Below are 144,179 nucleotides of genomic sequence, written 5' to 3' on the forward strand. Positions count from 1 at the left end.
CAGTCGTTTTCGACAACGAAATGTAAGGAAATCAACGGCCCAGGGGAAGGAATGGTTTCATTGATGTCCTTTATGGCACCCCCTGAGGCCTTTTCGTGTCGATTCTGAGCGCCGATGTGTCTGAAATGCTTACGTCGGCCACCCATAAGAAAACCGCATGATTTCAACGCTGTGTTTTGCGATTCTGACCTCCATCAAGAGGTGGCAAAGAAGGGGTGAAATTTGAGTACGTGGTGTCACACGCCCACAGTAGAGTTGATCGGAATTCTTGTGCAATTTGGTGCCAATGTAACGTTATTATTCCACCCTAAAGCTCACATGAACTTCTGAACTGTGGCAAAAGCACTCCGTCTTCAGGCCACAAATGGCCCATCGGGACCATTCGACCGCCGTGTCATCCTCAGAGGAGGATGTGGATAGGAGGGGCGTGTGGTCAGCACACCGCTCTCCCGGCCGTGACGATGGTTTTCTCTGACCGGAGCCGCTACTATTCGGTCAAGTAGCTCCTCAATTGGTATCACGAGGCTGACAAGGGGAAAGGCCTCAGACACGGCCAACCGATTCGGCTCAGATTTGGCAGGTCGCTTGTGTACAACCTAAAACGACAGACTCTAAGATATTTTGGGTCAACGTCCCCGCAAATTTTGAGAAAATCACCCCTAAAGGTTATGACGAGCTATCGACTCAAAATTGGCGCGATCGATAGATAATTGTAATTAGAGCATTTTTCATCATGAGGTATGGGGTCCGCAAACGCAAACTTTTCCAGAAATCGAGGTAAGAAACTTTTACAACTGCCGCTTCTGTACCCACATGCTAAACGATTTTGGCCGACAGCGCCGATAGCGTGAAGATCAGATACGTATCTCTTACCCTCCCCAAGGTGGTCTCGGTCTAGTTCACGTCCATGATAGGGCCATTGCCCTCTATGTTAGCTCACATCTATGTCTGCTGCGCCGTTGTCCCACGAGCCTCGCGAGTCTGCTTCTGACGGCGCTACGACCTGCTTCACTAAGAGCTCCGGTGCCACTACAGGACATGCAAGGTAGTTCTACATGCACTGACACTGACACTTCTCTAGCAGCTAAGGTAAGAAAATATACTGGACGTCCAGTTTCAGTTCTAAATGAGAATTTACTTCAGTGACGCGTGCAGCAGGCTCCTGCACAGTGCCCTTGCGGTACTGACTGTGGCTCGTGAAGCGCTACCGACTCGGGGGCGCTACCGCTTTGTACGATATTAGCTAGGTATATACAGTGTCATGTCGGGCATGTGAACTTGCTGTAGTGGTGGGTACCTACCTGGAAGTCGAGCAACGACCATCTTGTAATAACGGAAATCCACGAAGGCAACCGCCGACAAGTCAAGCTTGTGGTTATGCGCAGGAGGTACGTATCAACAAAAGGTGAATTTCAAGCAAAAATGGTTTGACAATGAAGTCCACACTCTTCTATCAGAAAACAGGCAAAGAAAAACGGTCGCCCAGGAACATAACAGACAGTAATAACAAGTTTTATCGTAATGCGCTCATTTTTGTTTGACTTGAAGTGTAGTTTGTAAACGGATTTAGTAACTGATCTCCAATTTCATTTTTCCTACCAATAAGAGTTGTGATGCCACAGTTCGAATGTGTTCGTCAGACATTTCCAAAGGACGTTCGGTGGGTCACTACGGAGCTGATAATCACAAGGATAAGACAAAATCTGTAAACATATTTAATTGCTCGGTATCTGAACCATTTTATGTCTATATGCACATCAGGCCATTGTGTCACTGTAGTCCTCGTTGATGCACTAAGATCCAGACAATTTTTTCCTTTTCTTGCTGTCTGTCAGAAGCTTCATTAAGACGAAAACCTCTGATCATCTGGACTAGTACTAACAGCATTTCTGCGCTGGCGGGACAGACTAGAGGGATCCTGCTCACACCATCTGTTACAAAGCGCTTGAGGCCACAGAGCCCAACTGTTTTTGGACCTATCACGTCCACCGGCTCTGTCAGGCGCTACGAAGGCTACAGCTGTTCTAATGGCGGTTTGATGGTGGTTTTCTCGAAGGTGAAAGCTTGATTCTGCTTGTCATCTCCATTAGTTTCAACGCTTATGGTCGACTTAACAACTAAAATGTCAATTGAAACGTAACACAAATACGTACTAGCTGTGATGTCATTGCTGACAATTTGCTTTATACATACATACAATATACAAAATCATGTAATTATTTACTTTCTTAAGCGTATTGCATGCATACTGGAAAGCATATTCACCAACTGTAGTCCAACAGAGAGCATTGGTTGCACCATTATAACCCCATACGTAATCTCCGACAAGTAAGGAATTGGTCAGCCGTATGGCAGTTGTACCAACACCAAAGAACCACATATACTACACAGGCTCTCCATCTTCGTTGTTGGATAACTTATTCTTATGTTACCCGATCTAATTATCTGTTCGAACCAAACTTCTTTGTTAATGAAATGTTACAGAGAGGATTAACACTGACAGCAGCGTTAATTACAGTTTAACAAAACCCATGGACAACATGCGACTTATTCAATGTAATTGACGAAATAAAAAGTATAAAACTGATCAAAGAAAAAGAGAATGCAGACATCCAGAAATGGGACCGATATAAAGTGCCCTATGGCTACGCGGTAGGTTGCCGAGCAGAATAAAAGACTGTAGAAGTCCTCGTGACCACGGGAAAGATAGACGCTGCGTACAATAAATTTAAAGAGACCTTTGTAGAGAAGAGAAGTGGATGTATGATAGATGTATGAATATCAGAAACTCATATCGCAAGCCAGTAGTAAACAAAGAAAGGAAATCTGAAAGGAGGATAGAATACGTATATAAAGGCTACACACTGGAAATGAATTTGGGAATAGAATAGATACTTCGGTGGTATGCAACAAAGATGAATTTATTAGTTCTCTATTTGCCACCCTTTACGCCTGTATTGAAAAGCATATTCAGACAATCTATGAAAATTACAAAACCCCGTACAAAAATAATGGCCATAAACAAAAACTCTTAATTTAATTTTATCCATATTTTGCAGCTTAAACGCCTTCACTCACAACTTTCTCGTATTTTATTAACTACACGATACATTTCGGAGCCTGTGGGTCCATCGTCAGGTGTAATTTGTTTTAATACATGTTTTATTTCTTCTCTTGAATGAGGTGAAATGCATATTCCTGTCACGAAAAGGTTTAATGTTATGTTATGAATTTCGTAATTCAAACGCGGAAAATATGTGCAAAATAGTGGAAAAGGAACAGTGTAAACTTACCACATAATCCAAGGAAAGCATATTTAACGTTTTAGCACCGGCAAACATTCTTTTCTCCATCGTTTTAATACATTTCACTTCATCCAAGAGGCACATTTGTACACACATGTTTATAAACACTTCACAATTTTTTTTGTTTTTTTTAATGTACATGGTGTTGTCAAAGATGAATTTATTCGTAGTGCTAAAGATATAACTATTAAACAATTGACTTATGGAAGAAATAACTGTAAAATAGGTCTTTAAAAGTACTGAAATAACTATGGCTTGCGAAATCTGTTTGTTCATTTAACATAGATTCTGGTTTTTTGATTTTGTGAAGGTATATCTCCAGTTGTTGTCACAGACTTAGTGTCTTACCATTGGCTTCGTTCTTCGTTATGTAGTATTACCAAATTGTTTTCTAGACTGTTGATGACATGTTTCGTTTCCAACATACGTTGTGCAATGACTGATTTTTCGAAACGGAGTGCACAAAGTGTCATGCCCCAGTTGTCCTGCCTACTATGTAGGGAAAACAGGCAGAAATTTTTCAAGACGCAGAGCTGTGCAGAGATCGCGGGAGCAGTTTTCCCGCAATTAAGCGGGCAGGTAACTTCATATTAAAATTATTTCTTTCAGCTTCCCTGAGACCTCAGAGGTGAATGGTGAATTTTATTATGTCATTTTCAGGTGGACATGGGTAACTGTTATTACAATATCAATGACGTAAATAATTTAAGTAAATCAGTGCAATAAAATTTTACTTGTGTGATATCAAAGACTGCTGTGATAAAACCTGTTCTGTATAATAATACAGAAACCAAATTTCATTTTTAGTCTCATGCTCTCGTGTTAGTCGTGGCAGTCAGTAGTGTTCATATATCAAAAGATCCACAGCAGCGTTTACGTTTAGCGATCATAGCATACTGTAATTTTTGTACGTATAACAAGAGTAATTTTCAGTGCATTTCAGAGATAAAACTAGTGATGGATATGTTTAATTTCATAATTAGTTACAGTAATGATACCGTGTTCCATTTCTAACAAGCCAGATCAGGGTTATACAAAAATAGTTTTCAAATTAAAGATCGTACGTGCACGGCAGGAAATCTTTAAGTGTTGTGCGAATCCCCACGTAATAGATCAAGGTGCACAAAGTTAAAATATTTTCAACTGCAGAAACTAATAGTGAGAACCGCATTTTATCTGTTTTGCTCGCAACAATAAGCAATATACGGTTAATTAAAATATTACGCCATATAAACTACGTATAAAGTCATAAGCGCGGTGGGGATTCCTCGACAACGCCTTTCAATACAGGCGAAACGCTTCACAAATGAAGAACTAATAAATACATCTTTATTGTAACTATGACTAAATTCTCTCTATAACATTACCATGGTTACTATACCAGTGCCACGGAGTTTGGAAATGGAGTGGAATGATCTTATAGGACGAGAAGACGAAGTGAGATGAGAGAGACAATACTATGATAGGAATTTGACAGGAACATAAACACCTAAGATAGAACGAGGACAAAATTCCCTCAAAATTATTGAGATCCTTAGGAGAAAATACCAAGTCATAACTAGTCCACCTGGTATGCAAGATATATGATACACTCGAAATACTCTCATACTTCACATAAAAACGTGATACTTTAAATTCCTAGGGACGTAGTTACCGGCATATGCAAATATTACGGAAGTATCAATTCAATAAGCCATGGTTACACGGTACTTACATGAATTATTCACAGAGAAATGAAAAAATTTGTAGAAGCTGAGCATTGTGATGACCAGTTTCTGTTGTGGAAAAATATAAAACACGCGACTTAGAAGATAGGTTCAGGGAAGGCTAACTTACGTTTCTCTATTTGTAGACTTTGAAAAAGATTTTGACGATAATGGATGGAACAAATTTTGAAATTCTGTTAGTAGCAGAGGTAACATAAAGGGATCGAAAAGTTATTAGTTATCAACTAGTATAGAAACCAGACTGCAGTCAAAGGAAATTAAATGGAGGAGGGAGCAGTAGGAAGTTGGAGTGATTATTCAATCTACGCACTGAGTAAGTTAACAAATGGCATTAATGTTAATGGAGAAGAAATAAAAATTTTGCGGTGCGCCGATGACATCCTAAATCTGTCAGCAACGGCTAAAAGTTTGGAAGAGAAGTCGAATGGCATAGGAGGAAGACCAAGGCTTGAAAAGAATAAGAATGTCATAGTGGAAGTAGGTTGTAGTAATTTAGAGGGTTGGGTTGGGTTGTTTCGAGAAAGAGACCGAACAGCGAGATCATCGGTCTCATCGGAGCAGGGAAAGAAGTCGGCCGTGCCCTTTCAAAGGATCCATCCTGGCATTTGCCTGGAGCGATTTCGGGAAATCACGGAAAAACTAAATCAGTATGATTGAACCGTCGTCCTCCCGAATGCGAGCCCAGTGTGCTAATCACTGCGCCACCTCGCTCGGTAGTAATTATTTAGAAATGGAGAGGATACGCGGGGTGGATTAACTTGGAGAGCTGTATCAAACGATTCTTGGGATTGAAGTCTTCAAGAACAATAATATATCCACACTTCTATAACGAAGATTTTTGGTATCAGTCTTGTCGATGATTTGATGCTGCCACCACGATTTCCTGTCCTGCGACATCCCTTCCTTCTCAGATTATCACCTGCACCCTAAGCTCTCGATTTTCTGATGCATGTTATCCAATCTCTGACTTCCTTTCCTGCGTACGCCCTCTGCCATTGTCTCTAGTACCAAGGAAATTTATTCTCTGACCTCTTAACATGTATCCAGTCATCCTGTCACTTCCTCTAATTAATCTTCTCCATGTGTTCCTTTCGTCGCCGATTACGTACAGAAACTACTCATTTCTTATCTGATCAGTCACTTAGTTTTTATCGTCCTTCTGTAAAACTACAAATAAAACTCCCCCGAGACCTTCTTTTCCGATTTCAGTGAAGATGTAATTGTTCGAAGGGCGTTCAATAAGTAACCAACACATTCCTTTTTTTCTGAAAGCAGATTCGTTTTATTGGGGATTCCTACACATCATACTATTCCCCACTCTTTTGGCTGCAAAATCCTATTTTTAAAGATAATCCCTGTTCAATGCGTCGGCCTTACGCCACCTTACAAGGAGGGCCTTTATGCCCTCATGGTACGACTCCATTGGTCGAAGTCGGAGCGAACTTCTTGCTGCATTAATAACCTCACCATCATCCACATACTACTTTTCGGCATGGGTGTGTGTGTTTGTCCTTAGGATAATTTAGGTTAAGTTCAAAAATGGCTCTGAGCACTTTGGGACTTAACATCTATGGTCATCAGTCCCCTAGAACTTAGAACTACTTAAACCTAACTAACCTAAGGACAGCACACAACACCCAGCCATCACGAAGCAGAGAAAATCCCTGACCCCGCCGGGAATCGAACCCGGGAACCCGGGCGTGGGAAGCGAGAACGCTACCGCACGACCACGAGATGCGGGCTTAGGTTAAGTAGTGTGTAAGCTTAGGGACTGATGACCTTAGCAGTTAAGTCCCATAAGATTTCACACACATTTTTAGTACTACTCGCGGGGTACAGACGGAGGTCGGAAGGTTCGAGATCCGGGCAGTAAGGTGGATGACGAAGAACAATGCAGTGAAGCTTGAAACCTTCCCGTCTCGTCTATATCTCATTTGTTACGCAACTTTCCCTTCTACAATAACCTATGAAACCTTCCCTTAGGATTTCTATCTCTTGCTTAATAATAACAAATGAAATCTTCCCTTTGAAATTAATTCTCTTTCTCAATCTTCGCATACAAATTTAAATGCTGCTTATTAAAAGTGATTTTCTGATTATTTCGACGATACATAGAATGTGTCGTCGTCGTGGCCCTCAGTCGTTACCTGCAATAACCCGAAACTGTTCCTTACCTCTTTAACTGTTACTGGATCGGCATCTGGCTGCTACATCGAACTGCGACATGAATATATTTACTCTGTATTACTATACTCTATTAGCTGCTGGTGGGCTGTCATAATAAGTGGCTGTATTTATTACCAAAGCTGATGTTATTCTTTAATAGCAAAGCTGACGTTATTCTTTAATTAATTTGACTGACGTTACGTAATTCATAGTTAAACTTTTTCTTGACAACAATAAAATTTTGCAAAGTTTTACGATGATGGTTTTTGGGGTCGATTATAATCAGTAATGTAATATTGCTGGCAAAAATTAATTATATTCTGAATGAAATGATTTTACAAACGTTCAAATGGGACTTACTTTTTACAATAATCTTACAACTAGCATTGCGCAAACATACCTTCAGTAGTCTTGAGTTCCTCAAAAAATTAATTCAATAATATTAGTTCTTCTTATGATAATAGCTGATGTCTCTGCACATCCGTTGATAATCTCTTGTAAATCATAGCTTGTGGCTGGCACGCACACCGCTCCTCTCAACCTCTCGCTTCAGACCTGCTACCCACTCGCTTCACTTCTCGCTTACTAGTGACTTCCTACGAACGCTAAAGTGCGCTCTGTCCCGCCAACAATGCTTTCTGGTGCAGACAATCCCTGCTACCATTGCAAAATGTATCAATGCGCTGTCTTTCCCGCTCTTTTCTTAAAATGTATCCATACGCCGTCTCTCCCGCCCTTTTTAAAATTATATCAATGTGCGGTCTCTTCTGCCAACAATACTTTAGTGCAGACATTCCCTGCTACCACAATTATTTCCAACATGACAAATATTAATTATTCCTACTTAATCCTATTAATAAAATATAAACATCTTTCATAAATTGTGGTTTGACACTAGATAATAGAAATATACACATCTTACAAGCTTTGTGAGCTCCTCTCGGGCGCGCAGACTTGTGTGAGATCTTTCGTTGTCATGAAGAAGGAGAAGTTCTTTCGCATTTTTTTTTGACGACGAACACGCTGAGGTCGTTTCTTCCATTTTATGAGGTCGCAACCGTTTGCATCAGGCTGGCGAGCGGGTGACCGGACAGGTTCTCGTTACCTTATTACGATGACGACGGATGCCTCTCCCAACGACTCACTGCGCTTTTGTTCACTGCCGGACAATTTGCAAGTGTCTACGAATACCTGTGATGCTGTGGTTTTCTGCAGGAGGAAACTCAATGACAGGTCTCTGCTTGCAAGGCACCTCTGTGACAGATGCCATATTGAAGGCCATGTATAGCGCCACGACCTGCCGGAACTTCCTGAGGTTATGGGAGCTAAAGCGGGAATATTCCACGATGTAACACAACAAATTCTACATTTTCTCCAACCGAATTTGGCCGAAAAAGTGTGTTGCGTTACTTACTGTACGCCCCTTATCACAAAAAATTTGTCAAAGGTGAAAGCTCGTGTCTAAAAGTTTTAGAATGAACCATTCAGTTAGTAAGTATAATTTGTGTTTACTATTACTAAACACTGAAGAGCAGCCAGCATCTCGGCTTCCAGCAGCTGTTTTAAGGTTTTTTGCAAAAAGGTGCTATCTTGTCGAGGTAACGCTTCCAAAGTGATTTGTCAATGGGAAGTATTTATATTCTTGGGAACGTTCATGCAGGACATCGAAAGATGCATGGCCGCGAACTGATTATTTATCTGTTTGTAACGTACAGAACATGTGAAGTGACCATCAGTTTAGTTGCGTACCAGAGGATAAGATTTGTCATTCAGGTTAGCTGTCGAATTAAAACAATAACTTTAGTAAGGAACGAATTACTGTATTGAGCGACAAGTTGCTAAGAAGTGACAATCCCGTACCACAGTGAAGGGGAGTGCGCGTGTCTGCACTCAGTTCTGACCGAAGTCTGTCTTGGTCATACCAGGAAACACACAACATTCTCTGTCATCAGATGGAATTAAACTAAAATTACCATCACCAACTAACAATAAGTCACACTCAAGCTCAAGCAGAGTGCTGTTTAACCTAGAAGCTTCTTCTAACAATTGCATTTTGATAATTCGCATGTGGATTGTCTGATAGGCTAGAGTAGTGGTTGTCAAATTGCAGCCTGCGCACCGCATGCGGCCAGAATTAACTATTCTTGCAGCTCACGATTCTCAGCCTATTTTATCGTAATATGGACCTTGAACTAGCACACGAATCGAAAATCGTCAACTAACATTAAAAGCTACTTAAGAATATAATTTTCCTGCTAGTAATAAACAGAAATACTTACAGAGATAGTAATATTATTTTAACAATTACTTCCGGAAAAGGATTTATAATCTACACATCACTAAAAATCCACAATCAAAACGGCGCGCATCAGTACTCGACTTCCGTGACTACATCCCTCCACATGCAAAATCTGCCAAACCGACACAAGCAGTTTAAAGTTCTTATTCCCTTTATTGGACGATGGTAATACCAAAAACGTAGTTGATCATTGGCGGCAACCACACAGTAATTCATTCGCCGAAAGAGTCAGGTACAGCCAACAGTTTCGAATGCTATGGGTTGGATTATTTTGGGGGAGACCAGACAGCGAGGTCATCGGTCTCATCGGATTACGGAAGGACGGAGAAAGAAGTTGGCCGTGCCCTTTCAAAGGAATCATCCCGGCATTTACCTGAGGAGATTTAGGGAAATGACGGAAAACCTAAATCAGGGTGCCGGACGCGGGATTGAACCGTCGTCCTCCCGAATGCGAGTCCAGTGTGCTAGCCACTGCGCCACCTCGCTCGGTCGAATGCTATGTATTTGCTCTTTATCGATCTCGAATGTACATTATTTTTCATTTGTAACAGGTGCTATTGTTTAATAGCGTCTGAAAGAGATAACTTATAAACCAGTAAAGAATAAATACCATTTTCAGCTGTTGGCTGTACCTGACGCATTCGTCGAATCAAAAATAATGTAAAAAAAAAACACCGTCCAAACAAACATTGAAGGCCCAACGGCACCGACTGGCCGCCGGATCATCCTCAGTCTGGAGGCGTCACCGGATGCGGATACGAAGGGGCATGGGGTCAGCACGCCGCTGTCCAGGTCGCAGTCTATTTTCGTGACCGATGCCGCTACTTCTTAATCAAGGAGCTCCTCCAATGGCCTCACAAGGTTTGAGCACGCCCCGCTTGCCAACAGCTCTCGGCATCCCCGGACGGTGACCCATGCAAGCGCTAGCCAAACCCAACAGCGCTTAACTTCAGTGATCCGACCGGAACCGGTGTTACCATTGCGTCAAGGCCGGTGGCAGAATTAAAAATGTACTGGAAGAATTATGATAGGCATGCGGAAAGTTGGACGGCCACCTCAGAGGTGAAGCTGGGTGATGAGGCAGATAGATATGTCGTTGAAGGGTTGGGGAATGAGATACGAGGGATGTTTTCTTGTTTTTCGTCCAGTGTTGACAACTCATGGGCTTGTGTGGATCGTACCTATCAGTTACTATGGTACAATTTTCAACTGGAAATAACATGGATTCATGAATGCACATTATATTGACGGTCGTCTTCAAACGCGGTACATATCTGTAGCAAGGAATATGAAATTAAATGAAGGCTGTTGTAATTGAACGCAATGAGAAGAAGAGAAACGACATTCAAAACACTCGTATTGCATAACTTACTTAAATAAGTACAATTACAATTATTAATCAATTAATCATCCGCTCACACAGACAACACAACATTTCATCAGGCAGTTACAGTGCCACAGCTTTGGATTCGCTGTGGGTGGTGTAAACACGAATCAGAGAACAGACGAGACGAAGTGTTCGGAATGGTATCGTCTATGAGACGTTTATCCGTATATTTCACTTTGTAGCCAGAAGTATTCACTGCACGCCAATGGCATTTACCCTAAAGTCTCGCATTGTGTACTATGGTGTTTTGATCGCGGTGGATGGAAGTCGGTGGTTGAGGATGGCAAAAATTGTAATGCCAACGTAATTAAGACTGGCGCTGCCAGCAGAAATTGCGTGATGTAACCTCTGCCTATAGTTTCCAGTCTGTGAAATAACGAGGCCTTCGGCGCGTGGTAAACTATCAACGCAACACAGAATGATTATATGGAACGAATGTACTACAACCCATAAAAAGTCTTGAAGCACTCGATACAACATTAAAAGATCTTTGGAAAAACAACAGATTAATGGAAGGAGTTTTGTTGCTACTATGAGGCGATTTTCGGCAAACATTACCGGCAATTCCAAACCCAACTCCAACAGATGAAATAAACGCAAGTTTAAAGAGATTAATATTTTGGGATAAGATTGAAAGTTATCTTTGAAGGAAAATATGCGTGCAGAAATTGACAGCAGATCCAAAATCTCGTATATTTGCAGAAAATGTTTTGAAACTTAGATTTATACTTACCCTCGCGGTGTGTACTTTGATAAGCTTCTTTTTTTTTTTTTACTCAAGGGTTACCCAATGTGGTAGAAGACGAGGAACAACTTATTGGTAAAGTGTATCCATCGATAGAAAGGAACAACCTTAATAAAGACTGGTAGTGTGAGCGAACAATTTTAACACCAACGTATAACGTACTGCAACAAATAAATCAGCAAATACAGAAGATGATTTCAGGAGCAGAAACAATATATAAATCTATACATACAAAAACGGATCAAGAAGAAAGTGCCAACTTTCCAAACAAGAATCTCACTGATCTCAACTCATATGACATTGTCTTTAAAAGGATTACAATTTTCTGTGAAATTAGTTCATAGTATGACAATCAATAACGTTCAGTGCAAACATTTCACTACGTTGGAGTTAATTTGAAGGAATGCTGTTTCTCAAAGGGTCAGCTGTATGCTGCATTTTCACTTGTGGTAAGCAGAAAATATTTATATGTATGCGCTCATAACCAAATATCAAATATAGTACATAAGAATGTAATTTAATGTAAGTACTTTATATCAAGATATTTGTCCGTATAAAAAAAACGAAACGAAAAGTTCTATCACTGAAGTTTTTTTGTCGACTATTGCATTTATGAAACTTTTGACAATCAACTTAAACCCCAGCGAAGCGGTTATTATCGTATAGTTAATAAAACAGGTCTGCGACATAAAAATTGTTTCAAATTTATTAACCTATTTTATAGTGTTTTCGTCGTTGATTTCAGGGAAAATAGTGAAAAAATTCCATCACGTACATTTATTTCACAAACTGCTTGTATAGTTTTAGCTTTTTCCGATATTTCATCACTCTAGTGAGTTTGAATTTTGGTTTTTAGGATCTCCATAAACTGTTATTTAGCCGTTTTTATTCTAGATATACGTAAAATAAAGAGTAATTAGGAGAAACGAGCAGTATTTTCATGTCAGTTCCTGTCCGTCGCGATGCCCCTCCCCCCCCCCCCCCCCCCCCTCGCCGATCGCCAGGCAGTGAGCTTCTTCTATTGTCCTTCAGTTCACAGTACCTCTTCACTCTGTGCTATTCACGTGTTGTTATTACTAGTGTTTTAAAGTAGTAACTGTTTTCTGTTTTCCTGTGCTGTGACGTTGTTTTATGGACAATGGAGAATGTATAAACTCGCCAGGTATCTTCTGCTACATTTGTGGTAACTATACACTATGTGGTGATTTAAAAGTGATTTCAATGCTGCTTGGTCAATAAAGTGTCCATACAAAGTTCCCTTGCTTTCTCTGTGAATGGGACAGTAGAGACAGAAAGCAACACTACATAAAAAAAGCTTGGCCCTTGACAATAACCTTACAGGTAGGGTTAAATGTTGAGAGGAAAAGCCTTGTGGATCCCAAAATGATGTTGCTTCCACCACTTCACCTTAAGTTGGGGCTGATGAAACAATTTGTTAAGGCATTGCCAAAAGACGGGGAGTGTTTCAGATATTGTTCAAATGGCTCTAAGCACTATGGGACTTAACGTCTGAGGTCATCAGTCCCCTAGACTTAGAAGTACTTAAACCTAAGGACATAACACACATCCATGCCCGAGGCAGGATTCGAGCCTGTGACCGTAGCAGCTGCGTGGTTCCGGACTGAAGTGCCTAGAACCGCTCGACCACCAAGGCCGGCGTTTCAGATATCTCTGTGGGCAGTTTCCTGGTTTATCCGAGGCAAAGCTGAAGAAAGGAATCTTTGTCGGACCAGACGTTAAAAAACTAATGACAGATCCCAACCTTGTGGACAAAATGAAAACAAAAGAAAAGGCAGCATGGACATCTTTTAAATTAGTTGTTACCGGTTTCCTTGGAAACAAAAGAGATCCAGACTACAAGACAATCGTCCCAGACATGCTCGACAACTTTAAGAAGCTGAGCTGTAACATGAGCATTAAAGTTCATTTTCTCCACTCACATCGTGACTACTCCCCTGCAAACCTTGGTGATGTAAGAAAAGAGCAGGGCTAAAGATTCCATCACGATATCAAAGAAATGGAAAGAATATGTCAAGGAAGATGGAACATTAGCACGATAGCGGACAACTGCTGGATGATAAAAATTGACGATCCTGAAAGAGTCCACAGCCGAAAAAGCAATAAAAGAAGATTTGACAGAAGGCGAAAGCGTTATTATAAGGACTTATGAGCTTAAAGAAAAATGGATGTGTACTGGAAACGTAGTTTCGAACATGATTTATAAATAAAATAAAATTTTATAACGTTGGAAAAATGTGATAAATTGCTTAAATTTTGTTATTATACCCAAAAATACTCCCTCTTTTGTTAGAAAACCTGACGTGACATAAAGAAATGATTGCATTTTTTAAATCAGCGCTGAAAAGTGCATAAATGTCAGTTACCGAATTTCAAACAACTTTCAAAAAATATTTTTTTTGCAGACCTGTGTAATAGGATCGATATACTTGCGGCTCGATGTGGCGCCTCACAGTGTTAGTATTGGCTCTTCAGCAAAAATGTTTGACGACCCCTGGCCTAGAGACTACGCTAGTATGAAACCACCAGGCATTAAATTAAGAACAAACATCGGCAGCTGCGAGCCACTTCATATAAACTTCACCCCAAGCTGAGTTTGATTACTTTCGTTTTTCTCTGTCTTAAACGTACTGCATGTTGACGAACCCGTTCACCAGTTGCATTTAGCTTTTACTGGAAAAATACCAGCAATTATGTTCTAATCATTAGGAGTAAATAACATTTTGCGTTCATTTGATTGTTGTAGACTGAATAGCTGTTCGCTTAGTTTTTACTGACAAAGCGATAGCAGCGGTTATGTTCTAATTGTTACAAGTTAACAGAGGCTGGAATACTGTTCACGCTACAGTCATTCACAGGCTTAATTTCTTCGCAAGTTCAAAGCAGAAATTACAAATAATCTCGTCTCTTATGTTGCCAATTATACGCCTTAGCTATCACTGGGGTAATGAGGGAACACTGGCTATTTTTCACTAGTGTGGTGGCATTCGTACTTCAGAGTGCAGGTTGCATTACATGGCGGTTCTTCTATCACTACATACGAAATTTTTACCTCTTTTGTGACAGAATTGTGGATCTAAAGCTTAGTGCCTTGCAGAGTTGCACTGCTGTTAGTGCTTGCTTTTTTCTCCTTCCGCCAAGGTAATTCTTAGTTTTCTTTGAATACATAAATTTTGCTGACTACATTTCGGCAGCAGATTATATGTTATGTGGGTTTCGTTATGTGCTTATTGCCACTACTACATTTCTGAATTTTCTCGGTAGTCCTGTAATGTTACATGTACTTCAGTACGATTATAGATAGAATGTAGACACCGATCGTTTGGAGGCCAAAAGTGCATAACTGATTGCTAATTCGACGTCATTTGCCCAGCCGCGTATTAGGGATACTTTTATTATAGAAATAGACTGTCATTGTAAGTTTGTCATTATGTTTTGCTTCATTTGTAGTAGTATTTTATAGCGTTTTTGCACTCGTCAATTGAGTAAAACAAGAAAACACGAGAGAAATTAATGTTGAACTTTATATTCGACCACATTATCTAAATCATTGTGACAATCCTCTGATAATTTTTCGAATTCATGGCTGTAGAATCTTGTTAGTTTGGAGTTATAAGACGTCGCCAAACCAAGTTTGTTTCTGGTGATTGTCCGATAAAGAGCTTAAAAGGTAAACATTCGAGAACACACGATCAGAAGCTCTTTTGGTGGGACCAGAGGAGTGCTGTGGCAATATCTGATGCGGTCTTCATGGTCGTTTTTCTTATATTGCGACCGCAAAGCGTCTCAATTGTTGACAGCAAAGGCCAACTGTGGTGGACATACCTCTAGATGCAGTTCGTAGAAGACAAAACTTTCTTTATGCCACGAGATGCGTAACATTATTGTTTTCGACTCTCACCTGCCATTGGTTCGGGTGTTTTTTGTTAGCCCTCAACCCATAATTGTTTGAAATGCAGTTAACGTAAAGGCGTCAGACATCGCCACCAGTCAAGATATTCGAAAGGTATGCTCGATGAGACAACCAATAACATTCGAAGAAAGATGCATTCATGGTCACCGACTGATTTTCGTTGCCTTAAATTAGAGTGATGCAAATCACTGTCTGACCATACTGATTTAGATATGCCCCGATTTCACCAAGCTGCTTTAGGAATGACCTTCTTGTCCACACAACGTTAAACCCTAAATATCATACCCTCCTCTGCCCCAACTTTTGAATTTTGCCTGCTGAATATGGCGAATAATTCACGTTAAATCGAAACTGCTTGAAATGACACAAATGTTACGAGGAGTATCCTCATTCTATCACCTTTTTCATATGCATCTTATCATTATAAAAAGAGAACAAATTGTTGCAAATATTAGACTTTCCGTGTTTGACACTCAGCTTTCTAACGCTTAAACAACAGTCTTCATAACCTTAAAAAATGCAGCATTTCATATGTTGTGAAGATACTGATTCGTCACATGTCGCCGTGCGACCTTTAATACACTCCTGGAAATGGAAAAAAGAACACACTGACACCGGTGTGTCAGACCCACCATACTTGCTCCGGACACTGCGAGAGGGCTGTACAAGCAATGATCACACGCACGGCACAGCGGACACACCAGAAACCGCGGTGTTGGCCGTCGAATGGCGCTAGCTGCGCAGCATTTGTGCACCGCCGCCGTCAGTGTCAGCCAGTTTGCCGTGGCATACGGAGCTCCATCGCAGTCTTTAACACTGGTAGCATGCCGCGACAGCGTGGACGTGAACCGTATGTGCAGTTGACGGACTTTGAGCGAGGGCGTATAGTGGGCATGCGGGAGACCGGGTGGACGTACCGCCGAATTGCTCAACACGTGGGGCGTGAGGTCTCCACAGTACATCGATGTTGTCGCCAGTGGTCGGCGGAAGGTGCACGTGCCCGTCGACCTGGGACCGGACCGCAGCGACGCACGGATGCACGCCAAGACCGTAGGATCCTACGCAGTGCCGTAGGGGACCGCACCGCCACTTCCCAGCAAATTAGGGACACTGTTGCTCCTGGGGTATCGGCGAGGACCATTGGCAACCGTCTCCATGAAGCTGGGCTACGGTCCCGCACACCGTTAGGCCGTCTTCCGCTCACGCCCCAACATCGTGCAGCCCGCCTCCAGTGGTGTCGCGACAGGCGTGAATGGAGGGACGAATGGAGACGTGTCGTCTTCAGCGATGAGAGTCGCTTCTGCCTTGGGGCCAATGATGGTCGTATGCGTGTTTGGCGCCGTGCAGGTGAGCGCCACAATCAGGACTGCATACGACCGAGGCACACAGGGCCAACACCCGGCATCATGGTGTGGGGAGCGATCTCCTACACTGGCCGTACACCACTGGTGATCGTCGAGGGGACACTGAATAGTGCACGGTACATCCAAACCGTCATCGAACCCATCGTTCTACCATTCCTAGACCGGCAAGGGAACTTGCTGTTCCAACAGGACAATGCACGTCCGCATGTATCCCGTGCCACCCAACGTGCTCTAGAAGGTGTAAGTCAACTACCCTGGCCAGCAAGATCTCCGGATCTGTCCCCCATTGAGCATGTTTGGGACTGGATGAAGCGTCGTCTCACGCGGTCTGCACGTCCAGCACGAACGCTGGTCCAACTGAGGCGCCAGGTGGAAATGACATGGCAAGCCGTTCCACAGGACTACATACAGCATCTCTACGATCGTCTCCATGGGAGAATAGCATCCGGCATTGCTGCGAAAGGTGGATATACACTGTACTAGTGCCGACATTGTGCATGCTCTGTTGCCTGTGTCTATGTGCCTGTGGTTCTGTCAGTGTGATCATGTGATGTATCTGACCCCAGGAATGTGTCAATAAAGTTTCCCCTTCCTGGGACAATGAATTCACGGTGTTCTTATTTCAATTTCCAGGAGTGTAGTTGCATTGTGTGTTGTGTTGCCCGGAACTTCCTGAGCGTTAGGCAGGGCAGATGTAGGATAAATTCTGTGTTCGCTAAAATTTCCTGCTGGTGGGACGAAAGTCAAATGGCCAGCCACATGTTTGAGGCATCGTGTGCTTGAATAGCGGCGTCTGGAGATGTTCTCAGAATTTTTCACACGGGCGGGCTAAACCGCTTGAGACAGCCGGCCGAGAGGGCTGTTCTCTGGCCACTTGTACCGCTAGTTACCTTTCTGCTGAGTGCTGGGCTGTTCTTCTGGTGGCTCCTTAAGACCTTGAAAAACACAGTTGGGCGTTTCCTGGAAGCATAGCAGAGGGAAAGCCACACCATATTTTCGCACACAGAGCGGGAAACGAGCGACTTTTCGCACAGTAAACGTGCAGCCAGTGAGGAAGCAGAGCGCCTCCTATTTCGAACTTTTGGTTGGTCCGCTGGAGTGCAGTGGGCGCGGGCTGGAAGCCTAAGGAGGGCCTTCCCTGCGGGATGGTGTGGAGAAGGATACTCACGCTTGTCATGATAACAAACCCGGGTACTGGCTCTCTACATGTATGAGAGCAGAGGAAATTGAGTTGGAAAGGCGTCGGGTAGCAGACAGGTTGCTGGGCGGTCCTGCCTGGCACCGCGAAGCGAAGTCGCTTTCGCTAAGGTTACGGGTGTTGTCCGGTCGAACCGGGCGCTTCTTGTTGCTATTACGAGTAAATGTCAGGGATAGGGTTTGAGCTACTTGTAGTATGCGCAGCTCTTAACTTGCGAGTGCTTTCCGCAACTTGTGTTGTTGCTATTTGGTTCAGAGTTTGTATTACGAAGATCGTGTTCTAAGCTTCGCCAGTTTTGTGCATTTTTGACCTGCCGAAACTCTGATAAGAAGCTTGGTCAAGAAGTTAACAGTGTTCCAAACAGCTTTCACATGCCTTCTGCTTTAGAATGTTAATTGCGAAGTTAGTTTTTAATTAATTCGGATTCATCGTTGTACTTCATCCTCAGTGATTTTAATTGGTTGAAAAAAGAAATTGTATTTGCCAACACTTGATGTGTGAATCAAAATAATCTGAGTCAATAAATTGATATTTGTTTTAATCATTATTTTCACTCGAGCTGTCCTATATCTACTTTGATGAGGTCACCGTCACTCAATTTAAAACAAATGTAATCAAGTGGTTTTATATCTATGAATTGTGCGTTCACTGTTTCGGCGTTCCAGACCTATACAGGTACCACTACTTGGAATATTACTGATTAACCAGTGGAAGATAATTGCTGTTTCCGGTTTATATAAATATTTTTATTAATTTTTCTTATTGATAAATTAAAATTGTCCTGCTTATGCACGTAGCAGAGATATTGTTCTGCTTTTTCTGTATCATTCCGTGGTGTGATAATTTCACAAGGTACTAATTTGCTGGTGGAATTAATCGTGCTCTGAGTTCGCGAGTGTGGCACGCAGATTGCACTAATTACTGCTGGACCCCGAACGTCTCACACGTTCCACAGTTTAGCTTATTAGGTATGAATTTGCTGGTAAATTTAACTGTCGTTTGGACTCGCGAGTGTGGCAGGCAGTCTGCACTGATCTCTGCTGAACCCCAAGCGACGGCAAATGCACAAAGAAAAAGACAAAAAACCAAGTGGGACTTCAAATGTCACCACACGAACGATGTTCGAACCTCAAACAAAGAATGACAGTTGATGAACACACTTATAGCAACATGCATTTCAACACGCCAAGCAAACTGCGGTTAAGGATGAGCAGTTATATTTGTAGGACAGTCTGATCCTCAGATACAAATCCAACTTACACCAACCTAATTACTCTATTTTTGGTAAGTTAGTTGAAAATATAATGTCTTTTTTTTTTTTTTTGGATGACCTGGAATCATAGGGAAAGATGAGAGGTTGTTCAGATGATCAGTTACTGCAAATAACAAAATTACGGTTGCTTCGTGATGCAAAAACGTTTACTAGGTGTTCTGAGGGGTCAAAACACGCGCAGGCCTTTAAACAGTTAAAGGAAGGCCTCCTAAAGCGACATAAAAAACAAAATAGCGCGAGATTTTCCCGTGTGCAGTCAAGTAGTGTGACAAAGAGATACACTAAATCGGTGGAATCTTTATGTCACAGAATACATAAGAGTAATGCTCAAACGGGGAGAACGACGACGAAAATAAGATTATATTCCAAGAAGCCGAACACAGGTCACTTCAGGCGTTCCTGAGGAGCTTGTCACCAATATCTCTAGACAGGTGTGGACGGGTACACCGAAAGACCAGTACGCTGCTGTCAGATTAACTACAGTTTGAAAAAATTGATATACTGAAACACGTATGTTGTGTGGCGGCGATGGCGAGGCATTGCAGAGTCTCTGACCAGAGAGCCATTTATCGTGGCTAGTCTGCGCTTGACCGCGCGAGAGTTGCGAGCGGTAGTCTGTCAGTAGTAGTCGTGCAGTACAGTTGCGAGCAGTAGTCAGTGGGCAGTCTGTCAGTAACAGTAGGGCAGAGCAGTATGTCGGTAGTAGCAGCCCAGTGCAGTTGTGTGTGAGGAGTCGGCGGGCGTCGACATGGCACTCTGGTCAAGATTCAGGATGAGGTATATTAATTTTAAATGCGCTCAGCTAATAATGTAAATTAACTGTAACTAATTTGTGCAATAATCGCCCCAATAATAATTTTGGTTTTCAAAGCAATTTTTTAACAAAGAATTCTTTAATGAAAGAAATATTCCCTTGATATTCCTTAAAGAAAAGCTTCCCTTAAATTCAAGATTTTTGCAATCAATTTCCTCCAAGCTATGGCAAAAATAAATAAGAGCAGATGCAGCTTTACTAAGGTAAGAATTTCAGTTTAATTAATGAACAGGGCCTAAGATCGACATTTCGATCTGTTCGTGTTTTCTTTGTCACTGAGATTTTATCATCACTGAATTGACTTTCATTTTTTTGTGAGGAACTTATACTTCGGTCAGATTGCTAATTTTTGTTTAATTGTCATTGTCATTGAATTTATTTGCTGGGAGGTTACGTTAGGTTGGATTCTTGTTAACATTCAACTATTGTGTTTCAAAATTTCTCTGGGGAGCTTACACTTAGCTCAATGTGCATTAGCATTCAAACTAAAATTTCATAAAATTTTCGGTGGGGAGGTTACACTTGGCGACACCCAGTCCAGGATCGTATTTCGTTGAGAATCTTTTGAAAAACAGTCAGATATCTGCTCTTATTTGCTTAGATATAATTAGAATTTGGCGCAACGCTTTTACTAATCTTGTGACTTTCTTTCTACAGGTCAACGGCAATTCGTTGCTCTGTTGTATTTGTGTGTTGCTTTTGCATTGTGCGTATTTATTTTGTGAATAATTTTGACTATTGTAAAAATGCCGCGAAAGACTGTGAATAGTGTGTCGCGAGGTATTATGAATGAAATCACCGACTCAAACAACTTTACCGATAGGACTTGTGACACGCAGTGTAATGATGACAATCCTGCGTTCACTAACAATCAGTGCATTCCAACCGCTAATGATGATATTTATCTTAATGATGAAGAAACGAACTCGGTTATGTCCTCTGTTGATTTGACGACAATTGATGACGCGGGGAGCTCTATTGTAATGAGCGCTGCCCAGCTTAACACAACCGGTTTACTAAATTCACGTGACGAACAGACAAATTTGTCTAATGAAAATGGACAGTGTTCTGAAAGTACGACGGATCTATTTAATCCCGAAATAGTGACTGACAGTGTACATCCGACTGGCAAACCCTCTGGTAGATTACAGAATGTCCAAATGGATACACAAAATGTGACAATTGCAGACACTCCATCACACAGTAAAGAGAATAGAGATATTCATTTTAGATTTGATCAAATTATGGCAATATTGCTACAAATTGATGAACAGTACAAACAGCGGAAGGAAATGATGGATGATTGTTTCAAACAACTTAATGAAATTAGTAAAAAACAAGACGACTTTCACAAACAACTTGATGAAAGTTTCGACAACCATTTCAAACAACTTGATGAAAGTTTCGACAACCATTTCAAACAACTTAGCGAAACAATGGATAAAAGTTTCGAACTCACAAACGAAAAACAAGACGACCTTAAAGAACAGAACAAACAAGTTAGTGAGCAGATTACAGCTGTTACCGTGCAATGTCAGGACAGTAAAGAACAATTACGTGAGGATACTAAGACTTGTGCTAATAACAGCAATGAAGAAGTTGGCACTGTTGCACAAGAATTAAGTAGCACACGTGTAGGCGCAACAGAATCACATAAAGATGACATTAATGCAGTCACTGAACAATGTTCAGCAAACGCAACACTGATAGACGAAATTAATGCAGTCACTGAACAATGCCCTAAAAACGCAGTACAGATACACGACGAGTTTAATTTCGAGTCACTGGAAGTTTCACACAGTCTGAATACGGAAGTCAATAATAAAAGTGAACGTCAGAACAACCAAATTGACGAAGGTATTACAGTAACAGAATTAACAATTATTTCAGTCACCAGTACGTCACACAACCCGCCACGTTGCGAGCATTTGTCAGAGTCACGCAGCGTGTATAATGTGAACAATTTACAGAGACTACGCGAATTAAATCCGAAAAGCCACGCGACTTAAAATCTGAAAAGCTACGCAACTTGAAATCCGAAATGACACAGACGAACAGATTCACACACAAACGTGAACGTGTTATCAAATTCAGTGACGAGAACATTGATTATAAGCAATTTGCATTTGTAAGAAAATGTAAGGAATTTAATAATGGCAGAACACAGATACACGATTTGCACTGTATAAGACAATTTATTTTTGTACTTTCACCGCTATTGCCTGTAATGCGGAAGCTAGCTTTGAACCTGATGCGACAATTTGCTATTGCATTTTCATCAGCATTGCCTGTAATGAGGAAACTTGAATTAACATGGTTACAACAATTTGGTTTTGGAATTTTACCGCCATTGCCTGCAACGCAAAAGCTAAAATTGATTTGCAGTGCGTAATTGACCTCAGGCGATTCATTACGCTTTAATGAATATGTGCCGTAGCGTGCATAGGGCCCCGAGCTGTAGTAGTGCTGTTTCATCTTTAGTTTTCTGCACTGCTGCCTTCTCTTCTACTATCCATTATATCTATCAAAACAGCTCTTTAACTATTGCTCTATGTAGAATTAAGAAAAATGACTAAAGAAAACCCGATATGACAAATTTTTTACCGAAAGTGACAATTTTCATTAGGCACTTCAGAACTACCACGAGAATATTAATAACAGGTAAAACTCGTAATCATCAGTATGTGTAAAATTAACAGCAAACGCATTTTTTGGTAACAATAGACGTTTTTCACTACAACAGCATGAAAGTCAGCCGCTTAGCATACCTAACCAACAATGCAGTCTACAAGGTCAACCAAACTTTAATGTTTCGCCGCGTGCACGTATAATCCCAGATCCAACAAATAGTAACGCACGACAACAAGGAAACAACTACGTATAGAAAACACAGTATTTCAATTCCTATCGCAATGCACCGTATAGGAATGACTATTACGACAGACGTAAAAAATAATGAGCACAATTATCAGCGTACATTTAATAACAGTCTATCCTATCAGCAGCAAGAACATTAGCAACAACAAATAATCATGAATGAACCAGGCAATAGGTGTCATCTATAGCGTAACACGTCAGTAAGAAATAACAGAGCAGTTCAAATAGTCGAAATGCCACAGCATCCTCCCGTAAATAATAGCACGTACGACAGAATTTGACCAGACGGTACAGGTTGCATATTCCAGTAGCGTAAGCAATAATTTAGACACGCAGAATCTTGTTCACGAAAATGTTATTAATTTTGACGCCATCCGACACACGTTTGCATTAAAGACAGAATCACGACGTACGTAGACGACATTCTTATTGCAGAAGCTAACTGGTCTGAACACAATGTGATTTTAGAACGTCTGTTACAAACTTTCCATGCACAAGGACTCACAGTTAATCTTAGTAAATCGCACTTTGGCAAAACTTCTACAAAATTTCTTGGACACGTAATTTCAGCAGAAGGCATTGCGGCTGATCCGGAAAAACTTCAAGCTCTACGTGACATTACTATTCCTACGACAAAAAAACAATTACGCAGTTTTTTGGGCTTAATTAACTTTTTTCGTAAACTTATTCATCACTCCGCATTAGACACGCCTAGATTATGCCAATTAACAGGTAAAAACACTATTTGGTCTTGGGGTAAGCAAGCACATTCTGTATTTGTGAACCTGAAACATGCTTTGTTGAATGCTCCACTTTTGTCGCACCCAGATCTTACTAGAAATTTTTCCATTGCCACCGACAGTTCCAATACCGCTTTAGGCGTACACATTTTCCAGGAAATAGAAGAAGATGGCTCTACAGTAATTAAAAACATCGCATTTGCAGGTAGCATTTTGTCACCTGCTGAACGAAATTACTCCGTTACAGAATTGGAAACATTATGTGTTGTATGGGCTTTCACGAGATTTAGACACTTTCTTTATGGCAGACATACCACCGTCTACACAGACCACAGAGCGATACAATTTTTACTTTCGGCTAAATTCACTCACGACAGGTTGAGCAGATGGAAACTTTATTTACAGGAGTTTAATTTTACAATAGTTCACATTCCCGGCACACAAAATGTTATAGCAGACGCACTATCGCGTTCTCTGAGCAACAATCAGCAAGACGCAGCAACCAACTTCTGCAAAGCAAATTTCAGTGTCATGTACATTCAACAAGTTGCATTTGAAAATTTTATTTCGTCGTCATTACAGGACGTAGCAAAAGAACAAAATAAGGACAACGTGTGGAAAGAAATTAAACACCTTTGGCAAGATAGGAATAATGTTACGATTAGAAACCATTACACTGTACGCAATGACATTCTGTTTCGCCGCTCTCATCCTGACAGCAACAATTGGTTATTATGCATTCCTGACGAACTGGTTAACAAATTAATCTGGTACACTCATTTAAGTTAGGCACATTACGGAGCACGAAAATGTTTTCTTATACTGAGACAGAACTGTTATTTTACCAACATGGAGGAACGCATACGACGAGTTCTAGCGTCTTGTAAAATTTGCCAGAAAGCTAAGTCAGACACCACTTCACATATTCCTCCTTTATATCCCATTGTACCTGTTAAATTAAGATATATGGCCGCAGTAGACATTTTTGGTCCGATTCCGAGAACTAACAGAGGTTTTTGCTACGTATTTGTCCCTGTTGAGCTCACTTCAAAATTTGTTACCTTCACTCCGTTACGCAAAGCTACTGCTAAAACCGTTTCGAAAGGATTTGTAAAACATTTTCTATTTCATGTAGGGCATGTGATGAAAGTAATTTCTGACAATGGATCACAATTTCGTTCTGCTATATGGACACGCATGTTACGAGCTAGAAACATTTCTCCGATTTACACTCCTGGAAATGGAAAAAAGAACACATTGACACCGGTGTGTCAGACCCACCATACTTGCTCCGGACACTGCGAGAGGGCTGTACAAGCAATGATCACACGCACGGCACAGCGGACACACCAGAAACCGCGGTGTTGGCCGTCGAATGGCGCTAGCTGCGCAGCATTTGTGCACCGCCGCCGTCAGTGTCAGCCAGTTTGCCGTGGCATACGGAGCTCCATCGCAGTCTTTAACACTGGTAGCATGCCGCGACAGCGTGGACGTGAACCGTATGTGCAGTTGACGGACTTTGAGCGAGGGCGTATAGTGGGCATGCGGGAGACCGGGTGGACGTACCGCCGAATTGCTCAACACGTGGGGCGTGAGGTCTCCACAGTACATCGATGTTGTCGCCAGTGGTCGGCGGAAGGTGCACGTGCCCGTCGACCTGGGACCGGACCGCAGCGACGCACGGATGCACGCCAAGACCGTAGGATCCTACGCAGTGCCGTAGGGGACCGCACCGCCACTTCCCAGCAAATTAGGGACACTGTTGCTCCTGGGGTATCGGCGAGGACCATTCGCAACCGTCTCCATGAAGCTGGGCTACGGTCCCGCACACCGTTAGGCCGTCTTCCGCTCACGCCCCAACATCGTGCAGCCCGCCTCCAGTGGTGTCGCGACAGGCGTGAATGGAGGGACGAATGGAGACGTGTCGTCTTCAGCGATGAGAGTCGCTTCTGCCTTGGTGCCAATGATGGTCGTATGCGTGTTGGGCGCCGTGCAGGTGAGCGCCACAATCAGGACTGCATACGACCGAGGCACACAGGGCCAACACCCGGCATCATGGTGTGGGGAGCGATCTCCTACACTGGCCGTACACCACTGGTGATCGTCGAGGGGACACTGAATAGTGCACGGTACATCCAAACCGTCATCGAACCCATCGTTCTACCATTCCTAGACCGGCAAGGGAACTTGCTGTTCCAACAGGACAATGCACGTCCGCATGTATCCCGTGCCACCCAACGTGCTCTAGAAGGTGTAAGTCAACTACCCTGGCCAGCAAGATCTCCGGATCTGTCCCCCATTGAGCATGTTTGGGACTGGATGAAGCGTCGTCTCACGCGGTCTGCACGTCCAGCACGAACGCTGGTCCAACTGAGGCGCCAGGTGGAAATGACATGGCAAGCCGTTCCACAGGACTACATCCAGAATCTCTACGATCGTCTCCATGGGAGAATAGCATCCTGCATTGCTGCGAAAGGTGGATATACACTGTACTAGTGCCGACATTGTGCATGCTCTGTTGCCTGTGTCTATGTGCCTGTGGTTCTGTCAGTGTGATCATGTGATGTATCTGACCCCAGGAATGTGTCAATAAAGTTTCCCCTTCCTGGGACAATGAATTCACGGTGTTCTTATTTCAATACTTTTCAGCATAAAATGCATTTCTCTTTTCAGCTTAATAATCCATCTTTATATATTTTTTGCAGGAGAAATTATTTATGAGATTAATGTGCTATAAGCAGTTGTTCATTAAATCTATGAATGTGATTACATATACTCTACTTGTTTCATAATCTTGCCACAGCTGACTTATGACGGATGACGTTACACATTTTCATTTATACCAACAAACCAGAAACAAATTTTTTTCTTCTTGCTTTCCCCTATAATTACCCTAAGCAATGCATTGCTAGCACAAAAACAAAATGTATTACCAGTCCCAAATAATGTTACTAGTTTAAGAGGATTCTGAATAATACTGATCAGCTCTGAATAGTATGTCATTTCAGTAATGACTTCTTAATGATACAAAAAAAATATATAAAATAATGCTTTGTAACGGGCAAATAACTGCCATTGTTTATTGTAATGAGACTACTTATAATGCCGATGATTATTAATGCTATGACTGTAATTAACTGATTTTTAATCATGACTTCTTAATGGTGTGTATCACCAGTTTCAAATAATGCTACTCATTTAAGAAAGTTCTGAATAATACTGAATGATGAACAATGTTTTATACTATTCAATACTTACTGGCCACTGAGTGCCAATAATTAATGTTACTAAATGAATTATGTTATTAATTATGCCATTAATTAGCTCTTGTTTTCAATGTTGACTTTTCATGTTTTGGTAAATGGCCAATGAGTGCCAATAATTTGTATCACTTAATGTATTATGTTAATGCTAGGCCAATAATTGACTCTCCTTTTCAATTAAGACTTCTGATGAACATTATTCTGTCATACTAAATATGCTTTGTAACTGGCCAAGGACTGCCACTGTTTATTGTAATACGATTACCCATGATGCCAATAATTTAATTTTATGAACATTATTCTGTAATACTACATACTTGGTACAGAAATGTTCAATAACTGGGCTATGAATGCCGCTAACTGCTACTGTAATTCTCAATGAAGCCTATTATGTGACTTAATGTCCTTCACCTTATGAGCTAACTACCCTGAATTACTGCAATATCCATTTGTCCTGTCCATCCTCATGATCATGGAGCACTATATTTGGTTTTTGCACTAATTCTACGTTGGTGTGCCTTGTAAGAGCGTGGTGTTGACACGACATGCTGTCCACCACTGTGAGCGATGAAGACGTTATTATGGTCCCACTGTTTGGTGTACCTAATGTACTGCCAAAATGAAAACATGGAACATTACTACGACAGTTCACTGTCTTGGCTACGCTGATAAATTCTGATGGGAAAAGAACTTCAAATTGTGTCACTTGGTGTTATACTTCTGTGGAAAGATATGGACTTTCAGAACAGCTGTGTGCAATCTAAAGTGCTACAACCATGATGCAATCCTTCCCATTCCTATCCTAATAGTGAAAATCATTTTTTGCTAACATCATTTATGTTCATTGGATATACATTTTTTTTTTTCGATTTGCTGAACTCCAGTGCGAGTACACTTATGTCACTTGTCGACATGATTTTTTTTTTTTTGGCATTATGTTTATTTGTTGTGAAAATGTTAAAGACATTTTTTTCGATTTGTTCTGAAGTACAGTATATGTGCACTATTGTCTTTTATATTGTATATACATTTTTATTTTTGATGATATGTTCTGAACTACAGTGCATGTGCACTTATCTTATGTGTTAATATGTTTTCTACTGAACTTCAGTGCCTGTGCGCTTTTCTCATTTTTCAATATGATTTGTACTCATTCTGTATGTTCAGTACTTCAGTGTGTATGCACTTATGTCATTTGTTACTCATTGTATATACATTTCGTCATTTGCTGATATGTTCTCAACTGCAGTGCATGTGCACTCATGTCACTTGTCAACATGATGTTCTGCCATTCTGTTTATTTGTTCTGAAAATGCTACAGAATTTTTTCAGTGCGTGTGCACTTTGTTATCTGTCAAATAATTTGTATATGCATTTTTCTGATTTGCGAATATGTTCTGTACTCATATCTTGTCTTTGTCTGAAATGTTTTGTACTCGGTGCATGTGCCCAACATTTAATTCATGTATCTAAATATTCTGTAAATTGTACAAGTTTATTAATTAAAGAAAAATTTTGCCGCGCTTGGCAAGTCCAAATGACTCATCATCGCTGCCAAATTTTTTCCCCCCCAGTGGAGGGTTATGAAACACGTATGTTGTGTGGCGGCGATGGCGAGGCATTGCAGAGTCTCTGACCAGAGAGCCATTTATCGTGGCTAGTCTGCGCTTGACCGCGCGAGAGTTGCGAGCGGTAGTCTGTCAGTAGCAGTCGCGCAGTGCAGTTGCGAGCAGTAGTCAGTGGGCAGTCTGTCAGTAACAGTAGGGCAGAGCAGTATGTCGGTAGTAGCAGCCCAGTGCAGTTGTGTGTGAGGAGTCGGCGGGCGTCGATATGGCACTCTGGTCAAGATTCAGGATGAGATATATTAATTTTAAATGCGCTCAGCTAATAATGTAAATTAACTGTAACTAATTTGTGCAACAATCGCCCCAATAATAATTTTGGTTTTCAAAGCAATTTTTTAACAAAGAATTCTTTAATGAAAGAAATATTCCCTTGATATTCCTTAAAGAAAAGCTTCCCTTAAATTCAAGATTTTTGCAATCAATTTCCTCCAAGCTATGGCAAAAATAAATAAGAGCAGATGCAGCTTTACTAAGGTAAGAATTTCAGTTTAATTAATGAACAGGGCCTAAGATCGACATTTCGATCTGTTCGTGTTTTCTTTGTCACTGAGATTTTATCATCACTGAATTGACTTTCATTTTTTTGTGAGGAACTTATACTTCGGTCAGATTGCTAATTTTTGTTTAATTGTCATTGTCATTGAATTTATTTGCTGGGAGGTTACGTTAGGTTGGATTCTTGTTAACATTCAACTATTGTGTTTCAAAATTTCTCTGGGGAGCTTACACTTAGCTCAATGTGCATTAGCATTCAAACTAAAATTTCATAAAATTTTCGGTGGGGAGGTTACAATACCAACAGGTGTACAGGACATTCGAGCAGTGTTTTCCACTGCTGTGAAGTGTTATAGGTGTGTACTATCATGGAATGTGCGGAGGGAAGTAGGCAGCCTCAACTAGGTAAGAATGATGCGGGTGGAATTCATCAATGGGAATGTAGAGTAATGGTGGGAACATGGAACGGGAAAGTGGACTAAGATTAAACACAAAAGGGAACCCCAAGTTCGTGGAACGGCGTTCCCGTTACAGAAGTGAAATGAGGTAAAATAGGAATGGAGAATGGCAGAAAACATAAGTCTTTGTTTAGTACAAAGACACATATGTCAATGGCAAGTCCGAACCTCGTAGATTGGAAGCAATTAAACTCACCATTCTGTACGTTGTGTGGGATGGGAGACAATGATGTCACGTCAGTGTTATTAAATTTTCAAGTTGAGGCTCTTCAGTTTGAGAATTGTGTGGAGGTCGTGCCTCAGGTGAGCCTGGTTACTATTTGATCCTGGGGTAGACTTTCTGTTAAAACATCATGCCAAAACCGACCTTTGACAATCTACGGTGGAACAAAAAGGAACAACGTTGCAGCTAGGGGAAACTGTCGCCAGTGGACTACTGTCACAAGTTTCGTCTATCGTAAGGGGTAACTCAGTTAAACTGCATATAAAAATACTAAGGCTTGATTGGAATGATATGGTGCCAAAGGGCACTGGGAAGACCCTTTGGGTAAGTATAGAATTTCAGTTACCTGTTGATATGTTGAGCACAACAGAGCCACTAGAAGATAATAATGCACTGGATACATCAGATTGTTTTATAAGACGAAATATTCTACGGGCATAAGGGAGAGACAGCAGGAAAACGGTACCCGTGAATATAGACAATTTTGGCGCCGATTTGGTAAAACTAACGAAGGGATTGTTAGTAGCGAATCTGGTCAACCTGGAGGAGGATGACTGGACCACGTCGTATATGGACCATGGTCAAATGCAGGCTACCAGTAAAACTGCATTATGTTCCAAGGTAGGGCAACTGTAAAGACTGGAAACGGAGAAATTACTAGTACATCTTGATGATTTATTTCATCCACGGAATCCACTGCCAGCAGCACAACACTGAATTCCAACAGAAAATGAGGCAACGGTATACCACAAACTGTATCATGTACCTCAGCATCTTACAAACACTTATGAAAGATTTCATTGACCAACAGCTACGTGATGTAATAGTAGAGGAGAGCACTAGTTGATGTGGAGCAGCTGTCACGGTCGTCTGTAACTACTGTCATCTTAATAGTAAGACAATAACCGATGCATACCCCAAACCCTATATCACAGAGCCCAACGATAAATTTGGACAATGTTGGTACTTCCCTACCACATACATAATGAGTGGATGCCATCAGCTACAAGCGCTCTACTTGACAATGCCTAGTGTATCCTGTCCTTTTTGTGATATAATTGTGTTCTTGAGTGATATGAGGGAGCTTCTACAAGGGTTGAGAGAGACTTTTAAAAGATTATGTGCGATGCATCTTACATTAAGAAGAGAAGAGTATGTTTTTTCTTGGAGGAAGTTGGGTACTTAGGGCATGTAATAAGTAAATAAGGACTAAGGACAAATCGAAGATTAATACGTACAATTAAGGATTTTCTACCTCCTGAGTTGAGAAAGGAGCTACAATCGTTTTAGATCTCTCCAATTATTACAGGAAATTTATGAATGGGTTCACAGATACTGGACAGCCACTCAAACAACTACTGAAAGAAACAATGAAATTCGAGTGGATGAGGCAGGACCGAGCCACCGCTGGGAGGTTGAAAAAAGCTGTCATATTGAGCCCAGTGTTGATTTTCCCAGTATATCAGAAGGAATTTTTGGTGTCACGTGACGCTTCAAGTCAGGCGTTGGAGTATGTTTTGAGTTGGGTGGTAAAAGATGGAGAACATCCTGTGTCCTACACTTTGTGATAACTGAATAAGGCAGAAACAACTATTCCAGGAAAGAGAAGGAAATTCTCAGCTTCATACGTAGAGTTATGTATTTTCAGTGCTATTTCTATGGGAAAAAATTCAGACTACTGGCTGATTAGGATCTGTAATGTGGTTATTGAGGTTGGAGGTTTGTTCTAGCAGGCTCACGAGGTGAGTGTTGAGGCCGAGCTGCAGTTGGTTTCCGCAGAAAGTAGTGGTACAGGAACAGGGTGATGGCCTTGTTGAGTAGCAAACAGCTGGAGCAGCTGATACCACTTGCAAGCTACACGTAATGCAGCTGTGGTTCAGCATGTGTGATGGCCTGCTCTATAAGACAACTATTTAAGGGCCATGTATAGTGGTACAAGCTAAGCTCAGGGAGAAAATGTTAATGAGAACAGACCGCAATATACTCTGGCATGGAGGTTGGAGGGCATCAAACTGGAGAGTATCAGAACGGTGTTGGTGGAAAGGCAGGAATGGAAACATGGACCATTAAGTAAAAAATTGTGTACAGTATGCACAGAGAGTAGACATGCGTTAGAGCCCGTACCATTACAAATGGTGCAAAAAGCAACAAAACCATTTGATTCAAATGGTTCAAATGGCTCTGAGCACTATGGGACTTAACATCTGTGGTCATCAGTCCCCTAGAACTTAGAACCACTTAAACCTAACCAACCTAAGGACATCACACACATCTATGCCCGAGGCAGGATTCGAACCTGCGACCCTAGCGGTCACGCGGTTCCGGACTGAAGCGCCTAGAACCGCACGGCCACACCGGCCGGCTAAAATCATTTGAAATGATGGGGATTGACGTCCTAGGTCCATTAACTGGACACCAGTAGGAAATTTCTTTGTTTTAACAATTGCTGACCCGTTTTCAACATTTGTGGAAATGATCACTCTCCAAAATCAACAAGCAGTTACAGTGGTGCAGACATGGCCAACAACTGGTTCCCCAAGTTTTATATACCTGGGATGGTAATCACAGCCACATTCACAAATTTCTGTTGGATTTGAAACAGTTGTGTCATTTACTGTGTGTTGTGTACATAGTTCCGCGTAGTCAGCGCGTACACAACTTTCCCACTAGAGCACTAAGCACAACAGCGCAGGCGAGATGGCGGTGTCATAGAGACGGACAAAATTCTGCTTCCGCCGATCCGCGTATTAATATGTAACGCAGCCAATGAGATTGCTGCTAACGTAGAACCTTTTCTCTTCGCGGATCACACTCGCGCAGTGATACATGAACGCGCGAGGTATTATAACGAGTGTACAGACCTCCGATTAGTCAGTCTGCATTAGTCTGCATTGGTCTGCATTAGTCTATAGTCAAGTTTCAGTCTGCGCCTAATAAGATTATCGTATTCCTATACATAGCCATGAAGATAAATGTATAGACACTTTGTCAAGTATCACAGATATGTGAGAATAAGATTAACGTACCAAGACCAAAGGAACTTCAGATTGTCAATTGTAAATAGCATCCAGAATCAAGTTAAGTAATGTTTATGTTTGTTATCATATTAATAAATGTGTGTAAAAATTAATCAAGTTCTGTTTAAAGTTGGTCACCGTCAATCTGCTACTCTAAGCGTGCAAGTGGAATTTCTATCGTCTGACCTAACGGCAGAAGATAAACACGCCACGATAAGACCACGAGACATATTGCTGACACTCGCCTACTTCGTTAGAGCGACAAGTCAAATAATCTGATGGTGTGTGTACCGAAGGTCTTACAGTACGCACACTACACTGTGGATTCGAAATACAAGAGCAACAAACTGGAAACTAATGGTAAAATAGACATGTGCATCATACAATTGGTAACATACTGAGTTTCTATGCAAAGTCTCACCACAATGACTGGTATACATACCTGACATGGAAGCTTACAACTCGAGGGTTCGCAGTGGTACTGGGCTATCCCATACTGATCTGGTGTACAATACAAAGATTGCATCAACATTTGATGTGATTAGACCAAAGATTTGTACGGATGGGGACCAGTTCGCAATTTCGCCAAGACAGTAACAGTAGTGTTGAGGTGTATGCAGAAAGCAAATGCCAAATCCCTAGAGCAGCAAGAGTAATGGGGAAGCACACAGGGAAGACACTGCGTATTGGGTGGGATAATGATTATTGTTGTCAAGTCCTTATACCTGTAAGGGTAAAGCAAAGGTCATGACAAGGTACCAGGGGCCATACTAAGTGATAGAGACAATATCACCATTCAGTGTCAAGATCTACTTGCCAGCTAGAACAATGATAGTTCATGTCAGACACTTATAACATTTCAAGGTGCTCCAGATTCAGTGCCATTTGGAAAAAACATCCAACAGCGAAGAGAAAGGACAAAAGATGTGACAAAAAGGGTGACATTGAAGATGTTGTGCGATCTGTGTGAAAAATGTCGTATAAAGAGGAGTAATGGTGTGGATATATTGTGTTATGTTGTAGTGTAATTACAAAGTTAGATAGAATGAAGATGTGGATGGTGTGATTATTGGAAGCAGCATGATACAATGAACAAGACGTGGAGAATTTATTTATGAGTGGCATGATTATGACAGTTTTTGTCTAGAGAATATGAGAAATGAAGGTATAAGAAGACTGTCGGGTGACAACTGACATTTCCAAAGGGGCAAGAGAAACTAATGGTGGCTCTCTATTCTCAAGTTGCTATAACCAGGCAAAAGGATATAGTTCTCACTAGTCATCAATGGGTGCTGATACTTGTTTTCAGTGTGTGGGAGTTCATTGGAGGGTAAGTTTGTAGGACTGCAGTGTCACGCGAAAAAATGTGGATTCAAATAATTTTGGATGGATTGCCATAGGTTTAACAAATCATAGAAACGCTTATGGGAGCAAATGCAGCAAGCAATGGACGTGATGCCGCGTACCTTGCAGAAATACAAAGAGATTGGTTGGATCCTGATCCTGGGAGAAAGAAATTGAAAATAGAGATCAGGACTGCAGATGAAATCGAAATTAGAGAGTTAAACAGTACTACGGAAAGAGTGAAGGAAATGGCAAAAGTTAAGAAGCAGTGGTGGTATGACATACCGTGCAGCTGACAAGATTGGGAAAGGAGGTGCTGTACAACATGCGAGCATTACGGAAATTGACGACTGAGGTAATGGCATACCTGAAGTCATCAGCTGACAGCGTGAATAGGGATCTAGGAATTATACAGATTCTAGTGGATGTATTGGACACAAGGGCCCAGTCGAAAGACTGCTACAATCGTTGGCCGATAGTATTTGGGATGCACAAGTGGTGATTGTGACTTAGAAAGAAACTGTTCACCATCCCATACAAAGACATCTTAGACCAACACTCTTAGCACCAGAACAGTACCTGGTTGGGTTTTGGAAAGCGCAAGAGTTGCCACTTGAGTTGAAGCTCTTTGCAGAACCGAGAGTAGAAATTAGAATGGAGAAAGTACGACGATGTGTGCTGGTTCGATTCATGGTTGCGAGTGAGGACTCACCATTCACACCTTCACACTTGCCCATTAAGGTGAGGGGCTCTGTGGAAGTGTGTACAGTTCAGGACAAGAGATATCATGGTAATATTGTACTAGGAGGTAGACATATGATAATGGCAGCGATGGAACTCGAGCACTGTCAGAGGGCAGGATTAAAACTCGCCCGACTCAAGAAATTCATATTGACTCAGGAATATGTGAAGTTCAGTTCACCTAAGCAAAATAGATGTCAGAGTCGTGTGTGTGACATCTTGGAGTTTCAATCTTACTTCCAGCTAGTGGGGCTACACTGTATATATGCCATTTTGATATCTTAGAAGTGATAGCAAATTGCTATAAACTGCATAGACTCACAGGGATGAATAGACTGGTATTGCATGGCAGTGTGTTATTAATTCACTGGACACCTTGTAATGCAATGGGAACAACAGCCCACATGTCATTCATTGATGGAGGGAACCAGAGCGAACATAACGCAGTCATATCTGTACTGGCCAGAAAAGCTGATGGGAGTGTTTGCGGTTCAAAATTTGACCTACCTCAATAACACCTTGACACCAGACTTAATCCTCTTCCTGAACCAGCTTATAACGACCCAAGGAGGGCGTATTTGGAGGACGTATTTCGGTGGAGCAGGTGATACAGCATGTGCAGCGTTATCCACAAAAACATCATCATTTGGCCGTGACCTTGAGTGTGTAGCACTCTAATAGCCTCCACCTACCTGAGGTGGGCAGTTGACCCCCTGGTAGTACAGTCCCCAATGGACTGGATCGCCACTCGTGTATGAGTGACGGGTAATGGAAATGGAAGACGTGAACATGGTTTTGTGTGTGGATACTGCAACATGAATAATGTAAATAAATTTATTCCCTTGCATTTTATGACGTCGTGAAGTACTATTATGTAGTGCATGTGGCCTGTGGTTAAGATTAAGCAACATATGGAGAGATTCCAAGGTAATGGTAGCTGTAGCGAGCTGTGTTGAAAAATTTCATGGGGAACATCCTATCTGTTCTAAGTTTGAGTGGAAAATATAGTCGACTTGTTGTAAAGGACGAAACAGGACAATCAAATTTGTAATCGAGGGGCTAAACCTAAAGAAAGAACTCATAGCCTCTGAACCTTGCGATTCAAGTTGCCTAGTACCCAAGGAGGGAAATTTGTAAATTTTTTACATTGTTGCCCAAGTGGACGCCGCCGCCGCCGCTTGCCGGCCTCGCCACGTGTTGCAAGGGAGTGTGGCTGCCACCTCCCCAAGATGCTGCGAGTGTACTAGCATGAGTGTGAATAAAATGTTTCGACTTTTGATGTTGTTTGTCTAAGTTAACAACGGCCTTCTCTCTCGCCAACACCCACCACTGCGACCCAATCCCAAACAGAAGAGGCCCTACACCCCGTGACCACTTCACACACATTTTAATCCGACCACTACCTTCTTGGTTTTCCATTCTTATTTTACCCTCTTAGTTCTTGTACATTTTATACAGGGTGTAAATTTTAAGTTGACAAACCAGAATAACTCGAAAAATAAGCTTCACACGAAAAATTATGTAGAATCCAGAAATGATTATTTTCGGGGGGGACGTCTGCTGGCGCTAAAATTAGCCCGCCACCCCAGCCCCCTGGGGGTGGGGCGGGAGGCAACTTTAAAATTTCAAATGGGAACCCCCATTAATTATTGCAGAATCAGATTCTACATAAAAAAACTACGTACATTTTGTCTCAAACATTTGTTGCGGTTCTTGGTAGTTGGCGCTGTAATTCAAGAAAATCCATGTTCTCATTTTTTAGTGGAAAATGGTTACGGATAAATTAAAAATACTTATTTACTTCGTAAATTTTGATTCGCTAAAACTAAAACTCTCCCTCTCTCCCCATAGGGTGGGGTTTGGAAGAGAAGAATTAGAGTTTTACAAATGTTGACGCAAATATTAATTTTTCCCGCAGATTCGAATAAGATTTGTTTGTTTCGTGGTCATGAGGCCACACAACTTTTTACTATCAAACAAATCATCTGACTAGCTAACTAACTAACCAAACATGCTACTTACTAACGAGTGAACTCATTAGCTGAATTTGCGAAGTAAATACGTATTTTTTATTTATCTGTAACCATTTTCCACGATAAATGAGAACATGGATTTTGTTGAATTACAGCGCCAAGTACCAAGAATCAAAATAAATGTTTAAGACAAAATGTACGTAGTTTTTATGTAGAATCTAATTCTGCAATAAAAAATGGGGGTTCCCATTTGAAATTTTAAAGTTCCCTCCCGCCCCACGCCTAGGGGACTGGGGTGGCTGGCTAATTTTAGCATCATCAGATGTCCCCCTCGATAATAATCATCTTTGGATTCTACACATGTTTTCGTGTGAAGCTTATTTTTCGACTTATTCTGGCTTGCCAGCTTAAAATTTACACCCTGTATATTATGCATTCCTTATTGTTTACTTCGACTAAGTGAGATGGTGCAGCAGTTAGCACAACAGACTCGCATTCGAGAGGGCAATAGTTCAAAACTCTGTCTGGCCATCCAGAGTCAGGTTTTCCGTGATTTTCCTAAATCGTTCCAGGCAAATACCGGGATATTTGCTTTGTAAGGGCACGGCCGATTTCCATTCCTTTCCTATCCTTGCACAATTCGAGCTTGTGCTCCATCTCTAATTACACCTATGTCTACGGTACTTTAAACCCAGCCTTACTTATTTACTCCAGTTTTTCTCAGAATTTCGTTCATCTTTCACCATTTTACATTGTCAAAGGTTTTTTCCTAAGTGGATAAACCTATTGCGATATTTTGGATTTTCCTATTTCTTGCTTCCATTATCAACAGAAATGGTAGAATGATCTAAGTGATGCCTTTACGTTTCTTATAACCAAGCTGATCATTATGTAACAGATTCATGATTTTCTTTTCCATTCTCATGTGTACTATTCGTCACCGGTTTGGATGCATGAGATGTTAAGTTGATTGTTCTCCCATTTATTCTCCCTTGCAATCTTCAGGATTGTGTGGATGTATTTTTCCGAAAGTCTGATGGTATGACTCTAGTCTCATATATTCTACACACCAATCGAATAGTGTAACTGTTTTGTTTATTTTTTGTGTATGAGAACTGGTTTCTTATTCTTTACTTTTGTGTCTGCCTGTGTTGTAATTTGAATCTGAACAATGCAGATAGTATACTTACATAAACGCCATCTTGATAAAAAGAGTCGCCGAGTTCACCATAAATTGTGCAGCCTTTATTGCAATTAACTTTAACACAATCATCAAAAATCCTAAAACCGTACAAAAAAAATGCTATTCTGTGAAATTTCCTTCTATTCAGTGCAGTTAACAGTGCTATATGCATGATTTCACAGAACGCGTCTTGCGATTCCAGCACATGAAACTAATAGAGTAAGAACTCTGCATGAAATTACAAGCTGAACTTTGAAAGGACAACTGTCCAAAATACTTCTATTAAAATGCACTGTAAATTTACGTATGCAGACATTAGATAATACTCACCCGAATGCGACACGGCACTGTAAGAAAATGAATATCTGCGTAAGAAATGAAATCTGAACTGAAGTTTACCTAACCTGAGCCCGAAGATAATTTTGAAAAACAGTGCGTCATTGTGAACGTTGTTACCGTCTCTTAACTGTGGTGTTAAGCTGTCCCTAACAGATTTTGATGACTGGCCTTGGGGCAACGGAAACACGTTACTGCTCGAAAGCGCTGAAAAATAAAATGCAGCGCAGCAGCGAACCAGCTTAAGATAACAGAAAGATTCGCCCAAGTGCAGTACATCAGGAAGCACCCATGCTAACCAAATCGTGCTTTGTGTTCTGAGAAATTGTGCTCTGCAACTTTCGAAACAAGATAGTGGCAGAAACTGAATTTATTTAATGATATAGAAGAGACTAGTATTAAAAATATTTTTTTGTGAATTATAACAATTACAATAATTTTTACATTATTCATTTCTTGTTAAAATTAGTCAGCCATTACTTTACTGAAGTATTAAAGGAGTAGTGAAATTCTAACTCTGAGTGCAAGCCTTGTGAGTAGATAACTTTGCATTATCTCTTCTCGATAATCAAACTAACTGACCTGAACCAATAAAGAAAAATCATATTGAAAATTTGCCTCTTTCTAACACATCATAAATTATGCAGCGATAACATTACCTGAATATCTTCACACTTCTCAAATTAGTCTTCAAAAATTGTACTTCCAAAAAGCAACGTCCTCCACATTTACACATCTCTGTTGTGCTAGTCATCTCCAGACGCTTAGAAGCGTGACCAACACCCAACTCTCGAACTTGCTTCTCACTGAATGCTACACAAGTAACGACAATGCTATTGACACCCAACGATCACATTGCTTGTACTCAGAACCTCTGTGGCGTAACAAAAAAAAAGTGTACAAATATCACTTTCATTGTATAACAAAAATTAACTGGAAACCTTAAAATAGTCGTTTGGTTGCCGATTTTGATAATTCCTAAGGAATGTTATCTACATATCTATCCATCTGCGATATTTGATAGCAATCTCTGACTCTAATCTTGGCTCCTCTGCATCTTCCATATAGGCTCTCTTTTCTTCTTCTATCACGTCATCAAACATGTCCTCCCTCTCGTAGATACCTCCAATGTACTCGTACCATCAATCCGTCCTTACGCTACTCAACTCGAGTTTTACACTCTGGTTTCCACATGGAATGGAACCAAACTGAGAAGAAATTGTCGAAAATTTTAGGAAGTGTGATATAAGAGCCAGCCTAGTTTAACAGATACTGTTCTTTCAGCCATAGCTGACTCCTTGTCAACAGATGGCAACGTCCTCGAGGACCAAGTAGGCGTGTTCACTACTCAGCATCAGAGACGACCTCGTCTTACATAGATCCGACCTTGAAAACCAGATAACTGGTTAGACGATATTATTGTGTTCCAAACATCGCTGATCTTTGCAGGTTTTTGTTCCGTGGTAACGCTGCCTTGAAAGTGGTTGTACGTTCCGTTAACGTATATTTCGTTCGTAGTGCATGTTTTAGAATGTATTCAGGCGACACATTTTCACCATAGCGAAAAGCACTTTTAACCTCTGTTATTCTTACGCCAAAAACATGTGCCTAAGTAACAGATAATTTTAGGGTGAAATCTTCAAGGTAATAAGTTACGTTAACATTTTGTGTAATATTAGCTTACGGTCACCATGCCTTTCTGGTGAGGTTTATCATTTTAATTATAACACAAGAGATGGAAAAAAAATCCGCTCTTTACACACTGACTGTGCAACTTGTAATTTTATGTGTTAAATGCTGCAGAAGTAATTAGAAATATGAGTATTTGAGACAATTTCCAAAACCCACCCTGTTAAGTTACCACACTATCAGAGTGATACAGCAGTAAAAAACACATAATAATATAAAGTATTTTTAGTATGGTGACTCAATATCCGAACTTAATAGTACTGTTTTGGTATGTAAGACCAGAAAGCAAGATTAATTTGCCCCCTATAAGACACCCAAGCGCTGTAGCACTAACGTGACAAGACAAGATACAAACAGGATACAAACTTTTTGTTGCTGTAGAAACAGTAATCATCAGAGATAGTTTATTTCAGTTAAATATTTCAGAATAATTTACACGCTTAAGTGATTGAGCGAGATGTTTCAGTTGGTCCAGTTTCAATTTTGTGCCTTTTGTCGTTCACGGCTTCACTAATTCTGAGGATAGATGAAGAAATAAAAATGTGTGCTAAATCTGACATCTGGAACTTAATTGTACATTAGAGAAATTCACGCAGGTATCCCATTCAAAGACTATTTTAGTGTAAAAAGATTTAATAAACGAAAAATGTAGCACAAGCACATAAATAACAGTAAGTTTGATCTCAACAGTCATAGGAACAACATAACATGTAGAAAAGCTTGTCGTGGTTTTGCTAGTAACGTAGTTAATAATTATAAATAAGCAAATCGTTACTGGATTGGTTTCCTTAGCACATATATAGAGAGCAAGTAACAATATTTATATTTTTTGTTTTTCGTAACTTATTTTAATCTAAGTACATAGTAACTCTTGTAAAATAAAGGCAGTTTCACTAGAAAATAACGACTAAGACATGTGATTAAATAAAACTTGAATGATTGTGAACCTTAATTAAATGCATATGAGGTCAACATTAAAAAAAATATCGCTAACGTTTTTGTAAGTCAGCAAATAACAACGGAGTCTAGCGCGAATTAGCTATTGCTTAATAATTTTAATATTACGAGCCTGCCGAGTTTCTGAAATTCTGAAGTGAATAACCTACAATTCCGGGTAGCCGTCTGACTTTCCACACGCACATTCGAATTCATTGATCTATCGACTTCCTAAACCGTAGTAGTGTCAAGTCTCACACGCAATCTGTCCGAAAAAAGAAAATGGGAACAGTACTACGTATTTTATTTAGCAGACCTTCTCTGCATTTTGCTCTAATTATTTATCTTAACACATAATACCAGTTATTTGCCTTCAGTCAATTATTTAGTTATGAATGAAACGAACACATTTTGGTTTAAGTCCAGATTTATATAGCGAAACTCTTGAAGTTAGTGTAACTTGTTTACTGCTTCCTCTGAGGAATCAAATTTAAGAAAGAGTCAGTCTCCCATGAAACGCGATCTGTGCAGGTAACAAGAATCTACATCCGTTGTATTAGCCGTTGATAAACACTAACTTACGGACATTGGCTCACACTTTGCATTAAGATTCGGTGGCTTGTAATTATTTCTCAGTTCCATCCATTATCTTCCGTAGCGCTTTGCGCATGAGAACTTGGGAAGAAATATTTCATTTCGATCAGCCACGATTTTCCACCAGGAATGATTCCATTACGATTCTACTTTTAACAGTAAGGAATGCTATTTCTGTATTTCTTGTACTATATGGTTCATTTAGTATCCACTATTTATCTTCCCTACAAGGAATGTAAAGAAACCGTGAACACAAATTTGTAGAGTTGTTAGAGGAGATATTTGTTACGTGACACAAATGTGACAGGTACACTGTTTCCTTGCTAGGGGCCCTTGAAGAGTTTTACGCTGGACTTGCTTTGCTTATTCCGTAAGCAAGACGCTGACATTGAAATCCAATCTGCAGCACAGTTGCATCTTACTGATAGGAGGTTGAGTTTTTATTATTACTGGCAGTGACTATGTCCCTGGATAAAAAAATCACGTTATTGTTGTTCATATTATGTTGCGTTTACATGGGAGTTTCTAACGGTGTCTACGGGTTCTTGGTGGATTATTATATTCTAACTGCGTTAGATTACATGCACCTCATTTATGGAAAGGCACGATAGAAGAGTCAAGCAGCCAGGCACCTGCATGCACAACGATTTCCATGGAGAAGGTTATATTTTAAATATTTGATGGCCATCTTCACGAACCAGGACGCCTTACACCCGACAGACGGGAAACAGAAACACCTCGCATTGTACGAGGAAGCTTCCGTTTGAGGAAGTTGCGTTACCGCGAACTGAGGCCACCCTCTGCGCTAGCACACGAGACATAGCCAAGCAACTGAGTGTCTCCAAAGAAAACGTGTCAAATGTCCTGCACGAGATCCTATCAGCTGATGACTTTCTCCAGTGTGTGGAATTCTGCCAATGGTATCTGCATCGATCTGTAAACATCAGTGATTTACAAACGTTGTTTTGTCTACTGTCGAGACTGACTTCATAAAGGAAGGACTGTTCAACTGCCACTATATTATCATTTGGAGTTGGAAAATCCTAAGGCAACTCGTGTATTCCACCATCAACAGAGATTTTCCATAAGTTTTTTTAGGCTAGTGTTGTTCACGACCACCTGATTAGGCCGTATCTTCAGCCTAGCACGCACGGTGGAGAATGTTACTGTATCTCTCTCCGTGAAGTACAACCAGTTTGTTGGAGAGTGCCCCGCTAGGTATCAGACAACTATTATGGTTCCAGCATGATGAGATACCACCACATTTAGCCTTTGATGTCAGGAGAACATTTAGGCAATGTTTCCCCAATTGTCGGATTGGGAGGGGTGGGCCAGTACCGTAGCCTCCACCCCCTCCCGACCTCATTCCTGTGGCTTTCTCTGTAAGCAGAGAGAGGAATTGTTGGGTGTACGAGACACCAGTACACATTCCAGAAGAGCTGGTTCTCCGTTTCGGTTAAGCTACAGGTATTATTCGTGAAACACTTGGTTGTTCTGATCGTGTCAGACAATCATTAGCAACCAGATGCCAGTTGTGTATTAGTGTAAGAGGACGACGTTTACAGCAAAATATCTAAAACAATATTCATCATACGGGAATTTGAACACCGTTTCTGCACTTCACTAGCTTCAAAACCTTTATGGACTCCTAGCTCCGAAACGGTGCACCTCTACAATTTTTGTCAGATTAAAAGTGTTCCCTTTCATCTTCTCCAAACAGTCTAAAATTTTGCATAGCTTATGTATTTCTTTTACACCATGTAATCACTAGAAGTACCGACTTAAACATTAAGAATTTTGTTGAACTTCGAGGTTAATCTAAGCGTCTTTATATAACTGAACTGCCGCTGAGAGCCTCCTGCTGTTTACCAGTTGGATACATTTTCCAGTTTCATTTCTGAGATCAAACTTCTTTGCGGCGTTAAGAATCTCATTATCATTACAGTTTTATTTCTGAAAATTCTTCTAGTATATCCACGAGTTAAGAAGTACATACACTTTTCGTAACTTCATTATGTAGATTACTTTTGCTTATTGGCAATTAACGTTGCATGTCATATCAGTTACATCGTAGGTTTTAATGAAAGAGAAATTTTCACGAGAGGACTTACGACATCAGGGCATTCTCTATTGCTATCCTTGTTGTATGACGACCAGTGCTACCGAGACGAGAATAGCAACTCTTGAAATATGGTGCTACAGATGGGTAATTTGGATGACTAATGAAGAGGTACGAAATCGAATTAGGGGAAATAATTTATGGCACATCTTCATTAGTAGAAGAGGTCAGCTGATACTACACATTGGTGGTGTAGAGAAGTGTATGTTGGACGGGAGGGCAGAAGGAGGGGGTGGGGGGTGGGGGGGGTGAACTTCAAAGAGCTATGACTAAAGCTTCACTGCAGTAAACATGTTCAGGTGAATGGAGATTGCAATAGTGATGCAGAAATGAAGAAGTTTGTAATTGATAGACTAACACGAAGAGCTGAATCGAATCAGTCCCCAAGACAGCAACAACAGCGACAACGACAACAAAGAAGAAATGAAATAAGAATCAATGCGTGGGATTACAAGGCCGTTTACTCCGAATACGAATCCAGTCTCTTAAACTCACTGAGTTCTCTGAACTGTTAGTCGTATTTCTGTTCGCTGGAAACAAGTGATAATGCCGATTGTACCACTTGACCTGCTCCGTCATCTTTTTCTCTCTCTTTTATAGCAAGTAACAGTTAGTGATATTTTTTTGATAATTCGTATCCAGAAAAAAAAAATTTAAGTCCGACATCGTTAACTTTTATTGAACTGTCCTCCTCAGCTGTGTATAACGTTATGCTGATAATGATCACGTTAGGTCCGTCTATGTGCAACTGAATAAACTAATTTTATCATCGTTTCGCGTTTATTTCTTAAAATGCACCATCAGTGGCCTAAAATATACGATAAGAAATAATTAAAAAAATAAGTCAACACTATTTTGTTTTCCGTTTTAAACACTCTACTTCAAGGTTAAAAACCGTTCTGGCATTTTTTGACGTATTACTCTGTGATAACAATCCAAAGTCTTTCACGTTATCACTAACATGGCAATGAGAATATGAACATATCTTTTATTTATGTGTTGTTTCGAATTTTGTTATCAAGTATTGAACTTGTTTCCAATCATTAAATGCTGTTGCCAGCTGTCGAATGTGTGTTTGTGGTATCTGCGGTCTGTGTGTCGTGTAACTGTTTGTGTTTGTTGCGTGTGTGTGTGTGTGTGTGTGTGAACTGGTATATGCTTCCGTATTGGTTAGGTATGTATGCATGTGACCCGTATTTTTAATTTTTCGTTTTTTATTAGTTTTTCCTTAACACTTATTTGTATACTGGGTGAACCACAGCTCCACCAACGAACTTTTAGAGTTAGTAGAAGGATCAAAACAAGGAAAAAAATGCCTAGTAAACATAGGTTCTCAAATGTAAGCCTTAAGAGCTATGAGCCCTTGGTCGTCTTTAATACTGTGAAATACATTTGTTCTACAGCACGCTCTTTGCTTTCCAATTTTTTTTTTTTTTTTTTTTTTTTTGGTGGAGATATTATTGACCAAAACAAGAAAAAATGTCTCTTAAAAACGGCCATTAAAATTCATACCCTCAGAGCTACGAGCACTTGTTCAGCAGAAGAGACGTATTTCGGAGTAGCGAAGATGAATAAGTGCTGATAGCTCTCAAGGTACGTGCTTTAGAGCCCATGTTTACTGGACACTTTTTTTCTTGTTTTGGTCCATACTACCATCTCTAAAAGTTGTTCAGTGGAACTGCTGTTCACACTGTGTATTTGACGCCACTGAAGTGCTTTTCAAGAAATAAAGGCGAAAGAGTAAGGAATGATAACACTGGCTTCACTCGCACAGACTGACCTAAAGTGCTAATTACTAAGTTAATACATTTAATTTTATTTTTTTCTGGGGATACGAAATTATTAAACTCACAGCCAGTGATAATAAGTTGGAAAATTTCACGTTCACTCCCACGAGAAACAACTGGCGCAATGTGAAATAAATACAGACCCTCATAGCACCACAGCCGGGAAACGTCACTTTGTAAGATCATGAGTAAGAAACAGCAGTTTTAACCTTCCAAATGACTGTTAAATGTGTCCTATGTACAGAACTGATGGCAGTGTTCTGTCTTAGAGATAGTGGACTGTGGTCCGACGCCTCGTCACCGTCGGCGTTTGGACGAATCATTCCCTGTGGAGCCGAAGAAGATTGAAGGACAATTCCATTGACCAAGCCGACCGTAGGCCGAGTTGGGACTGGGAAACAGATCCTCGTTCATCTCGTGGTAAAAGCATACGCCGTACGCATCATGGACAAGCGAAAGCATGTCTTCAGCAAGGTCCTCCATGTACAGGTTCTGCCACAGGTCTGCAGGTACCGGCAGAAGCAGCTCCCCAGGTAGTATCGAGATGCCTCTGCAGTCCTCCACGCTGACATCAGTCTGCAACACCAAAACTCTCATCTCAGTGACCACACCACTAACGGTGCTGGCGGAACAATACGATGGGCACTTTAAGAAATAATGACAAAAATATATATAACGTGTTCCATTTATCTCATACACCCTAAACAACTTCTCTTCCAGAAACAAAACTAAAATGTATCAAGCAAATGTTGTTTAGCTACCAGTGGGACATTAACCAACATGATTGTCTTTTGACTTCGTTCGTTACGAAGATCTGAATAACAGTGCGTCATTTTTTAAATAGCATCCTATATTTTCGTTCAAGGAAACATGACGTCATTAAATACGTAACACAAAAATGACTTTGACTCTCCTCTATTAGCACATAGTGCAGCTATCCAGGATAATGCAGCTCGTTCACTTACTGTATTGACAGCAAACTAATGGAAACATAAGGAAAATGCATACTGATCGTCGCCAGTTGAAGGTTTGTTTGCGTACAATTTACACCAACGAAGAGAAGGTAGAAACACTACTCATCTATGGAGAATCTAAGTTAGCAGAACAGCAATGATCGGTGTGCATTTTGCTCCTGCTTCCTTTTGTTTACTTGAATGGCACACTGTTATGTTTTTGAACAGATTTTCAGATGAGCCGATGGATTACCCAACAAAAATAGGAGCTGCATAAAAAAAATGTGTCAGACATGCCTACAGAAAGTAGTACTGGTCAAATCTAGAAGAAAAGTTACTATATAGATATTTCTGAAAACAATTACCTGTTGATATATGCCCTAATTTGTCCCCTCATTTCCATCTGTCTATTATGTAGAAGTAGACCCCAAACTCAGTGTCGCAAGTGATTACCAGACATCGTGACACATCCTTCAGCCCTTCTTAAACAACACGATGTCAGTAATGAACTGGTTAAGAAATGCGTAAGTGTCAAGAGGGATGCTTACCTGTATGTTGCTCAGGATCTGTCCTCCATGGAAAAGAAAACATAATTTCAATGGCTCAGGTAGAAATACGAGACTAAAATAAGAACACTCAAGGACAACTGATGACAACAAAAGGCTAAAGAATTTCAAAGTCTATGAGATCCCAGGGACTTGCGGAGTTTTGACGCTGGAAGAAAAAGGGATGCATGGCTGCCGACAGTATGGCCATCCTCGCAGACGGTCAGGACATCGTTAGACTCTGGAAACAGCACTTCAGCTCACTGTTAAACCGTAACTCTTCTGACGATGACGACTTCTTCGCCGCGATGAGCGGCCGCGCGGTTCGAGGCGTCTTGTCACGGACTGCGCGGCCCCTCCCGCCGGAAGTTCGAGTCCTCCATCGGGCATGGGCGTGTGTGTTGTTCTTAGCATAGGTTAGTTTTAGTTAGTTTAAGTAGTGTGTAAGTCTAGGGACCGATAACCTAAGCAGTTTGGTCCCTTAGGAATTCACACACATTTGAACATTTTTGAACGACTTCTTCAAACACATCGCACAACATCCAGTACAATCTTGGATGGCAGTTCCTCCGACAGTTAATGAATTTAGCAAGGCTCTAGATACTATGAAACCAAGAATGGCACCCGGATTTGACAACATCACTATGGAGATCATTAAAAACAGCGGCTTGCCTCTAAAAAACGTTCTCCCTGTCCCTTCTAATGCGGGAAACTCGTAAGGTACTAGCTAACATGATGATCTTAACAACTGTCACCAACATTAGAAAAGGAAACCAGAGCATCTATGGTAATTGCAGTGGCATATGTTTGCTCTCCGTAGCTGGTAAAACTTTTACTCGAATTCTTATTAATAGCCTCCGGACTCATTCCGAGACTGTATTTCCCGAACCTCACTGCGAATTTCACCCTTCGAGTATCGCTATTGATATGATCTTCTGTGCGAGACAATTAGGGTAGAAGTACAGGGACCAACACAAGCCTTTACTATTTGTGTTCTATGATCTAGAGAAGGCTATGTGTAGGTTCTTACACTGTTCGGCTGCCCTGGACACTCTGTTGGGCTTATTCAAATTCTGCTTGATGACATGCCTGAGCAAGTTCAATACCAGGATGAAAAATCTGATAAATCGCGTATCACTAAAACGTTGCCGGCCGGAGTGGCCGAGCGGTTCTAGGCGCTACAGTCTGGAGCCGCGCGACCGCTACGGTCGCAGGTTCGAATCCTGCCTCGGGCATGGATGTGTGTGATGTCCTTAGGTTAGCTAGGTTTAAGTAGTTCTAAGTTCTAGGGGACTGATGACCTTAGCAGTTAAGTCCCATAGTGCTCAGAGCCATTTGAACCATTTGAACTAAAAGACTCAAACAAGGTTGTGTTCTCACACCAACATCCGCATCAACGTTCTTTGCCCTGAAACTAGCAGTCATGCTTTCTGAGACATCGTCTGTAAGCAATGGAGGTGTAGAAATTAAATACAGATTTGACAGAGGACTGTCTAATCAGTCTACACCCCATTCTAAGAGGTTCACAAGTCTGAACTGCAGTATGCAGACGACTGCGCTTCTCTCGCTGATACGCCCGAGCAGCTACAGCTATTTGTAAATTTTTTCTACAGTACGTATGAACGGTTTGGCCTCATCAACATCCCAAAAAGAAAAGTATCAGCACATCCAGTTCTTGAAGCTGTCTTTCTGGATATCAGTATCTATGTTTCTAACACACCTTTGGAACAAGTAGACCACTTTCTCCATCTAGGAAACATATTATTAATTAACTGATTATCGGAAAAGTATGCGGAGAACAAAATACTTGCTGTCCATTTTGCTTTTGTATGTGTGCTACAACGGGTCTTTCTAAATAAAGATCGAACACTTTGCACCAGACTGATGATGTATCGAGCAGTTATTTCTACCCTGTTCAGTGGTTGCAACATGGTGTGGAAATAAGAAACAAAATGAGTTAAATGTAGACCCACAGTACACTATAGTTATATCCAAGAACACTGACTATGCTTACATGATATTTACCGTTTAGATGAAGCCTAACGTTTCGTCATGATGATGTTACCTCACTAATCGCTCCTTGCTAACTGAAATCATTTCTTATCGATAGTATATATTTGTATCTGTCTGCAGTCACGCCTTAAAAGGGTAATCAGTTTCACGATACGCTCCACGACAGACTGCATCGCATTCGGTTGTATGCCGTCGTATTAGATAAACAAATTTATCCCATCGTTCAGTAAGGAATTTGTTTTCAACTCCGATCAATGTGAATTTGAAAATGAAATGCATATGAAAGAAACCCTGGAAATTAAAGGTACCAAGAGAGTTACATGAAGATCAACTAACATCAGTCCCTTAAGGAATACTTATACAATTATTCCGACTGTTAATCTGCATGGTAAACTGGCTGAAAAGTTATTTATTTATTGTGATGCGAGAAGTTGAAGGTGCTCTGTCCCCTATGATTCTTTCTTGTGTGCGTCATCTTGCAAGGGAAGTAGATAATAATTACGCCACAGCAAGCAAGAGTGGGAAAAAGGGCTAAGAGAACTACAACTATGGCATGAGGACTGCTTCTGGCCAATCTCTGGTCAAAATAACTTGCTTTTGTTTGATTCATGGTCTGCGTATACAAATTATATTCCTTTAGAGCAAAGTATCCCTCCTGAAAAGTGTGTGACATTGCAATTCATTCCACCTGGAACCCCTGAACAAATTCAGCCTTTGGATGTTTGCTTTTCCGTGCCTACAAAACATGTTATCTCATTGTCTGCAGCCACCCTTACAGGGTATGCAGTTTCACGATAGGCTCCACGACAGACTGTATCGCATTCGGTCGCATACCATCACATTAGATCAGTTCTCATCACCCCGCCTACACCAACATCATTCTATATGTATTCTTTAAGAGTAGATACCTAACTGAACGTCCTGCATCGTTGTAACTCCCAAGAAGTTAGCCTTCGATCTTGATGGTGCGAGCGTTTATGATCACTATGGCGCGCCATTTTTCATTCGGAGTTTTTGGTGCAAACTAATAGTTTGTTTTCAACATCTCTTGAATATCGACGACGTCTGTTATGTGAAGTGTAGTACATACCTCCCACTGGAGTTTGATTTCTACACCTCCTGGACACTCATTTTCTGTCGCTCTCCTCACACACTTGGTGAGTCATTAGCAGTTAATATTTTTCCTGACATTATTGTTAAAACACCATTTTCAGACAAGCCTTATTAAAAACTAAACTTGCGACTCCGCACTCAAAGAATTCCTTGTAAGACAAAAAGAAAAAACGACGCACCACGAAGTAATTATCCTAATGGGTCGGAAATCGATAGATGTGATGTACTTGTACAGATGAACAAATTATTACAGTTTCAGAAAAAATTAATGATTTATTCAAGAAAAAGAGCTTCACATACTGAACGAGTCATTAACGCCCTGGGCAGCCTCTGGCCCTTATGCAAGCAGTTATTCGGTTTGTCATTGGTTGATAGAGTTACTGGATGTCCTCCTGAGGGACATCGTGCCAAATTCTGTCCAATTGGCGCGCTAGATCATCAAAATCCAACTATGGACCGAGGGCCCTGCCCATAGTGCTTCAAACGTTCACAATTGGGGGAGGGGAGGGGGGGAGGAAGGGGTAGATCTACGACCTTGCTGCTCAAGGTAGGGTTTGGTAAGTATGGAGGTGAGAATTAGAACTCCCGGGATGTGTGGATGGGCGTTATCTTGCTGAAATGTAAGCCCAGGAGGGCAACAAAACTTGGCATAGAATATCGTCGACTGTTGAGCTGTATGGGGACAGCGAGTAACAACCAAAAGAGTCCTTCTACGAAAAGAAATGGCATCACAGGCCATCACACCTGGTTGTCAAGTCGTATGGTGGGCGACAGTCAGGTTCGTATCCCATCGCTGTCTGAGGCGTCTCCAGATGGGAATCCCGTTGACTGGAGCAGAGTCGTCTTCAGCGACGACTCCCACTTTATACTGAGCCCAACGGCCAGCGAAGACATGTCTAGATAAGCGCCCAACAGTTGAGGGATACCAACCTGACTGTCACCCACCATACGGCTCGATAACCAGGAGTGGTGCTCTGAGGTGCCATTTCTTTCCACAGGAAGGCCCCATTGTTTGTCATCCGTGGCACCCTTACATCGCAGCGATATGTCGACGATATTCTGTGCCACATTTTGTTGCCCCTTATGGTAAGCTATCCTGGACTTAACATACAGAGAGATAACGCCAGCCCGCAGACGACGAGAGTGTCTACGCTTGCCTCTGTGCTTGCCAAATCCTACCTTGGTCAGCTATGTCGCCGGATCTCTCCCCCATCGGGAACGTTTGGAGCACTCCCACCATCTCGGAACTTTGACGACCCACTTGGACGGAATTTGGCGCGATATCCCTCAGGAGAACATCCAAAAACTCTATCAATTAATTCGAAGCCGAATTACTGCTTGCATAAGGGTCAGAGGTGGACCAACGCATTATTGATTTGCTCAATTTTTGAAGCTGTTTCTCTTGAATTAATCATCCAATTTTTCTGAAATTGTAATCAATTTGTTTTTCTGTACATGTACATAACATCTACCAATTTACGTCCTATTCGGGTAACTATTTAGTGATACAGCTGTTTTTAAATTCTTTTATAGAGTATAGCTGGCATGCAACCGTATTTAAATACCAATGAATTTAATATTTTGCAAACTTATTCATTCTTCGTCATCATGATATTTTTATGTAAAGACATGTCTAGATAAGCGCCCAACAGTTGAGGGATACCAACCTGACTGTCAGCCACCATACGGCTCGATAACCAGGAGTGGTGCTCTGAGGTGCCATTTCTTTCCACAGGAAGGCCCCATTGTTTGTCATCCGTGGCACCCTTACATCACAGCGATATGTCGACGATATTCTGTGCCACATTTTGTTGCCCCTTATGGTAAGCTATCCTGGACTTAACATACAGAGAGATAACGCCAGCCCGCAGACGACGAGAGTGTCTACGCTTGTCTCTGTGCTTGCCAAATCCTACCTTGGTCAGCTATGTCGCCGGATCTCTCCCCCATGTAATATGTAACTAATTAAGACAACTCTCGTTGAGGACATACCTTACTTAGCAGTTGACAGGAGTAATCGTTCCCTCAGAACTTGCCACAGGTGCAGTGGTTATCATCCAAGCTCTCCAATTCGTCAGACCACTTGGTTTCAACAAGTTCTTGACCACACTGGATTCGCCAAAATTACAGTCGGATGCCCTCACCCAAGCAGTGTGGAGATAATACAACATCCATCTTATAAATATAATGCAGAAGACATTTCAGCTATAGAGGTAAGGAAAGTCGATGAACTTTCTCTGGATTCCAGAGCGTTATGGAAGACAACTAAAACCTGAAACGAATTACATATACCTCAAGGAGCGCTTCCTTATCCCCGATTTCAGTGCATCTGACCACAGTCCTGAGCTAAAGACAGTGTATATAGCACACGGAAATACAGTTTTTGTAAGAAACACAATGGAAGAGTGGCCAACAGTACTCTAATCTGCCATCAGTCACTCCTCTCTCCCTCCACCCACCCCTCCTCCCCGCACTCCCCACTCCCCAGCCCGCAGATGATGTTTACGTGTTATCCACAAGCTAGATGGCACCTAGGTCCATCATCCATCATAGAAATTTCCCCAGTCACCTAAACAGGATGGACACCAAGACTTCCCAATTTGCACATAAGACTCAATTCAGGAGCTGATTTAAATGAATGTAAAATTCTTGGTCAATAAGTCACCTGTACTGTTCCGTCCCAACCCACTCCATTCCATTCTGATCCGCTCAGTTATGTTCCATTCCAATCTGTTCTGTTCCGTTTCGTGTTAACGGTCTGTGTGAATGAAATACTCATCCATTCCGTTTCCAGTTTTAAGATCCAGTATCTGAATTTTGCTGTAACATGACGATGTGTGAGGATACGATCCAACAGCTGACACCCAGATAGCAGACAGCCCCAGTAGCTGATACTCCACGGTAACTGACCCCTGTAAATGACACCAACTGTCAAGCTTCTGGTGTTAGAACATTGTTCAATTTTATCGCCTTTTTGTGTCCACTCTCATTGCCTTGCCGCATTGGCATTGTTGTTTCCACTGTGCGATAGGATAAGTTAGCATTATGAGCAAGAGATTACAAACGATTCTTTGCTGCAAGATAAAGTTAATACCCCAGCATGGAGTCACTGTAATGTTTCATTGATTTTGGAAGTGGGTAACTGGAAACATAGTAACCCTTGTTTCGTACCCTTACGTATGTATATTTATACTGTTCAATATGTTTTTCCACTGAAGTGTCGTTTAGTTCCTGCTGTGTGATGGCATGATTTAGAATTACCAGTAGAAAATGACAAACGTTTTGTAGTGTAAGATAATACCGTGTCACGGAGTTGTTATAATGTTTAAATGATTTTGAATGTTGGTAATTGAAAGCATTGCAACTCTCCTTTCTTACCTATAAGGAATGTAATACTCCAGTTCAGCATTCTGTTGCACCAAAGTGCCATGGAGTTTCCACTGAGTGACAGAAGAAGATGACAAACGTTTTAAAGAGGACGTTAATACCATAGCATGGATGTGATTACAACATTTGGTTGAGTTTGATATCGGTTTCGGACACATTTTTTAACTAATTTAGTTAGAGTTGGAAATAACATAATACTCACCATCAACAAATGTGTTTTAAGCTTTAACTTAGATCAGGAAAAGTGCTCATCTATGTTTTTCAATATTGTAGAATTAATTTTTATTTATTTTGATGAATTTAATATGTGGTACAAAAATCTAAGTACATATAAATTTTATCAACTAACATAACCTTTTTACAGTGCTGCCAATAAGTGAGCTTGTATATTTTAATACGTAATACAGACAAATTAGATGGTGAAATATTTAATTTGTTAATCCATTGTAGTTGTAAAGTGAGATACAATGATCAAACTTTGATAATCAGCAATTGCTGTTTAACCTATACCTTTTATCATCAGTGCCAATACACAAGCCATGTTTGTGTTTCTTTTTTAAATACCGTAGTCCAGTAGTGCTACATGTCGCTTTTGCTCACAGACTTACATATTTTGAGAAATTTCATTCTGATGCTAATTTCAAGTTTCTGCTCACGGACAGAGATATCTGTAATTATATTTATATATTATGATAAACGACTTGTGTGTGTGTGTGTGTGTGTGTGTGTGTGTGTGTGTGTGGAAAGTAACGTTGTGACACTAGATGTAAATATTGCATTTTTTGTTTTACTGACTTATTTTTTGAAGACATTTTGGACCTGCAATGAGTATTGCTGATTCTTGACAAACTTCACAGAACAGTTTAGATGAGGAACATATTTACTTTCAGTTATCCTTGTGCATTGCACACTGTATGGCACGGAGATCGAGCTTTGCGTGCGCAGTACCACTACTTAACCCATTATTACATGGCGTAAACATGGTGTCTGCGTGTGTATATGTGTGTGTGTGTGTGTGTGTGTGTGTGTGTGTGTGTGTGTGTGTGTGTTTGCTGATGTATCTTAGCTGTGGTAATACTGTAAGTTATTCCCTTTACACAATTTTATTGACGTGGTTAAGATGGCTGTTCTGTGGCTACAATGTGTTAGGCTGCCTCACTTTTATGACCGCTAAATCACTCTACTATGATTGGCTATCTCGTTTTGTTACGATACTGATTTTGACTGAGGAGGAGAGAGGATGGGGATGGGAGGGTAGAGGAAGGTGTGACTTTTCACATCAAGACGATTGCGTCATTGCTAAAGGAAAAAGCTTGTGATGTCATGTGTTTGCCCTTGCCAAGTTGGGAAGCTGCACCACCACTTTCTCTTATCGTCAATTGTATATCAAGACTCAATAAAGATTACGTGCAAAGTATGCTGGAGTCGGCATAGAATACTACTCTAGAGTTTATGCCAAGAAGTACTAAGTAGATGTGTGTGAAATCTTATGGGACTTAACTGCTAAGGTCATCAGTCCCTAAGCTTACACACTACTTAACCTAAATTATCCTAAGGACAAACACACACACACACACACGCCCGAGGGAGGACTCGAACCTCCGCCGGGACCAGCCGCACAGTCCATGACTGCAGCGCCTCAGACCGCTCGGCTAATCCCGCGTGGTCCAAGAAGTACTGATTTATCGCAATCATTACTCGCAGTTGCCAAAGGTCGAGCCTGCATATTTACAGTCATAAGGTCTTGATCTATCCTAGGTCAGGACTATAGACTTCTCATTGCCACGTAAGAGCTGTACACATCCGCCCCTGCAAATCTATCAATAAACTGACTCAGATCAGAAAAACATAATTCAAGGCACGAAAGAAGAAGAATTCCCGAAGTTTCCACCTTCCCCTTACGGGAAAGAACTAAAAACTGAGTGGCGTGGCTTACTCCCGGCCATCAACAACGACTTAACCACCTTACATCTCATACTGTGGTACTAAGACAGGGTTTGTTTACAACGAAATCATCTAATTTTACATGCTACACCAGCGCAACTGTATTACTCTTATCTCTGGAATTGTGCACGCAAAGAAAGATACAAAGAACAATTTACTTGTCTGCAAATAATGCGTTGTACGAGGGTTCTTGATTTTGCAGAAGCTATACAGATTCTGAAAGCTTCTCAAAACAAAACAAAATTATAATTTTCCGCGTTACTGTAGAATTCAGTTTCTTACTGTTGTTAGTTGGCACTGGATACGTGGTATACACTGCAATTGTTTGTTCACGACTACATTTTCATCGTTACATCGTATAAAACAATTTCATGGGTAAACAATTCATGGAAATCACTTTGCAATGTTTTACAAAATACGTAACGGATCTTCTGAGTGATCGAAATTAAAACACTGAAAGCGGCCGCTAAGTGTAAATATCGTGCATGCGGTAAACTATCTGTTAACAAACAATTTTCGGCAACTTAGCAGTGTATAAACTAACAGGCTCATGTATGCCACTCAGCAGCCTCTTCCAATGTATTATTTTCGACCATACAAAAGATCTGTTACGTATTGTTTTGTAAGAAATACCATTTTGTAAAACATTCTGAAGTTATTTCCGTGAATTGTTTACTGATAAAGAAGGTGGTGTCGTGTGGCACCTCGGACTGGTGCAAGTCTTTCAGTTGGACGCTCCTTCGGCGACTAGTGTCTCCTTAAAACCAATGGGAACCAGTTTTGCCCAAAGGGTCATCCATCCGATTGGTAACCTCACACAAGATTACTTAACTTCGATGATAGGTTGGAAACCTGTGTTACTAATTTGACAACGCCGTTGGCTTCTTTACTGACGAAATAGTTATAGACGATGTAATGATAAAAATATATTTCTGAACAAACAAATGCAGCATGTACCATGTATACACCGCCACCTAGCTATTCAGTCCACTTTGCTTCCAATTCCTTGGTAGCAGTTTGCACTTGTCTCGTGATTGAGAATGTTGACGATGTATACAGGGTGTTACAAAAAGGTCCGGCCAAACTTTCAGGAAACATTCCTCACACACAAATAAAGAAAAGATGTTATGTGGACATGTGTCCGGAAACGCTTAATTTCCATGTTAGAGCTCATTTTAGTTTCGTCATTATGTACTGTACTTCCTCGATTCACCGCCAGTTGGCCCAATTGAAGGAAGGTAATGTTGGCTTCGGTGCTTGTGTTGACATGCGACTCATTGCTCTACAGTACTAGCATCAAGCACATCAGTACGTAGCATCAACAGGTTAGTGTTCATCACGAACGTGGTTTTGCAGTCAGTGCAACGTTTACAAATGCGGAGTTGGCAGATGCCCATTTGATGTATGGATTAGCACGGGGCAATAGCCGTGGCGCGGTACGTTTGTATCGAGACAGATTTCCAGAACGAAGGTGTCCCGACAGGAAGACGTTCGAAGCAATTGATTGGCGTCTTAGGGAGCACGGAACATTCCACCCTATGACTCGCGACTGCGGAAGACCTAGAACAACGAGGACACCTGCAATGGACGAGGCAATTCTTCGTGCAGTTGACGATAACCCTAATGACAGCGTCAGAGAAGTTGCTGCTGTACAAGGTGACGTTGACCACGTCACTGTATGGAGAGTGCTACGGGAGAACCAGTTGTTTCCGTACCATGTACAGCGTGTGCAGGCACTATCAGCAGCTGATTGGCCTCCACGGGTACACTTCTGCAAATGGTTCATCCAACAATGTGTCAATCCTCATTTCAGTGCAAATGTTCTCTTTACGGATGAGGTTTCATTCCAACGTGATCAAATTGTAAATTTTCACAGTCAACATGTGTGGGCTGACGAGAATCCGCACGCAATTGTGCAATCACGTCATCAACACAGATTTTCTGTGAACGTTTGAGCAGGCATTGTTGGTGATGTCTTGATTGGGCCCCATGTTCTTCCACCTACGCTCAATGGAGCACGTTATTATGATTTCATACGGGATACTCTACCTGTGCTGCTAGAACATGTACCTTTACAAGTACGACAGAACATGTGGTTCACGCACGATGGAGCTCCTGCACATTTCAGTCGAAGTGTTCGTACGCTACTCAACAACAGATTCGGTGACCGATGGATTGGTAGAGGCGGACCAATTCGATGGCCCTCACGCTCTCCTGACCTCAACCCTCTTGACTTCCATTTATGGGGGCATTTGAAAGCTCTTGTCTACGCAACCCCGGTACCAAATGTAGAGACTCTTCGTGCTCGTATTGTGGACGGCTGTGATACAATACGCCTTTCTCCAGGGCTGCATCAGCGCATCAGGGATTCCATGCGACGGAGGGTGGATGCATGTATCCTCGCTAACGGAGAACATTTCGAACATTTCCTGTAACAAAGTGTTTGAAGTCACGCTGGTACGTTCTGTTGCTGTGTGTTTCCATTCCATGATTAATGTGATTTGAAGAGAAGTAATAAAATGAGCTCTAACATGGAAAGTAAGCGTTTCCGTACAAATGTCCACATAACATATATTCTTTCTTTGTGGTCTAGCGGTTCTAGGCGCGCAGTCCGGAACCGCGCGACTGCTACGGTCGCAGGTTCGAATCCTGCCTCGGGCATGGATGTGTGTGATGTCCTTAGGTTAGTTAGGTTTAAGTAGTTCTAAGTTCTAGGTGACTGATGGCCACAGATGTTAAGTCCCATAGTGCTCAGAGCCATTTTCTTTCTTTGTGTGTGAGCAATGTTTCCTGAAAGTTTGTCCGTACCTTTTTGTAACACCCTGTATACTGGACAATTTTACGTGACTGTCATATCACTGGTAAGCTAGAAAAGCATACTACACTCATTACACTAAGTCTCTAATCAGTGATAAAATATAACATATTTTCATATTTTTATACCAGTTTTGTCTTGTATTTTACATACTTTGTAAATGACGGAATGTTGAAAAGAGTAAGGCTATTTTGAAATTTATTTATGTATTTATTTCCTATTTTCTTTTAGTCTGTCCGCCACGACAGCTGAGTGGTCAACGCGGCGGTCTGTCTCACCAAGGGGCCCGGGTTCGATTCCTGGCTGGGTGGGAGATTTTCTTCGCTCAGGGACTGGGTGTTATGTTGTCTTCATTATCCTTTCACCATCATCAGTGGAAGGCAACGGGAAACCGCCACTGGAATCACTTCCATAGACGTTCGTGTGGTGGACCTCTCTGACGAGGCTTCCCCCATGAAAAAACCTGCCGTAAGGCAGAACACAAAGGTTTTTTTTTTCTTTTAGTCTATTATCTGTATGAAATAAAGCTGATACCTTAGCTGAAAGCGAGTTCTGTTTACGCCATCGTTCCTCATTCCTAGTTAGATTACAGACTGTTGCATTTCCACATGCTTTCCTGTGCTGGTCTGTAACATCTTGTCTAACGGCACATTTCCAGACGATGTGATCCGGAGTATCAATTGCTCCACATTCACAAGTGTCTGTGGTGCACTGTTCTATTTTTAGTAATTAGTTGGGATACGGACCATGTCCCGACAGGTAGTGTATAGCTTCCCTGGTCGTAAGGAAATATATCATTCTTGTTCTTTATTTCACGTCAGGAAAGAACTCGTAGGTTCTCCTAGCTGTTCCTGGCCTTTCCCAGATTTTTTGCCATTCTCTCTTAATCTATGCCTTTATTTCCTTATTCGATAAGGATCTTGTGCCCAGTATCTCCTTATCTTATCATAACCGCGCTTTTTGAAACAATATTGTGCACTTGTCTTCCTTACTGGTAGATCTAGAGATAGCAAGGCTAATATCACTAGCAACGCCTCAGTCGGTGTTGTTCTATATGCACCTGTGAGAAGCAGGAGTATAGTTGTTGCTATTTTATGTATAATTTTAATGCCTCTCTGGCAGACAATTTCTACACGTGCATTGAACTTTTGCTTTTCGTCGATGTTAATTCCAAGGTACCTATATACTTCTTTTCTTTTCACAAATAGGTCTCTGCGGGATTTTTTTTATTCTTGAAAATGCTCCTTTTAGCAACATGTATAAACTGTTTTGTGCTCTGCCATCGTTAGTATTCTACGCACCAGTTGCTTAGTCTTTAGAGAATTACCGTACTGTTTTCCTCTAATTCAGCCCTTGTGTCATCAGATACTATAATTAACAGATCGTCTGCGTAGGCGATGCAGCCTCTAGTGTTTGTTATACTCTGTAGCTGCTATGTGCTGTGACACTCGCTACTACAGCTTGTTGCGTGCTGTCACACCTTGCATTTATTGCACTTTCAACTTTTTCTGAATTTGATAGTATGACCTTTAACTCTTGCTTGTCTGGAGGTAGGCATGCTGTCCGTTCCTTCTTTCCTTTCTTCTTAGCCTCTCCTAGAACCTCCACTCATTCTCTCCATTATTCTTACTAGTGGTCTTTGTATTGTCCATCTTTTCGTCGCCCTTGTCCATATGGTTAGTCACGTTTTCGGTTTGTGTCACTATGTCTCTTCTCGTTCTTCACTTTGGACCAAAAAATTTTGGCTTCTTCTGCATCTCGCTTTCTCTTCAATGGAAGTTTCCGTTTCTTACAAAGATGACAGATAATCTTATAATCCATTTTATCAGTGGGCTCGAGTGTAATAGTTTTCTTCCTGGACAGTGTTTCACCTTCTTCGACTGCCGACGTGATATTTGCGCGTTTGTATTTGCTCTGTGGCTTCCTGTAATGTTCGCCAGCGGATTGCACAATGGTTCAGGATCCATTTCCGGTTCTTTGAATTTCCCGCTCCAGGAACAGTTGGTATGTCACGCAGTCATTACCTCCTTGGCCTTCAGTGTGGAACTGCGCGACCGCTACGGTCGCAGGTTCGAATCCTGCCTCGGGCATAGATATGTGTGATGTCCTTAGGTTAGTTAGGTTTACGTAGTTCTAAGTTCTAGGGCACTGATGATTTGAGATGTTAAGTCCCATAGTGCTTAGAGCCATTTGAACCAAGACTAAAGAAAAATCAAGACACGTTCATAGGATATGTCGACCTGGAAAAAGCGTTCGACAATGTAAAATGGTACAAGATGTTCGAAATTCTGGAAATAGTAGGGGTAAGCTATAGGGAGGGACGGCTCATGTACAATATGTACAACAGCCAAAAGGGAATAATAAGAGTGGACGACCAAGAACAAAGTGCTCGAATTAAAAATGGTGTAAGACAAGGGTGCAGCCTTTCGCCCCTACTGTTCAATCTGTACATCGAGGAAACAATAATGGAAATAAAAGAAAGGTTGAGGAGTGGAATTAAAATTCAAGGTGAAATGATATCAGTGATACGATTCACTGATGATATTGCTATCCTGAGTGGAAGTGAAGAAGAATTACATGATCTGCAGAATGGAATGAACAGCTCTAATGAGTACACAGTATGGACTGAGAGTAAATAAAAGAAAGACGAAGGTAATGAGAAGTAGTAGAAATGGAAACAGCGATAAACCTAATATCAAAATTGATGGTCACAAAGTAGATGAAGTGAAATAATTCTGCTACCTAGGCAGTAAAATAACCAATGACGGACGGAGAGACATCAACAGCAGACTAGCTATGGCAAAAAAAGCATTCCTGACCGACAGAAGTCTACTAACATCAAATATCAGCCTGAATTTGAGAAAGAAATTTCTGAGAATGTACGTCTGGAGTAAGCATGGTAGTGAAACATGGACTGTGGGAAAACCGGAACAGAAGAGAATCGAAGCGTTTGAGATGTGGTGCTACAAACGAATGTTGAAAATCAGGTAGACTGATAAGGTAAGGAATGAGGAGGTTCTACGTAGAATCGGAGAGGAAAGGAATATGTGGAAAACACTGATAACGAGAAGGGACAGAACGATAGGACATCTGTTAAGACATCTGGGAATGACTTTCATGGTACCACAGGAACTGTAGAGGGCAAAAACTGTAGAGGAAGACAGAGATTGGAATACATCCAGCAAATACACAACTGGACATTAAAATTGCTGCACTACGAAGATGAAGCGCTACAGACTTGAAATTTAACCGACGGGAAGAAGGTGTTGTGATACGCAAATGATTAGCTTTTCAGAGCATTCACTCAAGGTTGGCACCGGTGGTGACGCCCACAACGTGCTGACATGAAGAAATTTTCCTACCGCTTTCTCATACACAAACAGCAGTTGACCGGCGTTGCCTGGTGAAACGTTGTTATGATGCCTCGTGTAAGGAGGAGAAATGCGTACCATCACGTTTCCGACTTTGATAAAGGTTTATCGTATCACGACATTGCTGCTCGCGTTGGTCGAGATCCAATGACTGTTAGCAGAATATGGAATCGGTGGCTTCGGGAGGGTAATACGGAACGCCGTGCTGGATCCCAACGGCCTCTTATCACTAGCAGTCGAGATGACAGGCACCTTATCCGCATGGCTGTAACGGATCGTGCAGCCACGTCTCGATCCCTGGGTCAACAGATGGGGACGTTTGCAAGACAACAACCATCTGCACGAACAGTTCGACGACGTTTTCAGCAGCATAGACTATCACCCCGGAGACCGTGGCTGCGGTTACCCTTGACGCTGCAGCACAGACAGGAGCGCCTGCGATGGTGTACTCAAGATCGAACATGGGTGCACTAATGGCAAAACGTCATGTTTTCGGATGAATCCAGGTTCTGTTTACAGCATCATCATGGTCGCATCCGTGTTTGGCGACATCGCGGTGAACGCACATTGGAAGCGTGTATTCGTCATCGCCATACTGGCGTATTACCCGGCGTGATGGTATGAGGTGCCATTGGTTACACGTCTCGGTCACCTCTTGTTCGCATTGACGGCACTTCGAACAGTGGACGTTACATTTCAAATAGGTTACGACCCGTGGCTCTATCCTTCATTCTATCCCTGCGAAACCCTACATTTCAGCAGGATAATGCACGACCGCATGTTGCATGTCCTTTAAGGGCCTTTCTGGATACAGAAAATGTTCGACTGCTGCCCTGGCCAGCACATCTCCAGATCTCTCACCAACTACAAACGTCTCGTCAATGGTGGCCGATCAACTGGCTCGTCACAATACGCCAGTCACTACTCTTGATGAACTGTGGTACACTGTTGAAGCTGCATGGGCAGCTGTACCTGTACACGCCATCCAAGCTCTGTTTGACTCAATGCCCAGGCGTCTCAAGGCCGTTATTACGGCCAGAGGTGGTTGTTCTGGGTACTGATTTGTCCGGATATATGCACCCAAATTGCGTGAAAATGTAATCACATGTCAGTTATAGTATAATATATTTGTCCAATGAATACCCGTTAATCATCTGCATCTCCTCTTGGTGTAGCAATTTTAATAGCCAGTAGTGTAATTGAGGACGTAGGCTGCAAATGCTACTCTGAGATGAACAGGTTAGCACAGGAGAGGAATTTGTGGCGGGCCGCATCAAACTAGTCAGAAGACTGGAAAAAAGGGTCCTCACGGATTATAGTCACTCACGGCGAAACTGATGTCATTACATGCACTCGATAACCTAACGCGAACGTTAGTGGATTCCGTTTTCCAGGGCAAGTAAGTAATAGGAACGGAGCGGACATTGACCCACTACCGACACGATGGCCATCTGGAGACGTTATTTTGGAGAGAGAAAAATTGTGTTTAAAATACCATGAAGTTATAAAAGTACAGCTTGTTTAGCATGTCGTGGTGCATGTGCCATAATACGATCCGCCGGAGCTGTCAAGTAAAAGTGTTGACATTCGTAACAAGATGGAAAGAAAGTCTAAAGAACCTGAATTTGATATTTTCTCGTCTAATTGCCCACTTTGAACGCTTGCGAGTGTGACTCACCTGATCGAAGGCGCAGCGTTCGCTGAGCACGCTGTTGACCAGTGCGACGGCGCCGTCTGGAGCGCCGCCGTCGACGTGCAGACGCCGCACTATCTCGATGGCCACCTGCTGCCCGGGAGACAGCGGCGTCGCAGACAGGGACATGGCACGCAGCGACACCTCTTTCGGGCCCGCTGCCGTGATCCAGTCCTCCCCCAACCCCCAAAGCGGCCTGCAGCAATCACCATCAACAGTTATCCAAGCACCAAGCACTAGTCTCTACATCATGTATATACGGGGCGTATCACGTAAGACACGCGCCGCAAATACTGTGTAAATGGAAACTGCTGTTGATGTGCGGTTTTCACATAACCTATGGGTAGTCGGAGGCTCCCACTGTTAGCCAATTAACATTGTAACTATACTTCGAAAGTATATTTTTTTGGAAACATACATTTTTTAATGGGATGATGCCTATTGTCATTAACAGACTAAAAGTAGGATAAACTAGAACGTCAGTGGTGTTCGTTGCGGAATCTAGTGAGAGTCATTTACGAGATATCGTGTTTTGAAAACTTTCCACGCCGAAAATTGTTTGTGCCATTACTCACTCGCTCATATTGTGAAGCTCTTTCTCCTCTCTCTTCACTTGCAGTGATCATTCAGGTTTTCTGAAATTGTAATCATTTCTTTGCTACTATTGTAAATTATATCTGTCTATTTTCGTCCCATTCGGATAATTCTTCGTGATGCATCTTTTCTTTCTTAGGGTGTATTTATATCACAACAAGCAGGTACAAGCCACAGTATTCAGATGTACATTTCCATATAGCTTACGTAGGTACATAGGTAAATGCAATAGTTAACTGTAATACATTTTCACCAGTTGTAGAGTAATGGGGTAGAGGATAATGGAATGTAGTCGAATTGAGTCGGGTGATGCTGAGGGAATTAGATTAGGAAATGAGACACTTAAAGTAGTAAATGAGTTTTGCTGTTTGGGAAGCAAAATAACTGATGATGGTCGAAGTAGAGAGGATATAAAATGTAGACTGGCAATGGCAAGGAAAGTGTTTCTGAAGAAGAGAAATTTGTTAACATCGAGTATAGATCTAAGTGTCAGGAAGTCGTTTCTGAAAGTATTTGAATGGGGTGTAGCCATGTATGGAAGTCAAACATGGATGATAAATAGTTTGGACAAGAAGAGAATAGAAGCTTTCGAAATGTGGTGCTACAGAAGAATGCTGAAGATTAGATGGGTTGATCAGATAACTAATGAGGAGGTACTGAATAGAGCTGGGGAGAAAAGGAGTTTGTGGCACAACTTCACTAGAAGAAGGGATCGGTTGGTAGGACATGTTCTGAGGCATCAAGAGATCAGCTATTTAGTATTGGAGGGCAGCGTGGAGGGTAAAAATCGTAAAGGGAGGGTTTAGTTGGGTTGTTTGTGGGAAGAGACCAAACAGCTAGGTCATCGGTCTCATTGGATTAGGGAAGGACGGGGAAGGAAGTCGGCCGTGCCCTTTCAAAGGAACCATCCCGGCATTTGCCTGGAGTGATTTAGGGAAATCACGGAAAACCTAAATCAGGATGGCCGGACGCGGGATTGAACCGTCGTCCTACCGAATGCGAGTCCAGTGTGGTAGAGAAAGACCAAGAGATGAATACACTGAGCAGATTCAGAAGTATGTAGACTGCAGTAGGTACTGGGAGACGAAGAAGCTTGCACAGGGTAGAGTAGCATAGAGAGCTGCATCAGACCAGTCTCAGGACTGAAGACCACAACAACAACGTAGAGTAGTGGATAACGGATTCTTGGTTATTTACTTTATTTTATTGTTCGATCTGAATAAATTCGAAACTAGTCGTATCATAAAAATAAATGTACAACTTCGTCGGTAAAAGAAAAGATAAATTTTAAAACTGTGTTGTTTTATTTTTTAATTCTTCATCTAACGTAAGTAAACCAGTCCTCTTTATTTTAACAGATTTTCTAGCTGAAAAATACCTAACGCGAGTTACTGTGCATCCACATTCACTTCATATGTCAGAAATTTGTACTTTTCAGTTTCAGGACACCGTTAAAACACGTTGTGCGAAATGAAATAACAAGAATGATAAAAAGAAACTCCTAATGTTTAAATAAACCAATTTCCCACTAGTGCAAACACTATCAGCTATAAAATGCAGAAGCTTATAATCATGGGCTTCTTAAGAGTTCCTAACCTCCTCCTCTGACTGAGTATATTTCCGTGGCAAATTTCCGTACCACCTCACGAAAACCATCTTATTACCAGAAAATAATGTCGCACTTTCACCTCAAAAAATTTGTGTACGTTTACCGTTCTTCACTTTTTGCTTCAATAAGAATTGCACTTGTTGGCAATTACTTTGATGTGTTATTATGATCTCTTCCTATAATAAATTGTATATTATTTATTCAATAAGGTGCTCGGCGCAAGGTATAAGCATCACACTCTAATAAATGATAAGCATGATAACTACAGTAACATAACAGTTACCATTGTGTAATTGGCAACGTAACCTCAATAACGTCATCATCATCAATAGCATCACCATCACCATCACTAATAATTTTTAGTCTTATTAAGATTGTTCTTTCTTCAAGGAACTCAGAATTGGTCTTTTTCATTTTTTACATCTTCCTCCTTTACATTTCTCTATATTGTTATTGGCCAGTCTTTCAGTATGAGTTAATTTTTTGTTTTTGTTTTTCTGTCAGTGTCTGACAATCTGCTCCTTAATGCATTGTAAGAACTACCGTAATTGTTCCAAAGTTTATCATTGACGCTACTCTGTCTTTTCCAGGTATGGTGCTTTTAACTGTGTCACTTAAACTGGAGAATAGTTTCTTTAGTTAACGTCATTGGACGTATCTAAACTCGAGCTAAACACAAAGTATTTAAAAACAATGACCTGTGTGAGGTAACGGGAAAGTTGTAGAGCCCTGGAAATATTCGAAGTTTGGAGTTGGCATGGCCGCATGGGCCGCTCGGCAAGCCGAGGCCCAGCAGCAAACACGTGGTGCCGAACGGTAGCCGGACATGAGAGGGAACCCCAGAGCATGGTCCAGGCCGAGCACGTGGCTGGGAATTCCTTCGCGACGCTATGTTGATGAAAGAGACTTGTATGCCGAGAGTGCCGAAGATGGTGGACTTTTTGAAACCATCATGGCAGACATTTCACAGTATGTATAGAAATTAATAGTAGCCAGAGGAATCATAATACTTCAAAAAGAAACAAGAACATTACCGTTATTTGCACAGCGATTCTGATGGTGTAATCAGATTTTCAATAGCATTATTAGTTTAAAGTTTAGTATCTGACTGTAAATTATGCAAGTAACACCTAGTAACGAATTTTCAAAATCTAAACGCTTCATCCGATTTTGTCGATCGACGTGTCTTTAGAAATCTGTTAGTGTAAACCTAAATTGGTGTAAATTACAGGCATGTAACTTGAATAGTACATGAGTTATTGGAGGTCAAAGTGGCCGATTACTATCGATCGCGTCAGGCCATAAGTACTCCACAGCTACACGAAAATACGGTAGCAGCATGCTTATAAATATATTTATTCATCTATGTCTTTGTTTATATCTGATATATACTATTCATCAAGAAATTGGTTAAATATTTACTGTGTTTTAGAAAGCACAGATACATTAGGCTACTGGCCTACCTTCTGTTCTATCCCTTTGATATATGTTTATTTAATTTATTTATGTATTTAATAATGTGTGTTAGAGCGTGTTTATGGTCCAGCTGTGGGAATATTTATTTAATTTCTAGTTATTGAAATGTAAATCCAGTATTTCGAATGTGTTTCATTATGTTTGTGGGGTTGCGTTGTCTTGAAGATATGGCGCGAGTACTCTAGCCAGTCACAGCGCTCGTGGACGGGGAGACTGGATGGAAGCGAGAGAAGAGTTCTGGGAGCACGGCACAGGACACAGGAGGTGCTGGACGCGACGGAAGCACGGTCGCAGGAAAGGCTTGGAAGTGTGGAGCGGTTTGCTCGTGACAGTGGGAGATAGAAATACTTCGGAGTGCCGACTTGTGAACGTGTGAGATTTCCGTGGTTTCTTCAGTAAAGACGTAGTATGCGCTAAGAAGTGATCATCTCGCGAGCTATGTTGTCGCTCGTAACTAATTACGTGACGTAGGAATCTATTGTTTCCCTGTTATTCAACTTATATTTTATTTAATTGCTGGACCATTGACACCAGTAAGTGTTTTGCTGAAATATACCGCATTCCTAAAAGTACTTCTACTATCGTACTCATCATTTAAAGTCTTTAAGATAGTAGCTGCAGATTTTATTTAATTGCAATCTTTGATTTATAAATTTCTACGTTACATTCGCAGTTGCCGAGTGATAGGAACTTTCCACCATTCGATTCATGTGTGTATTCATATTGTATACTGTAGACTCAGCAGTATTTGGCCTGTAATGCGGCAACTATGTATCCCAGCCCCTAGACAACGAAACCAGCCAAAACTTTTAATATTTCAACTCTGAGTCGAAGGGTACGTAGTTGAGAACCACCACACCACCTCATTTCATTTTCTGTTTTAAAGCCCACACCTGTTACACTCATTTGTCCCCTAAATATTTTTGTTCTTGTCAGCCATTGACCCTGAATGTTTCTTTTCTTTATTAAATACAGTTCGCGGACTGTAAATCATCTTATGAGACAGATATAATTATTTCGTTATCCGCACAGAGAAAGACCATCTTTGATAGCTCTTTATTATACACCAAAGCCAAGCTTTTTTTTCACTTATGAACAGTATCATCTGCATAAAAGTTAAGTAATTCAAGTGATAAAGGATATCCTTTAATGACAACTTGGTTTACATTTATTTGCTTCCGTTTTTGCTCATCTGCTTCCACTACATTGTTTCTTTGCGATGAAGACTGCTACAGCTTTTGTTTTAACTGGTACTGAGACATAATCTTCTGATTATAGGTTGCGTTCCGTAGGATGGTACAGAAATTCTCCGCAGAAATATACTCAGTTATACAGGGTGTTTCACAATTCATCTTACACGCTTCTAGAGGGTACTTGATGGATCAAGTTTTACATAGGAACCAGTGATCTCTACACAACCTGGATGATGAACTTCAGCTGTCTGATTGTGCCAGTCATAGATACTCATACTTCGTTTCTTGCCAAATTACAACATAGCTGGTAGGATATGTCACGAGAAAAAGAAAAGAAAATACTTTTCGATTTCGCTCTCACATCAGCCTATTACATCACGTATCGACATAAATTTCAAAATAATAAATCAGTCTGCAATTCTTTGTCACGCACAGACCGATGGAAATTTGTTTGCCAGACTACAACATGGCGGACGAGGCAAAGCACACGTGTCTGCTCCAGTCCTATACTCAGAGACTAGACTTCCACATACAGGATGTATAGAGATCACTGATAGGAACCCATGTCCGGAAACGTCATCCAACGACGCTACATAGTGGCAAAGCCACAGGCGCCAACGCCTGTAAATGTTTGTACATACAGGATGATACCGTCATGCTGTTACACACTTCCAAGGATGAAGACGACGGACAAATGTATGAACTTGAGGTAAGGGTCCCTGGGTCGGAAACGAACGAATAGAAAGCTACAAGAGAAAAATCATTACAGTATCTCTGATAGTGGAATTCATGTAACGGTACTGTGTTTGCTGATGAGTAAACGGTGGCGGTACTAGTGGTAAGTGGGTCTGATTGCGTAATATTGTGAAAGTATTTCATAATAGACCTGTAAAAGCAGAACATAACAAGATTAACAACACAGAGGAGAACTGAATATTTGATTGCTTATTATAGTGACAAGTTTAGTGAAAGTATTTCACAATAGGCCTGCAAAAGCAGCATATTGAAACGTCCCCTTAGAAAAATTTATGAATGACTGTGCTGATAAACCTCTTACATTATTTGATTTTCAAACAGCTGAGCAGAACTGAACGTACTCAGACATTTCGCTCTTTACCTATTCTGATCAACACTAAACTGCCACACAATATTTTTAGCGCAACGCAATCTGACTTTCAATAATCCCTACAAAAGAATGGCCCTGACTAACATTAACCTATATCTTTCACAAATCACTTACCTCACGAAAATCTTCGTTACTCGAACTACTGCAATACACCGAGCGCCACTACTTCCAGCGAAATAAAAGATTCTAACTACTGAAGGCACTAACTACTGAAAGGCATAGTTAGCAAATGAAAGATTTTGATACAGAAAAAACAATATATTTACCTTAATAGTGTTCAAAAGTCATAATATATATAGCAGTTCATGACATCCAGTCTTACAAATTTGCTTTCTCTGATGGACACACGTCCAGATCATCCGCTCTCAAAACTCCGCCATCTCTCTCCCCACATCCAACTCTGCTGGCGGCTCACCTCCAACTGCGCAATGCTACGCGCTGTTAACAGCCAACTGCCCAACACTACAATAGCATATACTCCAACAATGCAAACCAACCACAGCCTTCACACAGCACAGTCAGTGATTTTCATATAGAGCGCTACGTGGCGTTACCAACATAAAAACCTAAACAACCTACTTACAATATACCAAGACTAACAGAAAAGGGGAGAACTGAATACTTGAAGTAAATACGAAAAACGTAAATTACGAAGAGATAAAAGCATCAGTCGCTCACCTTTGAATGATGTAGTCCAAGGTAAGATAGATGCCACCGTACTTCCAGAGTGTCACAAGACTCAGGACCTCCTTCGCGTGCTGCACAGAATACTCTGTACCAAAGAAGCGGTACAGTGTTAAGATGGACGGATCAAGATCAGTGTCCTTGAAGAAAAAATCTGTTGGAGCGTATATCGCCTTGGCACCATCGGGGACGGTGAAGCCTTCTGCAGGAGGCGCACACGTGTGGAGCACGTACACGTGGTACTCCGAGTTGTGGCGGATGGCAGATTCCACGGCGCACATTTGGAGAGTACCGAGGCCGAACCACGGCACTTCCTGTAGCAAAATTGAAGACGTCGAAGTAATTGACTGCGAGGTAGAAAATCAAGAAAAAAGACCCCAACAGGAAGGGCGACTGGAACTGACGGGATACACAGAATATTCGAAACTTGAATACGGCTTTGTGCCTCATATCTATGAGTCGAGATAGTCGCTCGAAAGCCATCTTCTGGTAAACACCTATGTTAAATCGCGCTGATCAAATTTGTACCAAAGTGAATAAATTTTCGCGTTTGATCGGTCCTCTTGTCATTGGCAAAAAACCACTACAGTTTTGAGTATTTTTGAAATTTTGAGCCTTGTGAGTGGTTTATTTAAGGTGATATTCAAGTGTGATCATTTTATGTCGTCCATAAACTCCGCGTGGCATGTTTCACGCAGATAACGAGACATTATGACGAGCACTTCTTTACAGGAAACCTACTAAACTACTGAATGTGCCATCTCGCACGTAGTCGCGTGTCAGCGACTGTTAAGATGTTTAAAATATCACGTCGGACTAAATATCTTCTGGCTGCTCTTCGGTATGAACTTGTAACAGAGACCGTTAGTTACCTTACGTGATTGATGTCGGGGTATGAAATACGGACTTGATAGCCATTTTCCTTGTTTTAAAGACAATAAACCAACTAAAAGGAAATGGTTGACATTTGTAACAGAGACCGTCAGTTACCTTACATGATTGATGTCGGGGTGTTAAATACGAACTTGATGGCCATTTTCCTTGTTTTAAAAACAATCAACCGACTAAAAGGAAATGTCTGACATTTTTTCAAACGACTCATGCAAGAATCCCGAACGCTTGATAATCTAACTTCCAGCTATTACCGATGGAATGGAGTTAAGTGGCCTTTGCGTGGTAGATATTTCATCGAATTTTCGTCAATGCTGCATTTGTTGGCTAAACCAGTATCTACCATTGCAGAGTGAAGGGGCAAACGATGTGAAGCCTATCCAGGTGGTTGTACAATTTTTTGAAGGATAACGAGAGACTAACCCACCCCACCGCACACGTACGGAAGAATGGCAGATTTTTTAAGAAATCTTCGTACATAATTTTCGTGAACCTCCTTGACTTCGTGCACGACACAATTATATTCATTTTAAATTTGTGAGTTAATTTGCCAACTCTTTTTTGAACAATCCCACCAAATTTCCCGAATGGTATTTGCATGCATAAAAAAACGCAATAGATTATCTTTCCTAATGCCGTCATAGCTTACTCTGCTGCAATGGGATGGCTAATCTTGGTAACTCTTTCTTCTACACAGGGACGGTTTTCGTAGCTTCGTACAGCATTTTCGTGAACCCCTATCATTTTGTGCAGGTCACAGTTACATTTTTTAAAAATTTATTAGTTAATTTATCAACTCTTTATTGAATAGTCCCACCAAATTTCCTGAATGGTTCTTGCATACATGAGAAAACACAAGAAATTATCGTTCCTAATGCCGTTATGGTATACTTTGCTGTGAAGGAATGTCTAATCTCTTTCGATTCTTTTTTTCCTGCACAGGGACTGTTTTCGCTCCTTGGTGCGAAAGGAATCTGTTGTACGACAATTGGTACTGGCAGCCGGTTGATCAGTACTAATTACACAACCGAGGTCTTTACCTGGAATTCTTCTGCTCTGGCTAATGCTTCGTCCATCGTTGCTAACCCTTTGGAGCTGACCAAATATTTGAACAACGACCTACAGAGGGAATAAAAATTTGAAGAAACTGTACTGTAATGCTTGATTTATTAGTGAAATTAGTACGGCAGAAATGACTGTTTTTGAATAACTTTGCATGACACATACAATTTAATGATATTATATACGATGAAATTGGAATGGGCAGGATCTGAACACGTACGTCCGGCATGGTAGCCGTAAACCGTATACGTTGCTCAATGCTCTCTTGGTCGAACGTAACTAACGTTATGGACGTGGGAGGTAAAAAATGGTTCACATGGCTCTGAGCGCTATGGTACTTAACTTCTGAGATCATCAGCCCCCTAGAACTTAGAACTACTTAAACCTAACAAACCTAACGACATCACACACATTTACGCCCGAGGCAGGATTCGAACCTGCGACCGTAGCGGTCGCGCTGTTCCAGGCTGTAGAGCCTAGAACCGCTCGGCCACCCCGGCCGGCTGTGGGAGGTACGAAAAATCATTAACATCGATTTTCTCCGAAACTAGGGTCTGTCCCATGAAAAGCTGCGAGACAAATACTAGGGACAAGTCCTCTACAACATATCTGAGACTCATCGAAACCCGTGATTAACAGGTCTGATGGTCCCTTGTACAAGGGTTGCATTACAGATGGAAACTAAGGCAAATCCTTGACCGGACGTTGTGACCGAGCTGTTCTAGACGCTTCAGTCCGGAACCGCGCTACCGCCTGGGGTATGGATGTGTGTGATGTCCTTACTTTAGTTAGGTTTAAGTAGTTCTAAGTTGTAGGGGACTGATGACCTCAGATGTTAAGTCGCATAGTGCTCAGAGTCATTTGAACCATTTTTTCAGCAAATCCTTGCGACATTTAAATGCTGAACAAAGTCAAAGCAAACGCCAGGACAGCTAGTCAGGAAACGTTCTATGAAACTGAAAACAAGAAAGTACCTGTCGAGTTGTAAAAATAAATAAATAAATAAATAAAATTATGGAGTTTGAATCACACCTAAACCTAGCTAATTGATGGTAGTCGTCTGTGCAGGCGTTCAGTCATTATAATGGCATCGAAACAGATGTGATAAATTAAAGCTTAACTAATAAGTCGTACATTCTGAATTTGCTATACAGGGTGTTACAAAAAGGTACGGCCAAACTTTCAGGAAACATTCCTCACACACAAAGAAAGAAAATATGTTATGTGGACGTGTGTCCGGAAACGCTTACTTTCCATGTTACAGCTCATTTTATTACTTCTCTTCAAATCGCATTAATCATGGAATAGAAACACACAGCAACAGAACGTACCAGCGTGACTTCAAACACTTTGTTACAGGAAATGTTTGAAATGTCCTCCGTTAGCGAGGATACATGCATCCACCCTCCGTCGCATGGAATCCATGATGCGCTGATGCAGCCCTGGAGAATGGCGTATTGTATCACAGCCGTCCACAATACGAGCACGAAGAGTCTCTACATTTGGTACTGGGGTTGCGTAGACAAGAGCTTTCAAATGCCCCCATAAATGAAAGTCAAGAGGGTTGAGGTCAGGAGAGCGTGGAGGCCATGGAATTGGTCCGCCTCTACCAATCCATCGGTCACCGAATCTGTTGTTGAGAAGCGTACGAACACTTCGACTGAAATGTGCAGGAGCTCCATCGTGCATGAACCACATGTTCTGTCGCACTTGTAAAGGCACATGTTCTAGCAGCACAGGTAAGGTATCCCGTATGAAATCATGATGACGTGCACCATTGAGCGTAGGTGGAAGAACATGGGGCCCAATCAAGACATCACGAACAATGCATGCCCAAACGTTCACAGAAAATCTGTGTTGATGACATGATTTCACAATTGCGTGCAAATTCTCGTCAGCACACACATGTTGATTGTGAAAATTTACAATTTAATCACATTGGATTGAAGCCTCGTCCGTAAAGAGAACATTTGCACTGAAATGAGGATTGACACATTGTTGGATGAACCATTTGCAGAAGTGTACCCGTGGAGGCCAATCAGCTGCTGATAGTGCCTGTACACGCTGTACATGGTACGGAAACAACTGGTTCTCCCGTAGCACTCTCCATACAGTGACGTGGTCAACGTCACCTTGTACAGCAGCAACTTCTCTTACGCTGACATTAGGGTTATCTTCAACTGCGCGGAGAACTGCCTCGTCCATTGCAGGTGTCCTCGTCGTTCTAGGTCTTCCCCAGTCACGAGTCATAGGCTGAAATGTTCCGTGCTCCCTAAGACGCCGATCAATTGCTTCGAATGTCTTCCTGTCGGGACACCTTCGTTCTGGAAATCTGTCTCGATATAAACGTACCGCACCACGGCTATTGCCCCGTGCTAATCCATACATCAAATGGGCATCTGCCAACTCTGCATTTGTAAACATTGCACTGACTGCAAAACCAAGTTCGTGATGAACACTAACCTGTTGATGCTACGTACTGATGTGCTTGATGCTAGTACTGTACAGCAATGAGTCGCATGTCAACACAAGCACCGAAGTCAACATTACCTTCCTTCAATTGGGCCAACTGGTGGTGAATCGAGGAAGTACAGTACATACTGACGAAACTAAAATGAGCTCTAACATGGAAATTAAGCGTTTCCGGACACATGTCCACATAACATCTTTTCTTTATTTGTCTGTGAGGAATGTTTCCTGAAAGTTTGGCCGGACCTTTTTTAACACCCTGTATAGAAGACCAACACGCGGCTCCTATCTTCGGTCGTTGATTGGACAGATGTAAAATTAAGTGAGCCAGGAATAGAAAAATTAATTGAAAAATTACTAAATAAACTTGACAGAGGAAACGGTACACGACTTGATGGTATACCCTTTCGATTCCATCATGAATAAGTGGAAGAATTGCCCCTTCTCCGAGATATTGCTTGTCTTCGTCCGTTAAAACAGTCTAATGGCCGGCAATGATCGTCTGTTCGATCGCAAGATCGTCAATCTTTTATGTTGTAGATAATAGTGGTAAGGTTAATTTAGGGTATCTTGACTTCCAGTGAGTCTGTGTTATAGTGCTACACCTTCATTTAGAAAACGAAATACGCGACATCGGAATAGGTGTAATAGGGCATTGAACCCTTCGTAGCTAACAGGATCCGTCACATTGTTTTTAGTGCAGAGGCATTGTCAGAAGATAAGTAGCATTCAGTATACACTCTGACCATTAAAACTGCAGCGCCATGAAGGATGACAAAAACCGGAACTTAACTTATTGTGATTATAGTACACTACTTGTCATTAAAATTGCTACACCAAGAAGAAATGCAGATGATAAACGGGTATTCATTGGACAAATATATTATACTAGAACTGACATGTGATTATATTTTCACGCAATTTGGGTGCATAGATCCTGAGAAATCAGTACCCAGAACGACCACCTCTGGCCGTAATAACGGTCTTGATACGCCTGGGCATTGAGTCAAACAGAGCTTGGATGGCGTGTACAGGTACAGCTGCCCATGCAGCTTCAACACGATACCACAGTTCATCAAGAGTAGTGACTGGCGTATTGTGACGAGCCAGTTGCTCAGCCACCATTGACCAGACGTTTTCAATTGGTGAGAGATCGGGAGAATATGCAGGCCAGGGCAGCAGTCAAACATTTTCTGTATCCAGGAAGACCCGTACAGTACCTGCAACATGCGGTCGTGCATTATCCTGCAGAAATGTAGGGTTTGGCAGGTATCGAATGAAGGGTAGAGCCACGGGTCGTAATACATCTGAAATGTAACGTCCACTGTTCGAAGTGCCGTCAATGCGAACAAGAGGTGACTGAGACGTTTAACCAATGGTATCCCATACTATCACGCAGGGTGATACGCCAGTATGGCGATGACGAATACACGCTTCCAATGTGCGTTCACCGCGATGTCGCCAAACACGGATGCGACCATGATGATGCTGTCAACAAAACCTGGATTCATCCGAAAAAATGACGTTTTGCCATTCGTGCGCCCAGGTTCGTCGTTGAGTACACCATCACAGGGACTCCTGTCTGTGATGCAGCGTCAAGGGTAATCGTAACCATGGTCTCCGAGCTGATAGTCCATGCTGCTGCAAAACGTCGTCGAACTGTTCGTACAGATGGTTGTTGTATTGCAAACGTCCCCATCTGTTGACTCAGGGAGCGAGACATGGCTGCACGATGCGTTATAGCCATGTGGATAAGATGCCTGTCATCTCGACTGCTAGTGATATGAGGCCGTTGGGATCCAGCATTGCGTTCCGTATTACCCTCCTGAACCCACCGACTCCATATTCTGCTAACAGTCATTGGATCTCGACCAACGCGAGCAGCAATGTCGCGATACGATAAACCGCAATCGCGATAGGCTGCAATCCGACCTTTATCAAAGTCGGAAACGTGATGGTACACATTTCTCCTCCTTACACGAGGCATCACAACAACGTTTCACCAGACAACGCCGGTCAACTGCTGTTTGTGTATGAGAAATCGGTTGGAAACTTTCCTCATGTCAGCACGTTGTGGATGTCGCCACCGGCGCCAACCTTGTGTGAATGCTCTGAAAAGCTAATCATTTGCATATCACAGCATCTTCTTCCTGTCGGTTAAATTTCGCGTCTGTAGTGGGTCATCTTCGTGGTGTAGCAATTTTAATGGCCAGTAGTCTATATTATTTAACAGGAAGAATACATTAAATCTGTAGTTTATTTGCGGTACACGAGGTTGCAGATCTCCGTCAACGATAATTGCTCTAACGAACGAGGATTGTTGAATAAGTAAGGCAAAACATTTTTTTTCTCGGATAATTTCAGTTGAAAAAATGCGTAATTTGTTGTGGGATATCGTGGAATATTCCCACTTCAGCCCCTATAGTTTCATGAAGTTCCGATAGGTAGCGGCGCTACATGTAGCTTTCAAAGTGCGTATGTAACGGAGGTGCGTTCCAAAGAGAGAGCTGCCATTGTCTTTCTTTTGGCGGAATATTCATAGCCGCTTGCAGAATGTCTACGGAGACCTGGCAGTGAACCAAAGAATGTTGAGTCGTTGGGCAAGGTGTCTGTAATCATCGCCGGCCGCCGGCCGCACACAGCTGTGACTGCTACAATGTTAGAACGTGCGGACACTCTCATTCCAGGTGGTCGACGGATCGCAGTCAACACCTCGCTGCCTAACTGGAAATCTTTGGTGGTGCTGGCATACTCGTCCATCAGTTTGGATAGTCGAAGGTGCGCGCCCGCTGTTTTGGGTTGTATTGATTTTGGGGAAGAGATCAAACTGCGAGGTCATCGGTCTCATCGGATAGGGGAGGATGGGAAAGGAAGTCGGCCTTGCCCTTTCGAAGGAACCTTCCCGGAATTTGGCTGAAGCGATTTAGGGAAATCACGGAAAAACCTAATCAGGATGGCCAGACGGGGGATTGAACCGTCGTCCTCCCGAATGCGGTTCCAGTGTGGTAACAACTGCGCCACCCCGCTGACTCCCGCTGCATTCCTCGCCACCTAACAGAAGACCATCTGTGTGGCATTTTTCGCGCGTAACGAGGCTGATCGTGACAATTTTTTGTCGAAAATTGTCGCAGACCACGGAGCATGGGTTCGTCACTTCGAACTGGAAACAAACGGCAATCCATGGAGTAGCACAACACCCCCTCTCGTCCGAAGCGAAAAGTTCAAAGTCGTGAATTTTAAAATTTTCCCGGCGAATTGACTGTTCAAACAAATTTCGGGCTTGCAGCCAGTCGTCGTTCAATACTTCGCACGATATTTCAACTGGGCACCTGCCATCATCTTCAGGTGAGCCGTCGCAGACTGGCGAAAACGTCCTCCGTTCCGCAATATATAGCGTACTATAACTATTCTGTGCATGCGTCGAAAACTTGATAGATGAACCACACTGCCCGCAGGCAGCGCCTTCGCTGGTGGAATAGCGGAACTCCGTCGACCTCTGCGTTGCTGTTTGCCACGGCCGTCGACGCACTCTGTTGCCTTCGATTTGAGCGCAGCTCATGCATGGTTGTTTACATCTTTTGGCAGGTTTAGTGACATCTCTGAACAGTCAAAGGGACTGTGTCTGTGATCATCCACAGTCAACGTCTATCTTCATGAGTTCTGGGGACCGGGGTGCTGCAAATCCTCTTTTGATTCGTGTATATTTAGGTAAGGAACAACAAGTCTCTGTAGTTAAATTATAGTGTTAGGGAATATTTTGTTCATGGTGCTGACGTAAGGTGTTGTGTCGGCATCACTGACTGGGAACGTGTGCTGACGATCAAAGCTGCTCTGTGTACGGATGACTGGCTCTGAGGTCTGCTTGAAAACACACAGATTCAGTCGTAAAAATGACTGCTTGTGACAACAACTGTGGCTTCCTTGTAAAAACACTTGTCCAGTCGGGATAGTTACCGCCTTGTGACAACAGTGAAAATGGAGCGGTTTACATACGCTGAAATGACGGACGTCCAACTGGTATACGGGTCTGTGAATGGAAATGGAAGAGCTAGAGTGAGAGAGTATCGACAGCGTTTTCCCAACCGACGGGTTCCACAACACCAAACATTCGGACGTCTGCATCTCCTGCTAAGTGAAACAGACACTTCCCGTGCATGTTCATCAGTGTTTGAGGTACTGTGACAAACACTCGTCAGTCGATACGCAACAAAATAAGTCAGACGGTGTTCAGAGTAAAAACACTTCGACTGTCAAAATTTTATTAGTAAATTGTCGAAGTATTCTTAAAAAAGTTGTCGAATTCATTACTCTCCCGGGAAGTTCTTGCTCTCAAATAATTTTTGGGACCGAGAGCTAGCTGAAACCCAAAACGGGAAGCTCTGATATATTTAGCGAGTCGTGGAACGTATATCGGAAATACAGTCTGGAGGCCATAGGAGGGGGTGTGTTTATTGCAGTTGGCAAAAATATTGTATATTGAAGTCGAAGTTGAGTGTGATATTGAAGTTGTCTGGTCGCGTATAACAGGTGAAACCAAGTTAATTGTTGGATGTTTTTACAGGCCACCGAATTCTGCTGTGACATTTCTAGAGTCATTGAAAGAATGCCTATGGTCAGTAGCGCGTAAATACCCAGATCATGCATTGCTAGTTGAAGACAACTTTACCCTACCGAGTACAGATTTGGATGTCTATGGTTTCATTGCAGAGGGTATAGACAGACAGTCATAAGAAGTACGTTTGAACAAGTCTTCATCTACATCCACGTGATGTACATTGAAAACTGTCTTAAGAAACTAGTACGGCAGGCCGCAAGCTATGGAAATACCTTAGACCGTGTAGCTACAAACAGGCCGTATTTAATCGACAACGTCAATAGAGAAACGGGGATTAATGAGAATTATGTCATTATAGCAAATATTGGTACTGAAGTTAATAAATCAGTCAAGAAGGCTAGGAGAGCGTTTCTGCCACAAACATCAGGTAAGCAGTTCTTAGCATCTCACTTAGATAGTGAACTGACATCACTTACTTAGTTCCAGTTAGATGTACGTAAAGGAATTTTGGGCAAACTTAAAGCTAACTGTAAATCGTGGACTGGAGAATTAAGTGACTAGTAGGTGTATTAAGGACGGAAAGCACCCACGATGGTTTAATAACGAGATTCAGAAAATGCCAAGGACACAGCGACTATTGCAGCCTCGATTCAAAACAGAACGCGCAAATGACGACAAGCAAAGGTTAGCAGAGATTCGTGTGACTGTGAAAAGATCTGTGCACGAAGCATACAGCTACTACCATCGTATTATCTTAGCAAAAGATCAGGCAGAGAATCCGAGAAAATTCTGGTCCTATCTAAAAACGCTAAGTGGGTCTAAGACTTCCATTCAGTCACTTATTAACCAGTCTGGTGTGGCAGTTAACAAAACGAAAGCCGAAGTTTTAAATTTCGCATTCAAGAAATCGTTCACGCAGGAGAATCGTACGAACATACCGTCATTTGACAGTCGACCAGATTCCTGTATGGACGACATGGTAACAAGCATCCCTGACGTAGAAAAACAACTGAAGATATTGAAAACAAATAAGTCACTAGGTCCAGATGGAATCCCAATTCGATTTTTCAAAGAGCACTCTACGGCATTGGCCCCTTACTTAGCTTGCACCTATCACGAATCTCTCGCCCAGCACGAAGTCCCAAGCGACTGTAAAAATAGCGCAGGTGACTCCAATACGTAAGAAGGGCAAAAGAACAGACGCACATAATTACAGACCTATATACCTTACATCGTTTTACTGCAGAATCCTTCACCATATTCTCAGTTCAAATATAATAAATTTTCTTTAGACCTAGAAGCTTAAATCCACGAATCAGCATGATTTTACAAAGCATCGCTCGTGCGAAACTCAGCTCTCCCTCTTCTCACATGATACACTACAAACTACGGATGATGGGCAACAGACAGATTCGGTATTTATAGATTTCCGGAAAGCTTTTGACACGGTGGCCCATTTCAGGCTGTTAAAGAAGGTACGAGCATGTGGAATAGGTCACATATATGTGAGTGGCTCGAAGATTTCTCAAGTCTCGACGACGAGTGTTCATTAGAGACAAGTGTACCGTGCGGAGTGTCCCAGGGAAATACGAGTATAATAGGACCGCTATTTTTTTCTATGTATATAAATGATTTGTCGGACAGGATGGTCAGGAATCTGAGCTTGTTTGCTGATGATGCTGTGACGTACGGTAAGATGTCGAACTTGAGTGACTGTAGGAGGATACAAGATGATGTAGACAAAATTTATGGTTCATGTGGTGAATGGCAGCTAGCCCTAAATGTGGTAAAATGTAAGTTAATGCTGATGAGTAAAAAGATCAAACATGTAATGTTCGGTTGCAGTATTATTAGTGTCCTGCTTGACATTGTCAATTTGTTTAAATATCTGGGCGTAATGTTGCAAAGCGATAAGAGGTTGAACGAGCATGTGAGTTCTCAGATATAGTAAGGAAGGCGAATGGTCGACTTCAGTTTATTGGGGGAATGTTAGGAAAGAGTAGTTCATCTGTAAAGGAGATCGCATATAGGAGCTATTCTTGAGTATTGCTCAAGTGTTTGGAATCCGTACAGGATCTCATTAAAAAAAGACATCGAAGCAAAGTTTGTTACTGAGAGGCTTGAACAACAAGCGAATGTTATGGAGATGGTATACGCGAGCTCAGATGAGACTCACTATAGGGAAGGCGACGTTCTTTTGAGGAACATCATTCAGAAGCTGACTGCAGAACGATTCTGTTGCCTCCAACATACATTGTGCGTAAGGACCACGAAAATGAGTTACGAGAAACTAGGGCTCATACAGGGGCATAAAGACAGTCGTTTTTCCTTCATTCTATTGAGAATGGAACAGGAAAAGAAATATCTGGTGCTGGTACAGGGTACGGTGGATTGCGGAGTTTCGATGTGCATGTAGCTGTAGATATATGTCACACAAATCGGAATCGAACAGCGGGAATTGCCGAAATGGAAGACGAGACTCTGCAACATGTTGAAGACACTCCATCTACAAGTACGCAACGTATTGCACGCATCCTTGGCGTCAGATGTAGCCTAGTGTGGAATGTGTTCCATGACCAGTCGCTTCATCCTTTCCGTCTTCATCGCGTGGTAGCACTAGCATCTGAACATTTTCCCCAGTGCGTGCAGTTCACTCAACGGTTTTTACAACAGACTGCTCTGCATCCCTTACTTCCTGCCAAGGTCCTGGACACCGACGAGGCTTTGTGTACTAGTGAAGACTATTTCAATATCCACATTTCGCATGTTTGGGCACATGTGAATCCACGAGATACTTGGTCTCATGGTCATTCGCTGTTAGTGTGTGGGCAGGCATTTTTGGTGACGGTTCATTGCACCATTCCATTCCGCCTCGACGGACGGAGATATCGCATCTTCCTAGAACATGAATTGCCAGAACTGTTCGAGGATGTACCTCTGAATGTGAGACAAAGGATATAATTCTATCACGATGGAGAGCCCGCTCATTTCAGTATTTCTGTGAGGAATCATCCCAGAACCACCTTCGGTAATCGATGGTTCGGCTGAGGTGTCCCTGTCGCCTGGCCACGCAGGTCACATGACCTCACATGTCTAGGTTTCTTCCTCAGGGGGCGCATGAAGCAGCTGCTGCATGAATTCGTTGTGGAAACAGAACAAGACCTCATCGCTAGAATTTCTGTCTCCCGGGGGGTATCACTGTGGACATGCCAGGAATCTTTGAACGTACATGACAGTCAATGGTCCGGCGATGAACTGTGTGCATACATGACAATGGTCGCGCTTTCTAGTAGTTCCTGTGAATGTCATTACTGTAATGAGCATGCTAAACTACGTTCTGTGTAAATCGTCTCTAGCATCAAGAATTGCCGACAGGAACCAAATATACCATAATTCAATACATTTGTTTTGATATGCTCTTAGACTGCAACGATCGACAAGGCAACGTGGAGAAGGCGCTTCCTACAATGACTCGAAGAGCGGAGGGAGCAACCCTCTCTGCTGAGGTTTATTTAACAGAGAAGAAAAGGGGTGGTAGACCTACATCTCTTGTATCCTGGCTGGCATTCTACTTAGAAGAATGTACTCTGCTTTAAAACCCGGTCCTCCAAGGTGGGGGTTGTGCGATAGGCTGGTTACCCACCTATATAAAAAGACCATAACTCATAGGTCTCTGCGGTATAAGCTGGATAGTCTCAAAGTCAACGACAAGACCGTGCTAAAGGAAAACATGTTGATGTTTAAGACATATTATGTGTAGGTACGTAGAATATAAGAGGAGGTTTTAGTACAAAGGAATTAGAGCTTATAGAAAACTGGAAACAAATAATTACAATCGTGGATGTAATATCAGAAAGAAGGAAGAAACAGAGGAGCAAAAGATTTAAATAATTATACATTAGTTTACAGTGGAGTTGTACAAACGAAAAGAGCATATAGTGAGGTAGGCATTCTTATTTATGAAAAATGGAAAAGAGAGACAAATTTTTACGACTACATAAATGAAAGGATAGTAATTGCTACATTCAGAAATGACAGAAGACATTTATATATCATAGTAGTATCCGCACCTGAAAAAGGAAAACGCAAGGATTATGAAATGTTTCATGAAGACGTGCTAAAAAGCAAATAAATATAATAAAAGTAGCCATATGTTAATATTAGGAGACTTAAATCCAAAAACTGGAAAGGTACCAATAGCAGATACAGTTAAGCACATTTGGTGAAATAACTTTAAATGAAAATGGCAAGACATTAAGAGATTTTTCTACATTTAATCAGATAAAAATTGCAAAGACCTTATTCAGAAATAAACAAATACAATGGACCACAAGAGGCTCACGCTCAATAATTGACTATTTAATAGCTAATAAAAAGGTAAGCTCTCAAATTCGATGTACTCATCTGTTTAGAGGTAATCATGTAGGCTCTGGTCACTTCCTAGTTACTTCGAAGATTAAAATAAGGCCAAGATGGAGGAAACAAACAAATGTAAAGGTAATACAAAGCCAAAATATGAAATATATACGAATGAAATATGAACCTCATCTTCTACAGGAAGAAAGGATAAGGAACTCATATCAACGAATACATACACGAATTGCAAATGGTTGTAACTAGAGAAGAATGTGTAAGATTAAAAACAGCTGTGCTGAAAATAGCTAATGAGATACTAGGGAAAAGTAAAGCATCAAAGTGGAAAGGGGGTCTGAAAATACGGAATACAGTAATAACTAACAATATTAAAGAAAGACAAATGCTTATAACGGTTATTTACAAACACCAACAAATGAAGCCTGGGCATCATATAAACAGAATAGGAATAAAACAAAGAATTTAACAAAAAAAATACCATAGTGAATCCTAGGAAAGATTAATTGCTAATATTGAAAATGACATTCATAGAAGACAGAATATAAAGCTTAAACTTATGAAGCATATGAATAAGAGGGAGATAGATACTGCAAACATTAATACAACAACAGAAAATCGGTGGTTACACAATCACAGAACTTTATGATATGATGACGACCGCGAAGAAAGTTATTCTATAAAAATTGGCAGTAACTCTGTAAACCAAATAGACATAAAAGAATCAAAAGCAGCCATAAATGTAACAAAATACAGAAAAGCTACTGGTCTAGATGACATTAACACTGAATTAACCAAATATGCAGGAACCACATTAGAATTCTGCTTCCTTCATTTTCTAATGTGTATTGGAAGAGCTGTACTGTACCTGAAGAATGCAACACAGCTACAGTAATTTCTGTACTTAAAAAGGCAGTAGGAAAGACGCAGAAAAGTATAGAAGACTGAATTTAGTAAATGCAGGATATAAAATGTGTGGGGAAATTCTTAATCAAATGATACAATGATAAGTATTCATTTGTTGATACAATTAACTCTTATTCTCTGCTCTCTGTTCAATGAAGCCTACATCCCAAAGATCACCCACTATTTTATAATATTGTTCGTAATTGAAACTTCTGCTACAGTTATACAACATTTTTATTACAGAAACCTTACACAACCCTGTTTCGGCGCCTCAGCCTCATCTTCAGGTGCAATTGTAAATTAAAAAGGAACCTTACGTCAGGTCAGCAAGACCCATGAAAAGCCACCAATATTAAAAAAGCAAATAAGATCAAAAAATATGTAGACAACAATGAACATACCTAAAATCAGCAGAAAGTGTACATGTCCGACTTAAGTTAAAAGGCAGCGCATTTACTGTACATGGGTAGTCAGAGAGAGTACGAAAACGTGACCACGCTAAAACTACCTTTCAAAAGTGCTTGACGTCGGTCAGCCATATGTTACAAGCGTCGACGAGGGCCTAGAGTCGAAATAAAGCCAAACAGAGCCGTATTAGAGACTGTATGAGAAGCCAAGAGCTACACAGTAAGAATAAAACTGAGCTATTGATTCCTACAGTCATGGAAGAGCAATCAGTGACAAGTTTCACAGCACTGCCACTGATAGTCAATACACAAACTGACGTAATGTATGGCCGTGCGGTTAAAGGCGCTGCAGTCTGGAACCGCAAGACCGCTACGGTCGCAGGTTCGGATCCTGCCTCGGGCATGGATGTGTGTGATGTCCTTTGGTTAGTTAGGTTTAAGTAGTTCTAAGTTCTAGGGGACTGATGACCTCATATGTTAAGTCCCATAGTGCTCAGAGCCATTCGAACCATTTTTGACGTAATGTAGCAAAGGAAAACACTGTTCGAGTATCCATAACGAATCAACTATATATCTGAAAAACGGCCCGACCATAATGTCTACTGCTTATGAGTTACCCGTAGAAAGCGGCAATATGTCCCACCTTCTAACGGAACAGGGATTGAGTAATGTGACAACATACTGAAATATGGTGTCTTTTCTGTTGTGGTACAGCGCCCGCAAAGATCCAGTATTGCGAGAGACAGGATTTCAGCTGCCTACAGGCAGTATTATAAATCAGTGGTGAAAGCTGAAATTTTGTGCCGGAATGGGACTCGTACCCGGATGCTCCGCTCCTCTAGAACGGCTGCCTTAATCCAGGGTTCGCCGTGGCGTGCCAAACTTCTCGCGTGCGGCGCGGGCGGACCGCGGGCGGGTCAAGACCCGGCTTGTCACTCGGCTTTGTTCGGTCCTTCTCGGAAGTACCCGGAACAGCGCGGAATTTCCTTTAGCATTGCGGTGCGGCATTTTGCGGTCGGCACAACTCTCTCAGTTCGGCAGAATCGTGGTGTCAGCGACCTGTTTATTCTTCGCTGTTTGTCCGTGGTATGAAGGACGTTCACAGATCCAGTGGCTGTTTGGACAAAAAGAGACAGTCTAGCAATTTATTGTCACAGTCTTTTAAAATGAACGGGGATGACAGAAGAGAGAGAGAAGAGAATTCTCAGTTCTCATAAGCGACGGGGACTGCTTATTTGCTGCGAAACCAACATTATAGTACCATGGAGGAAGAATTTAGACTTTTAGAGGACAATAAAAGAGCAAAAAATTACCACTATCGACAGACGAGATTCATTGTTCTGCACATCAATAAGCACTTCGTGCTAAATTTGCAGATATGGAGCACTAGAAGAAATAGTTGGTCCGAACAGTAAAATTTCTGAAGTCGCACCCATTACTCCATTTTCAGTTGCAACAGCTTTCAACAGTAATGTACGAAGAGTGTGGAGACTTCATATACTATTGCAAAGTGCGTTTGTTAATTCAAGGGACGTGCCTGGAATGATTTTCGATTTAAATTTCGCTTTTGTCGTATTTATGAAGGAAAAAGGAGTGCAGGAACGGAACTTAGAACTTCCAGAATGTACAGCAGACTTTGCATTTTAAGTGGACTTGATTGTACACTTCCCATGTAAGACATTTCAAGGTAACTTCTTTCCGATTTGATGGGGATGTATCTAAAAGTAAAATTGCGTTGTAAAAGGGACACATTATGACGAAGACGATCCAGCTCCCTAAGCTCACTAGCGCTAAAGAAAGCACAACGTTTGAAGAATTCATTCTGGTGTTGCAAGAATTACAACTACAGTTTTAGAAATGTTTCGAAGACACTGTCAATCTTACATCTGGTTTCCAGACCAGTTGCCTTTTAAGTTAAAAGCGCCCCTGTGCATTTGCAGGAGTAACTGCTCTACCTACAAGTTAATTACAGTTGTAATTACAAATCTTTTTACGTTAAATTGTGCACGACGTCTACATTGCTTTTCTCAGGTAGATTTTCCAAGTCTCCATGACGAGGCTACAAAAGTGCTACAATATTCCTATCGACATATTTGTGTGAAAGATCATTTTTCGATTATGAAACTAAATAAATCACGGCTACGTAGTAACTTGAATGTGAAACTTTGTGAAATTGTCTGTGACTGACTGACGACGGTTTGTGCCAGATAAAAATTGTAACATGTCTTCATTGCACTCAGCACTCCGTCTTCAGGCCACGAGTGGCCTACCGGGACCATCCTCAGTGGAGGATGCGGATAGGAGGGGCGTGGGGTCAGCACACCGCTCTCCCGGTCGTTATGATTGTATTCTTGACCGAAGCCGCTACTGTTCGGTCGAGTAGCTCCTCAATTGGCATCGCGAGGCTGAGTGCACCCCGAAAAATGGCAACAGCGCATGGCAACCTGGATGGTCACCCATCCAAGTGCAGACCATGTCCGGCAGCGCTTAACTTCGGTGATCTAACGGGAACCGGAGTAACCACTGCGGCAAGGCCGTTGCCCATGTCTTCATTACGCTAAAAATAATTAATTAATATTGTAAACTTGCTTTGTTTCTGATCTGTGCTGTTGAGAAATGTGAAACATAAGAACAAGTCGTATGCAGTATGAATGTATCCCCATTTAAATGCAGCGTGTTCGCAGTTTGCCCCTCTTCCCCCTCTGCGCACCATGGTGGTGGGGGAAGTGTGCCAACAGACTGAGCCCTTTGGCACTCGGCTTAGGCTTGGCCCACGAGCCGAAATCGGACATGTCCGACAAAACGGACACCACATTTCAAATACAGTGTATACACCTTTCACCATTTATATGGGGTGAACACTTATAAAACCAACAAACTACAGGGACTGATTCCTGACTGGAAATATAAGAAAAACCGTCTCATGAACATCTGTCCATAAATGGATGGTGTGAGTGTGTAACGACAACAAATTGTCCCAAAGCACATACAGAGCTGGGTCGTATTCCACGTCACAAAAGATGTTTGAAATTGCCTTGGTGCGATTGCAGGTGATGGGGATAGTAGCGGTTGTCACTCAGGATGCACATAATCGTACTTTGGCTTAGAACATGCTGGCAGGCCACTTGCCTGAAGTTTGTGATAGGAATAATCTCAATATCCTGTACAGCCTGGTACTCCACATCTGGGGCACACACAGGCCGCCGCCTCCCTTTACATTCGTCTGTCTGAAAGGACCCATGATCGCATAAGCATCCCAAAAGGGCTTGAAATGTTGGTATCCATGAAGGTACTTGTTTTGGTACAGCTGTGCTACCTCTCGACCATTTTTATTCGCATAGCCGTACACAAACACCATGTCAGCTTGTTCCCGACACGAATATCGCTGTTTACATTACACTGAGTCAATTACGCAGCCTGCCATACACAAAGAACAGACACGCCATGTGGTCAGTCCCGTCTACAAGACTTAGAAGTTTGTAACGGGAATTTCCTAACACCCTATATACAGGGTGGTCCATTGATAGTGACTGGGTTAAATATCTCACGAAATAAGCGCCAAACTAAAAAACTACAAAGAACGAAACTTGTCTAGCTTGAAGGGGGAAACCAGATGGCGCTACGGTTCGCCCGCTAGCTGGCGCTGCCATAGGTAAAACGGATATCAACGGTGTTTTTTTTTTAATAGGAACCCCCGTTTTTAATTACATATTCGTGTAGTATGTAAAGAAATGTGAATGTTTTAGTTGGAGCACTTTTTTCGCTTTGTGATAGATGGCGCTATAATAGTCACAAACACATGGCTAACAATTTTAGACGAACAGTTGGTAACAGATAGCTTTTTTAAATTAAAATACAGAACTTAGGTACGTTTAAACATTTTATTTCGGTTGTTCCGTTACATTAACCTGCCAAGGTCGCAGATGTTCCACTTGTCGCAGCCATCGTGGATTTTCTGTTGCCCAATAGTGCATATTTTGCCGGTTTACGTTACCGCTGTTGGTGAATGACGCTTCGTTGCTAAATAGAACTCGTGCAAGAAATCTGTCATCGTCCCGTAATTTCCCTTGTGCCCAGTGTCAGAACTGTACACGACGTTCAAAGTCGTCGCTAGGCAATTCCTTCTGCATAGAAATATGGTACGGGTGCAATTGATGTTGATGTAGCATTCTCAACACCGACGTTTTTGAGATTCCCGATTCTCGCCCAATTTTTCTGCTACTGATGTGCGGATTAGCCGCGACAGCAGCTAAATCACCTACTTGGGCATCATCATTTGTTGCAGGTCATGGTTGACGTTTCACATGTGGCTGAACACTTCCCGTTTCCTTAAACAACGTAACTACATCCACATACATCTACATACATACTCCGCAATCCACCCTACGGCGCGTGGCGGAGGGTACCTCGTACCACAACTAGCATCTTCTCTCCCAGTTCCACTCCCAAACAGAACGAGGAAAAAATGACTGCCTGTATGCCTCTGTACGAGTCCTAATCTCTCTTATCTTATCTTTGTGGTCTTTCCGCGATATGTAAGTTGGCGGGAGTAAAATTGTACTGCAGTCAATCTCAAATGCTGGTTCTCTAAATTTCCTCAGAAGCGATTCACGAAAAGAACGCCTCGTATCCTCTAGACACTCCCACCCGAGTTCCTGAAGCATTTCCGTAACACACGCGTGATGATCAAAGCTACCAGTAACAAATCTAGCAGCCCGCCTCTGAATTGCTTCTATGTCCTCCCCCAATCCGACTTGATAGGGATCCCAAACGCTCGAGCAGTACTCACGAATAGGTCATATTAGTATTTTACAAGCGGTCTCCTGTACAGATGAACCACATCGTCTCAAAATTCTACCAATGAACACAAGACGACTATCCGCCTTCTCCACAACTGCCATTACATTCTTGTCCCACTTCATATCGCTCTGCAATGTTACGCCCAAATATTTAACCGACGTGACTGTGTCAAGCGCTACACTACTAATGGAGTATTCAAACATTACGGGATTCTTTTTCCTATTCATCTGCATTAATTTACATTTATCTATATTTAGAGTTAGCTGCCATTCCTTACACAATCACAAATCCTGTCCAAGTCATCTTGTATCCTCCTACAGTCATTCAACGACAACACCTTCCCGTACACCACAGCATCATCAGCAAAAAGCCGCACATTGCTATCCACCCTATCCAAAAGATCATTTATGTAGATAGAAAACAACAGCGGACCTACCACACTTCCCGGGGCACTCCAGATGATACCCTCACGTCCGATGAACACTCACCATCGATCACAACGTACTGGGTTCTATTACTTAAGAAGTCTTCGAGCCACTCACATACTTGGGAACCAATCCCATATGCTCTTACCTCAGTTAGGAGTCTGCAGTGGAGCACCGAGTCAAACGATTTCCGGAAGTCAAGGAATATGGCATCCGTCTGATACCCTTCATCCATGGTTCGCAAGATATCATGTGAAAAACGGGCGAGTTGCGTTTCGCAGGAGCGATGCTTTCTAAAGCCGTGCTGATGCATGGACAGCAACTTCTCTGCCTCAAGGAATTTCATCATATTCGAACTAAGAATATGTTCGAGAATCCTGCAACAAACCAATGTTAAGGATATTGGTCTGTAATTTTGAGGATCCATCCTACTAACCTTCTTATATACAGGCGTCACCTGCGCTTTTTTCCAGTCGCTCGGGACTTTACGTTGGGCAAGAGATTCGCGATAAATGCACGCTAAGTAAGGAGCCAACGCAGTAGAGTACTTTATGTAAAACCGAATGGGAATCTCATCAGAACCTAGCGATTTATTTATTTTCAACCCATTCTGCTGCTTCACAACCCCAGGGATGTCTATCATAATGTCCTCCATACGGGAATCTGTACGAGACTCAAACGGCGGCTGTTTGTACGATCCTCCAGCGTTTATAAGATTTCTCAAATGCTATATTTAAAATTTCACCTTTCGATTTGCTGTTTCCCGTTGCCAGACCAGACTGACTAGAGAGTGACTGGATGGAAGCCTTCGACCCGCTTACCGATTTTGCGTAAGACCAGAATTTCCTTGAGTTTTCAGCAAGATCTTTTGCTAAGTTATGACGGTGATAGTGGTTGAATGCTTCGTGCATCGCTCTTTTTACAGCAGCACTAATCTCTACTAACTTTTGCCTGTCCTCATTCTCCCGATCTTTCTTGTACCGCGAGTGCAACTGACTTTGCTTTCTGAGCATTATCCGCATTGCGCTGTTAAACCACGGTGGGTCTTTTCCGTCCGTAACCCACTTTTTCGGCACATACTTGTCCAATGCGTGATTTAAAATGTGTTTAAAATTTGCCCATAATTCTTCCACGTCCATCGTACCGGAAGTAAATGAAGTCGATTCATTTACTAAGTGGGATGCTACCAACTGCATATCTGCTCTTTCTAGTAAGAATACTCTCCTAGCCTGCTTGACCGACTTTTTAACTTTCGTAACCATAGTCGTGATGACAACATCATGATCACTAATCCCTGTCTCAACACTGACACCGTCGATGAGGTCTGGTCTGTTCGTGGCTACCAGATCTAAAATATCTAACTATCCGGCGAACGGTCCGGACACTTGGATGATGTCGTCCAGGATACCGAGCAGCATACATAGCATACGCCTGTTGGGCATTTTGATCGCAATAGCCATACATCAACACGATATCGACCTTTTCCGCAATTAGTAAACGGTCCATTTTAACACGGGTAATGTACCACGAAGCAAATACCGTCCGCACTGGTGGAATGTTACGTGACACCATGTACTTATACGTTTCTGACTTTTACAACGCCATCTATCTATCACAAAGCGAAAAAAGTGCTCCAACTAAAACATTCATATTTCTTTAAATACTTCACGAATATGTAATTAAAAACGGGGGTTCCTACTTATAAAAAACGCAGTTGATATCAGTTTGACCTATAGCAGCGCCATCTAGCGGCCCAACCGTAGCGCCATCTTGTTTCCCTCTTCAAGCCAGACAAGTTTCGTTCTTTGTAGTTTTTGCGTTTGATGCTTATTTCATGACATATTTGGCCCGGCTACGATCAATGGACCACCCTGTATATGCAAGGATGGCTCTAGGTACTTTCAGTGAGGATGCGTCATATCCTCTGAACCCCTGTAGGACTTAGCAAATGCTACAGGTAGTGTAGCTAACAGAGGCGATGGATAGAGAGAGGGGTGGAGAGAGGAGGCAGGACCAGGTGCAGCGAGAGATGAGAGGGGAAAGAGGTGGACAAAAACAGAGGGAGGAGGAGAAGGATATTAGGGCGTATATCCAATTCCCATACATATTAGAAACGTGTGCTGTCTCTTTTCTTTTCTTTCTTTTCCTTTTAACCATGCGTGGCTGGAAATAGCTAGTTAGTAATATGTACGGATATTCAGGGCGATTCAATATTCCTGTTACAGACTGCTAGTAGCTGTATAGGGGACTTAGCAGATGAGTTTTGCTAACGAACCCACGACTGCAAATGTATCGTTGGGATGTAAAATCCGTTTGATGATCGGATCACTTCCAAATTTCCTGGTTCACAGTATCACACAGCGGAGGCAATGAGCACTGTCCTGGTGCTATAGGATCACATGGCATGGGCAATGTTCCGAGTACTTGTCCTTGGATTCTCTTCTACGTGAGAAGGACATCCTCTTCAAAGTCGATAATGCAGTGCATCCGCGGATACTACAGCCGACTCGCCTAGTTTCGAACGTACTGATTACTAAAAGTCGTTGTTGTAGTCGGTCGAAGGTGCTATGTGAAGTCGTAATTACAGCAGGGACTACTGACGGCGCCCACTTCTCAATTACTGTGTTTGGCATGAAGTGGGATCTGTGAAAGTAATCACATCTTCAAGCTTGTTTTATATCCAAACGCTACATTTCCAGACATGGGTTTCTTATCAGAAGTTCATCCTCTACAATCTTGTAATAAGAATTTTGAACCACCCTTTGTTTTCCCCACGGATCTGCGGCCATGCAGCATCAAAAGGAAGAAGTTTTGTCTGGGTAAATTCTCGTGGCAACGTGTCCCGACTCGAGGTTGGTTGTCACAGACAATGACAAGCTTCGACATTGGGATTTTTGTCCTGGGTTATTTAGCTGAGAAAGAAAGAAATTATTTGTTTAAAAAAAGGGTTGATTGAGAATAGAAAAATAAAACAGCGATACTGATAGGGGATACTCAAGACAAAATTAAACACTAAAATAGAATTTAGGTGAACATAGAAATAATGTCACTTTCGAGAGCACTCTCACAATTCTCACATGTATAACTGTTATTTGGCCTTGGCGTGCATAATTAGTGAGCCCACTTCTTACATTCTACACACAGCATCTTTTTTTTCCCTTAGTTCATAGTTAGCAACGGTTCTATCTCGACTACGGTCTGAAGTAATGTACGTATCGTCCATGCTGCTAATTTCATAGAGATGAAAGTTATTTCTTTCGAGAACTGTTGTCGAATTACTGGAAAGAGATTCCACATTCTTCGGTTGAAGCTACAAGCTCATACTAAGCTATACGTCTCTAATTTTCTTACTGGAAGTTCTTTTAAAAAAAAAGTAGGGAACCTGTCCTCTTTGGCACACCCATTATCCTGCCAAGATTTAGGACACTTTACGGAATTTGCTTCACAAGGTTCCTAAGCCTAATGTTTGGTTTCTTTTTGCGTTAAAGCGTAGAAAACATTGATTGCTTCAACAACGTACTGTTTTAATTCCTTCTAGTCATATCAGAAAAAAAATGTGACCACCATCCTCGAAATTTTTATGGTGACCACCAGTCTCGAACATATCAGATAAAAACCACGCTGTAAAAATAAACCCTGAGCCTAACGTTAATCTCGATACCGAACAATACTTTTCAACTGTTGTAAAATGTAAATATTAGTTAGTGGGACATTGGCACTTGGTGTGCAAACAGCTCGTAACTGAAACTTTCGCTTATGTTGAACAAAATTGTCACAGTTGCTTTAGTGCTGTTATTACAGCAGCTATTTATCTGGCGTCCATTAGCGTCTTGCATAGTGCGCAGGTTTGACATTATGTGTGGTCTGTGGAAGTTTTGTATTCGTTGATTTTATTGGTTTTACCTCAGGTTTTTTTATATTGTTTTGGTGACTTTGGACTTGGTGCATAATGTTTTTTATGGGGCGCTCTCTCCCTAATAGAGGGTTTTAAGAGATCTAAATTTCAAAACCATCCCTTGGAAGATAACCGTACTGAAGCCCTACTTTTTACAAATCAGGTAAAAAATATACAGGGTGTTTTCGTAAGACCGCCCAAAAATGTAACAGGACATACAGAATACTCCACTGAACAATTATGAGATAGGGAACATGAGATCGGAGAAGTCAGCTTAAGGAGTTATGGAAGTGAACTTATCTATCGCTTTGTCTAGCATTACTGTTTTCCAGCTTATTTACAACTAACATTAGACGTACCGTGCTGTTTATTTACACGTACATTCTTTATTTCCCACAAGGAAACAAGGAGAACGAGCCTTATTACCTGGAAGTCATGATGCAGGTTTTGTTTACTTTACTTTTCCATAAGCTGGCTCTGTTATATCGTTTCTACATCGTCCCATGGTAGGACATACTATGAGTATTTACAAACCCATTCATTATTCAGTGCTATTCAGAGATGTACAGTACAGTAGAATGGAGCAGTACCAGCAATGTATTTCCTGGTCGCCGGATTGGAAGGGAGGGTTCTATTCCATGGCCTGCGAGGTCACATGACCTTAATCCCCCTTATGATTTCCTATGGTAATATCTAAAGTCACTTGTGTTTGGATTCAGAGTTGAAGTTATTTGCCAGAGTTGTAGCTGCCTGTGATGTGATTAGAAACACACCAGGGATATTTGTCAGGGTGCGTCAGAATCTTGTTCACCCATGTCATGCTTAAATTGAGGTGGATGGCCGTCAGTTTCAGAACATTTTGTAAGATACAGTACAAATGGTACATTCATTGTGTCAGTGATGGTCTTTACAGTTAACTAATGAAGTAAAAAAAAGTACACAAAAATGTTATTTTATTACTATTATCTCCTTAAGCTGGCTTCTCCGACTCCAAGTTTCCTATCTCAAATTTTTGAGTGGAGCATTCTCTATGTGCAGCTAAATTTTTGCAGGCTCTTACGGTAACACCCTTTATAGCGATTGCGTCCGAACGTTTGCGAGTAAAAAAGTAAAGTAAGTCGTTCGAGTACTTATTGACGTTTTTGGCAACAACGTTTACTCCTGTACATGTTAAATGCATACTTTATATATTAAAACTGTATAGCGTATGTACATCTGAATGTTCATTAGTGTATTGTGTAAAAATCTGAAGTAAACCAGTTAAGACCTTTAAGGTAACAAGGTGTCAGGCAGTAGTAGCCGACCGAGACATACGCAGCAACAGGGAAGTAACCGCTTTTGTGACATTTACGAGTTCCTAACCAGGAGCGAATTTTATTATATCATCTGTGCGCTTTAATAGTTTAGTTTCTTGAGTTTCTGCGCGTAAATTTGATATCTAATAGCCAAAGTTCTCGCATTTTCGTTTGTGTCGGAAAGTAAACCGATTTTGTGACAGGGGCGAGTTATTTAGTTTCAAGCGAGTGCTTCGGTGGTTAGGTTTATGAATATCTGCATATTATTAGATACAGTTCCTGCGATTTTGTCAGGGTCTACATTAGAGTTGCGCAGCACGTGCCGATATTCCGTTATCTGCATAGTTTAGTTTTCCACGGTCTTTAGTATGGACAGGGACTGCGATTGTTGTGTGCCACTTCGCTCTCAGCTTCAGGCTGCGATAGCTTCGGTTACACAGCTTGAGGCTACAGTGGATGGGCACCACTATTGTGGGCCGGCCGTGGGGATCCAACGGACGTCCAGCACGTCCGAGTCCTCCGATCGGTCCTCAGCGGTGGCCAATCCAGTTACTGTTCGCACTGAGGTTGTCCCCTCACCTGTGGTCGAGTGGGAGGTCATCCAGGGCGAAGCAGGCGGCGAAAGACTTCCCAGGCTGCCGCACGCAAGGGCTCCCCGGTTTGTCTGACAAACAGGTTCCAGGTGCTGTCTGTGGCTGACACTGTCGCTGAGCCAGATGCTGTCGCCTGTCCTGATTCAGAGGAAAACACACACACTGCAAGATCCGGGCAATCACAAAGCGTGGGATTATTGGCAGCTGGGAGCTCCAACGTTAGGTGCGTTATGGGGCCCCTTAGAGACTTGGCTGACAAGAAGGGAAAGAAAACCAATACGAACGCCGTTTGCATACCTGGTTGGGTCATCCCAGATGTGTAAATGGTCCTCCCAGATGCCATGAAGAGCACAGGGTGCAACCAGCTGCAGGTGGTTGCTCGCGTCGGTACCAATGATGTGTGTCACTTTGGATCAGAAATTCTATCTGGTTTCGAGCGGCGAACAGAAGTGGTAAAGGCTGCCAGACTTGCTTGCAAGATGAAAGAAGAGCTGACAATTTGCAGCATAGTCGACAGAACCGATTGCGGACCTCTGGTACATAGCCGAGCCTCTGATTAAATATCTAGGTATTACAATTACGAACAACTTAAATTGAAAGGAACACATAGAAAATGTTGTGGGGAAGGCTAATCAACGACCGCGTTTTATTGGCAGGACACTTAGGAAATGTAACAGACCTACTAAAGAGTCTGCCTACACTACGCTTGCCCGTCCTCTTTGAAAATACTGCTGCGCGGTGTGGGACCCTTAGCAGGTAGGACTGACGGAGTACATCGAAAAAGTTCAAAGAAAGGCAGCACGTTTTGTATTATCGCGAAATATGGGAGAGAGTGTCACAGAAATGATACAGGATTTGGGCTGTACATCATTAAAAGAAAGGCGTTTTTCGTTGCGACGGAATCTTCTCACGAAATTCCAAACACAAACTTTCGCCTCTGAATGTGAAAATATTTTGTTGACTCCGACCTACATAGGGAGAAACAATCACCACGATAAAATAAGGGAAATCAGAGCTCGTACGGAAAGATATAGATGTTCGTTCTTTCCGCGCGCTATACGAGATTGGAATAATAGAGAATTGTGAAGGTGGCGCAATGAACCCTGTGCCAGGCACTTAAGTGTGATTTGCAGAGTATCCATGTAGATGTAGATGTAGATACATTACATATTTATTTATATATCACATATATTTTGAAATACAGGTATATAAAAACCCGCAAGTATTAGAACGTAACGTTGAGTCAAAATTTCGAAGCAATCGGTAGAGAATTTTCGGAGGTTTAAGATTTTCAACACATGAACACTTACATTTTTGTTTATTTAGGTGTAAATATTTGTTTGTTCAAAATCTTAAGTATCAAAAAGTTCTTCACCAATTGCTTTGAAATTTTGACATCACACTGCATCCGACTACTCACATGTTTTTATATGCCTACTGAAGCGTCATATTGTACATAAATATGTATATAATATATAAAGGGGGTAAATTGTTGGAAACAATCACATGTTCGTTAGTTCAAAATCTTAATTCTCCGAAAGCTCTTCACCGATCTCTTTTAAATTTTGATTCAACGTTGTACTGGATACACACATGTTTCTATATACCTACAAGAACGCCATATTATATTTATATATACATATATAACATTATTACTTATTTTATCTCTAATAGATATAGTTATATAGCATATGGCCTTCCAGTTGGTATATGAAACACGCGCATATCCGAATGCGACGTTGTGTCAAAATTTCAAAGGAATTGGTGAAGAACCTCCGAAGATTTAATATTTTGAATGAACGAATCTGAGATTTTTGTTAACAACGTATCCTCTTTACATACAGTATACGCGTATTTATATATCACACGGCGCTCCAATATGTATACAGAAACACAATAATATTCGAATGCAACGTTGTGTCAAAATTTCAAAGCAATCGGTGAAGAACTTTCGGAGATATGCGATTTTGAAGAAATGAATATTTACATTGTTACTTATATACATTAGCTGAACCTGGCCACTCTTTGTTGTAGCTCAGTATACTAAAACTGAAAAAAGAGAAAAGAGAAAGCACACGTTTCGAATATGTATGGGAATTACATATACATCCTAATCTCCTTCTCTCCCCTGTGTCTGTCCATCTCACTCTCCTCCTTCCTTTGTCTATCTCCTGCTCCTTCCCCCTCTTTCTGTCCGTCACCTCCTCAACCTCTCTCTGCCCATCACCTGCTCACCCTCTCTCTGTCCATCTCCTCCTCCCATTCTCTCTCTCTCTCTCTCTCTCTCTGTCTCTCTCTCTCTCTCCATCTCCTCCTGCGCTCTCTCTCTGTACATCTCTTCCTTCTCTTTTCGTTGTCGATTTCCTTCCACACCACTGTGCATCTTCTTTTCCCTCCTTCTCTCTGAACTTGAGCCTTGTTTATTGTTATTGTAATTTCAGATTTCGTAGTAGTATTCTAATAATAAATCAATGAGCCGTAAATACAACTTCCTGTTCGGTCACACCGCTACGCTAGTGTACATTTTATATACAAATTTATATATTACAAAGTGGATAATCTATATGTGCCTAAACGTTTATAACAGTAATTTGTCAAAATTTGACGTAAATTGGAAAGGTGCATTTTGAGATGTTCGGTAACAATGTTTCCCTTTACGTGCTACACACATATACTTATTAAGTACATGTATTAAAAATAAACATATCTTAAAGAGCTAGGTACCTAAAAACACGCCCGTATCAGAATTCAACATTGTGCCAGAATGTCTAAGCAATCGATTAAGAACATTTGGAGACTAACGATTTTGAAGAAATCAACATTTACGTTTCATAACATTTCCCATTTTATTACATACATATTACATATATACCAGATGGCGTTCCAGTAGGTATATAAAACACTTGCGTATTCGAATGCAATGTTGCATCAAAATTTCAAAGCAATCCATGAAGATTATGTTTGTACATAAATAGAAACTGTAAATGTCCCTAAGCGCAAATCTCTGGAACAAACATTAACTTCTCTCCCTCAGCAAAGAGTTTGGGAGTAATAATAGATGAAAATCTAAATTGGATAGAGCACGTAACTGCAGTGTGCAAAAAAGCATCAGCATCCCTTCATGTCTTACAAAAGTATAAAAATCTCTTCTCTTTCGATCTGAAAAAGAAATTAGTACAAACGCTTATACTCCCAATCGTTGACTACGGCGATATTATCCTACAAGGCCTCTCTCAGGAAAATTCGCGACGTCTGGAACTGGTTATGAATGCCTGCGTCCGATATATCTTTGACGTTCGACTTTTTGATCACATTTTACCAGCATATGCAAAATTGTCCTGGCTGCGTGCAGACAAACGTAGAGATTTCCATACACTCTGTCTCATCTACTGCCTTATAAATGTACACTGTCGCTCATATCTCTCCTCGTCCTTAACGTTTATGTCGGAACAACATGACAGAAACACACGTTCCCATCATAATAAAATCCTCTATGTTCCACTGCATCGCTCAGTCACCTTCTCCAAGTCCTTTACAGTAGCGGGAACCCGACTCTGGAATAACCTCCCTCGTTATGTTAAGGAACTTAATTACATGTCCAGCTTCAAATAACAGTTAGTGACGTATCAACTTAAGCAACAGTAATGCCTCCTTCTGTACGTGAATGCACTTCACCTCATTACTTCCATCTTTGCCCCTCCTTAAATCTCCCTTCCCCAAAACTCGCTATACTAGTAAACATCTACTTTATACACCAAGATATTAATGTACATCTGCACAAATCTTCATTACTATTGCCAATTTTTCTCATGTTTACCATTATTATTCGATTTTTTTACTGTTACGAGGCCTGTTCAGAAAGTAAGCTCCGATTGATTGCAAAATTGAAACCACAGTGAACATCAGAAATGTTTTACTTGTAACAATTAGCTACACCTTTCAGCTACTTCTCTACATAGTCGCCGTTCTGACTTAGACTTTTGTCATAGCGTTGTACCAACTTTTCAATAGCGTCATCATAGAAGGCAGCCGCCAGTGCTTTCCGCCAATTCTCCACGCTGGCCTACACCTCGTTGTCTGTGTCAAAATGTTGTCTTCAAGGACAGCGGTTCATGTGACCAGAGATGAAACTCAGGGGGAGACAATTGCGGACTGTATTGTGGGTAATCTCACATTTCCATTTGAAAACGATGCAGGAGCATCTTCATTGCCCCTGCAGAATGCGGCTGAGAATTGTCTTGAAGAAGAAACAGCACGACAGTTATGTAATGTTAGCTGCATAGCTTCAGGCGAAATTTCTCACCAGGCCCTCGTACTTGGCGGCAGACACTATTTTCTAGACATCTTTACGCACTCACTGCGAGCTCAGAAATGAGAAGAGCGACGTGATGCTAACTGGGGTTATACTAGAGACACTACCCAACACATCTGTGCAAAGCTTTATCGGATTTTCATAGTCGTTTCCATTTCGCGACCGATCGGAGCTTACTTTCTGAACGCCCCTCGTATTATTATTGCTTTTATCATTATTTGTATGTATAGCACCTGTTGTAAAAATACTGCCTGCATTTACTTTATTAGGTCTTAGTCATTACTCTTTATTCATATTGTCACTAGAGAAATCTAATTTTCTTATTTAAACTATTGTCATGATGTAACTCTGATGTGTGAAATGCTGAATGTGTGGAACAGTGGTCCGATGTAAGAGAGGGCTTGATGACCCTAATCTGATCAGGTTAAATAAATAAATAAATATTCTGCAGTGTTGGGAAACATGGAAGAATCAACACAAATTAGCTTGCCTACGGACATCGGAGGCGACGCACCTCGAAGATGCACGTGGGCTCTATGAAGAAGATGTTGGTGTCCCCACTGACTGGCCGCTGGGTGGCGCCAGCCGAGTCAGACGCGTAGAGCGGCGGCAGCATCATGGGCTGCGGCCGTGAGTGGGACAGCTCGATCAGCAGCAGCTCGGCCCACAGGACGACCGCCAGCAGCGCCACCACCAGCACCACCCGCCAGAACACCCTGCCCAACAGGCGAGAGCGGCGTTACATCTCGGCTGCACAACAAGGAACTCGATATCGTTCATCGTATTCGATGTTTTACGAAAGCCTGCAACTGTCTCATTCATGCAAATACATTACTCGGGTTTGCCGCCGGATCATATGGTGCGTATCCCTCAATGCAGGGTGTATCAAAAAGATTCTTCCGATTTTAAAAGTCTCTTACAGATTCTCGTATGGAGGACATAGTGATAGACATCCCTGAGGTTGTGAAGCAGCTGAGTGGGTTGAAAATAAATAATTCGCCAGGTCCTGATGGGATTCCAGTTCGGTTTTACAGAGAGTAACCTACTGCATTGGCTCCTTACTTAGCTTGCATTTATCGCGAATCTCTTGCCCAACGTAAAGTCCCGAACGACTGGAAAAAGCGGAGATGACTCCTGTATATAAGAAGGTTAGAAGGACGGATCCTCAAAATTACAGACCAATATCCTTAACATCGGTTTGTTGCAGGATTCTCGAAGATATTCCCAGTTTGAATATAACGAATTTCCTTGAGGCAGAGAAGTTGCTGTCCATGCATCAGCACAGCTTTAGAAAGCATCGCTCCTGCGAAACGCAAACTCGCCCTTTTTTCACATGATATCTCCCGAACCATGGATGAAGGGTATCAGACGGATGCCATATTCCTTCACTTGCGGAAAGCGTTTGACTCGGTGCCCCACTGCAGACTCCTAACTAAGGTAAGAGCATATGGGATTGGTTCCCAAATATGTGAGTGGCTCGAAGACTTCTTAAGTAATAGAACCCAGTACGTTGTGATCGATGGTGAGTGTTCATCGGAGGTGAGGGTATCATCACGAGTGCCTCAGGGAAGTGTGGTAGGTCCGCTGTTGTTTTCTATCTACATAAATGATCTTTTGGATAGGGTGGATAGCAATGTGCGGCTTTTTGCTGATGATGCTGTGGTTTACGGGAAGGTGTTGTCGTTGAGTGACTGTAGGAGGATACAAGATGACTTGGACAGGATTTGTGATTGGTGTAAAGAATGGCAGCTAACTCTAAATATAGATAAATGTAAATTAATGCAGATGAATAGGAAAAAGAATCCCGTAATGTTTGAATACTCCATTAGTAGTGTAGCGCTTGACACAGTCACGTCGATTAAATATTTGGGCGTAACATTGCAGAGCGATATGAAGTGGGACAAGAATGTAATGGCAGTTGTGGAGAAGGCGGATCGTCTTCTTGTGTTCATTAGTAGAATTTTGAGACGATGTGGTTCATCTGTACAGGAGACCGCTTGTAAAATACTAATTTGACCTATTCGTGAGTACTGCTCGAGCGTTTGGGATCCCTATCAAGTCGGATTGGGGGAGGACATGGAAGCAATTCAGAGGCGGGCTGCTAGATTTGTTACTGGTAGCTTTGATCATCACGCGTGTGTTACGGATATGCTTCAGGAACTCGGGTGGGAGTGTCTAGAGGATACGAGGCGTTCTTTTCGTGAATCGCTTCTGAGGAAATTTAGAGAACCAGCATTTGAGATTGACTGCAGTACAATTTTACTGATGCCTACTTACATATCGCGGAAAGACCACAAAGATAAGATAAGAGAGATTAGGACTCGTACAGAGGCATACAGGCAGTCATTTTTCTCTCGTTCTGTTTGGGAGTGGAACAGGGAGAGAAGATGCTAGTTGTGGTACGAGGTACCCTCCGCCACGCACCATATGGTGGATTGCGGAGTATGTATGTAGATGTAGATGTTATTTGAGATATGTGCGTGAACAATGTATTGTTGGAAAGAGCAAACTCTCGTGTTTTACATGGTCCCCACTAGGCAGCAGCAGTGAGCGCCCATTTCAGTTCTATTAAAATGATGTCGGGACAGCAGAAAGCATTCTGTGTTCCATGTTTCGTGCAGTGCGGGTCAGCAATAACTGTTCAGAGTGACTTTCGTACTAAGTATGGTGTGGATCCTCCTACAGCGCAGAGCATTAGACGATGGCATGAACAATTCCAAGGAACAGTTGTTTGTGAGAAGGGAAATCGCCGGGCCGTCCCCGAGTGTCTGACACAGACGTCGAACACTTCCACCATAGTTTCACAAGGAGTTCGCAGAAATCCATTCGCTGTGCAGCTCGACAGTTCAATATGCCCCTGATAACTGTCTGGCATGCGTTGCGTCGACGTTTACACATGAAACCATACAACATTCAGCTACTGCAAGCTCTTCATGAACGGGTAATACGCCCGACCACGGCCAGGGAAACCGACAGGCTGTGGCGAGCCCCAGAAGAGGGGACACTGCAGACATTCTGCAAACCACAGCGAGAAGCCGGGTGGACGCCCTCGCCTCGCTCCAGGACGGACACGTTGCGAAGGGCCTGTCTCAGAATGAGAAACGGACCGAGAATTGATGAACACCTGCAGCCATTAGAATTATACTCAGTGCACTATCCGAAAATTACCTCGAGCAATTAAACAGAGAGCCCGCATCTCGTGGTCATGCGGTAGCGTTCTCGCTTCCCACGCCCGGGTTCCCGGGTTCGATTCCCGGCGGGGTCAGGGATTTTCTCTGCCTCGTGATGGCTGGGTGTTGTGTGATGTCCTTAGGTTAGTTAGGTTTAAGTAGTTCTAAGTTCTAGGGGACTGATGACCTAAGATGTTAAGTCCCATAGTGCTCAGAGCCATTTGAACCAATTAAACAGAGAACCGACTCGTGGAGATAACATCTTGGACCTACTGATAACAAATAGACCCGAACTTTTCGACTCTGTTAGCGCAGAACAGGGAATCATTGATCATAAGGTCGTTGCAGCATCCCTGAATATGGAAGTAAATAGGAACGTAAAAAAAGGGAGGAAGGTTTATCTGTTTAGCAAGAGTAATAGGACGCAGATGTCAGACTACCTAACAGATCAAAACGAAAATTTCTGTTCCGACACTGACAATGTTGAATGTTTATGGAAAAAGTTGAAAGCAACCGTAAAATGCGTTTTAGACAGGTACGTGCCGAGTAAAACCGTGAGGGACGGGAAAAACCCACCGTGGTTCAACAACAGAGTTAGGAAACTACTGCGAAAGCAAAGAGAGCTTCACTCCAAGTTTAAACGCAGCCAAATCCTCTGAGACAAACAGAAGCTAAACGATGTCTAAGTTAGCGTAAGGAGGGCTATGCGTGAAGCGTTCAGTAAATTCGAAAGTAAAATTCTATATACCGACTTGACAGAAAATCCTACGCTTACGTTAAATCAGTAAGTGGCTCGAAACAGCATATCTAGACACTCTGGGATGATAATGGCGTTGAAACAGAGGATGACACGCGTAAAGCTGAAATACTAAACACCTTTTTCCAAAGCTGTTTGACAGAGGAAGACCGCACTGCAGTTCCTTCTCAGAATCCTCGTACGAACGAAAAAATGGCTGACATCGAAGTAAATGTCCAAGGAATAGAAAAGCAACCGAAATCACTCAACAGAGGAAATCACTCAACGGGATACCAGTTCGATTCAACACAGAGTACGCGAAAGAACTTGCCCCCTTTCTAACAGCCGTGTACCGCAAGTCTCTAGAGGAACGGAAGGTTCCAAATGATTGGAAAAGAGCACAGGTAGTTCCAGTTTTCAAGAAGGGTCGTCGAGCAGATGCGCAAAACTATAGACCTATATCTCTAACGTCGATCTGTTGTAGAATTTTAAAACATGTTTTTTGCTCGCGTATCATGTCGTTTCTGCAGACCCAGAATCTACTCTGTAAGAATCAACATGGATTCCGGAAACAGCGATCGTGTGAAGACCCAACTCACTTTATTTGTTCATGAGACCCAGAAAATATTAGATACAGGCTCCCAGGTAGATGCTATTTTCCTTGACTTCCGGAAGGCGTTCTATACAGTTCCGCACTGTCGCCTGATAAACAAAGTAAGAGCCTACGGAGTATCAGACCAGCTGTGCGGCTGGATTGAAAAGTTTTTAGCAAACAGAACACAGCATGTTGTTCTCAATGGAGAGACGTCTACAGACGTTAAAGTAACCTCTGGCGTGCCACAGGGGAGTGTTATAAGACTATTGCTTTTCACAATATATATAAATGACCTAGTAGATAGCGACGGAAGTTCTATGCGGCTTTTCGCGGATGGTGCTGTAGTACACAGAGAACTTGCGGCATTATAAACTTGCGAAATGCAGGAAGATCTGCAGCGGATAGGCACTTGGTGCAGGGACTAGCAACTGACCCTTAACGTAGACAATTGTAATGTATTGTGAATACATAGAAAGAAGGATCCTTTATTGTATGATTATATGATAGCGGAACAAACACTGGTAGCAGTTACTTCTGTAAAATATCTGGGAGTATGCGTACGGAACTATCTGAAGTGGAATGATCACATAAAATTAATTGTTGGTAAGGCGGGTCCCAGTTTGAGATTCATTGGGAGAGTCCTTAGAAAATGTAGTCCGCCAACAAAGGAGGTGGCTTGCAAAACACTCGTTCGACCTATACTTGAGTATTGATCATCAGTGTGGGATCCGTACTAGGACGGGTTGACAGAGGAGATAGAGAAGATCCAAAGAAGAGCGGCGCGTTTCGTCACAGGGTTATTTGGTAAGCGTGATAGCGTTACGGAGATGTTTAGCAAACACAAGTGGCAGACTGCAAGAGAGGGCGCTCTGCATCGCGGTGTGGCTTGCTGTCCAGGTTTCGACAGGGTGCGTTTCTGGTTGAGGTATTGAATGTATTGCTTCCCCCTACTTATACCTCCTGAGGAGATCACGAGTGTAAAATCAGAGAGATTCGAGCTGGCACGGAGGCTTTCCGGCAGTCGTTCTTCCCGCGAACCATACGCTACTGGAACAGGAAAGGGAGGTAATGACAGTGGCACGTAAAGCGTCCTCCGCCACACACCGTTGGGTGGCTTGCGGAGTATAAATGTAGATGTAGATGTAGTCGTAGATGGAACGCCAAGAATGTACGCGAGAAAGCATGTGAGTTCTTCCGACCTGCCTTGGAAAGCAGGAATGTGACAACGATTCCAGCACCCCAAGGGCACAGCGAGGAGCACACACAAAGTGCGGGGAATTGGGGCAGGGAAGCGTGCGAAAGAAGTCAGCATCCATAAGAAGATGCTTTTCTCGACACTAAGGACATTTCTTATAAATCATGGATGCCGTCAAATTTTGAGACAAAGGCAGACATGAGTCTGTCCAAGCCGGACGCAGAGAGGGCGATTAAAAAGAAGTGTTCTAGCTGCTCTCACTACAGCCTCGGAATGCAGGAAGACAGCTTAAGAATGTGAAATCGTGAGAAAGATGACGATTCACGAGGCACACGCCAGCCACGCCAGGAAATTTCCACCCCGCACGGAGAGGCGTGGCTAATTAACGGCGATCTGTCATTGGGCTGCATCGAAAATTTTGTTCGTAAATGACGACGCCGAATGGAAGAGTATTGCGAAGAGGAGTTGAGCTGAGAGAGGGAGGAGAAGCGAGGGAGAGAGTCATGGAGACATCTCGGAAGCGAGAGGACGTCGGTGCTCTTGCACCCATTGCTAACATCCGCCTTCCGACACCGTGATAACACAGCTTCGGCCACGCAACCGGCAACGAGCAGATAACGCGGAGATCATAGCTGGGTCTCGCCGCAAAGCCGCGATTGCTCATGGGGCCAGCCGACTCGCACCACACAGCTCCAAGGCGACGCGCCGAAACGACGCAGCGCCTGCCTCCTTCCCTTTAATAACCGAGTCGTGTGCGCGCCCAGTCAAATCGTCCTGGGATTTATAATTTTGTTTTGGTTTGTGTAAACAGGAAGAAAATAAATACATTTCTTTTTGTTTTAATCACATAAGTAACCTTTTACATTCATACATTAACCCCTTAATTTCGTACCCTTTGTGTTTGATTTCATTTAATTATTGAAATCAATTAATTATTGGTTCCTAACGTGGAGCAATCTCATCAGTCATCCGCTCGTCATTTCATGTTCGACAGCAAAGAGAAGAAATCTCAGTTCGCTACAAAGGTGACAAGCAACATCTCGTGGAGTTCCGTAATTTCGTCCTTGGAAAGATGGAGAACGATATATTTCCTCTACGCTTAGTGTTTAGTGACGAGGCAACAATCCACTTAAATACGAAGGTGAATCGTCATAATCTGAGAATATGTGGTACAGAATAACAACATGAAGTTGTACAACATGAGAGAGACTCTCCAAAATTTAATGTGTTTTGTGCATTTGAAGGGAGAATGTGCATGGTCCATTTTTCTTTGCCGAGAACACTGTTACATAAAGCTCGTATCTCGATATGATTGAGAACTTTCTTTTCCCACAGTTGGAGACTGATTCGAACGACTTCATTTACCAACAGGATGGGGCACCGCCACAGTGGCATCTGGAAGTGTGGCAATTTTTAAATCGAAGTATTACTGAATATGGATCGGTCGCACTGGACCAAATGATTCAGCCTCGCATTACTGGCCTCCAAGACCACCGGACCTGACTGTCTCTGACTATTTATTGCGGGCGTTTATATAAAACTCTGTTTATGTGCCTCCGTAACCAACAACAATGAATGAACTGAGACATCGCATAACATCAGCTGTAACTCAAGACATACTCGCTGCAGTGTGGGAACAACTTGAATACCGCATTGAAATATGCCATGTATCTCAAGGGGTTCCATACTGAACGCCTATGCAAAGATATGAAAAAAACTTTTTGAGTTTCCCATTCATCAAAAAACAAAATTCATTGTATATATTTATTAGTTTCAGAAATATAAACGTGCGACATCGGATGATTATTTTTGATACTCCATGTATTTTGTAGATACAACTGTTCGACATCTTCAGGTGGTAGTAACTGCTGCTGACACTGCTGCAAGACGCGACTGATGATAATCTCTTGGCGGTGGTGTCGAACTTCATCATCAGGCCAGGAGCAGGCAATACGCGTGCGCGGAAAGACGCTGGAGTTGGAGGAAAGTGGTGCTTATAGTGTCCCCTACCGGGAGCCACAGAAAGGCCTCCTGCATATGTGCTGTGGGCAAAGACTGTGCTGCCGGACGCTCCTGTGGTTAAAAACTGAATTAAATCTCAACAGTGAGCTGCGTCGACTCAAAAATCGGAAGGTCTTGTTTCTCCGGTTCTAATTTAATGGCACCCAGTGCTGGATTACAGGCAGCGCTTACTTGGAAACCTGCATCCCTGTTGATAAGTGTGTCCACCTTACGGATATATATCGCCTCCTTAACAACAGACTCGCAGATAGATGACACTGAGGACAAAACTTCAACCTGCTTCCTTGATCCCCCTCATACCCTGGTTGCTCCTCTCCTCTCCTCTCCTCTCCGACCCACGACCTCTGCCACACCTTCACCGTTGTGTCCCTCCTACCCTTCACCTCTACACCCTTCATCTCCTTTCCCAAAGTAGTTTCCATCGACTCCCCCTCCCAGATGATGCCCTCTCTCCCTCCATTTATCCCTCCTATCAACTTTCATCCTCACCCCCCTTCTCCCTTTCACTGTCCTTTCCTGGGCTCCCTCTCACCCCTTCCATCCTGTTTTTTCCCCGACTACCCCCTCTCTGCCTCCCTTCTCTCCCCTGAGTCCTTTTTGCTCTCCCCTCCACCGCCTTTCCCACTTCTTCTTGCCTCCACCCAGCCCCCCTATTTTTCTATGTCCACTCACTCCGTCTGCTCCCCCCTTTTTTCCTTTCCTCTCCTCCCCCCCTTTTTCCGCTTCATCGGTCCGGGTCCTCCCCCTCCCTCCCCCCCTAATTTGTCACCGTGTCGCCTGTATAGTGCTGTTTCCAGTGAGTGTTCAGTGTTGTGCGTCCCCTGTCAGTGTTGCGAACAGCCTCCATACTGTCACTAGTTGTGTTTTTTTATCTCGTGCGAACAGAAACCAGACTGTCGCCATGTTTTTTTTAATTGTCTGTCTACTATTTTAACTGTCTGCATCCTGTGTATTTAATTATCATCGCCAACCCTTTGTTTTATGTTTTAACTTCCACAACTTTCCGCCATTTTACAATTTATGTCACCGTTTTTATCGCCTGCTTTTATTGTTTATTATCTTCTTCCGTTTTAAGAATTTTGTAGGCTGAAGAGCGGCGTACTAAGCTACTGGCAGCCTGCCCCCTTCGGGGGAAATCGAAACTCAATAAAGGAAAAAAAAAGAAAGCAAAAAAAAAATGCGATGCCCCATATCCAGGCAATGTTCCACTACTGCTGATTTATCAGGTTGCCCAGCGTGTGTGACGATGGTGTACAGCACAACGTTCTTGCACGGTTCGGCATATCTGCCCTATATAATATGTCCCACACAATTGGGACCTTATTTACGCCATGTTTCCTAAGGCCGAAATCGTCTTTGACCAACATAACAACTTCCTCAGTTTTGCTGATAGCCGAAAACAGACTTGATGTGGTGTCTCTTGAGGATTCTTTCTATTCTTGAAGACACACCGTCAAAATGAAACGGGGTTATTGCCGTGCTCGAACGTTGTATTGAACACCACCGTCATAAACGCCTGGGGCAACTCGATAAATCAGCGGTGGCGGAGCAATGCCTGGACACGGGACATCGCATGTTTTACGGGAAGACCGTAGTTTTACCCTCAGAGTTTTCTTAATGAGGCCACACATATCCGTGCGGCGGACAATCTGATCAACGCGGATGCAGATTTTCAATTAAGTGCCGCCTGGAATCCAGCACTGGCTGCATTTAATTTAAAACAGAAGAAAGAAGTTCCGGTTCGTGAGTCGACGCTGCTCACTACTGAGATTTAACTCAGTTTTCATCCACAGCAGCGTCCGGCAGCACAGTGTCCACAGAGCACACACCGAAGGCTCGTCTGCGGCTCCCGCCGGGGGGCACTACGAACGCCGCTTTCCTCAAACTGCGAACGTCTTTCCGCGGAAGCATATTGCCCGATCCTGGTCTGTTGTAGCTCGACGCCGCCGCGCGATTATCATCAGTCGCATCTTGCAGCAGTGAAAACAGTGTAACTACCATCACCTGAAGATGTCAAGCAGATGTATCGACGAAATATTGTGGGATTTGCACAATATCAGCCGGCGGCAAACGAGAGGAGTGTATTTGCGACAGATCTGTCAGGAAAGCCTAAAAGTCTTGTGTGTCTTTCATTATTTAAATAATGAAAAACTGCAACAATTACTTTTTTCATACTTAGCACAACGCGTTTGGAGAATTTATTCTCATTTTCAGGTGCATTTGTTTACTTGAATATTTTGGGAACGTTTCCATATGTGATTTTCTGCCTCTCTTGCATTGTACATAACTCTTTGAGGTTATGTCGCAATCGAAAAATCGAACAAAATGAATCTTCGAGCCTTTTAATCTGATAAAATTGGAAATGATATTTTTGTTAGTCTGCTTACAGATATTTTGCCACCTCTATTACACAAAATTTCTCTCTCTCTCTCTCTCTCTCTCTCTCACACACACACACACACACACACACACACACACGAATTATTACTTACACTATTTGTTTCAATAATCAAAACATGCTACACACGTATTTTGACTCCACGGATTCACAAAGAGTTTGTACCAAGTCAGAAGTGTTACAGTGTTTTTTGATTACATTACACTAAGATGATAAAATCATGGGGTAGCGACATGCTCATATACAGATGGCGCTAGTTTCGGGTTTACAAGTTATAAAACGGCAGAGCTGTCATTTGCACTCAGGTGATACATGCGGAAAAATTTCCGACTTGATTATGGCCACAAGACTGGAACTAAGAGACTTTCTTCGCGGAAAAAAATCGCTGCGAAATTCAATATTCTGAAATACATAGTGTCAAGAGAGTGCCGAGAATACCAAATTTCAGGCTGCCTCTAACCACGGACAACGCTGTGACCGACGGCCTTCACGTAACGACCGAGAACAGAGGAGTTAGCGTAGAGTTGTCAGTGCTAAAAGACAAGCAACTCTGCGTTAAATAACTGCAGAAATCAATGTGGGACGTACGAGGACATATCCGTTAGGACAGTGCGGTGATGAAGTTTTATATATGGACCACGGCAATTTAGCCCGGAAGTTTTAATTAATGGAGTGTGGTAAAATTTGGAGTTTAAGGACTTTGACAGTAAACAACCTACGGGAGTGCATTTGCTAACAGGACGACATCGCCTGGAGCGCCTCTCCTGAGATCGTGACCATTTCGGTTCGACCCTAGACGACTGGAAAACCGTGACCTGGTCAGTGAATCCCGATTTTAGTTGGTAGGAGCTCATGATAGGGCGCGAGTGTGGCGCAGATCTCACGGAACCATGGACCCAAGTTGTCAACAAGGCACTGTGCAAGCTGATGATGGCTCCATAATGGTTTGGGCTGTGTTTACTTTCGTATCCCGCCTGGAAAGGCGGCGCGTGGGTCTACTCCTGTGAACTGCTTCTGTAACATAGGCCGAGAGTGAAGGAAGCGAGTAGGAGCAGGAGAGGTGAAGCACTTTGGTACTGCATGTAACTTCATCCTTTTTACTAAAGCCAAAAACGCAAGTAAATAAATGCATACATAACTTTGACTGGGATGAGCACGTAGGTGTGGGGCCGTAGTCTGTGTCTTATCAAAGTCTCAATAGCAAGCTAGCCCACTCGGTAGTCGAAGCGATGTTTCCAGACCGTCTGCTCTTGATGAAATTGGCTGAAATCAAGACGGCACTCCCTGAGCTCCACAGCGTCGGCCAGAGGGCGCTATGGTCGGCGTAGTCAGTCCTCTCTCGTAGAGCCAACTTACGACAACGTGCACCTAAGTTGTGGCATCGTAACTATCGACACCACATTTACATGGAATGGATTGGGTCTTCTCGTCCAATTGAAACGATCATTGATTGAAAATGTTTATGTTCGGCTACTTGGAGACGAGTCATTCATGGACTTCAATTTTATGGATGGCAATTCGCCATGTCATCGACCCACAGTTACTCGCAATTGCTTTGAATAATATTCGTGACAATACGAACGCTTGATTTGGCCACCCACATCGCCCAACATGAATCAAGTGGTCAGTTCACGGAGAAAATCATGCAACGGCAAACACTTTCGCAATCATGAACGGCTACAGAGGCAGTATGGCTCAATATTTCTGCAGGATACTTGTTGAGTCCATGCTACGTCGAGATTCTGCACTATACCAGCCAAAAGAAAGTCCGTCGCTATATTTGGAGGTGCCCCATGACTTTTGTCACCTCATTGTATATATTATTGCTTGATTTGTATATTAAAGAAAGAGAGAAGTTCCAGTAGTCTGACCTTCAAGGGGTTCTTTTAAATGTTAGCTTAGTGCTTTTCTGTGCATTTTTAAAGTGCCAATACAACATTTGTACTGGCGAAAAATAAAGTTCTGTCTTACCACATCTCACAATATATGGTTCTGATGTTTTTCGTCATAGGTACCGGTAGGAAGTACCGGCGCAGACCATCACAAATCAAGCTACCGACCAGTAAAAAGTCGAATATATATTTATATACAGGATGGTCCATTGATAGTGGCCGGGCCAAATATCTCACGAAATAAGCATCAAACGAAAAAACTACAAAGAACGAAACTCGTCTAGCTTGAAGGAGGAATCCCGATGGCGCTATGGTTGGCCCGCTAGAAAGCGCTGCCATAGGTCAAACGGATATCAACTGTGTTTTTTTAAATAGGAACCCACATTTTTTATTACACATTCGTGTAGTATATAAAGAAATATGAATGTTTTAGTTGGACCACTTTTTTCTCTTTGTTGTAGATGGCGCTGTAATAATCAAGAATGTATAAGTACGTGGTATGACGAACCTTCCACCAGTGCGGACGATATTTGCATCGTGATACATTACCCGTGTTAAAATGGACCGTTTACCAATTGCGGAAAAGGTCGATATCGTGTTGATGTATGGCTATTGTCATCAAAATGCACAACGGGCGTGTGCTCTGTATGCTGCTCGGTATCCTGGACGACATCATCCAAGTGCCCGGACCGTTCGCCAGATAGTTACGTTATTTAATAATGATGATGCCCAAGTTGTGTTTTAGGTGCTGTCGCGGCTAATCCGCACATCAGTAGCAGACAAATTGCGCGAGAATCGGGAATCTCAAAATCGTCGGTGTTGAGAATGCTATATCAACATCGATTGCACCCGTACCATATTTCTATGCACCAGGAATTGCATGGCGACGACTTTGAACGTCACGTACAGTTCTGCCACGGGGCACAAGAGAAATTACGGGACGATGACAGATATTTTGCACGCGTTCTATTTAGCGACGAAGCGTCATTCACCAACAGCCGTAACGTAAACCGGCATAATATGCACTGCTGGGCAACGGAAAATCCACGATGGCTGCGACAAGTGAAACATCAGCGACCTTGGCGGGTTAACGTATGGTGCGGCATTATGGGAGGAAGGCTAATTGGCCCCCATTTTATCGATGGCAATCTAAATGGTGCAATGTATGCTGATTTGCTACGTGATATTCTACCGGTGTTACTACAAGATGTCTCACTGCATGACAGAATGGCGATGTACTTCCAACATGATGGATGTCCGGCACATAGTTCGCGTGCGGTTGAAGCGGTATTGAATAGCATATTTCATGACAGGTGGAGTGGTCGTCGGCGCACCATACCATGGCCCGCACGTTCACCGGATTTGGCGTCCCCGGTTTTCTTTCTGTGGGAAAAGTTGAAGGATATTTGCTATTGTGATCCACCGACAACGCCTGACAACATGCGTCAGTGCATTGTCAATGCATGTGCGAACATTCCGGAATGCGAACTACTCGCTGTTGAGAGGAATGTCGTTACACGTATTGCCAAATGCATTGAGGTTTACGGACATCATTTTGAGCATTTATTGCATTAATGTGGTATTTACGGGTAATCACGCTGTAACAACATGCAGAGGTTCGAATCCTCCCTCGGGCATGGGTGTGTGTGATTGTCCTTAGGATAATTTGGGTTAAATAGTGTGTAAGCTTAGGAACTGATGACCTTAGCAGTTTAGTGCCATAAGATTTCACACACATTTGAACATTTTTTTGAACAACATGCGTTCTCAGAAATGATAAGTTCACAAAGGTACATGTATCACATTGGAACAACCGAAATAAAATGTTCAAACGTACCTACGTTCTGTATTTTACTTTAAAAACCTACCTGTTACCAACTGATCGTATAAAATTGTGAGCCATATGTTTGTGACTATTACAGCGCCATCTACCACAAAGCAAAAAAAGTGGTCCAACTGAAACATTCATATTTCTTTACGTACTACACGAATATGTAATAAAAATGGGGGTTCCTATTTTTAAAAAAACGCAGTTGATATCCGTTTGACTTGTGGCAGCGCCATCTAGCTGGCCAACCATAGCGCCATCTGGTTTCCCCCTTCAAGCTAGACAAGTTTCGTTCTTTGTAGTTTTTCGGGAGATATTTGGCCTAGTCACGATCTGTGGACCACCCTGTTGTCAAATGCACTCTCTCCGGTGTTTCTACAGATATTTGCAATTTTATTCTGCCAATGTTTAACTGGAGTCAGCCCAAACGAATACTGCCCATTATGTCTCTCATGCGACGCTCAGTTTCGATTGAAAGCGTCGGTTTGTTTCCCGTTGCAAACAAAATGATTCTTAAATCGTAATTTTACGTCTCCATTCGACAGAGTGGACCAAAATTAGTCTACTACGACATTCTTTCTACCCATACGTATTGACAGGGACAGTAAAACACGAAGAATAATCAGTATTTCAGCAGCGACCGAGCCGGGCGCTTCTTCATGCCGGTGGCGGTCAGCGCGGGCCAAGGCGGAGCTGTCGTTGCCCGAGTATGTAAGGAAATGTACCTGTTTCTGAAATTTACTATGATTATCTTATTCAGGAGGGACACTGGAAAAGGTTAACTAATTTTCTATCTGGTTTCTCGCTGAGAATTTTTTTCTCCTCGCTTTTCGTTGTGTACAAAGCTAAACTCCCCCATTAAATAAATCCATTGTATTTGATTTTTGAAAGTGGCAGAGAATCTTGAGATCTTCTTCTACGTTTTCGAATGAGTGTCCAGTGTTTTTTATGTCTAATGCTATTGCTCATTTTGTAAATTGGTTATGTGCGTAACAATTGATGTGTTCAGCGTACCTAACTTGAGAATGCTTTCCAATTTGTCGTAGATAGTAGCTTGAGCAAGTTTTACGTGTTATTTTGCATACTTATAAGCCCAAGAATTTATGGTTTTTATTCTTTAAGACGAGGACTAATTTCTGTTGTAATTTGTCGTTTGTGAAAATAGATTCTTTCAATTTATGTGGCGTAAGTAGGTTCGCTACTTCAAGATACACAGATACAAGAAAGCTGATGTCCACGCTTAAAGTTTTTGTGTTCTCCTTTCTTCTTCTTTACTGCTGTTTCCATTGCCAGTTTAAGGATCAAGTGACACAAACAGCCATTTGGGATTTCAAGCTGAGAGGAGGGCCAGAGCTGTCCAAGTGCAAAATTTGAGTAGGGAAAACTGAAAGTAGACAGTAGAAGCAAAATCGTTGAGGGAAAATGGGTCCACAAACTAAATGTTACTGAGAGAGTTACGAATGTGTGGTCATCAGCCATGACTGACTTCAGAATCAAGACGTGTCCTAGTTAGTCTAATCATGCTTGAAATGTAAACCTTCTCCATCAGGCGCCTATTTAATTGAACTCAAATTTCACTCAAGGCCTAACTTGACGAGAAATGTAATGCTCCTCCAGCACAGGTTTTGTTAATGGAATATTTCTCTTTCTATGTGTGTGTGAAATCTTATGGGACTTAACTGCTTAGGTTATCAGTCCCTAAGCTTACACACTACTTAACCTAAATTATTCTAAGGAAAAACACACACACCCATGCCCGAGGGAGGACTCAAACCTCCGCCGGAACCAGCCGCACAGATTTCTCTTTCATACCACACAGAAATTTGTGTTTTCCTTTTCAGTTGCATACATTGAAATTTTGACCACGTATAAGTTTTCAGCTACACAAAACAGATTGCAATTTTTATGAAACTCGGTTCACATCAGTTGTTTCTGACATATGAAAATTTGTACCAGACCGTGCCTCGAACCCAGATACACCGCTTATCGCGAGGGGTCGCCTTAACCACTTCGGCTATCCGAGCATGCCTCCATTGTAATGTGAATTTACAGACACTCTATAAAAACAGATATTGTAACCATCATTGACTTATCCATGCCTCGACAGGCAAAAACGACCATAAAATATTTGTTTCTCCCTGTGTGGGAACCACGAAATGCAGGGGTAAGGATTGTGGACTCTAGGACATATGGAATTTTTGGGTCTGTTCTGGAGGCGTGCTCAGACATCCGAAGTTGTTAAGGGAGTCGCTCGCTATAAGCGGGAATTTCGGGGTAGAGTCCTGGTCCGGCACAAATTTTTGTACGTAAAAAACAACTTGGCGTTAGTCCAGATTCGGAAAATGCGAATGAATTTCGTGATAATTACCACAGCTGTAATCGTCAGAACAACGTCGGTTCCTTCAGAAACGCATGCATGATTGGAGGGCATTGTAATGTGATGATACAGACACCGTATAAACACAGATATTGCAAGCATCATTGAATTTTCAAGTACTTCCATTGCCATTTTTCTGAAATTCAGCTATTTACATGTAACATACTGTAGCGAAACAGTGCCTGATGTTTAACACTTCAGTATAAAATTAGAATATAATTTTGTATTTCTGTCCCTCTTTTTCTAATGGAATTTCTAAATTAAGGAATCATACAATTTCATCATTAAACTAAAATATTTAATAAATTAGAAAAACGGAAAATTTGTTGTCATTCTTTCCATTCAGTGCAATAGAAAGTACATTTTTATGTAATCTAGTAAAACACAATAGGTTTTTCTGTTTTCACTAAATGCTTTCCAACATCTCAGGAACTACGTTATGTATATTGTTTCTACTGTTAATATTTAGCACTAGAGTAAGATTCAGAAATTTATTTCTGTTACTGAGGAATATCTTTGTAGTACTTATTTTTAAAAGAAAAATACCCATTTCCATGATGACTAGACACAGACTTTAAAAATAAAGTTATTACGAAGAGCTCAAAGAAAGACAATTAATATCCACAAGGAGATATGTCACATGTTTGAGAAAACGTTCTCGAACTGCCCTTAGCTGTTTCATTAACTTGTCCCCATATGAATGAGGAGTGAGCTATCAGCTTGACAAGTGTTCCACCCTCGAGTTAAATGAATTGCAAATACATAAAATCGAAATAATATAATTAAAAAGGCGAAATATTAACATAGTGTTTTTTAACTGATTAAGAGATACTGTAAAAGCAAAGGATACTTAGAATTATATGCTGAAGCAGGGTATGGGTATGAACAAAGGAAATCCAGTTGGTTGCAAACTGTAGCTACGGGGTAGATTGAGCGGCAAGACTCGAGAAGAAATAGACTAGGAAGCTAAGATGCAAACTGAGCTGTGGTATGAAGAGTAAAGGAGTACAGGTAAGAAGGAGATCAAAATGGGGAGCTGTGAGCTGACCGACTGGGTAAGCGACAATATGCTCCTGTTTGCTGATGATGCCTTTGTGCACAGGAAGGAGTCGTATTTGAGCGACCTTAGGAGCATACAAGATGACATTAACAAAATTACTAGGTGGTGTGATGAATGGCTGCTTGCTATAAGTGTGCACAAATGTGAGTTAATGCAGCTGAGGAGAAAAAAGAATCCTATTATTTTAGAATATAGTATTAGTTTTTACTGCCTGACGCAATCATGTCGATAATAGATATCTAGGTGTAACGTTGCAAACATATATGAAATGGAGTGAGCACATAAGGATGGTAGTACGGAAGGCGAATGGTCGACTTCAGTTTATTGTGAGAAATTTAGAAAAGTGTGGTTTGTCAGTAAAGGAGACCGTGTAGAACGACCCATTCGTTAGTATTGCTCGAGTGTTTGGGATCTCAACCAGGTCAGATTAAAAGGAAGGCATCGAAGAAGTTCAGCAGTAGACTGCCAGATTTGTTATGGGTAGATCCGAACAGCAGGTGAACATTACGAAGATGCTTCGTGAAAGCAAGTGGGAATCCCTGGAGGGAAGACGAAGTTGTTTTCACGGAACAGTATTGAGAAAATTTAGTGGACTGGAATTTGGAGCTGACTGCAGAATGATTCTATTGCCGTCAATATCCATTTCGTGTAAGGACCACAAAGATAAGACAAGAGAAATTAGGGTTTGTATGGAGACAAACAGATAGGCGTTTTGCCGTCGTTCTGTTTGCGAGTAGAACAGAAAAGTAAATAGCTAGTAGTAGCACAAGGCACCCTCCACAAAGCTCAATACGGTGGCTTGCAGAGTATATAGATGTAGATTATGTTAATAGGATAAAGTAGGAAATGTTACGTCTGAAAGAGTGAATAAATATCAATGCAGATTTGACTGTCTGGGAGACAGTCAGAGTCCATTTGGAGTGGCTATAGAGAGTAGGTTTGATGGGATGACTCGGTATACATGCAACAGTTTGTTAGGATTAGATATGAGAAACAAAACAGTGGAGTTATGTGAACAAAATTTGCAGATTTAGCATATACTGAGTCGTTCGATGTGGGCCAGGAGGAGAGGAATTTCGGCGAGATATTAAAAGTGTCATGTGGAGGAAGGAAAGAGAAAGGCAAGGCGGGCTTTAGAGGCATCATGGAGTGCATGGCGTTCGAGTTGAAAGCTGCCTCTTTATTCGGCACTTTCATTTCTGACCATTATATCTCGTTTCTAGTACATCGCATTGTTTGTCTTTGATATAGTCTGTGCGAAACTGCTATAATCAATTTCGATTAACCGATATGTACACTGCAGCAACCTATTTGCTTGGTCCCTGTAGCAATTTTAAGTCTTTGGAGTTAGCTGCTTTCGATCAGTGGCAACCATTTGCGAATTGTCGCCCATACGCTCCTCCATGTTTGAAAGAGAATCCACCATTCCACGATTCTAATTCTGTTGATGACGATGATACTTTCGAGTCCGTAAACTGTTTTGGGTGGGTCCGGTGCTTGACTTGGAATCATGTTTTTGAGAGAAGGTTGCTTTTGTCTGACGGAGGTCTATGCTGTTATGCAGATACTACAGTGAGTAAAGAACTGGTAGGTCCCATTACATTTTATTTGCTGCATTAAGTTTTGTTCTCGCGCTGAAAGTAGATAGGTACTCCAGAATGAGATTTTCACTCTGCAGCGGAATGTGCGCTGATATGAAACTTCCTGGCGGATGAAAACTGTGTGCCCGACCGAGACTCGAACTCGGGACCTTTGCCTTTCGCGGGCAAGTGCTCTACCATCTGAGCTACCGAAGCACGACTCACGCCCGGTACTCACAGCTTTACTTCTGCCAGTATCTCGTCTCCTACCTTCCAAACTTTACAGAAGCTCTCCTGCGAACCTTGCAGAACTAGCACTCCTGAAAGAAAGGATATTGCGGAGACATGGCTTAGCCACAGCCTGGGGGAGTTTCCAGAATGAGATTTTCACTCTGCAGCGGAGTGTGTGCTGATATGAAACTTCCTGGCAGATTAAAACTGTGTGCCCGACCGAGACTCGAACTCGGGACCTTTGCTTTTTAGATAGGTACTGCTTACTTACGATCATTCTGCAAATAGGTATCAGGTTGTGTGCTTGCCGACAGTGAAATGGGAACTCACAGGTTGCTTGTATGTAAATGATCGGAAGCTAATTATACCATCGTACCTTATTTTGTCTCACTTTGCAATATTGTAAATTCAAAGATGTAGCCTTCTCTCGAAGTATAAGAACATAGTTTTTCCCTCAGTCATAATTTAGAGTTACGCAAACGATCTGCCGGCCGGGGTGGCCGAGCGGTTCTAGGCGCTACAGTCAGGAACCGCGCGACCGCTACGGTCGCAGGCTCGAATCCTGTCTCGGGCATGGATGTATGTGATGTCCTTGGGTTAGTTAGGTTTAAGTAGTTCTAAGTTCTAGGGGATTGATGACCTCAGAAGTTGGGGCCCATAGTGCTCAGAGCCATTTGAACCATTTGAAAACGATGTTTCTTCCACTTGGAAACTGAAATTTTGCAGCTGAGGATTTGAACATCCCTGCAGGGCAGTAAAACTATTTTCTTGTGTTCGGTGATAATGTACTGCCTGTAATTCAGTTCTCTCGCTTTTATTTTTACTACAAACTTTATCATTCCTTGTATCAAGTTATCTGAGTGTGCCATCTTGCTTGGGCGCCATCGTGTTAAAACACTCTGATACACAAACGAAAGGAGGCAGTTGATATTGCCACTTGACTGCCAATAGCGTCACATGGATATTTCTACCTTGTGCGCGTCGTCGGCCATGGTGACGGGTTCATTATACTCAACAATTAAGATATAATCATAGAGAAACTAAACTATTTTGTGTATTCATAAACAGTCGGTACTTAGGCTATATAGGATCTGATGATTTTGAAAAAATCGTTTAAAAACGAAAATTATAAAATTATGAAAATGTGATGTTTTGCTTTGTTTGTCGCAGTCTGTTCTAACAGAAAATCTGTAAACGGCAACGGCACGAATTTAGAAACTTCTTCCAACATCTATCGATCAGAATCACGGTGACAGAGTATTTAAAACATTATACAGATTGTTTCCTTATACTGATCATGAATTTACGGATTTCACACCCTGTGCCTGCTGACACTGACCTGAGGTGAGGTACGTAGTTTCAGCAAGAAACGAGAAAATGTATGAAGTTAACTATCCTCTAGATATCGTTTATGTAGCTGACGATTTTAGACCTGAGAATTTCCATATGAAAACTTCTTTTCTATGAACCAACGTTTGAAATACCTGGTAATCACATGAAAACATAAGCATAGCCTACCTTGTTGCTCATTATGTCACACTGATAATTCTTTGTTATCTTATCTGGTTTGTTTTGATTTCTTTTTTTTATGAGTTTATGTCTAAAGTTGGGTAATTTGGAACAACTGCATTTCATATTCACTCAAAGACAACTGAGGCCAGCAATGATGATGATCACCGTTGCGTTGGCGACTACAGTACAATAATAGTTTACAATTGAGTTTAAAGACCACCGAGAAAAAAATGTCAGAAAATACAGTCTCTCAGTTTCTCAGACTTTCACATTCTGAATGTGAATGATTTTGTTGTAATGTCCTTAAAGTGCGTTGTATGTTCAAAGAAAGAAGCTTCAGACAGGTCTGTTGCTCAAATTTGAATACGTTCGTGGCCAGAGGCATTCTTCAGTCTTCAACGGTATGAAGCAGTTTAATGCACCATAGCTGTCACCACGTGTGACGGAATTACCAAAGCGTCCATTCGTTCCATTCTTAGATTCCTAAAACTATCTAGTACAGTAATTAATAATTTGACAGATAAATTATTACTGTAGATACTTAAAAAGTTTCTACTACTTGAGCCTTGAAGAAAATGACTTATTGATACATAACCAACGCGGATTCAGAAAATATCGTTCTTGTGCAACTTTATTCCCATGAAGTAATGAGTGCTGTCGTCAAGGGATCTCAGATCGATTCCATATTCCTAGATATCCAGAAGGCTTTTGATACCGTTCCTCACAAGCGACTATCAATCAAATTGCGTGCATATGGAGTATCGTCTCAGTTGTGTGTCTGGATTCGTGGTTTCAGAACAGAAGTGATATCTGGCGTTCCGAAAGGTAGTATCATAGGCCCTCTGCTGTTCCTGATTTGCATAAATGATCTAGGTGATAATCTGAGCAGACCCCTTAGATTGTTTGCAGATGATGCTGTAATTTACCGTCCAGTAAAATCATCAGACGATCAATTCCAATTACAAAATCATCTAGAGAGAATTTCTGTATGGCGCGAAAAGTGGCAATTGGCACTAAACAAAGAAAAGTGCGAGGTTATCCACATGGGTACTAAAAGAAATCCGATAAATTTTGGGTGTACGATAAATCGCATAAGTCTAATGGCTGTCAGTTCTACTAAATACCCAGGAATTACAATTACGACCAACTTAAATTGGAAAGTCCAAATAGATAATATTGCGGGGAAGACGAAACAGAGATTGCGCTTTGTTGGCAAAACACTTAGAAGATGCGACAAACCCACTAAAGTGACAGGCTACATTACACTTTTCCGTCCTCTGCTGGAATTTTTCTGCGCGGTGTAGGATCCTTACCAGGTAGGATTGACGGAGGACATCGAAAAAGTGCAAAGAAGGGCAGACAGTTTCGTGTTATCGCGCAGTAGGGGTGAGAGTGTCACCGATATGATACGCGAGCCGGGATGGCAGTCACTGAAACAAAGGCGGTTTTCTTAGCGGCGAGATCTATTTACGAAATTTCAATCACCAACTTTCTCTTTAGAATGCGAAAATATTTTGTTGACACCCACCTACGCAGGGAGAAATAATCATCATATTAAAATAAGAGAAATCAGAGCTCGAACGGAAAGATGTAGGTGTTCCTTTTTCCCACGCGCCATTCGAGAGTGGAATGGTAGAGAAGTAGTATGAAAATGGTTAGATGAATCCTCTGCCATTCTCTTAAGTGTGAATTGCAGAGTAACCATGCAGATATAAATGTAGCCTGAGGGTTTTACCATCTGATGTAACGACAGAAACGGAAGTGTTTCAAGAAATCCCACAGAAGGGTGTAACTTGAATCACCCATATTTTCCTGTTTTGCAATAGTAAATATTGACCTCTAATTTATAACCTATTAAAAAACTAAACTGGAAGCATGCCTCAAAGTTTGTAATACATTTTGTGTTTCCATTCATTGTTGTGAAGCAGGATGGTTCAATGTTCAAAACCATTTCAAGTAACCACAAAGACGATAGTTTTCTTTCATTTTTCTGTGTTAAATACGCACCTAGTCTGTGATATATATCCACAATTAAACAGGCTGAAGGTTGTACGTGGAGTATCATTCCATCATCACTTTTGAAATGATAGAACCCAAGACAATTTTAAAATGGCTCTGAGCACTATGGGACTTAACATCTGAGGTCATCAGTCCCCTAGAACTTAGAACTACTTAAACCTAACTAACCTAAGACATCACCCACATCCATGCGCGAGGCAGGATTCAAACCTGCGACCGTAGCGGTCGTGCGGTTCCAGACTGTAGCGCCAAGAACCGCTCGGTCACTCCGGCCGGGAAGACAATTTTAGTCGAACGGCTTGAACTTAAGGGGTGTCAGTCAGTTTCACATCTTTTTATCACCATGGGACTTACTATAGTCCCCAGATCGTTCTACTGATCGTGTGCTGCAGCCTGTGTATTCTACACTGACGCACCTGGCTAATATCGTGTAGGGCTCCAGCGAGCAAGCAGAAGTAGCGCAACACGAGGCGGCGTGGACTCGATTAATGTCTGAAGTGGTGCTAGACGGAAATGACACCATGAATCTGAAATGACACCATGAATCCTGCAGGACTGTCCATAAATCCGTAAGAGTATCAGGGGAGGAGATCTCTTCTGAACAGCAAGTTAAAAGGCATCCCAAATACGTTCAATAATGTTCATGTGTGGGGAATTTGGGGGCCAGCGGTAGTGTTTAAACTCAGAAAAATGTTTCTGTGGCCACTCTGTAGCAATTCTGGACCTTTGGAGTGTCGCATTGTTCTGCTGGAATTGCCCAAGTCCATCGGAATGCACAATGACATGAACGGATGCAGGTGATCAGACAGGATGCTTGCGTACGTGTCACCTGTCAGAGTCGTATCTAGACGTGTCAGGGGTCCCGTATCACTCCAACTGCACACGCCCCACACTAACACAGAGCCTCCCCCAGCTTGAACAGTCCCCTGCTGACATGCAGGTCCATGAATTCATGAGCCTGTTTCCATAGCCGTACGCTTCCATCCGCTCGATACAAATTGAAACGAGAATCGACCGACCAGGCAACATTGTTTCCAGTCATCAGTAGTCCAATGTTGGTGTTGACGGGCCCAGGCGAAGCGTGAAACATTGTGTCGTGCAGTCATCAAGGATACGCGAGTAGACCTTCGGCTCCGAAAGCCCATATCGATGATGTTCCGTTGAATAGTTCGCACGCTGACACTTGTTGATGCCCCAGCATTGAAATCAGCAGCAATTTGCGGAAGGGTTGCATTTCTGTCAAGCAGGACGATTCTCTTCAGTCGTCGTTGGTCCCGTTCTTGCAGGATCTGAACCGGCCGCAGCGATATCGGAGATTTGATGTTTTACCGGATTCCTGATATTCGTGGTACACTTGTGAAATGGTCATATGGGAAATTCCCCACTTCATTGCCACCTCGGAGATGCTGTGTCCCATCGCTCTTGCTTCGGCTATAACACCACGTTCAAACTTATTTAAATCTTGATAACCTGCCACTGTAGCAGCAGTAACTGGTCTAACAACTGCGCCAGACGTTGTTGTCTCATACAGGCGTTGGCGACCGCAGCGCCGTATTCTTCCTGTTTACATATCTCTGTATTTTAATACCCACGCCTATACCAGTTTCTTTGGCGCTTCAGTGTAATTTTATGATGCAAGATGCGAGTATATCCATAGCGTTATCTGGGGAATGCCTGCTCCACGTTCAGCTCTGGTTCTGTGACCAGTGGTGCGCCAAGTTGCTGTATGTATTATTTCTCTTCCGCTTATCAATAGCAAACAATGACGCGAAAAGACTTCTGTCGAGCGCCACTAGAATATTGCAATGATAGTAAATCTCTTATCTCAGGTCAGTGCCAGCAGGCAGAGGGCGTGAAATCCGTAAATTCATGATCAGTATAAGGAAACAATCTGTATAATGTTTTAAATCCCCTGCCACCCTGGTTCTGATCGGTAGGTATCGGAAACAGTCTCTAAATTCGTGCCGTAGTGGTTTACAGGTTACCTGTTAAAAGAGACTTGCGAGAAACGAAGAAAAACATCACATTTTCATAATTGTATAATTATAGTTATTAAACTACACTCGTGGAAATTGAAATAAGAACACCGTGAATTCATTGTCCCAGGAAGGGGAAACTTTATTGACACATTCCTGGGGTCAGATACATCACATGATCACACTGACAGAACCACAGGCACATAGACACAGGCAACAGAGCATGCACAATGTCGGCACTAGTACAGTGTATATCCACCTTTCGCAGCAATGCAGGCTGCTATTCTCCCATGGAGACGATCGTAGAGATGCTGGATGTGGTCCTGTGGAACGGCTTGCCATGCCATTTCCACCTGGCGCCTCAGTTGGACCAGCGTTCGTGCTGGACGTGCAGACCGCGTGAGACGACGCTTCATCCAGTCCCAAACATGCTCAATGGGGGACAGATCCGGAGATCTTGCTGGCCAGGGTAGTTGACTTACACCTTCTAGAGCACGTTGGGTGGCACGGGATACATGTGGACGTGCATTGTCCTGTTGGAACAGCAAGTTCCCTTGCCGGTCTAGGAATGGTAGAACGATGGGTTCGATGACGGTTTGGATGTACCGTGCACTATTCAGTGTCCCCTCGACGATCACCAGTGGTGTACGGCCAGTGTAGGAGATCGCTCCCCACACCATGATGCCGGGTGTTGGCCCTGTGTGCCTCGGTCGTATGCAGTCCTGATTGTGGCGCTCACCTGCACGGCGCCAAACACGTATACGACCATCATTGGCACCAAGGCAGAAGCGACTCTCATCGCTGAAGACGACACGTCTCCATTCGTCCCTCCATTCACGCCTGTCGCGACACCACTGGAGGCGGGCTGCACGATGTTGGGGCGTGAGCGGAAGACGGCCTAACGGTGTGCGGGACCGTAGCCCAGCTTCATGGAGACGGTTGCGAATGGTCCTCGCCGATACCCCAGGAGCAACAGTGTCCCTAATTTGCTGGGAAGTGGCGGTGCGGTCCCCTACGGCACTGCGTAGGATCCTACGGTCTTGGCGTGCATCCGTGCGTCGCTGCGGTCCGGTCCCAGGTCGACGGGCACGTGCACCTTCCGCTGCACACTGGCGACAACATCGATGTACTGTGGAGACCTCACGCCCCACGTGTTGAGCAATTCGGCGGTACGTCCACCCGGCCTCCCGCATGCCCACTATACGCCCTCGCTCAAAGTCCGTCAGCTGCACTTACGGTTCACGTCCACGGTGTCGCGGCATGCTACCAGTGTTAAAGACTGCGATGGAGCTCCGTATGCCACGGCAAACTGGCTGACACTGACGGCGGCCGTGCACAAATGCTGCGCAGCTAGCGCCATTCGACGGCCAACACCGCGGTTCCTGGTGTGTCCGCTGTGCCGTGCGTGTGATCATTGCTTGTACAGCCCTCTCGCAGTGTCCGGAGCAAGTATGGTGGGTCTGACACACCGGTGTCAATGTGTTCTTTTTTCCATTTCCAGGAGTGTATTTTTTTTCAAGATCATTTCATCATGAGTACCGTATGTACTATCGAGTGTTTCTAAATTCGCAAAACAATTTGCTTTCTCCATGATTATTTCTAAATTATTAAATGTAGTGAACCCGCCTCTGTGACTGAGGACATGCACAGAGTGGAGACACTGAGCAGCATAATATCATGCACTACTAGGAAATTGTGTAGGAATGAGAACAAGATTTAGTTATTCATTTAGATGGTATAATCATTTTTGAACATCATGTTGATGATCACACCGCCAAAGAAACATCTTCACCGTACAGCTGGATGCAATACACTGAGATGACAAAAGTCGTGAGATACCTCCTAATGCCGTACCTGACTTCCTTTTGCCCAGCATAGAGAAGCAACTTGACGCAGTACGAACCCAACAAGTCGTCGGAAGTCCCCTGCAGAAGTACTAATCCGTGCTGCCTCTACAACCATCCATAATTGCGGAAGTGTTGCCGGTGCAGGATTTTTTCTCATAAATGTTCGATGGGATTTACGCCGGACGATCTCACTTGAATTATCCAGAATGTTCTTCAGAACAATAGCGAACATCTGTGGCCCAGTGACATGGCGCATTGTAATCCATAAAAATTCCATTGTGGTTTGAGAACATGAGGTCCATGAATGACTGCAAATGGTCTCCACGTAGCCGAACACAAATATTTCCAGTCAGTGATGGATTCAGTTGGAACAGAGGAGCCAGATCATTCCATGTAAAAACAGTTCGCGCCATTATGGAACCACCACCAGCTTGCACACTGCCTTGTTGACAACTTGGGTCCATTGCCTCGTGAGGTCTGCGCCACACTCGAAACCTACTGACAGCTCTTGCTCACCGAAATCGGGGTTCATCTGACCAGGCCACGGTTTTCCAGGTCTAGGATTCAACCGATATGGTGACGAGCCCTGGAGAGGCACCTGCAGGCGATGTCGTGCTATTAGCAAAGGCAATCCCGTCGGTCGTCTGTTGCCATAGCCGCTACACGCAAAATTTCGCCTCTTGTCGTACGTCCCACATTGATTTCTGCTGTCATTTCAAGAAGTGTTGCTTGTTTCCTATTACCGACAACTCTACGGAAACGTCATTACACTCGGTAGCTAAGTGAAGGCCGTTCGGCACTACGTTGTCCGCCGGGAGAGGTAATACCTGAAATTTGGTATTCTCGGCACTCTCTTGATACTGTGGATCTCAGATTAAACTTCCTAACGATTTCCGAAATGGAATGTCCCATGCGTCTACATCCAACTACCATTCGGCGTTGAATGTCTGTCAATTCCCGTCGTGCACCCATAAGCGCATCGCACAGCTTTTCAGCCGGCCGTGGTGGCCGAGCGGTTCTAGGCGCTTCAGTCCGGAACCGCGCGACTGCTACGGTCGCAGGTTCGAATCCTGTCTTGGGCATGGACGTGTGTGATGTCCTTAGGTTAGTTAGGTTTAAGTAGTTCTGAGTTCTAGGGGACTGATGTGATGACCTCAGATGTTAAGTCCCATAGTGCTCAGAGCCATTTGAACCATTTTTTGACACCTTTTCATATGAATCACATGAGTCCAGATGACAGCTCCACCAATACACTGCCCGTTTATACCTTGTGTACCGAAACCACCACCATCTGCATATATACATCGCAGTTAGATATTACAAATAGCACTCTACGGTATTGTCCCCTTATTTAGCTCGCATTTAAAGTGAATCTCTCGCCCAGCACAAGGTCCCAAGCGACGGGAAAAAAGCGCAGGTGACTCCAGTCTATAAGTAGGGTAAGAGAACGGACTCGCAAAGTTACAGACCAATATCCTTAACTTTTATTTGCTGCAGAGTCCTTGAATATATTCTCAGCTCAGGTATAATAAACTTTATTGAGACTGAGAAGATTACGTCTACGAATCAGCATGGTTTTAAAAAAAACATCGCTTGCCCTTTTCTCACGTGATATACTGAGAACTATGGACGACGGGCAGCAGGCAGACTCCATATTTCTAGATTTCCGGAAAGCATTAGGCACGGTGCCCCATAGTAGGCAGTTAACGAAGGTACGAGCATATGGAATAAGTTCACAGATATGTGAGTGGCTCGAGGACTTTTAAATAGTGGAACACAGTATGTTGTCTTCGACGGCGAATGTTCACTAAATACAAGGGTATCGTCAGGAGTGCCCCAGGGAAGTGTGGCAGGGGCACTGTTGTTCTCTATACGCATAAACGATTTGGCGGACAGGGTGGGCAACAACCTGCGGTTATTTGCTGATGATTCCGTGGTTTACGGTGACTGTAGGAAGATACAAGATGAATTAGACAAAATTTCCATTTGGTGTGACAAATGGCAGTTAGCCATAAATGTGGAAAAATGTAAGTTAATGGGGGTTAGTAGGAAGATCATTGGCGGCCGAAGACTTCCGGCATAAGAAGTCAGCCTCATTCTGCCAACGGCCTTGTCAAAGATGGCGGAGGAGCGGATAGAGGTTCAGGGCACTCTCTTGTCCTAGGGGTGGGTAATTGCCCCTAAAGGCGGAAGAATCAGCAATGATCAACGACATGAGGATGCAGAAGGCAATGGAAACAACTGCATTAAAGACACGTAACGTGTATCCACAGGACATGTGGCCTGTAATTGAAGAAGTGTCATGATGATCTCTCCATTGGCAAAAGATTCCGGAATAGTCCCCTATTCGGATCTCCGGGAGGGGACTGCCAAGGGGGAGGTTACCATGAGAAAAAGATTGAATAATCAACGAAAGGATAACGTTCTACGAGTTGGGGCGTGGAATGTCAGAAGCTTGAACGTGGTAGGGAAACTAGAAAATCTGAAAAGGGAAATGCAAAGACTCAATCTAGATATAGTAGGGGTCAGTGAAGTGAAGTGGAAGGAAGACAAGGATTTCTGGTCAGATGAGTATCGGGTAATATCAACAGCAGCAGAAAATGGTATAACAGGTGTAGGATTCGTAATGAATAGGAAGGTAGGGCAGAGGGTGTGTTACTGTGAACAGTTCAGTGACCGGGTTGTTCTAATCAGAATCGACAGCAGACCAACATCGAAAACGATAGTTCAGATATACATGCCGACGTCACAAGCTGAAGATGAACAGATAGAGAAAGTGTATGAGGATATTGAAAGGGTAATGCAGTATGTAAAGGGGGACGAAAATCTAATAGTCATGGGCGACTGGAATGCAGTTGTAGGGGGAAGGAGTAGAAGAAAAGGTTACAGGAGAATATGGGCTTGGGACAAGGAATGAAAGAGGAGAAAGACTAATTGAGTTCTGTAACAAGTTTCAGCTAGTAATAGCAAATACCCTGCTCAAGAATCACAACAGGAGGAGGTATACTTGGAAAAGGCCGGGAGATACGGGAAGATTTCAATTAGATTACATCATGGTCAGACAGAGATTCCGAAATCAGATACTGGACTGTAAGGCGTAGCCAGGAGCAGATATAGACTCGGATCACAATATAGTAGTGATGAAGAGTAGGCTTAAGTTCAAGACATTAGTCAGGAAGAATCAATACGCAAAGCAGTGGGATACGGAAGTACTAAGGAATGACGAGATACGTTTGAAGTTCTCTAACGCTATAGATACAGCAATAAGGAATAGCGCATTAGGCAGTACAGTTGAAGAGGAATGGACATCTCTAAAAAGGGCCATCACAGAAGTTGGGAAGGAAAACATAGGTACAAGGAAGGTAGCTGCGAAGAAACCATGGGTAACAGAAGAAATACTTCAGTTGATTGATGAAAGGAGGAAGTACAAACACGTTCCGGGAAAATCAGGAATACAGAAATACAAGTCGCTGAGGAATGAAATAAATGGGAAGTGCAGGGAAGCTAAGACGAAATGGCTGCAGGAAAAATGTGAAGACATCGAAAAAGATATGATTGTCGGAAGGACAGACTCAGCATACAGGAAAGTCAAAACAACCTTTGGTGACATTAAAAGCAACGGTGGTAACATTAAGAGTGCAACGGGAACTCCACTGTTAAATGCAGAGGAGAGAGCAGATAGGTGGAAAGCATACATTGAAAGCCTCTATGAGGGTGAAGATTTGTCTTACGTGATAGAAGAAGAAACAGGAGTCGATTTAGAAGAGATAGGGGATCCAGTATTAGAATCGGAATTTAAAAGAGCTTTGGAGGACTTACGGTCAAATAAGGCAGGAGGGATGGATAACATTCCATCAGAATTTCTAAATCATTGGGGGAAGTGGCAACAAAACGACTATTCACGTTGGTGTGTAGGATATATGAGTCTGGCGATATACCATCTGACTTTCGGAAAAGCATCATCCACACAATTCCGAAGACGGCAAGAGCTGACAAGTGCGAGAACTATCGCACAATCAGCTTAACAGCTCATGCATCGAAGCTGCTTACAAGAATAATATACGGAAGAATGGAAAAGAAAATTGAGAATGCGCTAGGTGACGATCAGTTTGGCGAGAGAGGCAATTCTGACGTTACGGCTAATAATGGAAGCAAGGCTAAAGAAAAATCAAGACACTTTCATAGGATTTGTCGACCTGGAAAAAGCGTTCGACAATATAAAATGGGGCAAGCTGTTCGAGATTCTGAAAAAAGTAGGGGTAAGCTATAGGGAGAGATGGGTCATATACAATACGCACAACAACCAAGAGGGAATAATAAGAGCGGACGATCAAGAACGAAGTGCTCGTATTAAGAAGGGTGTAAGACAAGGCTGCAGCCTTTCGCCCCTACTCTTCAATCTGTACATCGAGGAAGCAATGATGGAAATAAAAGAAAGGTTCAGGATTGGAATTAAAAGACAAGGTGAAAGGATACCAATGATACGATTCGCTGATCACATTTCTATCTTGAGTGAAAGTGAAGAAGAATTAAATGATCTGCTGAACCGAATGAACAGTCTAATGAGTACATAGTAAGGTTTGAGAGTAAATCGGAGAAAGACGAAGGTAATGAGAAGTAGTAGAAATGAGAACAGCGAGAAACTTAACATCAGGATTGATGGTCACGAAGTCAATGAAGTTAAGGAATTCTGCTACCTAGGCAGTAAAATAACCAATGACGGATGGAGCAAGGAGGACATCAAAAGCATACTCGCTATGGCAAAAAAGGCATTTCTGGCCAAGAGAAGTCTACTTATATCAAATACCGGCCTTAATTTGAGGAAGAAATTTCTGAGGATGTACGTCTGGAGTACAGCATTGTATGGTAGTGAAACATGGACTGTGGGAAAACCGGAACAGAAGAGAATCGACGCATTTGAGATGTGGTGCTATAGACGAATGTTGAAAATGAGGTGGACTGATAAGGTAAGGAAGAGGAGGTTCTACGCAGAATTGGAGAGGAAAGGAATATGTGGAAAACACTGATAAGGAGAAGGGACAGGATGATAGGACATCTGCTAAGACATGAGGGAATGACTTCCATGGTACTAGAGGGAGCTGTAGAGGGCAAAAACTGTAGAGGAAGACAGAAATTGGAATACGTCAAGCAAATAATTGAGGACGTAGGTTGCAAGTGCTACTCTGAGATGAAGCACAGGAAAGGAATTCGTGGCGGGCCGCATCAAACCAGTCACTAGACTGATGACCAAAACAAAAAAAAAAAAGGGAAGATCAAACCTGTAATGTTCGGTTGCAGTATCACCAGGTTCCTGCTTGACACAGTCAAGCCGTTTAAATATCTGGGCGTAACGTTGTAAAGCAATAAGAGGTGGAAGGAGCATGTGCGAACTATGGTAGGGAAGGCGAATGGTCGATTTCGGTTTACTGGGAGAATGTTAGGGAAGAGTAGTTCACCTGTAAATCAGACCGCATATAGGACGCTGGTGTGACCTATTCTTGAGTACTGCACGAGTGTTTGGAATCCGTACCAGGTCGGATTGAAGGGAGACGAAGCAATTCACAGACGGGCTGCTAGATATTTGTTACCCGTAGGTCCGTACAACACGCAAGTGCACGGAGATGCTGCGGGAACTCAAATGGGTGTCTCTGGACAGAAGGCGACATTATTTTCGAGAAACACTTTTGATAAAATTTAGAGAACCTCGATTTGAAGCTGACTGCCAAACGATTCTACTGCGGCCAACATATATTGTGCGTAAGGACCACGAAGATAAGATACGATAAATTAGGACTCGTAGGGGGGAACATAGATAGCTCCATGAAGACTGTGGCTATGGAAAATATAAGTCATGGATTATATTCAAGAAACCACTGTATTTGTTCAAAATAGTCTCCTGCTGAATCAATACACAGCTGAAATTGTTCTAAAGGTGTTTTGAAGCAGTCGCTGTGGCCCTGTTTTGGAACTGCATTTAATATGGCAGTATAGTTTTCTTGGATATCCTTAACTGCATCGTAATGGTGTAATTTCATAGCCAACCTGAATCTGCGGTATAATCAGAAGTGGGCTGGGCCTAGATCCCATGAATGTGGCGTGTGATCCAGGACTGTGATCAGTCTGCTGGGCAAAACGTCGCGCACGATATTCACTATGTGGGCTGGGGTTGTTGTCGTGAAGGCCTACCAGGTAGCTGCCTCTCGGTATTTGGGTTAAATTCGATGAATTCTAGACCACAAACACAAAACTTTACACAAAACTTGATGCCGCCTCGCTGCTCCACCGCTATTTATCCGACGAATGTCAGACACGTACCATTACATTCACGACGAGGATTCCTGCTGATCTTCCACAAGACTGTTATTTAAGTCTCAAGGATCGTAACGCCGCAACGCGCTACGAGACAGTATTGCAGTTTGTAATTTTACAAAAGTAGTCCTAACCAAACTGGGACACTTTTCCTGAGTCTCACTCGAGTGTACAGGTGCCCGGATCACCGGCGTCTCGTGGGTGTCTTAAGTGCTTCGGTGAGACTGCTGCCTGCTGTAATGTTCAGGCGGGTGAGAAGCGCTCTCGCTCCTCTGCGTTGCGACATACGTCAAGCACGTCGAAGAACCTTCAGTCCTGTCCGGAATGCAGCAGCGAGCATAATACAGGGTTGGACAAATAAAAAGCGGCCCGTAATACAGAGTTCCATGGTACAAAGAAACAGAGCAGAGGAAAGGGAATACAGAAGATGTTGAAAGTGACCACCATTCATCTCTTGGCACTTCTGGGCCCTGGTCAGCAAGTTGCTGAAGGCGGATCGAAGCTGGACACCTCGAATTGCTGTAGTCTCATCTAGATGTTCTGTTGCAGTTCTTGAAGACTATGAGGGTTGCTGCAGTATACCTTAGACTTTAGAGCTAACCACTTAAAGTAATCGCACACTGACAGATCAGGTGACCTGGTTGGCCAGATAGGGTCGCGACCAGACTGAGCTCTGCTAACAACTCTGTCAGGTGAAGGTCGCGTAAATGTGCTCCACGGTTTGGCCGGCTGTATGGACAGTCGCTCCATCCTGTTGGAAGTAACCGTAGGTCTTTTCCTCCTCCATTAATGCTCCCACAAATAGTTTCAAAATGTTGTCTGTTGCACGCGCCAAAATCAGCGTCTGATGAAAGAAGATGGGATCAATAATGCGGCATGCACCTTCTGATCTTGCAGTGGTGCTGAGTGGAAGTCAGGCGGATTCTTCACTGTCCAGAACCTGTGATTCTGTAAGTGGACATAGGCACTCAGATGAAACCAGACTTTATTAGACATAAAGAACAGATCCATGTCCAAGCTATTCATTGTTGCATCAGCGAACAGCCATTCACAAAACTGGAGGCGCTGAGGCACATTTGCTGGCTTTAATGCATGAACAACAGACACGCGTTAGGGATGCATCTGCAGGTCCTAGTGGAGTATTCATCCGCATGGTCGATGTGATATGCAGGTCTCTTGCGACAGGCGTCGGTTTCTCATTAACTGCAGTCACATTTTCTGGTGTTCTGGCACGTTTAGGAATGTTTTTTGACTTGTTCAAAATACATTCTGTCTGACGCCATTTTCGAACTAAGTGCTACATGACACTCTTCGCTGGCACTATGACACCATTAGAGTCCTCAGCTAACAACTGACGCCGCGCGGGGTAGCCGCGCGCTCTAGGGCGCCTTGTCACGGTCTGCGCGGCTCCCTCCGTCGGAGGATCGCATCCTCCCTCGGGCATGGGTGTGTGTGTTGTCCTTGGCGTAAGTTAGTTTGAGTTAGCTTAAGTGGTGTGCAGGCTTAGGGACCGGTGACCTCAGCAGTTTGGTCCCATAAGGCCTTACCACAAATTTCCATTTTCCAAACAACTGACCATGCCGTTTCCATGACTCTGCTGTCACATAATTTTCCCCAATGCATAAGAACAGTTTTTTGCTTCGGATCACGTACAATCTTCGTCGAATTGTTTTGAATGAACCCTGGAGGTTCCACCCTGTATATCAGAGAAAGGATTGCGGTCATGCTACACTCCAAAAGGGGCGGAATAACATTCTATGGTGTTCCAACCCGTGATGTCCTTAGGGAGAGGTTGAATGGTCCGGGTGTACCAAAACGTTGTCAAGAACGTCGTTCTGTTCCTCACTGCACTATGAACTGTTCGTTTTCGATAGCAAAATGTGTGGGAATCAATAACCAAGGGAAGGGATGGTTTCACTGACACCCTTTATGCCTTTTCCTGATGTCTTTTCACGTCGATTCTGAGCGAAGGTGTTTCTGAAATGTTTTCTCGGGCAGCGTGGTATTGACGATAGGCGTCACGGTTCTGACTTCCTTCTTAGAGGTACCCAACGATGGGGTGTAGTCTGAGTAACAAGGGGTATGACGACCTTCCAATCATGTGACATGTCTACTTTGGTGTTGGGCTGAATTTCCGTGACATTTGGTGCCAGTGTGACACTATTAACCATCCTCACACCTCACATGAACTTCGGAGCTCCAGCCCTCTTATCGCATGCGTCTTACTGCCTGAAACATCGCCGAGCCCGAGGGTGGCGTTTCAGGGCGCCACGCCTTTGCAGCTTTACAGAGGAAGATTGAACATACCTTTGAGCCCAATTTCAAATTTCTGAAAAGAAAGTTCATGAAAAAGTGATCATTTAATTGTGTTGCACAGTGTAGATGTAGATGTTTCAGAGACCTACGAACGATGTTGGTCTCACGTCACGTTACCCGAACTGCTCTATATACATCTTAAATAACTACCGTCGGGAGACGTATTCTTGTCTGCCACTACTGGCAGAAATTCTGAGAACACCCGGGCTGCCAGCCGCCAGTCAGCGTCTGATTTTCTCCGCTCAGGTACTGGGTGTTGTGTTATCTTCATCATTATTTCATCCACATCCGACGCGCAGGTCGCCCAATGTGGCGTCGAATGTAATAAGACCTGCACCCTGGCGGCCGGACCTGCCCCGCAAGGGGCCTCCCGGCCAATGACGCCAAACGCTCATTTCCATTATCAGTGCCCTGATTTCTTTTAGTACTCATGTGAATAACTTCACACTTTTCTCTATTCAGGGTCAATTGCCACTTTTCGCACCATACAGATATTTTATTTAAATCATTTTGCAAGTCGTTTTGATCATCTGATGACTTTACAAGACGGTAAATGACAGCATCATCTGCAAACAATCTAAGACGGCTACTCAGATTGTCTCCTACGTCGTTAATATGGATCAGGAACAATAGAGGGCCTATAACACTTCCTTGGGAAACGCCGGATATTACTTCTGTTTTACTCGATGTCTTTCCTTCTGCTACTACGAACTGTGACCTTTCTAACAGGAAATCATGATTCCAGTCGCACAAATGAGGCGTTACTCCGTAGGCACGCAGTTTGGTTAGAAGACGCTTGTGAGGAACGGTGTCGAAAGCCTTCTGGAAATCTAAAAATATGGAATCAATCCCCTGTCGATAGCACTTATTACTTCATGAGTATAAAGAGCTAGTTGTTTCACAAGAACGATATTTTCTGAAACCGTGCTGACTATGTGTCAATAAATGTGTCATAATGTTCGAATACAGTATATGTTCCAAAACCCTACTGCAAATCGACGTTAGTAATTCAGCGGATTACTCCTACTTCCCTTTTTGGTTACTGGTGTGACTTGAGCAATTTTCCAGAAAATGTAGGTCAATGCGCATAAGTAGGGAGAGCAAACCTGTAATTTTCAGATACAGTATTACTTGTTCCTGCTTGACAAAGTCAAGCCGTTTCAATATGTGGCAGTAAGCGATACGAGGTGAAACAGTGGTAGGGAAGACTAATGGTCGACTTGAGTTTATTGGGAGAACTTTAGGAAAGAGTAGTTCACTTATAAAGCAGACGGCATATAAGCCGCTGGCGCGACCTTTTCTTGAGAATTGCTCTAGTGTTTGGGATCCGTACCAGGTCGGATTGAAGGAAGGCATGGAAGCAATTCAGAGTCGGATTGCTAGATTTGCTACCGGTACGTTCGAACAACACGTAAGTGTTACGGAGTTGTTTCGAGAAGTCAAATGTGAATCCCTGGAGGGAAGGCGACGTTCTTTTCGAGAAACGGTACTGAGAAAATTTAGAGAACCGCTATTGGAAGTTGACTGCCGAACGATTCCACTGTCTCCAACATACATCGCGCTTAAGGACCACGATAGGATAAAATAGGGCACATACGGAAGCGTACAGACAGTCGTATTTCCACCGCTCTATTTGGGAATGTAACAGGAGGGTAAATGACAAGTGGTGGTAAAGGGGACCCTCCACCACGCACCTTACGGTGGCTTTCGGTATATCTACATAGATGTAGACGTAGATGAACTTACTTATGTCACTGAGTGTCCATGTCCTGCAGTCGCACTCGTGCAGTTGCTGTTTTTTCCGCACAGGGAGAGACTTACACTCCTGGAAATTGAAATAAGAACACCGTGAATTCATTGTCCCAGGAAGGGGAAACTTTATTGACACATTCCTGGGGTCAGATACATCACATGATCACACTGACAGAACCACAGGCACATAGACACAGGCAACAGAGCATGCACAATGTCGGCACTAGTACAGTGTGTATCCACCTTTCGCAGCAATGCAGGCTGCTATTCTCCCATGGAGACGATCGTAGAGATGCTGGATGTAGTCCTGTGGAACGGCTTGCCATGCCATTTCCACCTGGCGCCTCAGTTGGACCAGCGTTCGTGCTGGACGTGCAGACCGCGTGAGACGACGCTTCATCCAGTCCCAAACATGCTCATTGGGGGACAGATCCGGAGATCTTGCTGGCCAGGGTAGTTGACTTACACCTTCTAGAGCACGTTGGGTGGCACGGGATACATGCGGACGTGCATTGTCCTGTTGGAACAGCAAGTTCCCTTGCCGGTCTAGGAATGGTAGAACGATGGGTTCGATGACGGTTTGGATGTACCGTGCACTATTCAGTGTCCCCTCGACAATCACCAGTGGTGTACGGCCGGTGTAGGAGATCGCTCCCCACACCATGATGCCGGGTGTTGGCCCTGTGTGCCTCGGTCGTATGCAGTCCTGATTGTGGCGCTCACCTGCACGGCGCCAAACACGCATACGACCATCATTGGCACCAAGGCAGAAGCGACTCTCATCGCTGAAGACGGCACGTCTCCATTCGTCCCTCCATTCACGCCTGACGCGACACCACTGGAGGCGGGCTGCACGATGTTGGGGCGTGAGCGGAAGACGGCCTAACGGTGTGCGGGACCGTAGCCCAGCTTCATGGAGACGGTTGCGAATGGTCCTCGCCGATACCCCAGGAGCAACAGTGTCCCTAATTTGCTGGGAAGTGGCGGTGCAGTCCCTTACGGCACTGCGTAGGATCCTACGGTCTTGGCGTGCATCCGTGCGTCGCTGCGGTCCGGTCCCAGGTCGACGGGCACGTGCACCGTCCGCCGACCACTGGCGACAACATCGATGTACTGTGGAGACCTCACGCCCCACGTGTTGAGCAATTCGGCGGTACGTCCACCCGGCCTCCCGCATGCCCACTATACGCCCTCGCTCAAAGTCCGTCAACTGCACATACGGTTCACGTCCACGCTGTCGCAGCATGCTACCAGTGTTAAAGACTGCGATGGAGCTCCGTATGCCACGGCAAACTGGCTGACACTGACGGCGGCGGTGCACAAATGCTGCGCAGCTAGCGCCATTCGACGGCCAACACCGCGGTTCCTGGTGTGTCGGCTGTGCCGTGCGTGTGATCATTGCTTGTACAGCCCTCTCGCAGTGTCCGGAGCAAGTATGGTGGGTCTGACACACCGGTGTCAATGTGTTCTTTTTCCATTTCCAGGAGTGTATTTGTAACTTGTGCAGTGTAGTGGAACCGTCCTTTTGATGTTATTTATTATATAGCTCCCTTTTTCGTGATTCAGACACAATCTTCAGGCCTTAACTGACGCTGAGGGTATTAACTCTCATCGCATACACGATGCCAACAGTGGCCAACATCTATGAACTGGTTTCCGTAGACTCTAACAGCGATGGTGCGTCCGCAACCACCAGCTGACTATATACGATGGGAGTTCACTCCCTGAGGTTCAGTTAACGCCTCAAAATGGTGTTTTGAATTACCGAAACTGGTAACTATATAATAACAGGAAAAGGACGGCTGTGAGTGTTCAATTTTATTACGTAAGTGAACGACCGAAGTACCTCAAACCTTCAGTCAGAAGGATGGACATACAAAAACTTATTTGTAACTGTCGCGGCCTGCCTAGTCATGTAATACTATTTCGCAGTGTCTGTGTATTACGGTGTACTATGCAGTGTCCTACAGACAAGCATATATGTCTAAAGGACATTACATAGTATATCGTAAAACACAGACTGTGCAAAATAGTATGTGATAAGTGAGTTGGCTGTTATCGAAATATATGACGTAAATGGCTGCATCTCTCGACTGCATTGACTTAGAAACGCAATCTTCTTATCTTCGCACTTGATTATAAAACGTGAAACATATTTTGAACAGATCCATTTCACGCAGGAGGCGCCGAGGTAAAATTAAAAGTACACTGAGCCTGGAAATTTTACTTTATATGTCTCCAGTTTTACACATCCTCATTAAATGACCTGTTCCTTAATACATCAAGAAATGGTGTTTGTGCTTCTAACATTCCTGGTACCTAACCTGCTAAGATTGTCGTAAGTAAATGTAAAGAATGTGAAATATCTAAGAATATGTAACAATGGCAATCAGGGTGAGTGGTTCTTCTAGAAACATATCTAGCAATAACTTTTCAGTTTCATAGGAATTGTTGTCTGTTAGATCAAAAAACATATAAATTGTTAATTACAGTCAAAACTAAAACGGTAAACGGAAAATTACGAAAGCAGAGTATGTAGCATAGATAATACATTCTTTTGTGGTGATATAAGATTTTTACTGCTTTCGTTTAAAAAAAAAATCTGAAAGCGAGCGAGCGTAACGTAGCATTAAGCGCATGTAAACCCACTCTTGGTTAGCGAGTACAGCACGGGAAACTTCTAGAGGAGTGTAGCAAGACCTCAGTTCCTTCTGCACATACTGTTATGCTCTGATTTTCCAAAGATTTAAAGCAACCGCCTATTGGAAACACATAATACTCCTTTTATTTACAGACAGAAATCTGACTGCCTCTTATACTAATAGCATTTCTATGCGCCTCTTCACTCAGTTATGCTTATTTTTGGGATATTATTACAATATCTATCTTTCAGAGCATATAGATTCTCTCCTACAACGAAACATTGCCTGGATATCCGATCTACGAAAGTTCTATCACTCTAGCTTCCAGATACTTCGGAAAACGTGCATTTGTTTAGAAAACCAAATACTATTCTCACAAGTAGTGATATACAGTCCTGATGCTTCTAAGACAGGCGTAATATGTAATTCCAATGCCACAGAAAAACAAATTGGAAATGCTTTTTGACATGTAAAGTTGAATGGAAACAAATACACAATCCCATACATAGATTCAGCAAACGGAAAGAAATATGCCTGTTCAAAAAATGGTTCAAATGGCTCTGAGCACATCTGAGGTCATCAGTCCCCTACAACTTAGAACTGCTTAAAACTAACTAACCTAAGGACATCACACACATCTATGCCCGAGGCAGGATTCGTACCTGCGACCGTAGCGGTCGCGTGGTTCCAGACTGTAGCGCCTAGAACCGCTCGGCCACAACGGCAGGCAAATATGTCTGTATATCTCGTACTTACACATTGCATAATGAGTGCTGTCTCGTAAAGACAATGACCAAAATAGCCTTTTGCTTACACTGAGGTGACAAAAATCGTGGGATACAGATATGTATCTACCTGCTTACACCTACATAGCTACTCCGCAAACCACCGTACGGTGTGTGGCGGAGTGTACCCTGTACCACTACTTGTCATTTCCCTTCCTGATCCATTCGCAACATGCAGAGCTTCTCGAAAGATTTAGCTGTCTGAAGTAGTTCACCAAGACTAGGATCAGATTTAGCTAAAGCTTCTGCAGCGACCTCCCTGTCATGAGTAAGGCACACAATCACATCTCGAATTAATGATTCTGCATAGGAGGTTAAATTGCACTTGCGTGCGAAGCCATGCGGTCAGCAGCTCTAACTGCGTACGACTACCCTTGCTATTGAGGTTGTCGCTAGCGGAGCACTATATACACACTAAGAACGTTAGCCAGAATGTGAGTGTCCAAAGCACGATCGATATCTGAATAGCAGCTAGACGAGACTAATCTGAGCTCATGTGGCGTACTGAGCGAGACTATTCATGTTGTTCATCACACTGATTAAGCTGTAGTCTAGATACGTCTGCTGACCATAGTACTCGTTAACGGAGCATTGAGACCATTGAAAGACAAATCACTGGATCCTAGAGTGCTTTCAATTTTTGCACCACTTCATACAAACGACTACTAGAAGATAAAAGCGAAGTATTTTTCTGCATACCAGAAATGTTAAACGCAGACGACAGATGTAGACATCCCAGCTCTCCGTCTCGTCGAATGCAGCGAATGGTCGTGGGGGCATGGCCAAGGTAATCATCTGACTTTTTTCCTGATGAGACACGAGCTAGAGAAGAGCGGCCTGCTGCTTTTTGTGCAGTTGCCCACGAGCCGAAAACTGTTGCTCTTGTAGCTGCTGTTGGAGTCACAGTTCCATAAACCTGAGGTTCGTAACACAGCAACCAGAAGCGAAATCGCCGCCGTAAATACGATATGCTAAGAATTCGTCGTTGTTAAAGTGACCGACCTGATACGAACGCGTTATCCGTGGACAAAGCTGAGGTTGTCGTGAGCGGAGCACTGCATAAATACCAAGGACCTCAGCCAGAAAGTCAGTGTCCGAAGGACGATCGATATCCGAATAGCATAAAGCAGCTAGACAGGGTTGAACTGAGCTCATGTGGCGTGCTAAACAAGATTGGCCCTCAGTCGGTCACTTACATAAAGCCCTTGTCTACGAGTTTTGTGCTCCTGCTATATCGCGCTGAGCAGCCATTGCGTCACGTGGAACACTTACGATATTTCGGCAACGTGCCACGTAAGGTAGATCCAATAAGGAGCAAGAGCGCTCTCTACGTCACAAGCAGAAAGCGAGCAGCCATATTGTATTTGCCGTGTTCAGTAGAAGCCCATATTCGGTGGGTTTTATGTTATACCTTACACCCTATGAACATACGCTGTTTCTAAGCACTAGCACACTGGATGTCTCAAGAACGAATAGCTACTGGTACTATCTGTTGTAATGAAATGATGGGAAACGCCATATAATTGGTTAAAGAATTATAGTATTTAATAGCTTTCGCGTTAAAACCCGCGTGTTACGAAGTTGAGCCATTTTAAGCCAACGGTACATTAATTAAATATCAGTTAATAACGTTTCGGCGATTAAAGCCGTTGATAGTCGTAACACAAAATACAACGTCGCTTTTGCTGACCATTAATGTAGTGTAGTTGGTAGAGGCGCCAAATTACAGAATTGAGGGAGAATTTGTAGAGTGTTCGCGTCCCGGTAAAATGAATTTTTTCACTTTCGCGTTTTCTAAAAGGTTGTGAAATAATAGAAATAATTTCTGTAACATTTGATGTTATGTAAATATAATTGCTCTCTTTGTCAGGAATGAGTTCGTCCTTACTGACCGGGCATTTATCTTCGTTTTTCATCTTATTGCATATTCACGGATACTAATGTTTTTATTTACGTATACCACAGACAGAACAACATAACTACCTTAGGGACAAAGGAGGAAATGTGCGTTTTAACGGAGCTAGCGAAGGAATTTTGAGCGCGTATATTTTCGTGAACAATCTGTATGGTTCGCGAACCACATAAAGCCAACTGCCGCTGGAGAGCACAGAGATCGCAACATCGCGTTCCAACTCGTCCCAAGTTCCGACGGCGCTGTGTCTCCTCAAGCTGGGTATCCCGTCTACGCGACGTCAACGTTAGCTGTCTCCTCCCCTGTGCTGGTACCGCGCAGCACAACGAGACCGAAGATCACGCCTCTAGTGGCGTCACAAAGATGTTGACTGTAGTGCCTTAGATCCTCTATCGATGTCCTCCGCTGGTGGTGATGTTAAAACTGTTGAACAGTAATTTTCTTTCCACGGTGTCAGGTTGTTCTAAATGTCAAGATGACTTTCAAAGAAACCACTTAATTAAACTTTCTGCATCACTTATGAAAAAGCTAAGACTGAGTTTCAGGCAATAATTCAACATCTACGTATTGCTTAAACTTTTTCATACAGAAGTTGTCACGCAAAATAAACTTTGTGTATTTTTACTGTTCTTTACCTTTTTTCATCAACAAACCAAAAGAATCTGATTTGCCATCTGTTACCATGACGTGCTATTATGACCTACACACATCAAAAAAAGTTTTGGATAACCTCGGTTCCGAGAGTTTCAGAACCTGTACAGAAAATTGGAATAGAGATCAACATAAACATCATTTCCGCCCTTTTCATTGCTCATGAAAACCACACATTGCATGTTGTACCACCATACAGCGAGACCTTCAGAGGTGGTTGTCCATACTGCTGTACACACCGGTACCTCTAATACCCGGTAGTACGTCCTCTTGCATTGATGCGTGCCTGTATTCGTCGTGTCATACTATCAACAAGTTCATCAAGGCACTGTTGGTCCAGATTGTCCAACTCCTCAACGGCGATACCGCGTAGATCTCTCAGAGAGGTTGGTGGGTCACGTCGTCTATAAACAGCCTTTTTAAATCTATCCCAGGCATGTTCGATAGGGTTCATGTCTGGAGAACATGCTGGCCACTCTAGTCGAACGATGTCGTTATCCTGAAGGAAGTCATTCACAAGATGTGTACGATGGGGATGCGAATTGTCGTACATGAAGATGAATGCTTCCCCAATATGCTGCCGATATGGTTGCACTATCGGCCGGAGGATATCATTCATGTACCGTACAGCCGTTATGGCACCTTCCATGACCACCAGCGGCGTCCGTCGGCCCCACATAATGCCACCCCAAAACAGCAGGGAACCTCCACCTTGCTGCACCCGCTGGACAGTGTGTCTAAGGCGTTAAGCCTGACCGGGTTGCCTTCAAACACGTCTCTAACGATTGCCTGGTTGAAGGCATATGCAACATTTATCAGTGAAGAGAACGTGATGCCGATCCTGAGCGGTCAATTCGGCATGTTGTTGGGTCCATCTGTACCGCGCTGCAAGGTGTCGTGGTTGCAAAGATAGACTTCACCATGGACGTCGGGAGTGAAGTTGCGCATCTTGCAGCCTATTGCGCACAGTTTGAGTCGTAACACGACGTCCTGTGGTTGCACGAAAAGCATTATTCAACATGGTGGCGTTGCTGTCAGGGTTCCTCCGAGCCATAATCCGTAGGTAGCGGTCATCCACTGCAGTAGCAGCCCTTGGGTGGCCTGAGCGAGGCATGTCATCGACAGTTCCTGTCACTGTATCTCCTCCAAGTCCGAACAACATTGCTTTGGTTCACTCCGAGACTCCTGGACGCTTCCCTTGTTGAAAGCCCTTCGAGGCACAAAGTAATAATTCGGACGCGATCGAACCGCGGTATTGACCATCTAGG

The 144,179-nt window shown here is 42.6% G+C and overlaps 1 protein-coding gene and 1 pseudogene across 1 annotated transcript; both read right to left on the reverse strand.

The window, feature by feature from the left end:
* Positions 1 to 45,906: 45,906 nt before the first annotated feature.
* LOC124594519 lies at positions 45,907 to 120,182 on the reverse strand. The gene is made up of 5 exons (XM_047132892.1): positions 120,148 to 120,182; positions 100,621 to 100,822; positions 70,120 to 70,439; positions 63,429 to 63,639; positions 45,907 to 46,185 (listed from the first exon to the last, which is right to left on the reverse strand). Exons 1-5 carry the CDS (start codon positions 120,180 to 120,182, stop codon positions 45,907 to 45,909), a joined length of 1,047 nt encoding a protein of 348 aa, XP_046988848.1.
* LOC124597509 lies at positions 87,211 to 87,328 on the reverse strand (annotated as a pseudogene).
* Positions 120,183 to 144,179: the final 23,997 nt, after the last annotated feature.

Source organism: Schistocerca americana, chromosome 2 (assembly GCF_021461395.2).
Source record: "Schistocerca americana isolate TAMUIC-IGC-003095 chromosome 2, iqSchAmer2.1, whole genome shotgun sequence".
NCBI lineage: Eukaryota > Metazoa > Arthropoda > Insecta > Orthoptera > Acrididae > Schistocerca > Schistocerca americana.

What these genes read in the sequence shown, in the direction of transcription:
- LOC124594519 (XM_047132892.1), bottom strand. Translation starts at nt 120,182, where the DNA reads ATGGCCGACGACGCGCACAAGGTAGAAATATCCAT. An exon ending in CACAAGGTAGAAATATCCAT is followed by an intron (nt 100,823 to 120,147) that starts GTGACGCTATTG and finishes CCTGTTGGGCAG; the next exon opens with GGTGTTCTGGCGGGTGGTGC. An exon ending in AACGCTGCGCCTTCGATCAG is followed by an intron (nt 46,186 to 63,428) that starts GTGAGTCACACT and finishes TTGGTGTTGCAG; the next exon opens with ACTGATGTCAGCGTGGAGGA.